This window comes from Spermophilus citellus, assembly GCF_964194105.1.
Source record: "Spermophilus citellus genome assembly, chromosome: 7".
Taxonomy (NCBI): Eukaryota; Metazoa; Chordata; class Mammalia; order Rodentia; family Sciuridae; genus Spermophilus; species Spermophilus citellus.
The window spans coordinates 16,654,326-16,798,504 of NC_138188.1; positions in this window are offsets into that span (position 1 = coordinate 16,654,326).

Genomic DNA, 144,179 nt, shown 5'->3' on the forward strand with positions numbered 1-144,179 from the left:
TGAATCTCATCACACATTTTTTCACCCAGCTTCATGACACTTTCAGGTAATGATCAGTACCGTAATCCCACTTGGCTCACCAAATTTCGTTCTTCTAGGTTAAACCGTTCGTTGGCAGTAACAGTTTTAATTTTTAGGTTTCACTCTGTTGTCTCCTATATGGATACATGTAGTTGGAACTCTAAATCAAACACGGTTTGTGCTAGCTCTTTGAAACTTGACACAATAAAGTAGTTCCAAGTTCTATCTCTATGGTTTGTTTCCTATTGATGTAGACCTAAGCAGAGACTGGCACAAATCACTTTCATGGAAGGGGTTGCCAAGCTTCCAAAAAACTACGAGTTTCCTGATATCTCAGCACACATTTTTTCACCCAATCTTGATGACACTTTCAGGTAATGATCAGTACACCAATCCCACTTTTTTCACCTAATTTTGTTCTTGTAGGTTAAACCGATTTTGGCAGTAACAGTTTTAATTTTTAGGTTTCACTCTGTTTTCTCCTATATGGATACATATTGTTGGAACTCTAAATCAAACACGGATTGTGCTAGCTCTTTGAAACTTGACACAATAAAGTAGTTCCAAGTTCTATCTCTATCGTTTGTTTCCTATTGATGTAGCCCTAAGCAGAGACTGGCGCAAATCACTTTCAGGGAAAGGGGTTGCCAACCTTCCAAAAAACTACGAGTTTCGTGAAATCTCAGCACATATTTTTTCACCCAATCTTGATGACACTTTCAGGTAATGATCAGTACCCCAATCCCACTTTGCTCACCATATTTCGTTCCTCTAGGTGAAACCGATCGTTGGTAGTAACAGTTTAAATTTTTAGGTTTCACTCTGTTTTCTCCTTTATGGATTCATGTAGTTGGAACTCTAAATCAAACACGGTTTGTGCTAGCTCTTTGAAACTTGACACAGTCAAGTTGTTCCAAGTTCCATCTCTATGGTTTGTTTCCTATTGATGTAGCCCTAAGCAGAGACGGGCGCAAATCACTTTCATGGAAAGGGGTTGCTAATCTTCCAAAAAACTATGAGTTTCGTGAAATCTGAGCACACATTTTTTCACCCAATATTGATGACACTTTCAGGTAATGATCAGTACCCCAATCCCGCTTTTCTCACCAAATTTCGTTCTTCTAGGTTAAACCGTTCGTTGGAAGTAACAGTTTAATTTTTAGGTTTCACTCTGTTTTCTCCTATATGGATACCTGTAGTTGGAACTCTAAATAAAACACGGTTTGTGCTAGCTCCTTGAAACTTGTCACAATAAAATACTTCCAAGTTCTATCTTTATGGTTTGTTTCTTATTGATGTAGTCCTAAGCAGAGACTGGCGCAAATCACTTTCATGGAAAGGGGTTGCCAAGCTTCCAAAAAACTACGAGTTTCGTGAAATCTCAGCACACATTTTGTCACCCAATCTTGATGACACTTTCAGGTAATGATCGGTACACCAATCCCACTTAGCTCACCAAATTTCGTTCTTCTAGCTTAAACCGATCGTTGGCAGTAAGAGTTTAAATTTTTAGGTTTCACTCTGTTTTCTCCTTTATGGATGCATGTATTTGGAACTCTAAATCAAACACGGTTTGTGCTAGCTCTTTGAAACTTGACACAATCAAGTAGTTCCAAGTTCTATCTCTATGGTTTGTTTCCTATTGACGTAGCCCTAAGCAGAGACTGGGGCAAATCACTTTCATGGAAAGGGGTTGCCAAGCTTCCAAAAAACTACGAGTTTCCTGAATTCTCAGTACACATTTTTTTCACCCAATCTTGATGACACTTTCAGGTAATGATCAGTACCCCAATCCCACTTGGCTCACCAAATTTTGTTCTTCTAGATTAAACCGATCGTTGGCAGTAACAGTTTTAATTTTTAGGTTTCACTCTGTTTTCTCCTATATGGATACATGTAGTTGGAACTCTAAATCAAACACGGATTGTGCTAGCACTTTGAAACTTGACACAATAATGTAGAAGCAGGTTCTATCTGTATTCTATGTTTCCTATATGTAGCCTTAAGCAGAGACTGGCGCAAATCACTTTCATGTAAAGGGGTTGCCAAGCTTCCAAAAAACTACGAGTTTCGTGAAATCTCAGCACATATTTTTTCACCCAATCTTGATGACACTTTCAGGTAATGATCAGTACCCCAATCCCACTTGGCTCACCAAATTTCGTTATTCTAGATTAAACCGATCGTTGGCAGTAGCAGTTTAAATTTTTAGGTTTCACTCTGTTTTCTCCTTTATGGATTCATGTAGTTGGAACTGTAAATCAAACACGGTTTGTGCTAGCTCTTTGAAACTTGACACAGTCAAGTAGTTCCAAGTTCTGTCTCTATGTTTTGTTTCCTATTGATGTAGCCCTAAGCAGAGACTGGCGCAAATCACTTTCATGGAAAGGGGTTTCCAAGCTTCCAAAAAACTACGAGTTTCCTGATATCTCAGCACACATTTTTTCACCCAATCTTGCTGACACTTTCAGGTAATGATCAGTACCCCAATCCCACTTGGCTCACCAAATTTCGTTCTTTAGGTTAAACCCATCGTTGGCAGTAACATTTTAAATTTTTAGGTTTCACTCTGTTTTCTCCTATATGGATACATGTAGTTGGAACTCTAAATCAAACACGGTTTGTGCTAGCTCTTTGAAACTTGACAGAACCAAGTAGTTCCAAGTTCTATCTCTATGGTTTGTTTCCTATTGATGTAGCCCTAAGCAGAGACTGGCGCAAATCACTTTCATGGAAAGGGGTTGCCAAGCTTCCAAAATATTACGAGTTTCCTGAAATCTCAGCACACATTTTTTCACCCAATCTTGATGGCACTTTCAGGTAATGATCTGTACCCCAATCCCACTTGGCTCACCAAATTTCGTTCTTCTAATTAAACCGTTCTTTGGCAGTAACAGTTTTAATTTTTAGGTTTCACTCTGTTGTCTCCTATATGGATACATGTAGTTGGAACTCTAAATCAAACACGATTTGTGCTAGCTCTTTGAAAGTTGACACAACCAAGTAGTTCCAAGATCTATCTCTATGGTTTGTTTCCTATTGATGTAGCCCTAAGCAGAGACTGGCGCAAATCACTTTCATGGAAAAGGGTTGCCAAGCTTCCAAAAAACTACGAGTTTCCTGAAATCTCAGCACACATTTTTTCACCCAATCTTGATGACACTTTCAGGTAATGATCATTACCCCAGTCCCACTTGGCTCACCAAATTTCGTTCTTCTAGTTTAAACCATTCGTTGGCAGTAACAGTTTTAATTTTTAGGTTTCACTCTGTTTTCTCATATATGGATACATGTAGTTGGAACTCTAAATCAAACACGGTTTGTGATAGCTCTTTGAAACTTGACACAATCAAGTAGTTCCAAGTTCTATCTCTATGGTTTTTTCCTATTGATGTAGCCCTAAGCAGAGAGTGGTGCAAATCACTTTCATGGAAAGGGGTTGCCAAGCTTCCAAAAAACTACGAGTTTCCTGAAATCTCAGCACACATTGTTTTACCCAATCTTGATGACACTTTCAGGTAATGATCAGTACCCCAATCCCACTTGGCTCACCAAATTTCATTCTTCTAGGTTAAACCGTTCGTTGGCAGTAACAGTTTTAATTGTTAGGTTTCACTCTGTTTTCTCCTATATGGATACATTTAGTTGGAACTCTAAATCAAACACGGTTTGTGCTAGCTCTTTGAAACTTGACAGAACCAAGTAGTTCCAAGTTCTATCTCTATGGTTTGTTTCCTATTGATGTAGCCCTAAGCAGAGACTGGCGCAAATCACTTTCATGGAAAGGGGTTGCCAAGCTTCCAAAATATTACGAGTTTCCTGAAATCTCAGCACACATTTTTTCACCCAATCTTGATGGCACTTTCAGGTAATGATCTGTACCCCAATCCCACTTGGCTCACCAAATTTCGTTCTTCTAATTAAACCGTTCTTTGGCAGTAACAGTTTTAATTTTTAGGTTTCACTCTGTTGTCTCCTATATGGATACATGTAGTTGGAACTCTAAATCAAACACGGTTTGTGCTACCTCTTTGAAACTTGACACAACCAAGTAGTTCCAAGTTCTATCTCTATGGTTTGTTTCGTATGGATGTAGCCCTAAGCAGAGATTGGCGCAAATCACTTTCATGGAAAGGGGTTGCCAAGCTTCCAAAAAACTACAAGTTTCCTGAAATCTCAGCACACATTTTTTCACCCAATCTTGATGACACTTTCAGGTAATGATCATTACCCCAATCCCACTTGGTTCACCAAATTTCATTCTTCTAGATTAAACCATTCGTTGGCAGTAACAGTTTTAATTTTTAGGTTTCACTCTGTTTTCTGCTAGATGGATACATGTAGTTGGAACTCTAAATCAAACACGGTTTATTCTAGCTCTTTGAAACTTGACACAATAAAGTAGTTCCAAGTTCTATCCCTGTGGTTTGTTTCCTATTGATGTAGCCCTAAGCAGAGACTGGCACAAATCACTTTCATAGAAAGGGGTTGCCAAGCTTCCAAAAATCTACGAGTTTCCTGAAATCTCAGCAAACATTTTTTCACCCAATTTAATGACACTTTCAGATAATGATAAGTACCCCAATCCCACTTGGCTCACCAAATTTCGTTCTTCTAGGTTAAACCGTTCGTTGGCAGTAACAGTTTTAATTGTTAGGTTTCACTCTGTTTTCTCCTATATGGATACATTTAGTTGGAACTCTAAATCAAAAACGGTTTGTGCTAGCTCTTTGAAACTTGACACAACCAAGTAGTTCCAAGTTCTATCTCTATGGTTTGTTTCCTATTGATGTAGCCCTAAGCAGAGATTGGCGCAAATCACTTTCATGGAAAGGGGTTGTCAAGCTTCCAAAAAACTACGAGTTTCCTGAAATCTCAGCACACATTTTTTCACCCAATCTTGATGACACTTTCAGGTAATGATCAGTACCCCAATCCCACTTGGCTCACCAAATTTCGTTCTTCTAGGTTAAACCGTTCATTGGCAGTAACAGTTTTAACTTTTAGGTTTCACTCTGTTTTCTCCTATATGGATACATGTAGTTGGAACTCTAAATCAAACACGGTTTGTGCTAGCTCATTGAAACTTGACACAACCAAGTAGTTCCAAGTTCTATCTCTATGGTTTGTTTCCTATTGATGTAGCCCTAAGCAGAGACTGGCGCAAATCACTTTCATGGAAAGGGGTTGCCAAGCTTCCAAAATATTACGAGTTTCCTGAAATCTCAGCACACATTTTTTCACCCAATCTTGATGGCACTTTCAGGTAATGATCTGTACCCCAATCCCACTTGGCTCACCAAATTTCGTTCTTCTAATTAAACCGTTCTTTGGCAGTAACAGTTTTAATTTTTAGGTTTCACAATGTTTTCTCCTATATGGATACATGTAGTTGGAACTGTAAATCAAACACGGTTTGTGCTACCTCTTTGAAACTTGACACAACCAAGTAGTTCCAAGTTCTATCTCTATGGTTTGTTTCGTATTGATGTAGCCCTAAGCAGAGATTGGCGCAAATCACTTTCATGGAAAGGGGTTGCCAAGCTTCCAAAAAACTACAAGTTTCCTGAAATCTCAGCACACATTTTTTCACCCAAACTTGATGACACTTTCAGGTAATGATCATTACCCCAATCCCACTTGGTTCACCAAATTTCATTCTTCTAGATTAAACCATTCGTTGGCAGTAACAGTTTTAATTTTTAGGTTTCACTCTGTTTTCTGCTATATGGATACATGTAGTTGGAACTCTAAATCAAACACGGTTTGTGCTATCTCTTTGAAACCTGACACAATCAAGTAGTTCCAAGTTCTATCTCTATGGTTTGTTTCCTATTGATGTAGCCCTAAGCAGAGATTGGCGCAAATCACTTTCATGGAAAGGTGTTGCCAAGCTTCCAAAAAACTACGAGTTTCCAAAATCTCAGCACACATTTTTTCACCCAATCTTGATGACACTTTCAGGTAATGATCATTGCCCCAATCCCACTTGGTTCACCAAATTTCATTCTTCTAGATTGAACCATTCGTTGGCAGTAACAGTTTTAATTTTTAGGTTTCACTCTGTTTTCTGCTATATGGATACATGTAGTTGGAACTCTAAATCAAACACGGTTTTTGCTAGCTCTTTGAAACTTGACACAATCAAGTAGTTCCAAGTTCTATCTCTATGGTTTGTTTCCTATTGATGTAGACCTCAGCAGAGACTGGCGCAAATCACTTTCATGGAAAGGGGTTGCCAAGCTTCCAAAAAACTACGAGTTTCCTGAAATCTCAGCACAAATTTTTTTACCCAAACTTGATGACACTTTCAGGTAATGATCAGTACCCCAATCCCACTTGGCTCACCAAATTTCGTTCTTCTAGGTTAAAACGATCGTTGGCAGTAACAGTTTTAATTTTTAGGTTTCACTCTGTTTTCTCCAATATGGATACATGTAGTTGGAACTCTAAATCAAACACGGTTTGTGCTAGCTCTTTGAAACTTTACACAGTCAAGTAGTTCCAAGTTCTATCTCTATGGTTTGTTTCTTATTGATGTAGCCCTAAGCAGAGACTGGCGAAAATCACTTTCATGGAAAGGGGTTGCCAAGCTTCCAAAAAACTACGAGTTTCCTTAAATCTCAGCACACATTTTTTCACCCAATCTTCATGACACTTTCAGGTAATGATCAGTTACCCAATCCCACTTGGCTCACCAAATTTCGTTCTTCTAGGTTAAACCGTTGGTTGGCAGTAACAGTTTTAATTTTTAGGTTTCACTCTGTATTCTTCTATATGGATACATGTTGTTGGAACTCTAAATGAAACACGGTGTGTGCTAGCTCTTTGAAACGTGACACAACCAAGTAGTTCCAAGTTCTATCTCTATGGTTTGTTTCCTATTGATGGAGCCCTAAGAAGAGACTGGCACAAATTACTTTGATGGAAAGGGGTTGCCAAGCTTCCAAAAAACTATGAGTTTCGTGAAATCTCAGCACACATTTTTTCAACCAATCTTCATGACAATTTCATGTAATGATCAGTAACCCAATCCCACTTGGCTCATCAAATTTCGTTCTTCTAGGTCAAACCGTTCGTTGGCAGTAACAGTTTTAATTTTTAGGTTTCACTCTTTGTCTCCTATATGGATACATGTAGTTGGAACTCTAAATCAAACACGGTTTGTGCTAGCTCTTTGAAACTTGGCACAACCAAGTAGTTCCAAGTTCTATCTCTATGGTTTGTTTCCTATTGATGTAGCCCTAAGCAGAGACTGGCGCAAATCACTTTCATGGAAAGGGGTTGCCAAGCTTCCAAAAAACTTCGAGTTTCGTGAAATCTCAGCACACATTTTTTCACCCAATCTTGATGACACTTTCATGTAATGATCATTACCCCAATCCCACTTGGCTCACCAAATTTCTTTCTTCTAGTTTATACCGATCGTTGGCAGTAACAGTTTAAATTTTTAGGTTTCACTCTGTTTTCTCCTTTATGGATTCATGTAGTTGGAACTCTAAATCAAGCCGGTTTGTGCTAGCTCTTTGAAACTTGACACAGTCAAGTAGTTCCAAGTTCTATCTCTATGGTTTGTTTCCTGTTGATGTAGCCCTAAGCAGAGACTGGCGCAAATCACATTCATGGAAAGGGGTTCCCAAGCTTCCAAAAAACTATGAGTTTCCTGAAATCTCAGCACACATTTTTTCACCCAATCTTGATGACACATTCAGGTAATGATCAGTACCCCAATCCCACTTGGCTAACCAAATTTCGTTCTTCTAAGTTAAACCGTTCATTGGCAGTAACAGTTTTAATTTTTAGGTTTCACTCTGTTTTCTCCTATATGGATACATGTAGTTGGAACTCTAAATGAAACACGGTTTATGCTAGCTCTTTGAAACATGACACAACCAAGTAATTCCAAGTTCTATCTCTATGGTTTGATTCCTATTGATGTAGCCCTAAGCAGAGATTGGCGCAAATCACTTTCTTGGAAAGGGGTTGCCAAGCTTCCAAAAAACTACGAGTTTCCTGAAATCTCAGCACACATTTTTTCACCCAAACTTGATGACACTTTCAGGTAATGATTAGTACCCCAATCCCACTTGGCTCACCAAATTTTGTTCTTCTAGGTTAAACCGTTCGTTGGCAGTAACAGTTTTAATTTTTAGGTTTCACTCTGTTTTCTCCTATATGGATACATTTAGTTGGAACTCTAAATCAAAAACGGTTTGTGCTAGCTCTTTGAAACTTGACACAACCAAGTAGTCCCAAGTTCTATCTCTATGGTTTTTTTCCTATTGATGTAGCCCTAAGCAGACATTGGCGCAAATCACTTTCATGGAAAGGGGTTGCCAAGCTTCCAAAAAACTACGAGTTTCCTGAAATCCCAGCACACATTTTTTCACCCAATCTTGATGACACTTTCAAGTAATGATCAGTACTCCAATCCCACTTGGCTCACCAAATTTTGTTGTTCTAGGTTAAACCGTTCATTGGCAGTAACAGTTTTAATTTTTAGGTTTCACTCTGTTTTCTCCTATATGGATACATGTAGTTGGAACTCTAAATCAAACACGGTTTGTGCTAGCTCTTTGAAACTTGACACAACCAAGTAGTTCCAAGTTCTATCTCTATGGTTTGTTTCCTATTGATGTAGCCCTAAGCAGAGACTGGCGCAAATCACTTTCTTGGAAAGGGGTTGCCAAGCTTCCAAAAAACTACGAGTTTCCTGAAATCTCAGCACACATTTTTTCACCCAAACTTGATGACACTTTCAGGTAATGATCAGTACCCCAATCGCACTTGGCTCACCAAATTTCGTTCCTATAGCTTAAACCGTTTGTTGGCAGTAACAGTTTTGATTTTTAGGTTTCACTCTGTTTTCTCCTATATGGATAAATGTACTTGGAACTCTAAATCAAACACGGTTTGTGCTAGCTCTTTGAAACTTGACACAATCAAGTAGTTCCAAGTTCTATCTCTATGGTTTGTTTCCTATTGATGTAGACCTAAGCAGAGACTGGCGCAAATCACTTTCATGGAAAGGGGTTGCCAAGCTTCCAAAAAACTACGAGTTTCCTGAAATCTCAGCACACATTTTTTCACCCAATCTTGATGACACTTTCAGGTAATGATCAGTACCCCATCCCACTTTTCTCACCAAATTTCGTTCTTCTAGGTTAAACCGTTCGTTGGCAGTAACAGTTTTAATTTTTAGGTTTCACTCTGTTTTCTCCAATATGGATACATGTAGTTGGAACTCTAAATCAAACACAGTTTGTGCTAGCTCTTTGAAACTTGACACAACCAAGTAGTTCCAAGTTCTATCTCTATGGTTTGTTTCCTATTGATGTAGCCCTAAGCAGAGACTGGCGCAAATCACATTCATGGAAAAGGGTTGCCAAGCTTCCAAAAAACTACGAGTTTCCTGAAATCTCAGCACACATTTTTTCACCCAATCTTGATGACACTTTCAGGTAATGACCATTACCCCAATCCCACTTGGCTCACCAAATTTCGTTCTTCTAGATTAAACCGTTCGTTGGCAGTAACAGTTTTAATTTTTAGGTTTCACTCTGCTTTCTGCTATATGGATACATGTAGTTGGAACTCTAAATCAAACACGGTTTGTGCTAGCTCTTTGAAACTTGACACAATTAAGTAGTTCCAAGTTCTATCTCTATGGTTTGTTTCCTATTGATGTAGCCCTAAGCAGATACTGGCGCAAATCACTTTCATGGAAAGGGGTTGCCAAGCTTCCAAAAAACTACGAGTTTCCTGAAATCCCATCACACATTTTTTCACCCAATATTGATGACACTTTCAGGTAATGATCAGTACATTAATCCCAATTGGCTCACCAAATTTCCTTCTTCTAGGTTAAACCGATCGTTGGCAGTAACAGTTTTAATTTTTAGGTTTCATTCTGTTTTCTCCAATATGGATACATGTAGTTGGAACTCTAAATCAAACACGGTTTGTGCTAGCTCTTTGAAACTTGTCACAGTCAAGTAGTTCCAAGTTCTATCTCTATGGTTTGTTTCCTATTGATGTAGCCCTAAGCAGAGACTGGCACAAATCACTTTCATGGAAAGGGGTTGCCAAGCTTCCAAAAAACTACGAGTTTCCTTAAATCTCAGCACACATTTTTTTCACCCAATCTTCATGACACTTTCAGGTAATGATCAGTTCCCCAATCCCACTTGGCTCACCAAATTTTGTTCTTCTAGGTTAAACCGTTCATTGGCAGTAACAGTTTTAATTTTTAGGTTTCACTCTGTTTTCTCCAATATGGATACATGTACTTGGAACTCTAAATCAAACACGGTTTGTGCTAGCTCTTTGAAACTTGACACAATCAAGAGTTCCAACTTCTATCTCTATGGTTTGTTTCCTATTGATGTAGCCCTAAGCAGAGACTGGCACAAATCACTTTCATGGAAAGGGGTTGCCAAGCTTCCAAAAAACTACGAGTTTCCTTAAATCTCAGCACACATTTTTCACCCAATCTTCATGACACTTTCAGGTAATGATCAGTTCCCCATTCCCACTTGGCTCACCAAATTTCGTTCTTCTAGGTTTAACCGTTCGTTGGCAGTAACAGTTTTAATTTTTAGGTTTCACTCTGTTTTCTTCTATATGGATACATGTTTTTGGAACTCTAAATCAAACACGGTTTGTGCTAGCTCTTTGAAACTTGACACAACCAAGTAGTTCCAAGTTCTATCTCTATGGTTTGTTTCCTATTGATGTAGCCCTAAGCAGAGACTGGCACAAATCACTTCCATGGAAAGGGGTTGCCAAGCTTCCAAAAAACTACGAGTTTCCTGAAATCTCAGAACACATTTTTTCACCCAATCTTGATGACACTTTCATGTAATGATCACTACCCCAATCCCACTTGGCTCACCAAATTTCGTTCTTCTAGGTTAAAACGATCGTTGGCAGTAACAGTTTTAATTTTTAGGTTTCACTCTGTTTTCTCCTATATGGATACCTGTAGTTGGAACTCTAAATCAAACACGGTTTGTGCTAGCTCTTTGAATCTTGACACAATAAAGTAGTTCCAAGTTCTATCTCTATGGTTTGTTTCCTATTGATGTAGCTCTAAGCAGAGATTGGCGTAAATCACTTTCATGGAAAGGGGTTGCCAATCTTCCAAAAAACTACGAGTTTCCTGAAATCTCAGCACACATTTTTTCACCCAATCTTGATGACACTCTCAGGTAATGATCATTACCCCAATCCCACTTGGCTCACCAAATTTCGTTCTTCTAATTAAACCGTTCGTTGGCAGTAACAGTTTTAATTTTTAGGTTTCCCTCTGTTTTCTGCTATATGGATACATGTAGTTGGAACTCTAAATCAAACATGGTTTTTGCTAGCTCTTTGAAACTTGACACAATCAAGTAGTTCCAAGTTCTATCTCTATGGTTTGTTTCCTATTGATGTAGCCCTAAGCATAGACTGGTGCAAATCACTTTCATGGAAAGGGGTTGCCAAGCTTCCAAAAAACTACGAGTTTCCTGAAATCTCAGCACACATTTTTTCACCCAATCTTGATGACACTTTCAGGTAATGATCAGTACCCCAATCCCACTTGGCTCACCAAATTTCGTTCTTCTAGGTTAAACCGTTCGTTGGCAGTAACAGTTTAAATTTTTAGGTTTCACTGTTTTCTCCTATATGGATACATGTAGTTGGAACTCTAAATCAAACACGGTTTGTGCTAGCTCTTTGTAACTTGACACAATCAAGTAGTTCCAAGTTCTATCTCTATGTTTTTTTCCTATTGATGTAGCCCTAAGCAGAGACTGGCGCAAATCACTTTCATGGAAAGGGGTTCCCAAGCTTCCAAAAAACTACGAGTTTCCTGAAATCTCAGCACACATTTTTTCACCCAATCTTAATGACACTTTCAGGTAATGATCAGTTCCCCAATCCCACTTGGCTCACCAAATTTCGTTCTTCAAAGTTAAACCGTTCATTGGCAGTAACAGTTTTAATTTTTAGGTTTCATTCTGTTTTCTCCTATATGGATACATGTAGTTGGAACTCTAAATCAAACACGATTTGTGCTAGCTCTTTGAAAGTTGACACAACCAAGTAGTTCCAAGATCTATCTCTATGGTTTGTTTCCTATTGATGTAGCCCTAAGCAGAGACTGGCGCAAATCACTTTCATGGAAAAGGGTTGCCAAGCTTCCAAAAAACTACGAGTTTCCTGAAATCTCAGCACACATTTTTTCACCCAATCTTGATGACACTTTCAGGTAATGATCATTACGCCAGTCCCACTTGGCTCACCAAATTTCGTTCTTCTAGTTTAAACCATTCGTTGGCAGTAACAGTTTTAATTTTTAGGTTTCACTCTGTTTTCTCATATATGGATACATGTAGTTGGAACTCTAAATCAAACACGGTTTGTGATAGCTCTTTGAAACTTGACACAACCAAGTAGTTCCAAGTTCTATCTCTATGTTTTTTTTCCTATTGATGTAGCCCTAAGCAGAGACTGGCGCAAATCTCTTTCATGGAAAGGGGTTTCCAAGCTTCCAAAATACTACGAGTTTCCTGAAATCTCAACACACATTTTTTCAACCAATCTTGATGACACTTTCAGGTAATGATCAGTACCCCAATCCCATTGGCTCACCAAATTTCGTTCCTCTAGCTTAAACCGTTTGTTGGCAGTAACAGTTTTAATTTTTAGGTTTCACTCTGTTTTCTCCAATATGGATACATGTACTTGGAACTCTAAATCAAACACGGTTTGTTCTAGCTCTTTGAAACTTGACACAATAAAGTAGTTCCAAGTTCTATCCCTGTGGTTTGTTTCCTATTGATATAGCCCTAAGCAGAGACTGGCACAAATCACTTTCATAGAAAGGGGTTGCCAAGCTTCCAAAAATCTACGAGTTTCCTGAAATCTCAGCAAACATTTTTTCACCCAATTTAATGACACTTTCAGATAATGATCAGTACCCCAATCCCACTTGGCTCACCAAATTTCGTTCTTCTAGGTTAAACCGTTCGTTGGCAGTAACAGTTTTAATTGTTAGGTTTCACTCTGTTTTCTCCTATATGGATACATTTAGTTGGAACTCTAAATCAAACACGGTTTGTGCTAGCTCTTTGAAACTTGACAGAACCAAGTAGTTCCAAGTTCTATCTCTATGGTTTGTTTCCTATTGATGTAGCCCTAAGCAGAGACTGGCGCAAATCACTTTCATGGAAAGGGGTTGCCAAGCTTCCAAAATATTACGAGTTTCCTGAAATCTCAGCACACATTTTTTCACCCAATCTTGATGGCACTTTCAGGTAATGATCTGTACCCCAATCCCACTTGGCTCACCAAATTTCGTTCTTCTAATTAAACCGTTCTTTGGCAGTAACAGTTTTAATTTTTAGGTTTCACTCTGTTGTCTCCTATATGGATACATGTAGTTGGAACTCTAAATCAAACACGGTTTGTGCTACCTCTTTGAAACTTGACACAACCAAGTAGTTCCAAGTTCTATCTCTATGGTTTGTTTCGTATGGATGTAGCCCTAAGCAGAGATTGGCGCAAATCACTTTCATGGAAAGGGGTTGCCAAGCTTCCAAAAAACTACAAGTTTCCTGAAATCTCAGCACACATTTTTTCACCCAATCTTGATGACACTTTCAGGTAATGATCATTACCCCAATCCCACTTGGTTCACCAAATTTCATTCTTCTAGATTAAACCATTCGTTGGCAGTAACAGTTTTAATTTTTAGGTTTCACTCTGTTTTCTGCTAGATGGATACATGTAGTTGGAACTCTAAATCAAACACGGTTTATTCTAGCTCTTTGAAACTTGACACAATAAAGTAGTTCCAAGTTCTATCCCTGTGGTTTGTTTCCTATTGATGTAGCCCTAAGCAGAGACTGGCACAAATCACTTTCATAGAAAGGGGTTGCCAAGCTTCCAAAAATCTACGAGTTTCCTGAAATCTCAGCAAACATTTTTTCACCCAATTTAATGACACTTTCAGATAATGATCAGTACCCCAATCCCACTTGGCTCACCAAATTTCGTTCTTCTAGGTTAAACCGTTCGTTGGCAGTAACAGTTTTAATTGTTAGGTTTCACTCTGTTTTCTCCTATATGGATACATTTAGTTGGAACTCTAAATCAAAAACGGTTTGTGCTAGCTCTTTGAAACTTGACACAACCAAGTAGTTCCAAGTTCTATCTCTATGGTTTGTTTCCTATTGATGTAGCCCTAAGCAGAGATTGGCGCAAATCACTTTCATGGAAAGGGGTTGTCAAGCTTCCAAAAAACTACGAGTTTCCTGAAATCTCAGCACACATTTTTTCACCCAATCTTGATGACACTTTCAGGTAATGATCAGTACCCCAATCCCACTTGGCTCACCAAATTTCGTTCTTCTAGGTTAAACCGTTCATTGGCAGTAACAGTTTTAACTTTTAGGTTTCACTCTGTTTTCTCCTATATGGATACATGTAGTTGGAACTCTAAATCAAACACGGTTTGTGCTAGCTCATTGAAACTTGACACAACCAAGTAGTTCCAAGTTCTATCTCTATGGTTTGTTTCCTATTGATGTAGCCCTAAGCAGAGACTGGCGCAAATCACTTTCATGGAAAGGGGTTGCCAAGCTTCCAAAATATTACGAGTTTCCTGAAATCTCAGCACACATTTTTTCACCCAATCTTGATGGCACTTTCAGGTAATGATCTGTACCCCAATCCCACTTGGCTCACCAAATTTCGTTCTTCTAATTAAACCGTTCTTTGGCAGTAACAGTTTTAATTTTTAGGTTTCACAATGTTTTCTCCTATATGGATACATGTAGTTGGAACTGTAAATCAAACACGGTTTGTGCTACCTCTTTGAAACTTGACACAACCAAGTAGTTCCAAGTTCTATCTCTATGGTTTGTTTCGTATTGATGTAGCCCTAAGCAGAGATTGGCGCAAATCACTTTCATGGAAAGGGGTTGCCAAGCTTCCAAAAAACTACAAGTTTCCTGAAATCTCAGCACACATTTTTTCACCCAAACTTGATGACACTTTCAGGTAATGATCATTACCCCAATCCCACTTGGTTCACCAAATTTCATTCTTCTAGATTAAACAATTCGTTGGCAGTAACAGTTTTAATTTTTAGGTTTCACTCTGTTTTCTGCTATATGGATACATGTAGTTGGAACTCTAAATCAAACACGGTTTGTGCTATCTCTTTGAAACCTGACACAATCAAGTAGTTCCAAGTTCTATCTCTATGGTTTGTTTCCTATTGATGTAGCCCTAAGCAGAGATTGGCGCAAATCACTTTCATGGAAAGGTGTTGCCAAGCTTCCAAAAAACTACGAGTTTCCAAAATCTCAGCACACATTTTTTCACCCAATCTTGATGACACTTTCAGGTAATGATCATTGCCCCAATCCCACTTGGTTCACCAAATTTCATTCTTCTAGATTGAACCATTCGTTGGCAGTAACAGTTTTAATTTTTAGGTTTCACTCTGTTTTCTGCTATATGGATACATGTAGTTGGAACTCTAAATCAAACACGGTTTTTGCTAGCTCTTTGAAACTTGACACAATCAAGTAGTTCCAAGTTCTATCTCTATGGTTTGTTTCCTATTGATGTAGACCTCAGCAGAGACTGGCGCAAATCACTTTCATGGAAAGGGGTTGCCAAGCTTCCAAAAAACTACGAGTTTCCTGAAATCTCAGCACACATTTTTTTACCCAAAATTGATGACACTTTCAGGTAATGATCAGTACCCCAATCCCACTTGGCTCACCAAATTTCGTTCTTCTAGGTTAAAACGATCGTTGGCAGTAACAGTTTTAATTTTTAGGTTTCACTCTGTTTTCTCCAATATGGATACATGTAGTTGGAACTCTAAATCAAACACGGTTTGTGCTAGCTCTTTGAAACTTTACACAGTCAAGTAGTTCCAAGTTCTATCTCTATGGTTTGTTTCTTATTGATGTAGCCCTAAGCAGAGACTGGCGAAAATCACTTTCATGGAAAGGGGTTGCCAAGCTTCCAAAAAACTTCGAGTTTCGTGAAATCTCAGCACACATTTTTTCACCCAATCTTGATGACACTTTCATGTAATGATCATTACCCCAATCCCACTTGGCTCACCAAATTTCTTTCTTCTAGTTTATACCGATCGTTGGCAGTAACAGTTTAAATTTTTAGGTTTCACTCTGTTTTCTCTTTTATGGATTCATGTAGTTGGAACTCTAAATCAAGCCGGTTTGTGCTAGCTCTTTGAAACTTGACACAGTCAAGTAGTTCCAAGTTCTATCTCTATGGTTTGTTTCCTGTTGATGTAGCCCTAAGCAGAGACTGGCGCAAATCACTTTCATGGAAAGGGGTTGCCAAGCTTCCAAAAAACAACGATTTTCCTGAAATCTCAGCACACATTATTTCACCCAATCTTGATGACACTTTCTTGTAATGATCAGTACCACAATCCAACTTGGCTCACCAAATTTCGTTCTTCTAGGTTAAAACGATCGTTGGCAGTAACAGTTTTAAATTTTAGGTTTCACTCTGTTTTCTCCTATATGGATACCTGTAGTTGGAACTCTAAATCAAACACGGTTTGTGCTAGCTCTTTGAAACTTGACACAATAAAGTAGTTCCAAGTTCTATCTCTAGGGTTTGTTTCCTATTGATGTAGCACTAAGCAGAGACTGGCACAAATCACTTTCATGGAAAGGGATTGCCAAGCTTCCAAAAGTCTACGAGTTTCCTGAAATCTCAGCAAACATTTTTTCACCCAATCTTAATGACACTTTCAGGTAATGATCAGTACACCAATCCCACTTGGCTCACCAAATTTCGTTCTGCTATGTTAAACCGTTCGTTGGCAGTAACAGTTTTAATTTTTAGGTTTCACTCTGTTTTCTCCTATATGGATACATGTAGTAGGAACTCTAAATCAAACACGGTTTGTGCTAGCTCTTTGTATCTTGACACAATCAAGTAGTTCCAAGTTCTATCTCTATGGTTTTTTTCCTATTGATGTAGCCCTAAGCAGAGACTGGCGCAAATCACATTCATGGAAAGGGGTTCCCAAGCTTCCAAAAAACTATGAGTTTCCTGAAATCTCAGCACACATTTTTTCACCCAATCTTGATGACACATTCAGGTAATGATCAGTACCCCAATCCCACTTGGCTAACCAAATTTCGTTCTTCTAAGTTAAACCGTTCATTGGCAGTAACAGTTTTAATTTTTAGGTTTCACTCTGTTTTCTCCTATATGGATACATGTAGTTGGAACTCTAAATGAAACACGGTTTATGCTAGCTCTTTGAAACATGACACAACCAAGTAATTCCAAGTTCTATCTCTATGGTTTGATTCCTATTGATGTAGCCCTAAGCAGAGATTGGCGCAAATCACTTTCTTGGAAAGGGGTTGCCAAGCTTCCAAAAAACTACGAGTTTCCTGAAATCTCAGCACACATTTTTTCACCCAAACTTGATGACACTTTCAGGTAATGATCAGTACCCCAATCCCACTTGGCTCACCAAATTTTGTTCTTCTAGGTTAAACCGTTCGTTGGCAGTAACAGTTTTAATTTTTAGGTTTCACTCTGTTTTCTCCTATATGGATACATTTAGTTGGAACTCTAAATCAAAAACGGTTTGTGCTAGCTCTTTGAAACTTGACACAACCAAGTAGTCCCAAGTTCTATCTCTATGGTTTTTTTCCTATTGATGTAGCCCTAAGCAGACATTGGCGCAAATCACTTTCATGGAAAGGGGTTGCCAAGCTTCCAAAAAACTACGAGTTTCCTGAAATCCCAGCACACATTTTTTCACCCAATCTTGATGACACTTTCAAGTAATGATCAGTACTCCAATCCCACTTGGCTCACCAAATTTTGTTGTTCTAGGTTAAACCGTTCATTGGCAGTAACAGTTTTAATTTTTAGGTTTCACTCTGTTTTCTCCTATATGGATACATGTAGTTGGAACTCTAAATCAAACACGGTTTGTGCTAGCTCTTTGAAACTTGACACAACCAAGTAGTTCCAAGTTCTATCTCTATGGTTTGTTTCCTATTGATGTAGCCCTAAGCAGAGACTGGCGCAAATCACTTTCTGGGAAAGGGGTTGCCAAGCTTCCAAAAAACTACGAGTTTCCTGAAATCTCAGCACACATTTTTTCACCCAAACTTGATGACACTTTCAGGTAATGATCAGTACCCCAATCGCACTTGGCTCACCAAATTTCGTTCCTATAGCTTAAACCGTTTGTTGGCAGTAACAGTTTTGATTTTTAGGTTTCACTCTGTTTTCTCCTATATGGATAAATGTACTTGGAACTCTAAATCAAACACGGTTTGTGCTAGCTCTTTGAAACTTGACACAATCAAGTAGTTCCAAGTTCTATCTCTATGGTTTGTTTCCTATTGATGTAGACCTAAGCAGAGACTGGCGCAAATCACTTTCATGGAAAGGGGTTGCCAAGCTTCCAAAAAACTACGAGTTTCCTGAAATCTCAGCACACATTTTTTCACCCAATCTTGATGACACTTTCAGGTAATGATCAGTACCCCATCCCACTTTTCTCACCAAATTTCGTTCTTCTAGGTTAAACCGTTCGTTGGCAGTAACAGTTTTAATTTTTAGGTTTCACTCTGTTTTCTCCAATATGGATACATGTAGTTGGAACTCTAAATCAAACACAGTTTGTGCTAGCTCTTTGAAACTTGACACAACCAAGTAGTTCCAAGTTCTATCTCTATGGTTTGTTTCCTATTGATGTAGCCCTAAGCAGAGACTGGCGCAAATCACATTCATGGAAAAGGGTTGCCAAGCTTCCAAAAAACTACGAGTTTCCTGAAATCTCAGCACACATTTTTTCACCCAATCTTGATGACACTTTCAGGTAATGACCATTACCCCAATCCCACTTGGCTCACCAAATTTCGTTCTTCTAGATTAAACCGTTCGTTGGCAGTAACAGTTTTAATTTTTAGGTTTCACTCTGCTTTCTGCTATATGGATACATGTAGTTGGAACTCTAAATCAAACACGGTTTGTGCTAGCTCTTTGAAACTTGACACAATTAAGTAGTTCCAAGTTCTATCTCTATGGTTTGTTTCCTATTGATGTAGCCCTAAGCAGATACTGGCGCAAATCACTTTCATGGAAAGGGGTTGCCAAGCTTCCAAAAAACTACGAGTTTCCTGAAATCTCATCACACATTTTTTCACCCAATATTGATGACACTTTCAGGTAATGATCAGTACATTAATCCCAATTGGCTCACCAAATTTCCTTCTTCTAGGTTAAACCGATCGTTGGCAGTAACAGTTTTAATTTTTAGGTTTCATTCTGTTTTCTCCAATATGGATACATGTAGTTGGAACTCTAAATCAAACACGGTTTGTGCTAGCTCTTTGAAACTTGTCACAGTCAAGTAGTTCCAAGTTCTATCTCTATGGTTTGTTTCCTATTGATGTAGCCCTAAGCAGAGACTGGCACAAATCACTTTCATGGAAAGGGGTTGCCAAGCTTCCAAAAAACTACGAGTTTCCTTAAATCTCAGCACACATTTTTTTCACCCAATCTTCATGACACTTTCAGGTAATGATCAGTTCCCCAATCCCACTTGGCTCACCAAATTTTGTTCTTCTAGGTTAAACCGTTCATTGGCAGTAACAGTTTTAATTTTTAGGTTTCACTCTGTTTTCTCCAATATGGATACATGTACTTGGAACTCTAAATCAAACACGGTTTGTGCTAGCTCTTTGAAACTTGACACAATCAAGAGTTCCAACTTCTATCTCTATGGTTTGTTTCCTATTGATGTAGCCCTAAGCAGAGACTGGCACAAATCACTTTCATGGAAAGGGGTTGCCAAGCTTCCAAAAAACTACGAGTTTCCTTAAATCTCAGCACACATTTTTCACCCAATCTTCATGACACTTTCAGGTAATGATCAGTTCCCCATTCCCACTTGGCTCACCAAATTTCGTTCTTCTAGGTTTAACCGTTCGTTGGCAGTAACAGTTTTAATTTTTAGGTTTCACTCTGTTTTCTTCTATATGGATACATGTTTTTGGAACTCTAAATCAAACACGGTTTGTGCTAGCTCTTTGAAACTTGACACAACCAAGTAGTTCCAAGTTCTATCTCTATGGTTTGTTTCCTATTGATGTAGCCCTAAGCAGAGACTGGCACAAATCACTTCCATGGAAAGGGGTTGCCAAGCTTCCAAAAAACTACGAGTTTCCTGAAATCTCAGAACACATTTTTTCACCCAATCTTGATGACACTTTCATGTAATGATCACTACCCCAATCCCACTTGGCTCACCAAATTTCGTTCTTCTAGGTTAAAACGATCGTTGGCAGTAACAGTTTTAATTTTTAGGTTTCACTCTGTTTTCTCCTATATGGATACCTGTAGTTGGAACTCTAAATCAAACACGGTTTGTGCTAGCTCTTTGAATCTTGACACAATAAAGTAGTTCCAAGTTCTATCTCTATGGTTTGTTTCCTATTGATGTAGCTCTAAGCAGAGATTGGCGTAAATCACTTTCATGGAAAGGGGTTGCCAATCTTCCAAAAATCTACGAGTTTCCTGAAATTTCAGCACACATTTTTTCACCCAATCTTGATGACACTTTCAGGTAATGATCAGTACCCCAATCCAACTTGGCTCACCAAATTTTGTTCTTCTAGGTTAAACCGTTCGTTGGCAGTAACAGTTTTAATTTTTAGGTTTCACTCTGTTTTCTGCTATATGGATACATGTAGTTGGAACTCTAAATCAAACACGGTTTGTGCTAGCTCTTTGGAACGTGACACAATAAATTAGTTCCAAGTTCTATCTCTATGGTTTTTTTCCTATTGATGTAGCCCTAAGCAAAGACTGGCGCAAATCCCTTTCATGGAACGGGGTTGCCAAGCTTCCAAAAAACTACGAGTTTTCTGAAATCTCAGCACAGATTTTTTCACCCAATCTTCATGACACTTTCAGGTAACGATCAGTACCCCAATCCCACTTGGCTCACCAAATTTCGTTCTTATAGATTAAACCGTTTGTTGGCAGTAACAGTTTTAATTTTTAGGTTTCACTCTGTTTTCTCCTATATGGATACATGTATTTGGAACTCTAAATCAAAGACGGTTTGTGCTAGCTCTTTGAAACTTGACACAATAAAGTAGTTCCAAGATCTATCTCTATGGTTTGTTTCCTATTGATGTAGCCCTAAGCAGACACTGGCGAAATCACTTTCATGGAAAGGGGTTGCCAAGCTTCCAAAAAAATACGAGTTTCCTGAAATGTCAGCACACATTTTTTCACCCAATCTAGACGACACTTTCAAGTAATGATCAGTACCCCAATCCCACTTGGCTCAACAAATTTCGTTCTTCTAGGTTAAAACGTTCGTTGGCAGTAACAGTTTTAATTTTTAGGTTTCACTCTGTTTTCTCCTATATGGATACATGTAGTTGGAATTCTAAATCAAACACCGTTTGTGCTAGCTCTTTGAAACGTGACACAATCAAGTAGTTCCAAGTTCTATCACTATGGTTTTTGTCCTATTGATGTAGCCCTAAGCAGAGACTGGCGCAAATCAGTTTCATGGAAAGGGGTTGCCAAGCTTCCGAAACATTACGAGTTTCCTGAAATCTCAGCACACATTTTTTCACCCAATCTTGATGACACTTTCAGATAATGATCAGTAACCCAATCCTACTCCGCTCACCAAATTTCATTCTTCTAGGTTAAACCGTTCATTGGCAGTAACAGTTTTAATTTTTAGGTTTCAATCCGTTTTCTCCTATATGGATACATGTAGTTGGAACTCTAAATCAAACACGGTTTGTGCTAGCTCTTTGAAACTTGACACAATCAAGTAGTTCCAAGTTCTATCTCTATGGTTTGTTTCCTATTGATGTAGCCCTAAGCAGAGACTGGCGCAAATCACTTTCATGGAAAGGGGTTGCCAAGCTTCCAAAAAACTATGAGTTTCCTGAAATCTCAGCACACATTTTTTTCACCCAATCTTGATGACACTTTCAGGTAATGATCAGTACCCCAATCCCACTTGACTCACCAAATTTTGTTCTTCTATGTTAAACCGTTCGTTGGCAGTAACAGTTTAAATTTTTAGGTTTCACTCTGTTTTCTCCTATATGGATAAAGGTAGTTGAATTCTAAATCAAACACGGTTTGTGCTAGCTCTTTGAAACGTGACACTATCAAGTAGTTCCAAGTTCTATCTCTATGGTTTGTTTCCTATTGACATAGTCCTAAGCAGAGACTGGCGCAAATCACTTTCATGGAAAGGGGTTGACAAGCTTCCAAAAAACTACGAGGTTCCTGAAAAATCATCTCACATTTTTTTCACCCAATCTTGATTACACTTTCAAGTAATGATCAGTACCCAAATCGCACTTGGCTCACCAAATTTCGTTCTTCTAGGTTAAACCGTTCGTTGGCAGTAACAGTTTTAATTTTTAGGTTTCACTCTGTTTTCTCCTATATGGATACATGGAGTTGGAACTCTAAATCAAACACGGTTTGTGCTAGCTCTTTGAAACTTGACACAATAAAGTACTTCCATGTTCTATCTCTTTGGTTTGTTTCCTATTGATGTAGCCCTAAGTAGAGACCAGCGCATATCACTTTCATGGAAAGGGTTTGGAAAGCTTCCAAAAAACTATGAGTTTCCTGAAATCTCAGCACACCTTTTTTCCCCCAATCTTGATGACACTTTCAGGTAATGATCAGTACCCCAATCCCACTTGGCTCAACAAATTTCGTTCTTCTAGGTTAAACCGTTCATTGGCAGTAACAGTTTTAATTGTTAGGTTTCACTCTGTTTTCTCCTAAATGGATACATTTAGTTGGAACTCTAAATCATACACGGTTTGTGCTAGGTCTTTGTAACTTGACAAATTCAAGTAGTTCCAAGTTCTACCTTTATGGTTTGTTTCCTATTGATGTAGCCCTCAGCAGAGACTGGCGCAAATCAGTTTCATGGAAAGGGGTTGCCAAGCTTCCAAAAAACTACGAGTTTCGTGAAATCTGAGCACACATTTTTTCACCCAATCTTCATGACACTTGCAGGTAATGATCAGTACGCCAATCCAACTTGGTTCACCAAATTTCGTTCTTCTGGGTTAAACCGTTCGTTGGCAGTAACAGTTTTAATTTTTAGGTTTCACTCTGTTTTCTCCTATATGGATACATGTAGTTGGAACTCTAAATCAAACAGAGTTTGTGCTAGCTCTTTGAAACTTGACACAATAAAGTAGTTCCAAGTTCTATCTCTATGGTTTGTTTCCTATTGATGTAGCCCTAAGAGGAGACTGGCGCAAATCACATTCATGGAAAGGGGTTGCCAAGCTTCCTAAAAACTACGAGTTTCCTGAAATCTCAGCACACATTTTTTCACCCAATCTTGATGACACTTCCGGTAATGATCAGTACCCCAATCCCACTTGGCTCACCAAATTTCGTTCTTCTAGGTTAAACCATTCGTTGGCAGTAACATTTGTAATATTTAGGTTTCACTCTGTTTCCTCCTATATAAATATATGGAGTTGGAACTCTAAATCAAACACGGTTTGTGCTAGCTATTTGAAAATTGGCACAATAAAGTAGTTCCTATTTCTATCTCTATGGTTTGTTTCCTATTGATGTAGCCCTCAGCAGAGACTGGCGCAAATCACTTTCATGGAAAGTGGTTGCCAAGCTTCCAAAAAACTACGAGTTTCCTGAAATCTCAGCACACATTTTTTCACCCAATCTTGATGACACTTTCAGGTACTGATCAGTACCCCAATCCCACTTGGCTCACCAAATTTCGTTCTTCTAGATTAAACCGTTCGTTGGCAGTAACAGTTGTAATTTTTAGGTTTCACTCTGTTTTCTCCAATATGGATACATGGAGTTGGAACTCTAAATCAAACACGGTTTTTGCTAGCTCTTTGAAACTTGGCACAATAAAGTAGTTCCAAGTTCTATCTCTATGGTTTGTTTCCTATTGATGTAGCCCTAAGCAGTGACTGGCGCAAATCACTTTCATGGAGAGGGGTTGCCAAGCTTCCAAAAAACTACGAGTTTCCTGAAATATCAGCACACATTTTTTCACCCAATCTTGATGACACATTCAGGTAAAGATCAGTACCCCAATGCCACTTGGCTCACCAAATTTCGTTCTTCTAGATTAAACCGTTCGTTGGCAGTAACAGTTTTAATTTTTAGGTTTCACTCTGTTTTCTCCTATATGGATACATGTAGTTGGAACTCTAAACCAAACACAGTTTGTGCTAGCTCTTTGAAAAATGGCACAATAAAGTAGTTCCAAGTTCTATCTCTATGGTTTGTTTCCTATTGATGTAGCCCTAAGCAGAGACTGGCGCAAATCACTTTCATGGAAAGGGGTTGCCACGCTTCCAAAAAACTACGAGTTTCGTGAAATCTGAGCACACATTTTTTCACCCAATCTTGATGACACTTTCACGTAATGATCAGTACCCCAATCCCACTTGTCTCACCTAATTTCGTTCTTCTAGTTTAAACGGATCCTTGGCAGTAACAGTTTTAATTTTTAGGTTTCACTCTGTTTTCTCCTATATGGATACATGTAGTTGGAACTCTAAATCAAACTCGGTTTGTGTTAGCTCTTTGTAACTTGACACAATCACGTAGTTCCAAGTTCTATCTCTATGGTTTGTTTCCTATTGATGTAGCCCTAAGCAGAGACTGGCGCAAATCACTTTCATGGAAAGGGGTTGCCAAGCTTCCAAAAAACTACGAGTTTCCTGAAAAATCATCATACATTTTTTTCACCCAATCCTGATGACAATTTCAGGTAATGATCAGTACCCCAATCCCACTTGACTCACCAAATTTCGTTCTTCTAGGTTAAACCGTTCGTTGGCAGTAACAGTTTAAATTTTTAGGTTTCACTCTGTTTTCTCCTATATGGATAAATGTAGTTGGAATTCTAAATCAAACACGGTTTGTGCTAGCTCTTTGAAACGTGACACTATCAAGTAGTTCCAAGTTCTATCTCTATGGTTTGTTTCCTATTGACGTAGCCCTAAGCAGAGACTGGCGCAAATCACTTTCATTGAAAGGGTTGCCAAGCTTCCAAAAAACTACAGGTTTCCTGAAATCTCAGCACACATTTTTTCACCCAATCTTGATGACACTTTCAGGTAATGATCAGTACCCCAATCCCACTTGGCTCACCAAATTTTGTTCTTCTAGGTTAAACCGTTCGTTGGCAGTAACAGTTTTAATTTTTAGTTTTCACTCTGTTTTCTCCTATATGGATACATTTAATTGGAACTCTAAATCAAACACGGTTTGTGGTAGCTCTTTGTAACTTGACACAATCAAGTAGTTCCAAGTTCTATCTCTATGGTTTGTTTCCTATAAATGTAGCCCTAAGAAGAGACTGGCGCAAATCACTTTCATGAAAAGGGGTTGCCAAGCTTCCAAAAAACTACGAGTTTCCTGAAATCTCAGCACACATTTTTTCACTCAATCTTGATGACACTTTCAGGTAACGATCAGTACCCCAATCCCACTTGGCTCACCAAATTTCGTTCTTATAGATTAAACCGTTTGTTGGCAGTAACAGTTTTAATTTTTAGGTTTCACTCTGTTTTCTCCTATATGGATACATGTATTTGGAACTCTAAATCAAAGACGGTTTGTGCTAGCTCTTTGAAACTTGACACAATCAAGTAGTTCCAAGTTCTATCTCTATGGTTTGTTTCCTATAAATGTAGCCCTAAGAAGAGACTGGCGCAAATCACTTTCATGGAAAGGGGTTGCCAAGCTTCCAAAAAACTACGAGTTTCCTGAAATCTCAGCACACATTTTTTCACCCAATCTAGACGACACTTTCAAGTAATGATCAGTACCCCAATCCCACTTGGCTCAACAAATTTCGTTCTTCTAGGTTAAAACGTTCGTTGGCAGTAACAGTTTTAATTTTTAGGTTTCACTCTGTTTTCTCCTATATGGATACATGTAGTTGGAATTCTAAATCAAACACCGTTTGTGGTAGCTCTTTGTAACTTGACACAATCAAGTAGTTCCAAGTTCTATCTCTATGGTTTGTTTCCTATAAATGTAGCCCTAAGAAGAGACTGGCGCAAATCACTTTCATGGAAAGGGGTTGCCAAGCTTCCAAAAAACTACGAGTTTCCTGAAATCTCAGCACACATTTTTTCACCCAATCTAGACGACACTTTCAAGTAATGATCAGTACCCCAATCCCACTTGGCTCAACAAATTTCGTTCTTCTAGGTTAAAACGTTCGTTGGCAGTAACAGTTTTAATTTTTAGGTTTCACTCTGTTTTCTCCTATATGGATACATGTAGTTGGAATTCTAAATCAAACACCGTTTGTGCTAGCTCTTTGAAACGTGACACAATCAAGTAGTTCCAAGTTCTATCACTATGGTTTTTGTCCTATTGATGTAGCCCTAAGCAGAGACTGGCGCAAATCACTTTCATGGAAAGGGGTTGCCAAGCTTCCGAAACATTACGAGTTTCCTGAAATCTCAGCACACATTTATTCACCCAATCTTGATGACACTTTCAGATAATGATCAGTAACCCAATCCTACTCCGCTCACCAAATTTCATTCTTCTAGGTTAAACCGTTCATTGGCAGTAACAGTTTTAATTTTTAGGTTTCAATCCGTTTTCTCCTATATGGATATATGTAGTTGGAACTCTAAATCAAACACGGTTTGTGCTAGCTCTTTGAAACTTGACACAATCAAGTAGTTCCAAGTTCTACCTCTATGGTTTGTTTCCTATTGATGTAGCCCTAAGCAGAGACTGGCGCAAATCACTTTCATGGAAAGGGGTTGCCAAGATTCCAAAAAACTATGAGTTTCCTGAAATCTCAGCACACATTTTTTTCACCCAATCTTGATGACACTTTCAGGTAATGATCAGTACCCCAATCCCACTTGACTCACCAAATTTTGTTCTTCTAGGTTAAACCGTTCGTTGGCAGTAACAGTTTAAATTTTTAAGTTTCACTCTGTTTTCTCCTATATGGATAAAGGTTGTTGAATTCTAAATCAAACACGGTTTGTGCTAGCTCTTTGAAACGTGACACTATCAAGTAGTTCCAAGTTCTATCTCTATGGTTTGTTTCCTATTGACATAGTCCTAAGCAGAGACTGGCGCAAATCCCTTTCATGGAAAGGGGTTGCCAAGCTTCCAAAAAACTACAGGGTTCCTGAAAAATCATCTCACATTTTTTTCACCCAATCTTGATTACAATTTCAAGTAATGATCAGTACCCAAATCGCACTTGGCTCACCAAATTTCGTTCTTCTAGGTTAAACCGTTCGTTGGCAGTAACAGTTTTAATTTTTATGTTTCACTCTGTTTTCTCCTATATGGATACATGTATTTGGAACTCTAAATCAAACACAGTTTGTGCTAGCTCCTTGAAACTTGGCACAATAAGGTAGTTCCAATTTCAATCTCTATGGTTTGTTTCCAATTGATGTAGCCCTAAGCAGAGACTGGCGCAAATCACTTTCATGGAAAGGGGTTGCCAAGCTTCCAAAAAACTACGAGTTTCCTGAAATCTCAGCACACATTTTTTCACCCAATGTTGATGACACTTTCAGGTAATGATCAGTACCCCAATCCCACTTGGCTCATCAAATTTCGTTCTTCTAGGTTAAACCGTTTGTTGGCAGTAACAGTTTGAATTTTTAGGTTTCACTCTGTTTTCTCCTATATGGATACATGAAGTAGGAACTCTAAATCAAACACGGTTTGTGCAAGCTCTTTGAAACTTGACACAATCAAGTAGATACAAGTTCTATATCTATGGTTTGTTTCCTATTGATGTAGCCCTAAGCAGAGACTGGCGCAATTCACTTTAATTGAAAGGGGTTGCCAAGCTTCCAAAAAACTACTAGTTTCCTGAAATCTCAGCACCCATTTTTTCACCCAAACTTCATGACACTTTCAGGTAATTATCAGTACCCCAATCCCACTTGGCTCACCAAATTTCGTTCTTCTAGGTTAAACCATTCGTTGGCAGTAACAGTATTAATTTTTAGGTTTCACTCTGTTTTCTCCTATATTGATACATGTATTTGGAACTCTAAATCAAACACAGTTTGTGCTAGCTCCTTGAAACTTGGCACAATAAGGTAGTTCCAATTTCAATCGCTATGGTTTGTTTCCTATTGATGTAGCCCTAAGCAGAGACTGGCACAAATCACTTTCATGGAAAGGGGTTGCCAAGTTTCCAAAAAACTACGAGTTTCCTGAAATCTCAGCACACATTTTTTCACCCAATCTTGATGACACTTTCAGGTAATGATCAGTACCCCAATCCCACTTGGCTCACCAAATTTCGTTCTTCTAGGTTAAACCGTTCATTGGCAGTAACAGTTTTAATTGTTAGGTTTCACTCTGTTTTCTCCTAAATGGATACATTTAGTTGGAACTCTAAATCATACACGGTTTGTGCTAGGTCTTTGTAACTTGACAAATTAAAGTAGTTCCAAGTTCTACCTTTATGGTTTGTTTCCTATTGATGTAGCCCTCAGCAGAGACTGGCGCAAATCACTTTCATGGAAAGGGGTTGCCAAGCTTCCAAAAAACTACGAGTTTCGTGAAATCTGAGAACACATTTTTTCACCCAATCTTCATGACACTTGCAGGTAATGATCAGTACGCCAATCCAACTTGGTTCACCAAATTTCGTTCTTCTGGGTTAAACCGTTCGTTGGCAGTAACAGTTTTAATTTTTAGGTTTCACTCTGTTTTCTACTATATGGATACATGTAGTTGGAACTCTAAATCAAACACGGTTTGTGCTAGCTCTTTGAAACTTGACACAATCAAGTAGTTCCAAGTTCTATCTCTATGGTTTGTTTCCTATTGATGTAGCACTAAGCAGAGACTGCCGCAAATCACTTTCATGGAAAGGGGTTGCCAAGCTTCCAAAAAACTATGAGTTTCCTGAAATCTCAGCACACATTTTTTTCACCCAATCTTGATGACACTTTCAGGTAATGATCAGTACCCCAATCCCACTTGACTCACCAAATTTTGTTCTTCTAGGTTAAACCGTTCGTTGGCAGTAACAGTTTAAATTTTTAGGTTTCACTCTGTTTTCTCCTATATGGATAAAGGTAGTTGAATTCTAAATCAAACACGGTTTGTGCTAGCTCTTTGAAACGTGACACTATCAAGTAGTTCCAAGTTCTATCTCTATGGTTTGTTTCCTATTGACATAGTCCTAAGCAGAGACTGGCGCAAATCACTTTCATGGAAAGGGGTTGCCAAGCTTCCAAAAAACTACGAGGTTCCTGAAAAATCATCTCACATTTTTTTCACCCAATCTTGATTACACTTTCAAGTAATGATCAGTACCCAAATCGCACTTGGCTCACCAAATTTCGTTCTTCTAGGTTAAACCGTTCGTTGGCAGTAACAGTTTTAATTTTTAGGTTTCACTCTGTTTTCTCCTATATGGATACATGGAGTTGGAACTCTAAATCAAACACGGTTTGTGCTAGCTCTTTGAAACTTGACACAATAAAGTACTTCCATGTTCTATCTCTTTGGTTTGTTTCCTATTGATGTAGCCCTAAGTAGAGACCAGCGCATATCACTTTCATGGAAAGGGTTTGGAAAGCTTCCAAAAAACTATGAGTTTCCTGAAATCTCAGCACACCTTTTTTCCCCCAATCTTGATGACACTTTCAGGTAATGATCAGTACCCCAATCCCACTTGGCTCAACAAATTTCGTTCTTCTAGGTTAAACCGTTCATTGGCAGTAACAGTTTTAATTGTTAGGTTTCACTCTGTTTCCTCCTATATAAATATATGGAGTTGGAACTCTAAATCAAACACGGTTTGTGCTAGCTATTTGAAAATGGCACAATAAAGTAGTTCCTATTTCTATCTCTATGGTTTGTTTCCTATTCATGTAGCCCTAAGCAGAGACTGGCGCAAATCACTTTCATGGAAAGGGGTTGCCAAGCTTCCAAAAAACTACGAGTTTCCTGAAATCTCAGCACACATTTTTTCACCCAATCTTGATGACACTTTCAGGTACTGATCAGTACCCCAATCCCACTTGGCTCACCAAATTTCGTTCTTCTAGATTAAACCGTTCGTTGGCAGTAACAGTTGTAATTTTTAGGTTTCACTCTGTTTTCTCCAATATGGATACATGGAGTTGGAACTCTAAATCAAACACGGTTTTTGCTAGCTCTTTGAAACTTGGCACAATAAAGTAGTTCCAAGTTCTATCTCTATGGTTTGTTGCCTATTGATGTAGCCCTAAGCAGTGACTGGTGCAAATCACTTTCATGGAGAGGGGTTGCCAAGCTTCCAAAAAACTACGAGTTTCCTGAAATCTCAGCACACATTTTTTCACCCAATGTTGATGACACTTTCAGGTAAAGATCAGTACCCCAATGCCACTTGGCTCACCAAATTTCGTTCTTCTAGATTAAACCGTTCGTTGGCAGTAACAGTTTTAATTTTTAGGTTTCACTCTGTTTTCTCCTATATGGATACATGTAGTTGGAACTCTAAACCAAACACAGTTTGTGCTAGCTCTTTGAAAATTGGCACAATAAAGTAGTTCCAAGTTCTATCTCTATGGTTTGTTTCCTATTGATGTAGCCCTAAGCAGAGACTGGGGCAAATCACTTTCATGGAAAGGGGTTGCCACGCTTCCAAAAAACTACGAGTTTCGTGAAATCTGAGCACACATTTTTTCACCCAATCTTGATGACACTTTCACGTAATGATCAGTACCCCAATCCCACTTGTCTCACCTAATTTCGTTCTTCTAGGTTAAACGGATCCTTGGCAGTAACAGTTTTAATTTTTAGGTTTCACTCTGTTTTCTCCTATATGGATACATGTAGTTGGAACTCTAAATCAAACTCGGTTTGTGTTAGCTCTTTGTAACTTGACACAATCACGTAGTTCCAAGTTCTATCTCTATGGTTTGTTTCCTATTGATGTAGCCCTAAGCAGGGACTGGCGCAAATCACTTTCATGGAAAGGGGTTGCCAAGCTTCCAAAAAACTACGAGTTTCCTGAAAAATCATCATACATTTTTTTCACCCAATCTTGATGACAATTTCAGGTAATGATCAGTACCCCAATCCCACTTGACTCACCAAATTTCGTTCTTCTAGGTTAAACCGTTCGTTGGCAGTAACAGTTTAAATTTTTAGGTTTCACTCTGTTTTCTCCTATATGGATAAATGTAGTTGGAATTCTAAATCAAACACGGTTTGTGCTAGCTCTTTGAAACGTGACACTATCAAGTAGTTCCAAGTTCTATCTCTATGGTTTGTTTCCTATTGAGGTAGCCCTAAGCAGAGACTGGCGCAAATCACTTTCATGGAAAGGGTTGCCAAGCTTCCAAAAAACTACAGGTTTCCTGAAATCTCAGCACACATTTTTTCACCCAATCTTGATGACACTTTCAGGTAATGATCAGTACCCCAATCCCACTTGGCTCACCAAATTTTGTTCTTCTAGGTTAAACCGTTCGTTGGCAGTAACAGTTTTAATTTTTAGTTATCACTCTGTTTTCTCCAATATGGATACATTTAATTGGAACTCTAAATCAAACTCGGTTTGTGGTAGCTCTTTGTAACTTGACACAATCAAGTAGTTCCAAGTTCTATCTCTATGGTTTGTTTCCTATAATTGTAGCCCTAAGAAGAGACTGGCGCAAATCACTTTCATGAAAAGGGGTTGCCAAGCTTCCAAAAAACTACGAGTTTCCTGAAATCTCAGCACACATTTTTTCACTCAATCTTGATGACACTTTCAGGTAACGATCAGTACCCCAATCCCACTTGGCTCACCAAATTTCGTTCTTATAGATTAAACCGTTTGTTGGCAGTAACAGTTTTAATTTTTAGGTTTCACTCTGTTTTCTCCTATATGGATACATGTATTTGGAACTCTAAATCAAAGACGGTTTGTGCTAGCTCTTTGAAACTTGACACAATCAAGTAGTTCCAAGTTCTATCTCTATGGTTTGTTTCCTATAAATGTAGCCCTAAGAAGAGACTGGCGCAAATCACTTTCATGGAAAGGGGTTGCCAAGCTTCCAAAAAACTACGAGTTTCCTGAAATCTCAGCACACATTTTTTCACCCAATCTAGACGACACTTTCAAGTAATGATCAGTACCCCAATCCCACTTGGCTCAACAAATTTCGTTCTTCTAGGTTAAAACGTTCGTTGGCAGTAACAGTTTTAATTTTTAGGTTTCACTCTGTTTTCTCCTATATGGATACATGTAGTTGGAATTCTAAATCAAACACCGTTTGTGGTAGCTCTTTGTAACTTGACACAATCAAGCAGTTCCAAGTTCTATCTCTATGGTTTGTTTCCTATAAATGTAGCCCTAAGAAGAGACTGGCGCAAATCACTTTCATGGAAAGGGGTTGCCAAGCTTCCAAAAAACTACGAGTTTCCTGAAATCTCAGCACACATTTTTTCACCCAATCTAGACGACACTTTCAAGTAATGATCAGTACCCCAATCCCACTTGGCTCAACAAATTTCGTTCTTCTAGGTTAAAACGTTCGTTGGCAGTAACAGTTTTAATTTTTAGGTTTCACTCTGTTTTCTCCTATATGGATACATGTAGTTGGAATTCTAAATCAAACACCGCTTGTGCTAGCTCTTTGAAACGTGACACAATCAAGTAGTTCCAAGTTCTATCACTATGGTTTTTGTCCTATTGATGTAGCCCTAAGCAGAGACTGGCGCAAATCACTTTCATGGAAAGGGGTTGCCAAGCTTCCGAAACATTACGAGTTTCCTGAAATCTCAGCACACATTTATTCACCCAATCTTGATGACACTTTCAGATAATGATCAGTAACCCAATCCTACTCCGCTCACCAAATTTCATTCTTCTAGGTTAAACCGTTCATTGGCAGTAACAGTTTTAATTTTTAGGTTTCAATCCGTTTTCTCCTATATGGATATATGTAGTTGGAACTCTAAATCAAACACGGTTTGTGCTAGCTCTTTGAAACTTGACACAATCAAGTAGTTCCAAGTTCTACCTCTATGGTTTGTTTCCTATTGATGTAGCCCTAAGCAGAGACTGGCGCAAATCACTTTCATGGAAAGGGGTTGCCAAGATTCCAAAAAACTATGAGTTTCCTGAAATCTCAGCACACATTTTTTTCACCCAATCTTGATGACACTTTAAGGTAATGATCAGTACCCCAATCCCACTTGACTCACCAAATTTTGTTCTTCTAGGTTAAACCGTTCGTTGGCAGTAACAGTTTAAATTTTTAGGTTTCACTCTGTTTTCTCCTATATGGATAAAGGTTGTTGAATTCTAAATCAAACACGGTTTGTGCTAGCTCTTTGAAACGTGACACTTTCAAGTAGTTCCAAGTTCTATCTCTATGGTTTGTTTCCTATTGACATAGTCCTAAGCAGAGACTGGCGCAAATCCCTTTCATGGAAAGGGGTTGCCAAGCTTCCAAAAAACTACGGGGTTCCTGAAAAATCATCTCACATTTTTTTCACCCAATGTTGATTACACTTTCAAGTAATGATCAGTACCCAAATCACAGTTGGCTCACCAAATTTCGTTCTTCTAGGTTAAACCGTTCGTTGGCAGTAACAGTTTTAATTTTTATGTTTCACTCTGTTTTCTCCTATATGGATACATGTATTTGGAACTCTAAATCAAACACAGTTTGTGCTAGCTCCTTGAAACTTGGCACAATAAGGTAGTTCCAATTTCAATCTCTATGGTTTGTTTCCAATTGATGTAGCCCTAAGCAGAGACTGGCGCAAATCACTTTCATGGAAAGGGGTTGCCAAGCTTCCAAAAAACTACGAGTTTCCTGAAATATCAGCACACATTTTTTCACCCAATGTTGATGACACTTTCAGGTAATGATCAGTACCCCAATCCCACTTGGCTCATCAAATTTCGTTCTTCTAGGTTAAACCGTTTGTTGGCAGTAACAGTTGAAATTTTTAGGTTTCACTCTGTTTTCTCCTATATGGATACATAGATTTGGAACTCTAAATCAAACACGGTTTGTGCTAGCTCTTTGAAACTTGACACAATAAAGTAGTTCCAAGTTCTATCTCTATGGTTTGTTTCCTATTGATGTAGCCCTAAGCAGAGACTGGCGCAAATCACTTTCATGGAAAGGGGTTGCCAAGCTTCCAAAAAACTACGAGTGTCCTGAAATCTCAGAACACATTTTTTTCACCCAATCTTGATGACACTTTCAGGTAATGATCAGTACCCAATCCCACTTGGTTCACCAAATTTCGTTCTTCTAGGTTAAACCTTTCGTTGGCAGTAACAGTTTGAATTTTTAGGTTTCACTCTGTTTTCTCCTATATGGATACATGAAGTAGGAACTCTAAATCAAACACGGTTTGTGCAAGCTCTTTGAAACTTGACACAATCAAGTAGATACAAGTTCTATATCTATGGTTTGTTTCCTATTGATGTAGCCCTAAGCAGAGACTGGCGCAATTCACTTTAATGGAAAGGGGTTGCCAAGCTTCCAAAAAACTACTAGTTTCCTGAAATCTCAGCACCCATTTTTTCACCCAAACTTCATGACACTTTCAGGTAATTATCAGTACCCCAATCCCACTTGGCTCACCAAATTTCGTTCTTCTAGGTTAAACCATTCGTTGGCAGTAACAGTTTTAATTTTTAGGTTTCACTCTGTTTTCTCCTATATTGATACATGTATTTGGAACTCTAAATCAAACACAGTTTGTGCTAGCTCCTTGAAACTTGGCACAATAAGGTAGTTCCAATTTCAATCTCTATGGTTTGTTTCCTATTGATGTAGCCCTAAGCAGAGACTGGCACAAATCACTTTCATGGAAAGGGGTTGCCAAGTTTCCAAAAAACTACGAGTTTCCTGAAATCTCAGCACACATTTTTTCACCCAATCTTGATGACACTTTCAGGTAATGATCAGTACCCCAATTCCACTTGGCTCACCAAATTTCGTTCTTCTAGGTTAAACCGTTCATTGGCAGTAACAGTTTTAATTGTTAGGTTTCACTCTGTTTTCTCCTAAATGGATACATTTAGTTGGAACTCTAAATCATACACGGTTTGTGCTAGGTCTTTGTAACTTGACAAATTCAAGTAGTTCCAAGTTCTACCTTTATGGTTTGTTTCCTATTGATGTAGCCCTCAGCAGAGACTGGCGCAAATCACTTTCATGGAAAGGGGTTGCCAAGCTTCCAAAAAACTACGAGTTTCGTGAAATCTGAGCACACATTTTTTCACCCAATCTTCATGACACTTGCAGGTAATGATCAGTACGCCAATCCAACTTGGTTCACCAAATTTCGTTCTTCTGGGTTAAACCGTTCGTTGGCAGAAACAGTTTTAATTTTTAGGTTTCACTCTGTTTTCTCCTATATGGATACATGTAGTTGGAACTCTAAATCAAACAGAGTTTGTGCTAGCTCTTTGAAACTTGACACAATGAAGTAGTTCCAAGTTCTATCTCTATGGTTTGTTTCCTATTGATGTAGCCCTAAGAGGAGACTGGCGCAAATCACATTCATGGAAAGGGGTTGCCAAGCTTCCTAAAAACTACGAGTTTCCTGAAATTTCAGCACACATTTTTTCACCCAATCTTGATGACACTTTCAGGTAATGATCAGTACCCCAATCCCACTTGGCTCACCAAATTTCGTTCTTCTAGGTTAAACCATTCGTTGGCAGTAACATTTGTAATATTTAGGTTTCACTCTGTTTCCTCCTATATGGATACATGGAGATGGAACTCTAAATCAAACACGGTTTGTGCTAGCTCTTTGAAACTTGGCACAATAAAGTAGTTCCAAGTTCTATCTCTATGGTTTGTTTCCTATTGATGTAGCCCTAAGCAGAGACTGGCTCAAATCACTTTCATGGAAAGGGGTTGCCAAGCTTCCAAAAAACGACGAGTATCCTGAAATCTCAGCACATATTTTTTCACCCAATCTTGATGAAACTTTCAGGTAATGATCAGTACACCATTCCCACTTGGCTCACCAAATTTCGTTCTTCTAGGTAAACCGTTCGTTGGCAGTAACAGTTTTAATTTTTAGGTTTCACTCTGTTTTTTCCTATATAAATATATGGAGTTGGAACTCTAAATCAAACACGGTTTGTGCTAGCTATTTGAAAATTGGCACAATAAGGTAGTTCCTATTTCTATCTCTATGGTTTGTTTCCTATTCATGTAGCCCTAAGCAGAGACTGGCACAAATCACTTTCATGGAAAGGGGTTGCCAAGCTTCCAAAAAACTACGAGTTTCCTGAAATCTCAGCACACATTTTTTCACCCAAACTTCATGACACTTTCAGGTAATTATCAGTACCCCAATCCCACTTGGCTCACCAAATTTCGTTCTTCTAGGTTAAACCGTTCGTTGGCAGTAACAGTTTTAATTTTTAGGTTTCACTCTCTTTTCTCCTATATGGATACATGTATTTGGAACTCTAAATCAAAAACAGTTTTTGCTAGCTCCTTGAAACTTGGCACAATAAAGTAGTTTCAATTTCTGTCTCTATGGTTTGTTTCCTATTGATGTAGCCCTAAGCAGAGACTGGCGCAAATCACTTTCATGGAAAGGGTTGCCAAGCTTCCAAAAATCTACGAGTTTCCTGAAATCTCAGCACACATTTTTTCACCCAAACTTCATGAAACTTTCAGGTAATGATCAGTACCCCAATCCCACTTGGCTCAACAAATTTCGTTCTTCTAGGTTAAACCGTTCCTTGGCAGTAACAAGTTTAATTTTTACGTTTCACTCTGTTTTCTCCTATATGGATACATGTATTTGGAACACTAAATCAAACACGGTTTGTGCTAGCTCTTTGAAACTTGACACAATAAAGTAGTTCCAAGTTCTACCACTATGGTTTGTTTCGTATTGATGTAGCCCTAAGCAGAGACTGGCGCAAATCACTTTCATGGAAAGGGGTTTCCAAGCTTCCTAAAATCTACCAGTTTCCTGAATCTGAGCACACATTTTTTCACCCAATCTTGATGACACTTTCAGGTAATGATCAGTACCCCAATCCCACTTGGCTCACCAAATTTCGTTCTTCTAGGTTAAACCGTTCGTTGGCAGTAACAGTTTTAATTTTTAGGTTTTACTCTGTTTTCTCCTATATGGATACATGGAGTTGGAACTCTAAATCAAACACGGTTTGTGCTAGTTCTTTGAAAATTGGCACAATAAAGTAGTTCCAAGTTCTATCTCTATGGTTTGTTTTCTATTGATGTAGCCCTAAGCAGAGACTGGCACAAATCTCTTTTATGGAAAGGGGTTGCCACGCTTCCAAAAACTACGAGTTTCGTGAAATCTGAGCACACATTTTTTCACCCAATCTTCATGACAATTTCAGGTAATGATCAGTACCCCAATCCCACTTGGCTCACCAAATTTCGTTCTTCTAGGTTAAACCGTTCGTTGGCAGTAACATTTTTAATTTTCAGGTTTCACTCTGTTTTCACCTATATGGATACATGTAGTTGGAACTCTAAATCAAACACAGTTTGTGCTAGCTCTTTGAAACTTGACACAATAAAGTAGTTCCAAGTTCTATCTCTATGGTTTGTTTCCTATTGATTTAGCCCTAAGAGGAGACTGGCGCAAATCACTTTCATGGAAAGGGGTTGCCAAGCTTCCAAAAAACTACGAATTTCCTGAATTTTCAGCACACATTTTTTCACCCAATCTTGATGACACTTTCAGGTAATGATCAGGACCGCAGTCCCACTTGGCTCACCAAATTTCGTTCTCTAGGTTAAACGGTTCGTTGGCAGTAACAGTTTTAATTTTAGGTTTCACTCTGATTTCTCCTATATGGATACATGGAGTTGGAACACTAAATCAAACACGGTTTGTGCTAGCTCTTTAAAATTTGGCACAATAAATTAGTTCCAAGTTCTATCACTATGGTTTGTTTCCTATTGACGTAGCCCTAAGCAGAGACTGGCGCAAATCACTTTCATGGAAAGGGGTTGCCAAGCTTCAAAAAATCTACGAGTTTCCTGAAATCTCAGCACACATTTTTTCACCCAAATTTCATGACACTTTCAGGTAATGATCAGTACCCCAATCCCACCTGGCTCACCAATTTCGTTCTTCTTGTTTAAACCGTTCGTTGGCAGTAACAGTTTTAATGTTTAGGTTTCACTCTGTTTTCTCCTATATGGATACATGTAGTTGGAACTCTAAATCAAACACGGTTTGTGCTAGCTCTTTGAAACTTGACACAATAAAGTAGTTCCAAGTTCTACCTCTGTGGTTTGTTTCCTATTGATGTAGCCCTAAGCAGAGACTGGCACAAACCACTTTCATGGAAAGGGGTTGCCAAGCTTACAAAAAACTACGAATTTCGTGAAATCTGAGCACACATTTTTTCACCCAATCTTGATGACACTTCCAGGTAATGATCAGTACCCCAATCCCACTTGGCACACCAAATTTCGGTTTTCTAGGTAAACCGTTTGTTGGAAGTAACAGTTTTAATTTTTAGGTTTCACTCTGTTTTCTCCTGTATGGATACATGGAGTTGGAACTCTAAATCAATCACGGTTTGTGCTAGCTCTTTGAAACTTGGCACAATAAAGTAGTTCCAAGTTCTATCTCTATAGTTTCTTTCCGATTGATGTAGCCCTAAGCAGAGACTGGCGCAAATCACTTTCATGGAAAGGGGTTGCCACGCTTCCAAAAAACTACGAGTTTCCTGAAATCTCAGCACACATTTTTTCACCCAATCTTGATGACACTTTCAGGTAATGATCAGTACCCCAATCCCACTTGGCTCATCAAATTTCGTTCTTCTAGGTTAAACCGTTCGTTGGCAGTAACAGTTGAAATTTTTAGGTTTCACTCTGTTTTCTCCTATATGGATACATGTATTTGGAACTCTAAATCAAACACGGTTTGTGCTAGCTCTTTGAAACTTGACACAATAAAGTAGTTCCAAGTTGTATCTCTATGGTTTGTTTCCTATTGATGTAGCCCTAAGAGGAGACTGGCGCCAATCACTTTCATGGAAAGGGGTTGCCAAGCTTCCAAAAAACTACGAGTTTCCTGAAATCTCAGCACACATTTTTTCACCCAATCTTGATGACACTTTCAGGTAATGATCAGTACCCCAATCCCACTTGGCTCATCAAATTTCGTTCTTCTTGGTTAAACCATTCGTTGGCAGTAACAGTTGAAATTTTTAGGTTTCACTCTGTTTTCTCCTATATGGATACATGGAGTTGGAACTCTAAATAAAACACAGTTTGTGTAGCTCTTTGAAACTTGACACAATCAAGTAGTTCCAAGTTCTATCTCTATGGTTTGTTTCCTATTGATGTAGCCCTAAGCAGAGACTGGCACAAATCACTTTCATGGAAAGGGGTTGCCAAGCTTCCATAAAACTACGAGTTTCGTGAAATCTGAGCACACATTTTTTCACCCAATATTCATGACACTTTCAGGTAATGATCATTACCCCAATCCCACTTGGCTCACCAAATTTCATTGTTCTATATTAAACCGATCGTTGGCAGTAACAGTTTTAATTTTTAGGTTTCACTCTGTTTTCTCCAATATGGATACCTGGTGTTGGAACTCTAAATCAAACACGGTTTGTGCTAGCTTTTTAAAACTTGGCACAATAAAGTAGTTCCAAGTTCTATCACTATGGTTTGTTTCCTATTGATGTAGCCCTAAGCAGAGACTGGCGCAAATCACTTTCATGGAAAGGGGTTGCCAAGCTTCCACAAAACTACGAGTTTCGTGAAATCTGAGCACATATTTTTTCACCCAAAACTTGATGACCCTTAGAGGTAATGATCAGTACCCCAATCCCACTTGGCTCACCAAATTTCGTTTTTCTAGGTTAACCGTTCGTTGGGAGTAACAGTTTTAATTTTTAGGATTCACTCTGTTTTCTCCTATATGGATACATGGAATTGGAACTCTAAATCAAACACGGTTTGTGCTAGCTCATTGAAACTTGACACAACCAAGTAGTTCCAAGTTCTATCTCTATGGTTTGTTTCCTATTGATGTAGCCCTAAGCAGAGACTGGCACAAATCACTTTCATGGAAAGGGGTTGCCAAGCTTCCAAAAAACTACGAGTTTCATGAAATCTGAGAACACATTTTTTCACCCAATCTTCATGACACTTTCAGGTAATGATCAGTACCCCAAACCCACTTGGCTAACCAAATTTCGTTCTTCTAGGTTAAACCGTTCGTTGGCAGTAACAGTTTTAACTTTTAGGTTTCACTCTTTTTTCTCCTATATGGATACATGTAGTTGGAAATCTAAATCAAACACAGTTTGTGCTAGCTCTTTGAAACTTGGCACAATAAAGTAGTTCCAAGTTCTATCTCTATGGTTTGTTTCCTATTGATGAAGCCCTAAGAGTAGACTGGCACAAATCACATTCATGGAAAGGGGTTGCCAAGCTTCCAAAAAACTACGAGGTTCCTGAAATTTCAGCACACATTTTTTCACCCAATCTTGATGACACTTTCAGGTAATGATCAGGAACCCAGTCCCACTTGGCTCACCAAATTTCGTTCTTCTAGGTTAAACCGTTCGTTGGCAGTAACAGTTTTAATTTTTAGGTTTCACTCTGATCTCCTATACGGATACATGGAGTTGGAACTCTAAATCAAACACGGTTTGTGCTAGCTCTTTAAAACTTGGCACAATAAAGTAGTTCCAAGTTCTATCACTATGGTTTGTTTCCTACTGATGTAGCCCTAAGCAGAGACTGGCGCAAATCACTTTCATGGAAAGGGGTTGCCAAGCTTCAAAAAATCTACGAGTTTCCTGAAATCTCAGCACACATTTTTTCACCCAAATTTCATGACACTTTCAGGTAATGATCAGTACCCCAATCCCACCTGGCTCACCAATTTCGTTCTTCTAAGTTAAACCGTTCATTGGCCGTAACAGTTTTAATTTTTAGGTTTCACTCTCTTTTCTCCTATATGGATACATGTATTTGGAATTCTAAATCAAAAACAGTTTTTGCTAGCTCCTTGAAACTTGGCACAATAAAGTAGTTTCAATTTCTGTCTCTATGGTTTGTTTCCTATTGATGTAGCCCTAAGAGTAGACTGGCACAAATCACTTTCATGGAAAGGGGTTGCCAAGCTTACAAAAAACTACGAATTTCGTGAAATCTGAGCACCCATTTTTTCACCCAAACTAGATGACACTTCCAGGTAATGATCAGTAACCCAATCCCACTTGGCACACCAAATTTCGTTTTTCTAGGTAAACCGTTTGTTGGAAGTAACAGTTTTAATTTTAGGTTTCACTCTGTTTTCTTCTGTATGGATACATGGAGTTGGAACTCTAAATCAAACACGGTTTGTGCTAGCTCTTTGAAACTTGGCACAATAAAGTAGTTCCAAGTTCTATCTCTATAGTTTGTTTCCAATTGATGTAGCCCTAAGCAGAGACTGGCGCAAATCACTTTCATGGAAAGGGGTTGCCAAGCTTCCAAAAAACTACGAGTGTCCTGAAATCTCAGCACAATTTTTTTCAACCAATCTTGATGACACTTTTAGGTAATGATCACTACCCCAGTCCCACTTGGCTCACCATATTTCGTTCTTCTAGGTTAAACCGTTCGTTGGCAATAACAGTTGTAATTTTTAGGTTTCACTCTGTTTTCTCCTATATGGATACATGGAGTTGGAACTCTAAATCAAACATGGTTTGTGCTAGCTCTTTGAAAATTGACACAATAAAGTAGTTCCAAGTTCTACCTCTGTGGTTTGTTTCCTATTGATGTAGCCCTAAGCAGAGACTGGCACAAACCACTTTCATGGAAAGGGGTTGCCAAGCTTACAAAAAACTACGAATTTCGTGAAATCTGAGCACACATTTTTTCACCCAATCTTGATGACACTTCCAGGTAATGATCAGTACCCCAATCCCACTTGGCACACCAAATTTCGGTTTTCTAGGTAAACCGTTTGTTGGAAGTAACAGTTTTAATTTTTAGGTTTCACTCTGTTTTCTCCTGTATGGATACATGGAGTTGGAACTCTAAATCAATCACGGTTTGTGCTAGCTCTTTGAAACTTGGCACAATAAAGTAGTTCCAAGTTCTATCTCTATAGTTTCTTTCCGATTGATGTAGCCCTAAGCAGAGACTGGCGCAAATCACTTTCATGGAAAGGGGTTGCCACGCTTCCAAAAAACTACGAGTTTCCTGAAATCTCAGCACACATTTTTTCACCCAATCTTGATGACACTTTCAGGTAATGATCAGTACCCCAATCCCACTTGGCTCATCAAATTTCGTTCTTCTAGGTTAAACCGTTCGTTGGCAGTAACAGTTGAAATTTTTAGGTTTCACTCTGTTTTCTCCTATATGGATACATGTATTTGGAACTCTAAATCAAACACGGTTTGTGCTAGCTCTTTGAAACTTGACACAATAAAGTAGTTCCAAGTTGTATCTCTATGGTTTGTTTCCTATTGATGTAGCCCTAAGAGGAGACTGGCGCCAATCACTTTCATGGAAAGGGGTTGCCAAGCTTCCAAAAAACTACGAGTTTCCTGAAATCTCATCACACATTTTTTCACCCAATCTTGATGACACTTTCAGGTAATGATCAGTACCCCAATCCCACTTGGCTCATCAAATTTCGTTCTTCTTGGTTAAACCATTCGTTGGCAGTAACAGTTGAAATTTTTAGGTTTCACTCTGTTTTCTCCTATATGGATACATGGAGTTGGAACTCTAAATAAAACACAGTTTGTGTAGCTCTTTGAAACTTGACACAATCAAGTAGTTCCAAGTTCTATCTCTATGGTTTGTTTCCTATTGATGTAGCCCTAATCAGAGACTGGCACAAATCACTTTCATGGAAAGGGGTTGCCAAGCTTCCATAAAACTACGAGTTTCGTGAAATCTGAGCACACATTTTTTCACCCAATATTCATGACACTTTCAGGTAATGATCATTACCCCAATCCCACTTGGCTCACCAAATTTCATTGTTCTATATTAAACCGATCGTTGGCAGTAACAGTTTTAATTTTTAGGTTTCACTCTGTTTTCTCCAATATGGATACCTGGTGTTGGAACTCTAAATCAAACACGGTTTGTGCTAGCTTTTTAAAACTTGGCACAATAAAGTAGTTCCAAGTTCTATCACTATGGTTTGTTTCCTATTGATGTAGCCCTAAGCAGAGACTGGCGCAAATCACTTTCATGGAAAGGGGTTGCCAAGCTTCCACAAAACTACGAGTTTCGTGAAATCTGAGCACATATTTTTTCACCCAAAACTTGATGACCCTTAGAGGTAATGATCAGTACCCCAATCCCACTTGGCTCACCAAATTTCGTTTTTCTAGGTTAACCGTTCGTTGGGAGTAACAGTTTTAATTTTTAGGATTCACTCTGTTTTCTCCTATATGGATACATGGAATTGGAACTCTAAATCAAACACGGTTTGTGCTAGCTCATTGAAACTTGACACAACCAAGTAGTTCCAAGTTCTATCTCTATGGTTTGTTTCCTATTGATGTAGCCCTAAGCAGAGACTGGCACAAATCACTTTCATGGAAAGGGGTTGCCAAGCTTCCAAAAAACTACGAGTTTCATGAAATCTGAGAACACATTTTTTCACCCAATCTTCATGACACTTTCAGGTAATGATCAGTACCCCAAACCCACTTGGCTAACCAAATTTCGTTCTTCTAGGTTAAACCGTTCGTTGGCAGTAACAGTTTTAACTTTTAGGTTTCACTCTTTTTTCTCCTATATGGATACATGTAGTTGGAAATCTAAATCAAACACAGTTTGTGCTAGCTCTTTGAAACTTGGCACAATAAAGTAGTTCCAAGTTCTATCTCTATGGTTTGTTTCCTATTGATGAAGCCCTAAGAGTAGACTGGCACAAATCACATTCATGGAAAGGGGTTGCCAAGCTTCCAAAAAACTACGAGGTTCCTGAAATTTCAGCACACATTTTTTCACCCAATCTTGATGACACTTTCAGGTAATGATCAGGAACCCAGTCCCACTTGGCTCACCAAATTTCGTTCTTCTAGGTTAAACCGTTCGTTGGCAGTAACAGTTTTAATTTTTAGGTTTCACTCTGATCTCCTATACGGATACATGGAGTTGGAACTCTAAATCAAACACGGTTTGTGCTAGCTCTTTAAAACTTGGCACAATAAAGTAGTTCCAAGTTCTATCACTATGGTTTGTTTCCTACTGATGTAGCCCTAAGCAGAGACTGGCGCAAATCACTTTCATGGAAAGGGGTTGCCAAGCTTCAAAAAATCTACGAGTTTCCTGAAATCTCAGCACACATTTTTTCACCCAAATTTCATGACACTTTCAGGTAATGATCAGTACCCCAATCCCACCTGGCTCACCAATTTCGTTCTTCTAAGTTAAACCGTTCGTTGGCCGTAACAGTTTTAATTTTTAGGTTTCACTCTCTTTTCTCCTATATGGATACATGTATTTGGAATTCTAAATCAAAAACAGTTTTTGCTAGCTCCTTGAAACTTGGCACAATAAAGTAGTTTCAATTTCTGTCTCTATGGTTTGTTTCCTATTGATGTAGCCCTAAGAGTAGACTGGCACAAATCACTTTCATGGAAAGGGGTTGCCAAGCTTACAAAAAACTACGAATTTCGTGAAATCTGAGCACCCATTTTTTCACCCAAACTAGATGACACTTCCAGGTAATGATCAGTAACCCAATCCCACTTGGCACACCAAATTTCGTTTTTCTAGGTAAACCGTTTGTTGGAAGTAACAGTTTTAATTTTAGGTTTCACTCTGTTTTCTTCTGTATGGATACATGGAGTTGGAACTCTAAATCAAACACGGTTTGTGCTAGCTCTTTGAAACTTGGCACAATAAAGTAGTTCCAAGTTCTATCTCTATAGTTTGTTTCCAATTGATGTAGCCCTAAGCAGAGACTGGCGCAAATCACTTTCATGGAAAGGGGTTGCCAAGCTTCCAAAAAACTACGAGTGTCCTGAAATCTCAGCACAATTTTTTTCAACCAATCTTGATGACACTTTTAGGTAATGATCACTACCCCAGTCCCACTTGGCTCACCATATTTCGTTCTTCTAGGTTAAACCGTTCGTTGGCAATAACAGTTGTAATTTTTAGGTTTCACTCTGTTTTCTCCTATATGGATACATGGAGTTGGAACTCTAAATCAAACATGGTTTGTGCTAGCTCTTTGAAAATTGACACAATAAAGTAGTTCCAAGTTCTACCTCTGTGGTTTGTTTCCTATTGATGTAGCCCTAAGCAGAGACTGGCACAAACCACTTTCATGGAAAGGGGTTGCCAAGCTTACAAAAAACTACGAATTTCGTGAAATCTGAGCACACATTTTTTCACCCAATCTTGATGACACTTCCAGGTAATGATCAGTACCCCAATCCCACTTGGCACACCAAATTTCGGTTTTCTAGGTAAACCGTTTGTTGGAAGTAACAGTTTTAATTTTTAGGTTTCACTCTGTTTTCTCCTGTATGGATACATGGAGTTGGAACTCTAAATCAATCACGGTTTGTGCTAGCTCTTTGAAACTTGGCACAATAAAGTAGTTCCAAGTTCTATCTCTATAGTTTCTTTCCGATTGATGTAGCCCTAAGCAGAGACTGGCGCAAATCACTTTCATGGAAAGGGGTTGCCACGCTTCCAAAAAACTACGAGTTTCCTGAAATCTCAGCACACATTTTTTCACCCAATCTTGATGACACTTTCAGGTAATGATCAGTACCCCAATCCCACTTGGCTCATCAAATTTCGTTCTTCTAGGTTAAACCGTTCGTTGGCAGTAACAGTTGAAATTTTTAGGTTTCACTCTGTTTTCTCCTATATGGATACATGTATTTGGAACTCTAAATCAAACACGGTTTGTGCTAGCTCTTTGAAACTTGACACAATAAAGTAGTTCCAAGTTGTATCTCTATGGTTTGTTTCCTATTGATGTAGCCCTAAGAGGAGACTGGCGCCAATCACTTTCATGGAAAGGGGTTGCCAAGCTTCCAAAAAACTACGAGTTTCCTGAAATCTCAGCACACATTTTTTTCACCCAATCTTGATGACACTTTCAGGTAATGATCAGTACCCCAATCCCACTTGGCTCATCAAATTTCGTTCTTCTTGGTTAAACCATTCGTTGGCAGTAACAGTTGAAATTTTTAGGTTTCACTCTGTTTTCTCCTATATGGATACATGGAGTTGGAACTCTAAATAAAACACAGTTTGTGTAGCTCTTTGAAACTTGACACAATCAAGTAGTTCCAAGTTCTATCTCTATGGTTTGTTTCCTATTGATGTAGCCCTAAGCAGAGACTGGCACAAATCACTTTCATGGAAAGGGGTTGCCAAGCTTCCATAAAACTACGAGTTTCGTGAAATCTGAGCACACATTTTTTCACCCAATATTCATGACACTTTCAGGTAATGATCATTACCCCAATCCCACTTGGCTCACCAAATTTCATTGTTCTATATTAAACCGATCGTTGGCAGTAACAGTTTTAATTTTTAGGTTTCACTCTGTTTTCTCCAATATGGATACCTGGTGTTGGAACTCTAAATCAAACACGGTTTGTGCTAGCTTTTTAAAACTTGGCACAATAAAGTAGTTCCAAGTTCTATCACTATGGTTTGTTTCCTATTGATGTAGCCCTAAGCAGAGACTGGCGCAAATCACTTTCATGGAAAGGGGTTGCCAAGCTTCCACAAAACTACGAGTTTCGTGAAATCTGAGCACATATTTTTTCACCCAAAACTTGATGACCCTTAGAGGTAATGATCAGTACCCCAATCCCACTTGGCTCACCAAATTTCGTTTTTCTAGGTTAACCGTTCGTTGGGAGTAACAGTTTTAATTTTTAGGATTCACTCTGTTTTCTCCTATATGGATACATGGAATTGGAACTCTAAATCAAACACGGTTTGTGCTAGCTCATTGAAACTTGACACAACCAAGTAGTTCCAAGTTCTATCTCTATGGTTTGTTTCCTATTGATGTAGCCCTAAGCAGAGACTGGCACAAATCACTTTCATGGAAAGGGGTTGCCAAGCTTCCAAAAAACTACGAGTTTCATGAAATCTGAGAACACATTTTTTCACCCAATCTTCATGACACTTTCAGGTAATGATCAGTACCCCAAACCCACTTGGCTAACCAAATTTCGTTCTTCTAGGTTAAACCGTTCGTTGGCAGTAACAGTTTTAACTTTTAGGTTTCACTCTTTTTTCTCCTATATGGATACATGTAGTTGGAAATCTAAATCAAACACAGTTTGTGCTAGCTCTTTGAAACTTGGCACAATAAAGTAGTTCCAAGTTCTATCTCTATGGTTTGTTTCCTATTGATGAAGCCCTAAGAGTAGACTGGCACAAATCACATTCATGGAAAGGGGTTGCCAAGCTTCCAAAAAACTACGAGGTTCCTGAAATTTCAGCACACATTTTTTCACCCAATCTTGATGACACTTTCAGGTAATGATCAGGAACCCAGTCCCACTTGGCTCACCAAATTTCGTTCTTCTAGGTTAAACCGTTCGTTGGCAGTAACAGTTTTAATTTTTAGGTTTCACTCTGATCTCCTATACGGATACATGGAGTTGGAACTCTAAATCAAACACGGTTTGTGCTAGCTCTTTAAAACTTGGCACAATAAAGTAGTTCCAAGTTCTATCACTATGGTTTGTTTCCTACTGATGTAGCCCTAAGCAGAGACTGGCGCAAATCACTTTCATGGAAAGGGGTTGCCAAGCTTCAAAAAATCTACGAGTTTCCTGAAATCTCAGCACACATTTTTTCACCCAAATTTCATGACACTTTCAGGTAATGATCAGTACCCCAATCCCACCTGGCTCACCAATTTCGTTCTTCTAAGTTAAACCGTTCGTTGGCCGTAACAGTTTTAATTTTTAGGTTTCACTCTCTTTTCTCCTATATGGATACATGTATTTGGAATTCTAAATCAAAAACAGTTTTTGCTAGCTCCTTGAAACTTGGCACAATAAAGTAGTTTCAATTTCTGTCTCTATGGTTTGTTTCCTATTGATGTAGCCCTAAGAGTAGACTGGCACAAATCACTTTCATGGAAAGGGGTTGCCAAGCTTACAAAAAACTACGAATTTCGTGAAATCTGAGCACCCATTTTTTCACCCAAACTAGATGACACTTCCAGGTAATGATCAGTAACCCAATCCCACTTGGCACACCAAATTTCGTTTTTCTAGGTAAACCGTTTGTTGGAAGTAACAGTTTTAATTTTAGGTTTCACTCTGTTTTCTTCTGTATGGATACATGGAGTTGGAACTCTAAATCAAACACGGTTTGTGCTAGCTCTTTGAAACTTGGCACAATAAAGTAGTTCCAAGTTCTATCTCTATAGTTTGTTTCCAATTGATGTAGCCCTAAGCAGAGACTGGCGCAAATCACTTTCATGGAAAGGGGTTGCCAAGCTTCCAAAAAACTACGAGTGTCCTGAAATCTCAGCACAATTTTTTTCAACCAATCTTGATGACACTTTTAGGTAATGATCACTACCCCAGTCCCACTTGGCTCACCATATTTCGTTCTTCTAGGTTAAACCGTTCGTTGGCAATAACAGTTGTAATTTTTAGGTTTCACTCTGTTTTCTCCTATATGGATACATGGAGTTGGAACTCTAAATCAAACATGGTTTGTGCTAGCTCTTTGAAAATTGACACAATAAAGTAGTTCCAAGTTCTACCTCTGTGGTTTGTTTCCTATTGATGTAGCCCTAAGCAGAGACTGGCACAAACCACTTTCATGGAAAGGGGTTGCCAAGCTTACAAAAAACTACGAATTTCGTGAAATCTGAGCACACATTTTTTCACCCAATCTTGATGACACTTCCAGGTAATGATCAGTACCCCAATCCCACTTGGCACACCAAATTTCGGTTTTCTAGGTAAACCGTTTGTTGGAAGTAACAGTTTTAATTTTTAGGTTTCACTCTGTTTTCTCCTGTATGGATACATGGAGTTGGAACTCTAAATCAATCACGGTTTGTGCTAGCTCTTTGAAACTTGGCACAATAAAGTAGTTCCAAGTTCTATCTCTATAGTTTCTTTCCGATTGATGTAGCCCTAAGCAGAGACTGGCGCAAATCACTTTCATGGAAAGGGGTTGCCACGCTTCCAAAAAACTACGAGTTTCCTGAAATCTCAGCACACATTTTTTCACCCAATCTTGATGACACTTTCAGGTAATGATCAGTACCCCAATCCCACTTGGCTCATCAAATTTCGTTCTTCTAGGTTAAACCGTTCGTTGGCAGTAACAGTTGAAATTTTTAGGTTTCACTCTGTTTTCTCCTATATGGATACATGTATTTGGAACTCTAAATCAAACACGGTTTGTGCTAGCTCTTTGAAACTTGACACAATAAAGTAGTTCCAAGTTGTATCTCTATGGTTTGTTTCCTATTGATGTAGCCCTAAGAGGAGACTGGCGCCAATCACTTTCATGGAAAGGGGTTGCCAAGCTTCCAAAAAACTACGAGTTTCCTGAAATCTCAGCACACATTTTTTCACCCAATCTTGATGACACTTTCAGGTAATGATCAGTACCCCAATCCCACTTGGCTCATCAAATTTCGTTCTTCTTGGTTAAACCATTCGTTGGCAGTAACAGTTGAAATTTTTAGGTTTCACTCTGTTTTCTCCTATATGGATACATGGAGTTGGAACTCTAAATAAAACACAGTTTGTGTAGCTCTTTGAAACTTGACACAATCAAGTAGTTCCAAGTTCTATCTCTATGGTTTGTTTCCTATTGATGTAGCCCTAAGCAGAGACTGGCACAAATCACTTTCATGGAAAGGGGTTGCCAAGCTTCCATAAAACTACGAGTTTCGTGAAATCTGAGCACACATTTTTTCACCCAATATTCATGACACTTTCAGGTAATGATCATTACCCCAATCCCACTTGGCTCACCAAATTTCATTGTTCTATATTAAACCGATCGTTGGCAGTAACAGTTTTAATTTTTAGGTTTCACTCTGTTTTCTCCAATATGGATACCTGGTGTTGGAACTCTAAATCAAACACGGTTTGTGCTAGCTTTTTAAAACTTGGCACAATAAAGTAGTTCCAAGTTCTATCACTATGGTTTGTTTCCTATTGATGTAGCCCTAAGCAGAGACTGGCGCAAATCACTTTCATGGAAAGGGGTTGCCAAGCTTCCACAAAACTACGAGTTTCGTGAAATCTGAGCACATATTTTTTCACCCAAAACTTGATGACCCTTAGAGGTAATGATCAGTACCCCAATCCCACTTGGCTCACCAAATTTCGTTTTTCTAGGTTAACCGTTCGTTGGGAGTAACAGTTTTAATTTTTAGGATTCACTCTGTTTTCTCCTATATGGATACATGGAATTGGAACTCTAAATCAAACACGGTTTGTGCTAGCTCATTGAAACTTGACACAACCAAGTAGTTCCAAGTTCTATCTCTATGGTTTGTTTCCTATTGATGTAGCCCTAAGCAGAGACTGGCACAAATCACTTTCATGGAAAGGGGTTGCCAAGCTTCCAAAAAACTACGAGTTTCATGAAATCTGAGAACACATTTTTTCACCCAATCTTCATGACACTTTCAGGTAATGATCAGTACCCCAAACCCACTTGGCTAACCAAATTTCGTTCTTCTAGGTTAAACCGTTCGTTGGCAGTAACAGTTTTAACTTTTAGGTTTCACTCTTTTTTCTCCTATATGGATACATGTAGTTGGAAATCTAAATCAAACACAGTTTGTGCTAGCTCTTTGAAACTTGGCACAATAAAGTAGTTCCAAGTTCTATCTCTATGGTTTGTTTCCTATTGATGAAGCCCTAAGAGTAGACTGGCACAAATCACATTCATGGAAAGGGGTTGCCAAGCTTCCAAAAAACTACGAGGTTCCTGAAATTTCAGCACACATTTTTTCACCCAATCTTGATGACACTTTCAGGTAATGATCAGGAACCCAGTCCCACTTGGCTCACCAAATTTCGTTCTTCTAGGTTAAACCGTTCGTTGGCAGTAACAGTTTTAATTTTTAGGTTTCACTCTGATCTCCTATACGGATACATGGAGTTGGAACTCTAAATCAAACACGGTTTGTGCTAGCTCTTTAAAACTTGGCACAATAAAGTAGTTCCAAGTTCTATCACTATGGTTTGTTTCCTACTGATGTAGCCCTAAGCAGAGACTGGCGCAAATCACTTTCATGGAAAGGGGTTGCCAAGCTTCAAAAAATCTACGAGTTTCCTGAAATCTCAGCACACATTTTTTCACCCAAATTTCATGACACTTTCAGGTAATGATCAGTACCCCAATCCCACCTGGCTCACCAATTTCGTTCTTCTAAGTTAAACCGTTCGTTGGCCGTAACAGTTTTAATTTTTAGGTTTCACTCTCTTTTCTCCTATATGGATACATGTATTTGGAATTCTAAATCAAAAACAGTTTTTGCTAGCTCCTTGAAACTTGGCACAATAAAGTAGTTTCAATTTCTGTCTCTATGGTTTGTTTCCTATTGATGTAGCCCTAAGAGTAGACTGGCACAAATCACTTTCATGGAAAGGGGTTGCCAAGCTTACAAAAAACTACGAATTTCGTGAAATCTGAGCACCCATTTTTTCACCCAAACTAGATGACACTTCCAGGTAATGATCAGTAACCCAATCCCACTTGGCACACCAAATTTCGTTTTTCTAGGTAAACCGTTTGTTGGAAGTAACAGTTTTAATTTTAGGTTTCACTCTGTTTTCTTCTGTATGGATACATGGAGTTGGAACTCTAAATCAAACACGGTTTGTGCTAGCTCTTTGAAACTTGGCACAATAAAGTAGTTCCAAGTTCTATCTCTATAGTTTGTTTCCAATTGATGTAGCCCTAAGCAGAGACTGGCGCAAATCACTTTCATGGAAAGGGGTTGCCAAGCTTCCAAAAAACTACGAGTGTCCTGAAATCTCAGCACAATTTTTTTCAACCAATCTTGATGACACTTTTAGGTAATGATCACTACCCCAGTCCCACTTGGCTCACCATATTTCGTTCTTCTAGGTTAAACCGTTCGTTGGCAATAACAGTTGTAATTTTTAGGTTTCACTCTGTTTTCTCCTATATGGATACATGGAGTTGGAACTCTAAATCAAACATGGTTTGTGCTAGCTCTTTGAAAATTGACACAATAAAGTAGTTCCAAGTTCTACCTCTGTGGTTTGTTCCTATTGATGTAGCCCTAAGCAGAGACTGGCACAAACCACTTTCATGGAAAGGGGTTGCCAAGCTTACAAAAAACTACGAATTTCGTGAAATCTGAGCACACATTTTTTCACCCAATCTTGATGACACTTCCAGGTAATGATCAGTACCCCAATCCCACTTGGCACACCAAATTTCGGTTTTCTAGGTAAACCGTTTGTTGGAAGTAACAGTTTTAATTTTTAGGTTTCACTCTGTTTTCTCCTGTATGGATACATGGAGTTGGAACTCTAAATCAATCACGGTTTGTGCTAGCTCTTTGAAACTTGGCACAATAAAGTAGTTCCAAGTTCTATCTCTATAGTTTCTTTCCGATTGATGTAGCCCTAAGCAGAGACTGGCGCAAATCACTTTCATGGAAAGGGGTTGCCACGCTTCCAAAAAACTACGAGTTTCCTGAAATCTCAGCACACATTTTTTCACCCAATCTTGATGACACTTTCAGGTAATGATCAGTACCCCAATCCCACTTGGCTCATCAAATTTCGTTCTTCTAGGTTAAACCGTTCGTTGGCAGTAACAGTTGAAATTTTTAGGTTTCACTCTGTTTTCTCCTATATGGATACATGTATTTGGAACTCTAAATCAAACACGGTTTGTGCTAGCTCTTTGAAACTTGACACAATAAAGTAGTTCCAAGTTGTATCTCTATGGTTTGTTTCCTATTGATGTAGCCCTAAGAGGAGACTGGCGCCAATCACTTTCATGGAAAGGGGTTGCCAAGCTTCCAAAAAACTACGAGTTTCCTGAAATCTCAGCACACATTTTTTCACCCAATCTTGATGACACTTTCAGGTAATGATCAGTACCCCAATCCCACTTGGCTCATCAAATTTCGTTCTTCTTGGTTAAACCATTCGTTGGCAGTAACAGTTGAAATTTTTAGGTTTCACTCTGTTTTCTCCTATATGGATACATGGAGTTGGAACTCTAAATAAAACACAGTTTGTGTAGCTCTTTGAAACTTGACACAATCAAGTAGTTCCAAGTTCTATCTCTATGGTTTGTTTCCTATTGATGTAGCCCTAAGCAGAGACTGGCACAAATCACTTTCATGGAAAGGGGTTGCCAAGCTTCCATAAAACTACGAGTTTCGTGAAATCTGAGCACACATTTTTTCACCCAATATTCATGACACTTTCAGGTAATGATCATTACCCCAATCCCACTTGGCTCACCAAATTTCATTGTTCTATATTAAACCGATCGTTGGCAGTAACAGTTTTAATTTTTAGGTTTCACTCTGTTTTCTCCAATATGGATACCTGGTGTTGGAACTCTAAATCAAACACGGTTTGTGCTAGCTTTTTAAAACTTGGCACAATAAAGTAGTTCCAAGTTCTATCACTATGGTTTGTTTCCTATTGATGTAGCCCTAAGCAGAGACTGGCGCAAATCACTTTCATGGAAAGGGGTTGCCAAGCTTCCACAAAACTACGAGTTTCGTGAAATCTGAGCACATATTTTTTCACCCAAAACTTGATGACCCTTAGAGGTAATGATCAGTACCCCAATCCCACTTGGCTCACCAAATTTCGTTTTTCTAGGTTAACCGTTCGTTGGGAGTAACAGTTTTAATTTTTAGGATTCACTCTGTTTTCTCCTATATGGATACATGGAATTGGAACTCTAAATCAAACACGGTTTGTGCTAGCTCATTGAAACTTGACACAACCAAGTAGTTCCAAGTTCTATCTCTATGGTTTGTTTCCTATTGATGTAGCCCTAAGCAGAGACTGGCACAAATCACTTTCATGGAAAGGGGTTGCCAAGCTTCCAAAAAACTACGAGTTTCATGAAATCTGAGAACACATTTTTTCACCCAATCTTCATGACACTTTCAGGTAATGATCAGTACCCCAAACCCACTTGGCTAACCAAATTTCGTTCTTCTAGGTTAAACCGTTCGTTGGCAGTAACAGTTTTAACTTTTAGGTTTCACTCTTTTTTCTCCTATATGGATACATGTAGTTGGAAATCTAAATCAAACACAGTTTGTGCTAGCTCTTTGAAACTTGGCACAATAAAGTAGTTCCAAGTTCTATCTCTATGGTTTGTTTCCTATTGATGAAGCCCTAAGAGTAGACTGGCACAAATCACATTCATGGAAAGGGGTTGCCAAGCTTCCAAAAAACTACGAGGTTCCTGAAATTTCAGCACACATTTTTTCACCCAATCTTGATGACACTTTCAGGTAATGATCAGGAACCCAGTCCCACTTGGCTCACCAAATTTCGTTCTTCTAGGTTAAACCGTTCGTTGGCAGTAACAGTTTTAATTTTTAGGTTTCACTCTGATCTCCTATACGGATACATGGAGTTGGAACTCTAAATCAAACACGGTTTGTGCTAGCTCTTTAAAACTTGGCACAATAAAGTAGTTCCAAGTTCTATCACTATGGTTTGTTTCCTACTGATGTAGCCCTAAGCAGAGACTGGCGCAAATCACTTTCATGGAAAGGGGTTGCCAAGCTTCAAAAAATCTACGAGTTTCCTGAAATCTCAGCACACATTTTTTCACCCAAATTTCATGACACTTTCAGGTAATGATCAGTACCCCAATCCCACCTGGCTCACCAATTTCGTTCTTCTAAGTTAAACCTTTCGTTGGCCGTAACAGTTTTAATTTTTAGGTTTCACTCTCTTTTCTCCTATATGGATACATGTATTTGGAATTCTAAATCAAAAACAGTTTTTGCTAGCTCCTTGAAACTTGGCACAATAAAGTAGTTTCAATTTCTGTCTCTATGGTTTGTTTCCTATTGATGTAGCCCTAAGAGTAGACTGGCACAAATCACTTTCATGGAAAGGGGTTGCCAAGCTTACAAAAAACTACGAATTTCGTGAAATCTGAGCACCCATTTTTTCACCCAAAGTAGATGACACTTCCAGGTAATGATCAGTAACCCAATCCCACTTGGCACACCAAATTTCGTTTTTCTAGGTAAACCGTTTGTTGGAAGTAACAGTTTTAATTTTAGGTTTCACTCTGTTTTCTTCTGTATGGATACATGGAGTTGGAACTCTAAATCAAACACGGTTTGTGCTAGCTCTTTGAAACTTGGCACAATAAAGTAGTTCCAAGTTCTATCTCTATAGTTTGTTTCCAATTGATGTAGCCCTAAGCAGAGACTGGCGCAAATCACTTTCATGGAAAGGGGTTGCCAAGCTTCCAAAAAACTACGAGTGTCCTGAAATCTCAGCACAATTTTTTTCAACCAATCTTGATGACACTTTTAGGTAATGATCACTACCCCAGTCCCACTTGGCTCACCATATTTCGTTCTTCTAGGTTAAACCGTTCGTTGGCAATAACAGTTGTAATTTTTAGGTTTCACTCTGTTTTCTCCTATATGGATACATGGAGTTGGAACTCTAAATCAAACATGGTTTGTGCTAGCTCTTTGAAAATTGACACAATAAAGTAGTTCCAAGTTCTATCTCTATGGTTTGTTTCCTATTGATGTAGCCCTAAGCAGAGACTGGCGCAAATCACTTTCATGGAAAGGGGTTGCCAAGCTTCCGAAAAACTACGAGTTTCCTGAAATCTCAGCACACATTTTTTCACCCAATCTTGATGACACTTTCAGGTAATGATCAGGACCCCAATCCCACTTGGCTCAACAAATTTTGTTCTTCTAGGTTAAACAGATCGTTGACAGTAACAGTTTAAATTTTTAGGTTTCACTCTGTTTTCTCCTTTATGGATTCATGTAGTTGGAACTCTAAATCAAACACGGTTTGTGCTAGCTCTTTGAAACTTGACACAGTCAAGTAGTTCCAAGTTCAATCTCTATGGTTTGTTTCCTATTGATGTAGCCCTAAGCAGAGACTGGTGCAAATCACTTTAATGGAAAGGGGTTGCCAAGCTTCCAAAAAACTACGAGTTTCCTGAAATCCCAGCACACATTTTTTCACCCAATCTTGATGACACTTTTAGGTAATGATCAGTACCCCAATCCAACTTTTCTCATCAAAATTTCGTTCTTCTAGGTTAAAGTGATCTTTGGCAGTAACAGTTTTAATTTTTAGGTTTCACTCTGTTTTCTCTTATATGGATACATGTAGTTGGAACTCTAAATCAAACACGGATTTTGCTAGCTCTTTGAAACTTGACACAATAAAGTAGTTCCAAGTTCTATCTCTATTTTTTGTTTCCTATTGATGTAGCACTAAGCAGAGACTATCGCAAAGCACTTTCATGGAAAGGGGTTGCCAAGCTTCCAAAAAACTAAGAGTTTCGTGAAATCTCAGCACACATTTTTTCACCCAATCTTGATGACACTTTCAGGTAATGATCAGTACCCCAATCCCACTTGGCTCACCAAATTTTGTTCTTCTACGTTAAACCGATCGTTGGCAGTAACAGTTTCAATTTTTAGGTTTCACTCTGTTTTCTCCTATATGGATATATGTAGTTGGAACTCTAAATCAAACACGGTTTGTGCTAGCTCTTTGAAACTTGACACAATAAAGTAGTTCCAATTTCTATCTCTATGGTTTGTTTCCTATTGATGTAGCCCTAAGCAGAGACTGGCGCAAATCACTTTCATGGAAAGGGGTTGCCAAGCTTCCAAAAAACTATGAGTTTCCTGAAATCTCAGCACACATTTTTTCACCGAATCTTGATGACACTTTCTGGTAATGATCAGTACCCCAATCCCACTTGGCTCACCAAATTTCGTTCTTCTAGGTTAAACCGATCGTTGGCAGTAACAGTTTAAATTTTTAGGTTTCACTCTGTTTTCTCCTATATGGATATATGTAGTTGGAACTCTAAATCAAACACGGTTTGTGCTAGCTCTTTGTAACTTGACACAATAAAGTAGTTCCAAGATCTATCTCTATGGTTTGTTTCCTATTGATGTAGCCCTAAGCAGAGACTGGCGCAAATCACTTTCATGGAAAGGGGTTGCCAAGCTTCCAAAAAACTATGAGTTTCCTGAAATCTCAGCACACATTTTTTCACCCAATCTTGATGACACTTTCAGGTAATGATCAGTTCCCAAATCCCACTTGGCTCACCAAATTTCGTTCTTCTAGGTTAAACCGTTCGTTGGCAGTAACAGTTTTAATTTTTAGGTTTCACTCTGTTTTCTCCTATATGGATACATGTAGTTGGAACTCTAAATCAAACACGGTTTGTGCTAGCTCTTTGAAACTTGACACAGTCAAGTTGTTCCAAGTTCCATCTCTATGGTTTGTATCCTATTGATGTAGCCCTAAGCAGAGACTGGCGCAAATCACGTTCATGGAAAGGGATTGCCAAGCTTCCAAAAAACTACGAGTTTCGTGAAATCTGAGCACACATTTTTTCACCCAATCTTGATGACACTTTCAGGTAATGATCAGTACCCCAATCCCACTTTTCTCACCAAATTTCGTTCTTCTAGGTTAAACCGTTCGTTGGAAGTAACAGTTTTAATTTTTAGGTTTCACTCTGTTTTTTCCTATATGGATACATGTATTTGGAACTCTAAATCAAACACGGTATGTGCTAGCTCTTTGAAACTTGACACAGTCATGTAGTTCTAAGTTCTATCTCTATGGTTTGTTTCCTATTGATGTAGCCCTATGCAGAGACTCACGCAAATCACTTTCAAGGAAAGGGGTTGCCAAGCTTACAAAAAACTACGAGTTTCCTAAAATCTCAGCACACATTTTTTCAACCAATCTTGATGACACTTTCAGGTAATGATCGGTAAACCAATCCCACTTGGCTCACCAAATTTCGTTCTTCTAGGTGAAACCGATCGTTGGTAGTAACAGTTTAAATTTTTAGGTTTTACTCTGTTTTCTCCTTTATGGATTCATGTAGTTGGAACTCTAAATCAAACACGGTTTGTGCTAGCTCTTTGACACTTGACACAGTCAAGTAGTTCCAAGTTCTATCTCTATGGTTTTTTTCCTATTGATGCAGCCCTAAGCAGAGACTGGCACAAATCACTCATGGAAAGGGGTTGCCAAGCTTCCAAAAAAACTACGAGTTTCCTGAAATCTCAGCACACATTTTTTTCACCCAATCTTGATGACACTTTCAGGTAATGATCAGTACCCCAATCCCACTTCTCACACCAAATTTCGTTCTTCTAGGTTAAACCGATCTTCGGCAGTAACAGTTTTAATTTTTAGGTTTCACTCTGTTTTCTTCTATATGGATACATGTAGTTGGAACTCTAAATCAAACACGGTTTGTGCTAGCTCTTTGAAACTTGACACAATAAAGTAGTTCCAAGATCTATCTCTATGGTTTGTTTCCTATTGATGTAGCCCTAAGCAGAGACTGGTGCAAATTACTTTCATGGAAAGGGGTTGCCAAGCTTCCAAAAAACTACGAGTTTCCTGATATCTCAGCACACATTTTTTCACCCAATCTTGATGACACTTTCAGGTAATGATCAGTACACCAATCCCACTTTTTTCACCTAATTTTGTTCTTCTAGGTTAAACCAATTTTTCCAGTAACAGTTTTAATTTTTAGGTTTCACTCTGTTTTCTCCTATATGGTTACATGTATTTGGAACTCAAAATCAAACACGGTTTGTGCTAGCTCTTTGAAACTTGACACAATCAAGTAGTTCCAAGTTCTATCTCTATGGTTTGTTTCCTATTGACGTAGCCCTAAGCAGAGACTGGCGCAAATCACTTTCATGGAAAGGGGTTGCCAAGCTTCCAAAAAACTACGAGTTTCCTGAAATCTCAGTACACATTTTTTTCACCCAATCTTGATGACACTTTCAGGTAATGATCAGTACCCCAATCCCACTTAGCTCACCAAATTTCGTTCTTCTAGATTAATCCGATCGTTGGCAGTAACAGTTTTAATTTTTAGGTTTCACTCTGTTTTCTCCTATATGGATACATGTAGTTGGAACTCTAAATCAAACACGGATTGTGCTAGCACTTTGAAACTTGACATAATAAAGTAGTTCCAAGTTCTATTTCTATTGTTTGTTTCCTATTGATGTAGCCCTAAGCAGAGACTGTCGCAAATCACTTTCATGGAAAGGGGTTGCCAAGCTTCCAAAAAACTACGAGTTTCGTGAAATCTCAGCACACATTTTTTCACCCAATCTTGATGACACTTTCAGGTAATGATCGGTACACCAATCCCACTTAGCTCACCAAATTTTGTTCTTCTAGCTAAACCGATCGTTGGCAGTAACAGTTTAAATTTTTAGGTTTCACTCTGTTTTCTCCTTTATGGATGCATGTATTTGGAACTCTAAATCAAACACGGTTTGTGCTAGCTCTTTGAAACTTGACACAGTCAAGTAGTTCGAAGTTCTTTCTCTATGGTTTGTTTCCTATTGATGTAGCCCTAAGCAGAGACTGGCGCACATCACTTTCATGGAAAGTGGTTGCCAAGCTTCCAAAAAACTACGAGTTTCGTGAAATCTGAGCACACATTTTTTCACCCAATCTTGATGACACTTTCAGGTAATGATCAGTACCCCAATCCCACTTGGCTCACCAAATTTCGTTCTTCTAGTTTAAACCGTTCGTTGGAAGTAACAGTTTTAATTTTTAGGTTTCACTCTGTTTTTTCCTATATGGATACATGTAGTTGGAACTCTAAATCAAACACGGTTTGTGCTAGCTCCTTGAAACCTGTCACAATAAAGTAGTTCCAAGTTCTATCTTTATGGTTTGTTTCCTATTGATGTATCCCTAAGCAGAGACTGTCGCAAATCACTTTCATGGAAAGGGGTTGCCAAGCTTCCAAAAAACTACGAGTTTCGTGAAATCTCAGCACACATTTTTTCAGCCAATCTTGATGACACTTTCAGGTAATGATCAGTATCCCAATCCCACTTGGCTCACCAAATTTCATTCTTCTATGTTAAACCGTTCATTGGCAGTAACAGTTTTAATTTTTAGGTTTCACTCTGTTTTCTCCTATATGGATACATGTAGTTGGAACTCTAAATCAAACACAGATTGTGCTAGCTCTTTGAAACTTGACACAATAATGTAGTTCGAAGTTCTATCTCTATGGTTTGTTTCCTATTGATGTAGCCCTAAGCAGAGACTGGCGCAAATCACTTTCATGGAAAGGGGTTGCCAACCTTCCAAAAAACTACGAGTTTCCTGAAATCTCAGCACACATTTTTTCACCCAATCTTGATGACACTTTCAGGTAATGATCAGTACTCCAATCCAACTTTTCTCACCAAATTTCGTTCTTCTAGGTTAAACTGATCTTTGGCAGTAACAGTTTTAGTTTTTAGGTTTCACTCTGTTTTCTCCTATATGGATACATGTAGTTGGAACTCTAAATCAAACACGGATTGTGCTAGCTATTTGAAACTTGACACAATAAAGTAGTTCCAAGTTCTATCTCTATTTTTTGTTTCCTATTGATGTAGCCTTAAGCAGAGACTGGCACAAATCACTTTCATGGAAAGGGGTTACCAAGCTTCCAAAAAACTACGAGTTTCGTGAAATCTCAGCACACATTTTTTCACCCAATCTTGATGACACTTTCAGGTAATGATCAGTACCCCAATCCCACTTGGCTCACCAAATTTCGTTCTTCTAGGTTAAACCGATGGTTGGCAGTAACAGTTTAAATTTTTAGGTTTCACTCTGTTTTCTCCTTTATGGATTCATGTAGTTGGAACTCTAAATCACACACGGTTTGTGCTAGCTCTTTGAAACTTGACACAGTCAAGTAGTTCCAAGTTCTATCTCTATGGTTTGTATCCTATTGATGTAGCCCTAAGGAGAGACTGGCGCAAATCACTTTCATGGAAAGGGGTTGCTAAGCTTCCAAAAACTACGAGTTTCCTGAAATCTCATCACATATTTTTTCACCCAGCTTCATGACACTTTCAGGTAATGATCAGTACCCCAATCCCACTTGGCTTACCAAATTTCGTTCTTCTAGGTTAAACCGATCGTTGGTAGTAACAGTTTAAATTTTTAGGTTTCACTCTGTTTTCTCCTTTATGGATTCATGTGGTTGGAACTCTAAATCAAACACGGTTTGTGCTAGCTCTTTGAAACTTGACACAGTCAAGTAGTTCGAAGTTCTTTCTCTATGGTTTGTTTCCTATTGATGTAGCCCTAAGCAGAGACTGGCGCAAATCACTTTCATGGAAAGGGTTTGCCAACCCCCCAAAATACTACGAGTTTCCTGAAATCTCAGCACACATTTTTTCACCCAATATTGATGACACTTTCAGGTAATGATCGGTACACCAATCCCACTTAGCTCACCAAATTTCGTTCTTCTAGCTAAACCGATCGTTGGCAGTAACAGTTTAAATTTTTAAGTTTCACTCTGTTTTCTCCTTTATGGATGCATGTATTTGGAACTCTAAATCAAACACGGTTTGTGCTAGCTCTTTGAAACTTGACACAGTCAAGTAGTTCGAAGTTCTTTCTCTATGGTTTGTTTCCTATTGATGTAGCCCTAAGCAGAGACTGGCGCACATCACTTTCATGGAAAGTGGTTGCCAAGCTTCCAAAAAACTACGAGTTTCGTGAAATCTGAGCACACATTTTTTCACCCAATCTTGATGACACTTTCAGGTAATGATCAGTACCCCAATCCCACTTGGCTCACCAAATTTCGTTCTTCTAGGTTAAACCGTTCGTTGGAAGTAACATTTTTAATTTTTAGGTTTCACTCTGTTTTTTCCTATATGGATACATGTAGTTGGAACTCTAAATCAAACACGGTTTGTGCTAGCTCCTTGAAACCTGTCACAATAAAGTAGTTCCAAGTTCTATCTTTATGGTTTTTTTCCTATTGATGTATCCCTAAGCAGAGACTGTCGCAAATCACTTTCATGGAAAGGGGTTGCCAAGCTTCCAAAAAACTACGAGTTTCGTGAAATCTCAGCACACATTTTTTCAGCCAATCTTGATGACACTTTCAGGTAATGATCAGTACCCCAATCCCACTTTTCTCACCAAATTTCGTTCTTCTAGGTTAAACCGTTCGTTGGAAGTAACAGTTTTAATTTTTAGGTTTCACTCTGTTTTCTCCTATATGGATACATGCAGTTGGAACTCTAAATCATACACGGTTTGTGCTAGGTCTTTGAAACTTGACACAATAAAGTAGTTCCAAGTTCTATCTCTATGGTTTGTTTCCTATTGATGTAGCCCTAAGAAGAGACTGGTGCAAATCGCTTTCATGGAAAGGGGTTGCCAAGCTTCCAAAAAACTACGAGTTTTCTGAAATCTCAGCAAACATTTTTTCACCCAATCTTGATGACACTTTCAGGTAATGATCAGTACCCCAATCCAAATTTTCTCATCAAAATTTTTTTCTTCTAGGTTAAAGTGATCTTTGGCAGTAACAGTTTTAATTTTTAGGTTTCACTCTGTTTTCTCCTATATGGATACATGTAGTTGGAACTCTAAATCAAACACGGATTTTGCTAGCTCTTTGAAACTTGACACAATAAAGTAGTTCCAAGTTCTATCTCTATTTTTTGTTTCCTATTGATGTAGCACTAAGCAGAGACTGGCGCAAAGCACTTTCATGGAAAGGGGTTGCCAAGCTTCCAAAAAACTAAGAGTTTCGTGAAATCTCAGCACACATTTTTTCACCCAAACTTGATGACACTTTCAGGTAATGATCAGTACCCCAATCCCACTTGGCTCACCAAATTTTGTTCTTCTACGTTAAACCGATCGTTGGCAGTAACAGTTTCAATTTTTAGGTTTCACTCTGTTTTCTCCTATATGGATATATGTAGTTGGAACTCTAAATCAAACACGGTTTGTGCTAGCTCTTTGAAACTTGACACAATAAAGTAGTTCCAAGTTCTATCTCTATGGTTTGTTTCCTATTGATGTAGCCCTAAGCAGAGACTGGCGCAAATCACTTTCATGGAAAGGGGTTGCCAAGCTTCCAAAAAACTATGAGTTTCCTGAAATCTCAGCACACATTTTTTCACCGAATCTTGATGACACTTTCTGGTAATGATCAGTACCCTAATCCCACTTGGCTCACCAAATTTCGTTCTTATAGATTAAACTGTTCGTTGGCAGTAACAGTTTTAATTTTTAGGTTTCACTCTGTTTTCTCCTATATGGATACATGTAGTTGGAACTCTAAATCAAACACGGTTTGTGCTAGCTCTTTGAAACTTGACACAGTCAAGTTGTTCCCAGTTCCATCTCTATGGTTTGTTTCCTATTGATGTAGCCCTAAGCAGAGACTGGCGCAAATCACGTTCATGGAAAGGGGTTGCCAAGCTTCCAAAAAACTACGAGTTTCCTGAAATCTCAGCACACATTTTTTCACCCAATCTTGATGACACTTTCAGGTAATGATCAGTACCCCAATCCCACTTTTCTCACCAAATTTCGTTCTTCTAGGTTAAACCGTTCGTTGGAAGTAACAGTTTTAATTTTTAGGTTTCACTCTGTTTTTTTCCTATATGGATACATGTAGTTGGAACTCTAAATCAAACACGGTATGTGCTAGCTCTTTGAAACCTGACACATTCATGTAGTTCTAAGTTCTATCTCTATGGTTTGTTTCCTATTGATGTAGCCCTAAGCAGAGACTCACGCAAATCACTTTCAAGGAAAGGGGTTGCCAAGCTTCCAAAAAACTACAAGTTTCCTGAAATCTCAGCACACATTTTTTCAACCAATCTTGATGACACTTTCAGGTAATGATCAGTAAACCAATCCCACTTGGCTCACCAAATTTCGTTCTTCTCGATTAAACCATTCGTTGGCAGTAACAGTTTTAATTTTTAGGTTTCACTCTGTTTTCTCCTATATGGATACATGCAGTTGGAACTCTAAATCATACACGGTTTGTGCTAGCTCTTTGAAACTTGACACAATCAAGTAGTTCCAAGTTCTATCTCTATGGTTTGTTTCCTATTGATGTAGCCCTAAGCAGAGACTGGTGCAAATCACTTTCATGGAAAGGGGTTGCCAAGCTTCCAAAAAACTACGAGTTTCCTGAAATCTCAGCAAGTATATTTTCACCCAACCTTGATGACACTTTCAGGTAATGATCAGTACCCCAATCCAAATTTTCTCATCAAAATTTTTTTCTTCTAGGTTAAAGTGATCTTTGGAAGTAACAGTTTTAATTTTTAGGTTTCACTCTGTTTTCTCCTATATGGATACATGTAGTTGGAACTCTAAATCAAACACGGATTTTGCTAGCTCTTTGAAACTTGACACAATAAAGTAGTTCCAAGTTCTATCTCTATTTTTTGTTTCCTATTGATGTAGCACTAAGCAGAGACTGGCGCAAATCACTTTCATGGAAAGGGGTTGCCAAGCTTCCAAAAAACTACGAGTTTCGTGAAATCTGAGCACACATTTTTTCACCCAATCTTGATGACACTTTCAGGTAATGATCAGTACCCCAATCCCACTTGGCTCACCAAATTTCGTTCTTCTAGGTTAAACCGATCGTTGGCAGTAACAGTTTAAATTTTTAGGTTTCACTCTGTTTTCTCCTTAATGGATTCATGTAGTTGGAACTCTAAATCAAACACGGTGTGTGCTAGCTCTTTGAAACTTGACACAGTCAAGTAGTTCCAAGTTCTATCTCTATGGTTTGTATCCTATTGATGTAGCCCTAAGGAGAGACTGGCGCAAATCACTTTCATGGAAAGGGGTTGCTAAGCTTCCAAAAACTACGAGTTTCCTGAAATCTCATCACATATTTTTTCACCCAGCTTCATGACACTTTCAGGTAATGATCAGTACCCCAATCCCACTTGGCTCACCAAATTTCGTTCTTCTAGGTTAAACCGATCGTTGGTAGTAACAGTTTACATTTTTAGATTTCACTCTGTTTTCTCCTTTATGGATTCATGTGGTTGGAACTCTAAATCAAACACGGTTTGTGCTAGCTCTTTGAAACTTGACACAGTAAAGTAGTTCCAAGTTCTATCTCTATGGTTTGTTTCCTATTGACGTAGCCCTAAGCAGAGACTGGCGCAAATCACTTTCATGGAAAGGGTTTGCCAACCTTCCAAAAAACTACGAGTTTCCTGAAATCTCAGCACACATTTTTTCACCCAATATTGATGACACTTTCAGGTAATGATCAGTACCCCAATCCAACTTTTCTCACCAAATTTCGTTCTTCTAGGTTAAACTGATCTTTGGCATTAATAGTTTTAATTTTTAGGTTTCACTCTGTTTTCTCCTATATGGATACATGTAGTTGGAACTGTAAATCAAACACGGATCGTGCTAGCTCTTTGAAACTTGACACAATAAAGTAGTTCCAAGTTCTATCTCTATTGTTTGTTTCCTATTGATGTAGCCCTAAGCAGAGACTGGCTCAAATCACTTTCATGGAAAGGGGTTGCCAAGCTTCCAAAAAACTACGAGTTTCGTGAAATCTCAGCACACATTTTTCACCCAATCTTGATGACACTTTCAGGTAATGCTCAGTACCCCAATCCCACTTGGGCACCAAATTTCGTTCTTCTAGCTTAAACCGATCATTGGCAGTAACAGTTTAAATTTTTAGGTTTCACTCTGTTTTCTCCTTTATGGATTCATGTAGTTGGAACTCTAAATCAAACACGGTTTGTGCTAGCTCTTTGAAACTTGACACAGTCAAGTAGTTCGAAGTTCTATCACTATGGTTTGTTTCCTATTGATGTAGCCCTAAGCAGAGACTGGCGCAAATCACTTTCATGGAAAGGGGTTGCCAAGCTTCCAAAAACTACGAGTTTCCTGAATCTCATCACACATTTTTTCACCCAGCTTCATGACACTTTCAGGTGATGATCAGTACCCCAATCCCACTTGGCTCACCAAATTTCGTTCTTCTAGGTTAAACCGTTCGTTGGCAGTAACAGTTTTAATTTTTAGGTTTCACTCTGTTTTCTGCTATATGGATACATGTAGTTGGAACTCTAAATCAAACACGGTTTCTGCTAGCTCTTTGAAACTTGACACAATAAAGTAGTTCCAAGTTCTATCTCTATGGTTTGTTTCCTATTGATGTAGCCCTAAGCAGAGACTGGCGCAAATCACTTTCATGGAAGGGGTTGCCAACCTTCCAAAAAACTACGAGTTTCCTGAAATCTCAGCACACATTTTTTCACCCAATCTTGATGACACTTTCAGGTAATGATCAGTACCCCAATCCATCTTTTCTCACCAAATTTCGTTCTTCTAGGTTACACTGATCTTTGGCAGTAACAGTTTAAATTTTTAGGTTTCACTCTGTTTTCTCCTATATGGATACATGTAGTTGGAACTCTAAATCAAACACGGATTGTGCTAGCTCTTTGAAACTTGACACAATAAAGTAGTTCCAAGTTCTATCTCTATCGTTTGTTTCCTATTGATGTAGCCCTTAGCAGAGACTGGCGCAAATCACTTTCATGGAAAGGGGTTGCCAAGCTTCCAAAAAACTACGAGTTTCGTGAAATCTCAGCACATATTTTTTCACCCAATCTTGATGACACTTTCAGGTAATGATCAGTACCCCAATCCCACTTGGCTCACCAAATTTCGTTCTTCTAGGTGAAACCGATCGTTGGTAGTAACAGTTTAAATTTTTAGGTTTTACTCTGTTTTCTCCTTTATGGATTCATGTAGTTGGAACTCTAAATCAAACACGGTTTGTGCTAGCTCTTTGACACTTGACACAGTCAAGTAGTTCCAAGTTCTATCTCTATGGTTTTTTTCCTATTGATGCAGCCCTAAGCAGAGACTGGCACAAATCACTCATGGAAAGGGGTTGCCAAGCTTCCAAAAAAACTACGAGTTTCCTGAAATCTCAGCACACATTTTTTTCACCCAATCTTGATGACACTTTCAGGTAATGATCAGTACCCCAATCCCACTTCTCACACCAAATTTCGTTCTTCTAGGTTAAACCGATCTTCGGCAGTAACAGTTTTAATTTTTAGGTTTCACTCTGTTTTCTCCTATATGGATACATGTAGTTGGAACTCTAAATCAAACACGGTTTGTGCTAGCTCTTTGAAACTTGACACAATAAAGTAGTTCCAAGATCTATCTCTATGGTTTGTTTCCTATTGATGTAGCCCTAAGCAGAGACTGGTGCAAATTACTTTCATGGAAAGGGGTTGCCAAGCTTCCAAAAAACTACGAGTTTCCTGATATCTCAGCACACATTTTTTCACCCAATCTTGATGACACTTTCAGGTAATGATCAGTACACCAATCCCACTTTTTTCACCTAATTTTGTTCTTCTAGGTTAAACCAATTTTTCCAGTAACAGTTTTAATTTTTAGGTTTCACTCTGTTTTCTCCTATATGGTTACATGTATTTGGAACTCAAAATCAAACACGGTTTGTGCTAGCTCTTTGAAACTTGACACAATCAAGTAGTTCCAAGTTCTATCTCTATGGTTTGTTTCCTATTGACGTAGCCCTAAGCAGAGACTGGCGCAAATCACTTTCATGGAAAGGGGTTGCCAAGCTTCCAAAAAACTACGAGTTTCCTGAAATCTCAGTACACATTTTTTTCACCCAATCTTGATGACACTTTCAGGTAATGATCAGTACCCCAATCCCACTTGGCTCACCAAATTTCGTTCTTCTAGATTAATCCGATCGTTGGCAGTAACAGTTTTAATTTTTAGGTTTCACTCTGTTTTCTCCTATATGGATACATGTAGTTGGAACTCTAAATCAAACACGGATTGTGCTAGCACTTTGAAACTTGACATAATAAAGTAGTTCCAAGTTCTATTTCTATTGTTTGTTTCCTATTGATGTAGCCCTAAGCAGAGACTGTCGCAAATCACTTTCATGGAAAGGGGTTGCCAAGCTTCCAAAAAACTACGAGTTTCGTGAAATCTCAGCACACATTTTTTCACCCAATCTTGATGACACTTTCAGGTAATGATCGGTACACCAATCCCACTTAGCTCACCAAATTTTGTTCTTCTAGCTAAACCGATCGTTGGCAGTAACAGTTTAAATTTTTAGGTTTCACTCTGTTTTCTCCTTTATGGATGCATGTATTTGGAACTCTAAATCAAACACGGTTTGTGCTAGCTCGTTGAAACTTGACACAGTCAAGTAGTTCGAAGTTCTTTCTCTATGGTTTGTTTCCTATTGATGTAGCCCTAAGCAGAGACTGGCGCACATCACTTTCATGGAAAGTGGTTGCCAAGCTTCCAAAAAACTACGAGTTTCGTGAAATCTGAGCACACATTTTTTCACCCAATCTTGATGACACTTTCAGGTAATGATCAGTACCCCAATCCCACTTGGCTCACCAAATTTCGTTCTTCTAGTTTAAACCGTTCGTTGGAAGTAACAGTTTTAATTTTTAGGTTTCACTCTGTTTTTTCCTATATGGATACATGTAGTTGGAACTCTAAATCAAACACGGTTTGTGCTAGCTCCTTGAAACCTGTCACAATAAAGTAGTTCCAAGTTCTATCTTTATGGTTTGTTTCCTATTGATGTATCCCTAAGCAGAGACTGTCGCAAATCACTTTCATGGAAAGGGGTTGCCAAGCTTCCAAAAAACTACGAGTTTCGTGAAATCTCAGCACACATTTTTTCAGCCAATCTTGATGACACTTTCAGGTAATGATCAGTATCCCAATCCCACTTGGCTCACCAAATTTCATTCTTCTATGTTAAACCGTTCATTGGCAGTAACAGTTTTAATTTTTAGGTTTCACTCTGTTTTCTCCTATATGGATACATGTAGTTGGAACTCTAAATCAAACACAGATTGTGCTAGCTCTTTGAAACTTGACACAATAATGTAGTTCGAAGTTCTATCTCTATGGTTTGTTTCCTATTGATGTAGCCCTAAGCAGAGACTGGCGCAAATCACTTTCATGGAAAGGGGTTGCCAACCTTCCAAAAAACTACGAGTTTCCTGAAATCTCAGCACACATTTTTTCACCCAATCTTGATGACACTTTCAGGTAATGATCAGTACTCCAATCCAACTTTTCTCACCAAATTTCGTTCTTCTAGGTTAAACTGATCTTTGGCAGTAACAGTTTTAGTTTTTAGGTTTCACTCTGTTTTCTCCTATATGGATACATGTAGTTGGAACTCTAAATCAAACACGGATTGTGCTAGCTATTTGAAACTTGACACAATAAAGTAGTTCCAAGTTCTATCTCTATTTTTTGTTTCCTATTGATGTAGCCTTAAGCAGAGACTGGCACAAATCACTTTCATGGAAAGGGGTTACCAAGCTTCCAAAAAACTACGAGTTTCGTGAAATCTCAGCACACATTTTTTCACCCAATCTTGATGACACTTTCAGGTAATGATCAGTACCCCAATCCCACTTGGCTCACCAAATTTCGTTCTTCTAGGTTAAACCGATGGTTGGCAGTAACAGTTTAAATTTTTAGGTTTCACTCTGTTTTCTCCTTTATGGATTCATGTAGTTGGAACTCTAAATCACACACGGTTTGTGCTAGCTCTTTGAAACTTGACACAGTCAAGTAGTTCCAAGTTCTATCTCTATGGTTTGTATCCTATTGATGTAGCCCTAAGGAGAGACTGGCGCAAATCACTTTCATGGAAAGGGGTTGCTAAGCTTCCAAAAACTACGAGTTTCCTGAAATCTCATCACATATTTTTTCACCCAGCTTCATGACACTTTCAGGTAATGATCAGTACCCCAATCCCACTTGGCTTACCAAATTTCGTTCTTCTAGGTTAAACCGATCGTTGGTAGTAACAGTTTAAATTTTTAGGTTTCACTCTGTTTTCTCCTTTATGGATTCATGTGGTTGGAACTCTAAATCAAACACGGTTTGTGCTAGCTCTTTGAAACTTGACACAGTCAAGTAGTTCGAAGTTCTTTCTCTATGGTTTGTTTCCTATTGATGTAGCCCTAAGCAGAGACTGGCGCAAATCACTTTCATGGAAAGTTGTTGCCAAGCTTCCAAAAAACTACGAGTTTCGTGAAATCTGAGCACACATTTTTTCACCCAATCTTGATGACACTTTCAGGTAATGATCAGTACCCCAATCCCACTTGGCTCACCAAATTTCGTTCTTCTAGGTTAAACCGTTCGTTGGAAGTAACAGTTTTAATTTTTAGGTTTCACTCTGTTTTCTCCTATATGGATACATGTAGTTGGAACTCTAAATCAAACACGGATTGTGCTAGCTCTTTGAAACTTGACACAATAATGTAGTTCGAAGTTCTATCTCTATGGTTTGTTTCCTATTGATGTAGCCCTAAGCAGAGACTGGCGCAAATCACTTTCATGAAAAGGGGTTGCCAACCTTCCAAAAAACTACGAGTTTCCTGAAATCTCAGCACACATTTTTTCACCCAATCTTGATGACACTTTCAGGTAATGATCAGTACCCCAATCCAACTTTTCTCACCAAATTTCGTTCTTCTAGGTTAAACTGATCTTTGGCAGTAACAGTTTTAGTTTTAGGTTTCACTCTGTTTTCTCCTATATGGATACATGTAGTTGGAACTCTAAATCAAACACGGATTGTGCTAGCTATTTGAAACTTGACACAATAAAGTAGTTCCAAGTTCTATCTCTTTTGTTTGTTTCCTATTGATGTATCCTTAAGCAGAGACTGGCACAAATCACTTTCATGGAAAGGGGTTGCCAAGCTTCCAAAAAACTACGAGTTTCGTGAAATCTCAGCACACATTTTTTCAGCCAATCTTGATGACACTTTCAGGTAATGATCAGTACCCCAATCCCACTTGGCTCACCAAATTTCGTTCTTCTAGGTTAAACGGATCGTTGGCAGTAACAGTTTAAATTTTTAGGTTTCACTCTGTTTTCTCCTTTATGGATTCATGTAGTTGGAACTCTAAATCAAACACGGTTTGTGCTAGCTCTTTGAAACTTGACACAGTCAAGTAGTTCCAAGTTCTATCTCTGTGGTTTGTATCCTATTGATGTAGCCCTAAGAGAGACTGGCGCAAATCACTTTCATGGAAAGGGGTTGCTAAGCTTCCAAAAACTACGAGTTCCCTGAAATCTCATCACATATTTTTTCACCCAGCTTCATGACACTTTCAGGTAATGATCAGTACCCCAATCCCACTTGGCTCACCAAATTTCGTTCTTCTAGGTTAAACCGATCGTTGGTAGTAACAGTTTAAATTTTTAGGTTTCACTCTGTTTTCTCCTTTATGGATTCATGTGGTTGGATCTCTAAATCAAACACGGTTTGTGCTAGCTCTTTGAAACTTGACACAGTCAAGTAGTTCCAAGTTCTATCTCTATGGTTTGTTTCCTATTGATGTAGCCCTAAGCAGAGAGTGGCGCAAATCACTTTCATGGAAAGGGTTTGCCAACCTTCCAAAAAATTACGAGTTTCTTGAAATCTCAGCACACATTTTTTCACCCAATATTGATGACACTTTCAGGTAATGATCGGTACACCAATCCCACTTAGCTCACCAAATTTCGTTCTTCTAGCTAAACCGATCATTGGCAGTAACAGTTTCAATTTTTAGGTTTCACTCTGTTTTCTCCTTTATGGATGCATGTATTTGGAACTCTAAATCAAACACGGTTTGTGCTAGCTCTTTGAAACTTGACACAATAAATTAGTTCCAAGTTCTATCTCTATGGTTTGTTTCCTATTGATGTAGACCTAAGCAGAGACTGGCGCAAATCACTTTCATGGAAGGGGTTGCCAAGCTTCCAAAAAACTACGAGTTTCCTGATATCTCAGCACACATTTTTTCACCCAATCTTGATGACACTTTCAGGTAATGATCAGTACACCAATCCAAATTTTTTCACCTAATTTAGTTCTTGTAGGTTAAACCGATTTTGGCAGTAACAGTTTTAATTTTTAGGTTTCACTCTGTTTTCTCCTATATGGATACATATAGTTGGAACTCTAAATCAAACACGGATTGTGCTAGCTCTTTGAAACTTGACACAATAAAGTAGTTCCAAGTTCTATCTCTATGGTTTGTTTCCTATTGATGTAGCCCTAAGCAGAGAGTGGTGCAAATCACTTTCATGGAAAGGGGTTGCCAAGCTTCCAAAAAACTACGAGTTTCCTGAAATCTCAGCACACATTGTTTTACCCAATCTTGATGACACTTTCAGGTAATGATCAGTACCCCAATCCCACTTGGCTCACCAAATTATGTTCTTCTAGGTTAAACCGTTCATTGGCAGTAACAGTTTTAATTTTTAGGTTTCACTCTGTTTTCTCCTATATGGATACATGTAGTTGGAACTCTAAATCAAACACGGTTTGTGCTAGCTCTTTGAAACTTGACACAACCAAGTAGTTCCAATTTCTATCTCTATGTTTTTTTTCCTATTGATGTAGCCCTAAGCAGAGACTGGCGCAAATCTCTTTCATGGAAAGGGGTTGCCAAGCTTCGAAAATACTACGAGTTTCCTGAAATCTCAACACACATATTTTCAACCAATCTTGATGACACTTTCAGGTAATGATCAGTACCCCAATCCCACTTGGCTCACCAAATTTCGTTCCTCTAGCTTAAACCGTTTGTTGGCAGTAACAGTTTTAATTTTTAGGTTTCACTCTGTTTTCTCCAATATGGATACATGTACTTGGAACTCTAAATCAAACACGGTTTGTTCTAGCTCTTTGAAACTTGACACAATAAAGTAGTTCCAAGTTCTATCCCTGTGGTTTGTTTCCTATTGATATAGCCCTAAGCAGAGACTGGCACAAATCACTTTCATAGAAAGGGGTTGCCAAGCTTCCAAAAATCTACGAGTTTCCTGAAATCTCAGCAAACATTTTTTCACCCAATTTAATGACACTTTCAGATAATGATCAGTATCCCAATCCCACTTGGCTCACCAAATTTCGTTCTTCTAGGTTAAACCGTTCGTTGGCAGTAACAGTTTTAATTGTTAGGTTTCACTCTGTTTTCTCCTATATGGATACATTTAGTTGGAACTCTAAATCAAACACGGTTTGTGCTAGCTCTTTGAAACTTGACAGAACCAAGTAGTTCCAAGTTCTATCTCTATGGTTTGTTTCCTATTGATGTAGCCCTAAGCAGAGACTGGCGCAAATCACTTTCATGGAAAGGGGTTGCCAAGCTTCCAAAATATTACGAGTTTCCTGAAATCTCAGCACACATTTTTTCACCCAATCTTGATGGCACTTTCAGGTAATGATCTGTACCCCAATCCCACTTGGCTCACCAAATTTCGTTCTTCTAATTAAACCGTTCTTTGGCAGTAACAGTTTTAATTTTTAGGTTTCACTCTGTTTTCTCCTATATGGATACATGTAGTTGGAACTCTAAATCAAACACGGTTTGTGCTACCTCTTTGAAACTTGACACAACCAAGTAGTTCCAAGTTCTATCTCTATGGTTTGTTTCGTATGGATGTAGCCCTAAGCAGAGATTGGCGCAAATCACTTTCATGGAAAGGGGTTGCCAAGCTTCCAAAAAACTACAAGTTTCCTGAAATCTCAGCACACATTTTTTCACCCAATCTTGATGACACTTTCAGGTAATGATCATTACCCCAATCCCACTTGGTTCACCAAATTTCATTCTTCTAGATTAAACCATTCGTTGGCAGTAACAGTTTTAATTTTTAGGTTTCACTCTGTTTTCTGCTATATGGATACATGTAGTTGGAACTCTAAATCAAACACGGTTTGTTCTAGCTCTTTGAAACTTGACACAATAAAGTAGTTCCAAGTTCTATCCCTGTGGTTTGTTTCCTATTGATGTAGCCCTAAGCAGAGACTGGCACAAATCACTTTCATAGAAAGGGGTTGCCAAGCTTCCAAAAATCTACGAGTTTCCTGAAATCTCAGCAAACATTTTTTCACCCAATTTAATGACACTTTCAGATAATGATCAGTACCCCAATCCCACTTGGCTCACCAAATTTCGTTCTTCTAGGTTAAACCGTTCGTTGGCAGTAACAGTTTTAATTGTTAGGTTTCACTCTGTTTTCTCCTATATGGATACATTTAGTTGGAACTCTAAATCAAAAACGGTTTGTGCTAGCTCTTTGAAACTTGACACAACCAAGTAGTTCCAAGTTCTATCTCTATGGTTTGTTTCCTATTGATGTAGCCCTAAGCAGAGATTGGCGCAAATCACTTTCATGGAAAGGGGTTGCCAAGCTTCCAAAAAACTACGAGCTTCCTGAAATCTCAGCACACATTTTTTCACCCAATCTTGATGACACTTTCAGGTAATGATCAGTACCCCAATCCCACTTGGCTCACCAAATTTCGTTCTTCTAGGTTACACTGATCTTTGGCAGTAACAGTTTAAATTTTTAGGTTTCACTCTGTTTTCTCCTATATGGATACATGTAGTTGGAACTCTAAATCAAACACGGATTGTGCTAGCTCTTTGAAACTTGACACAATAAAGTAGTTCCAAGTTCTATCTCTATCGTTTGTTTCCTATTGATGTAGCCCTTAGCAGAGACTGGCGCAAATCACTTTCATGGAAAGGGGTTGCCAAGCTTCCAAAAAACTACGAGTTTCGTGAAATCTCAGCACATATTTTTTCACCCAATCTTGATGACACTTTCAGGTAATGATCAGTACCCCAATCCCACTTGGCTCACCAAATTTCGTTCTTCTAGGTGAAACCGATCGTTGGTAGTAACAGTTTAAATTTTTAGGTTTTACTCTGTTTTCTCCTTTATGGATTCATGTAGTTGGAACTCTAAATCAAACACGGTTTGTGCTAGCTCTTTGACACTTGACACAGTCAAGTAGTTCCAAGTTCTATCTCTATGGTTTTTTTCCTATTGATGCAGCCCTAAGCAGAGACTGGCACAAATCACTCATGGAAAGGGGTTGCCAAGCTTCCAAAAAAACTACGAGTTTCCTGAAATCTCAGCACACATTTTTTTCACCCAATCTTGATGACACTTTCAGGTAATGATCAGTACCCCAATCCCACTTCTCACACCAAATTTCGTTCTTCTAGGTTAAACCGATCTTCGGCAGTAACAGTTTTAATTTTTAGGTTTCACTCTGTTTTCTCCTATATGGATACATGTAGTTGGAACTCTAAATCAAACACGGTTTGTGCTAGCTCTTTGAAACTTGACACAATAAAGTAGTTCCAAGATCTATCTCTATGGTTTGTTTCCTATTGATGTAGCCCTAAGCAGAGACTGGTGCAAATTACTTTCATGGAAAGGGGTTGCCAAGCTTCCAAAAAACTACGAGTTTCCTGATATCTCAGCACACATTTTTTCACCCAATCTTGATGACACTTTCAGGTAATGATCAGTACACCAATCCCACTTTTTTCACCTAATTTTGTTCTTCTAGGTTAAACCAATTTTTCCAGTAACAGTTTTAATTTTTAGGTTTCACTCTGTTTTCTCCTATATGGTTACATGTATTTGGAACTCAAAATCAAACACGGTTTGTGCTAGCTCTTTGAAACTTGACACAATCAAGTAGTTCCAAGTTCTATCTCTATGGTTTGTTTCCTATTGACGTAGCCCTAAGCAGAGACTGGCGCAAATCACTTTCATGGAAAGGGGTTGCCAAGCTTCCAAAAAATTACGAGTTTCCTGAAATCTCAGTACACATTTTTTTCACCCAATCTTGATGACACTTTCAGGTAATGATCAGTACCCCAATCCCACTTGGCTCACCAAATTTCGTTCTTCTAGATTAATCCGATCGTTGGCAGTAACAGTTTTAATTTTTAGGTTTCACTCTGTTTTCTCCTATATGGATACATGTAGTTGGAACTCTAAATCAAACACGGATTGTGCTAGCACTTTGAAACTTGACATAATAAAGTAGTTCCAAGTTCTATTTCTATTGTTTGTTTCCTATTGATGTAGCCCTAAGCAGAGACTGTCGCAAATCACTTTCATGGAAAGGGGTTGCCAAGCTTCCAAAAAACTACGAGTTTCGTGAAATCTCAGCACACATTTTTTCACCCAATCTTGATGACACTTTCAGGTAATGATCGGTACACCAATCCCACTTAGCTCACCAAATTTTGTTCTTCTAGCTAAACCGATCGTTGGCAGTAACAGTTTAAATTTTTAGGTTTCACTCTGTTTTCTCCTTTATGGATGCATGTATTTGGAACTCTAAATCAAACACGGTTTGTGCTAGCTCTTTGAAACTTGACACAGTCAAGTAGTTCGAAGTTCTTTCTCTATGGTTTGTTTCCTATTGATGTAGCCCTAAGCAGAGACTGGCGCACATCACTTTCATGGAAAGTGGTTGCCAAGCTTCCAAAAAACTACGAGTTTCGTGAAATCTGAGCACACATTTTTTCACCCAATCTTGATGACACTTTCAGGTAATGATCAGTACCCCAATCCCACTTGGCTCACCAAATTTCGTTCTTCTAGTTTAAACCGTTCGTTGGAAGTAACAGTTTTAATTTTTAGGTTTCACTCTGTTTTTTCCTATATGGATACATGTAGTTGGAACTCTAAATCAAACACGGTTTGTGCTAGCTCCTTGAAACCTGTCACAATAAAGTAGTTCCAAGTTCTATCTTTATGGTTTGTTTCCTATTGATGTATCCCTAAGCAGAGACTGTCGCAAATCACTTTCATGGAAAGGGGTTGCCAAGCTTCCAAAAAACTACGCGTTTCGTGAAATCTCAGCACACATTTTTTCAGCCAATCTTGATGACACTTTCAGGTAATGATCAGTATCCCAATCCCACTTGGCTCACCAAATTTCATTCTTCTATGTTAAACCGTTCATTGGCAGTAACAGTTTTAATTTTTAGGTTTCACTCTGTTTTCTCCTATATGGATACATGTAGTTGGAACTCTAAATCAAACACAGATTGTGCTAGCTCTTTGAAACTTGACACAATAATGTAGTTCGAAGTTCTATCTCTATGGTTTGTTTCCTATTGATGTAGCCCTAAGCAGAGACTGGCGCAAATCACTTTCATGGAAAGGGGTTGCCAACCTTCCAAAAAACTACGAGTTTCCTGAAATCTCAGCACACATTTTTTCACCCAATCTTGATGACACTTTCAGGTAATGATCAGTACTCCAATCCAACTTTTCTCACCAAATTTCGTTCTTCTAGGTTAAACTGATCTTTGGCAGTAACAGTTTTAGTTTTTAGGTTTCACTCTGTTTTCTCCTATATGGATACATGTAGTTGGAACTCTAAATCAAACACGGATTGTGCTAGCTATTTGAAACTTGACACAATAAAGTAGTTCCAAGTTCTATCTCTATTTTTGTTTCCTATTGATGTAGCCTTAAGCAGAGACTGGCACAAATCACTTTCATGGAAAGGGGTTACCAAGCTTCCAAAAAACTACGAGTTTCGTGAAATCTCAGCACACATTTTTTCACCCAATCTTGATGACACTTTCAGGTAATGATCAGTACCCCAATCCCACTTGGCTCACCAAATTTCGTTCTTCTAGGTTAAACCGATGGTTGGCAGTAACAGTTTAAATTTTTAGGTTTCACTCTGTTTTCTCCTTTATGGATTCATGTAGTTGGAACTCTAAATCACACACGGTTTGTGCTAGCTCTTTGAAACTTGACACAGTCAAGTAGTTCCAAGTTCTATCTCTATGGTTTGTATCCTATTGATGTAGCCCTAAGGAGAGACTGGCGCAAATCACTTTCATGGAAAGGGGTTGCTAAGCTTCCAAAAACTACGAGTTTCCTGAAATCTCATCACATATTTTTTCACCCAGCTTCATGACACTTTCAGGTAATGATCAGTACCCCAATCCCACTTGGCTTACCAAATTTCGTTCTTCTAGGTTAAACCGATCGTTGGTAGTAACAGTTTAAATTTTTAGGTTTCACTCTGTTTTCACCTTTATGGATTCATGTGGTTGGAACTCTAAATCAAACACGGTTTGTGCTAGCTCTTTGAAACTTGACACAGTCAAGTAGTTCGAAGTTCTTTCTCTATGGTTTGTTTCCTATTGATGTAGCCCTAAGCAGAGACTGGCGCAAATCACTTTCATGGAAAGGGTTTGCCAACCCCCCAAAATACTACGAGTTTCCTGAAATCTCAGCACACATTTTTTCACCCAATATTGATGACACTTTCAGGTAATGATCGGTACACCAATCCCACTTAGCTCACCAAATTTCGTTCTTCTAGCTAAACCGATCGTTGGCAGTAACAGTTTAAATTTTTAAGTTTCACTCTGTTTTCTCCTTTATGGATGCATGTATTTGGAACTCTAAATCAAACACGGTTTGTGCTAGCTCTTTGAAACTTGACACAGTCAAGTAGTTCGAAGTTCTTTCTCTATGGTTTGTTTCCTATTGATGTAGCCCTAAGCAGAGACTGGCCCAAATCACTCTCATGGAAAGTTGTTGCCAAGCTTCCAAAAAACTACGAGTTTCGTGAAATCTGAGCACACATTTTTTCACCCAATCTTGATGACACTTTCAGGTAATGATCAGTACCCCAATCCCACTTGGCTCACCAAATTTCGTTCTTCTAGGTTAAACCGTTCGTTGGAAGTAACAGTTTTAATTTTTAGGTTTCACTCTGTTTTCTCCTATATGAATACATGTAGTTGGAACTCTAAATCAAACACGGATTGTGCTAGCTCTTTGAAACTTGACACAATAATGTAGTTCGAAGTTCTATCTCTATGGTTTGTTTCCTATTGATGTAGCCCTAAGCAGAGACTGGCGCAAATCACTTTCATGAAAAGGGGTTGCCAACCTTCCAAAAAACTACGAGTTTCCTGAAATCTCAGCACACATTTTTTCACCCAATCTTGATGACACTTTCAGGTAATGATCAGTACCCCAATCCAACTTTTCTCACCAAATTTCGTTCTTCTAGGTTAAACTGATCTTTGGCAGTAACAGTTTTAGTTTTAGGTTTCACTCTGTTTTCTCCTATATGGATACATGTAGTTGGAACTCTAAATCAAACACGGATTGTGCTAGCTATTTGAAACTTGACACAATAAAGTAGTTCCAAGTTCTATCTCTTTTGTTTGTTTCCTATTGATGTATCCTTAAGCAGAGACTGGCACAAATCACTTTCATGGAAAGGGGTTGCCAAGCTTCCAAAAAACTACGAGTTTCGTAAAATCTCAGCACACATTTTTTCAGCCAATCTTGATGACACTTTCAGGTAATGATCAGTACCCCAATCCCACTTGGCTCACCAAATTTCGTTCTTCTAGGTTAAACGGATCGTTGGCAGTAACAGTTTAAATTTTTAGGTTTCACTCTGTTTTCTCCTTTATGGATTCATGTAGTTGGAACTCTAAATCAAACACGGTTTGTGCTAGCTCTTTGAAACTTGACACAGTCAAGTAGTTCCAAGTTCTATCTCTGTGGTTTGTATCCTATTGATGTAGCCCTAAGGAGAGACTGGCGCAAATCACTTTCATGGAAAGGGGTTGCTAAGCTTCCAAAAACTACGAGTTCCCTGAAATCTCATCACATATTTTTTCACCCAGCTTCATGACACTTTCAGGTAATGATCAGTACCCCAATCCCACTTGGCTCACCAAATTTCGTTCTTCTAGGTTAAACCGATCGTTGGTAGTAACAGTTTAAATTTTTAGGTTTCACTCTGTTTTCTCCTTTATGGATTCATGTGGTTGGATCTCTAAATCAAACACGGTTTGTGCTAGCTCTTTGAAACTTGACACAGTCAAGTAGTTCCAAGTTCTATCTCTATGGTTTGTTTCCTATTGATGTAGCCCTAAGCAGAGAGTGGCGCAAATCACTTTCATGGAAAGGGTTTGCCAACCTTCCAAAAAATTACGAGTTTCGTGAAATCTCAGCACACATTTTTTCACCCAATATTGATGACACTTTCAGGTAATGATCGGTACACCAATCCCACTTAGCTCACCAAATTTCGTTCTTCTAGCTAAACCGATCATTGGCAGTAACAGTTTCAATTTTTAGGTTTCACTCTGTTTTCTCCTTTATGGATGCATGTATTTGGAACTCTAAATCAAACACGGTTTGTGCTAGCTCTTTGAAACTTGACACAATAAATTAGTTCCAAGTTCTATCTCTATGGTTTGTTTCCTATTGATGTAGACCTAAGCAGAGACTGGCGCAAATCACTTTCATGGAAGGGGTTGCCAAGCTTCCAAAAAACTACGAGTTTCCTGATATCTCAGCACACATTTTTTCACCCAATCTTGATGACACTTTCAGGTAATGATCAGTACACCAATCCAAATTTTTTCACCTAATTTTGTTCTTGTAGGTTAAACCGATTTTGGCAGTAACAGTTTTAATTTTTAGGTTTCACTCTGTTTTCTCCTATATGGATACATATAGTTGGAACTCTAAATCAAACACGGATTGTGCTAGCTCTTTGAAACTTGACACAATAAAGTAGTTCCAAGTTCTATCTCTATGGTTTGTTTCCTATTGATGTAGCCCTAAGCAGAGAGTGGTGCAAATCACTTTCATGGAAAGGGGTTGCCAAGCTTCCAAAAAACTACGAGTTTCCTGAAATCTCAGCACACATTGTTTTACCCAATCTTGATGACACTTTCAGGTAATGATCAGTACCCCAATCCCACTTGGCTCACCAAATTATGTTCTTCTAGGTTAAACCGTTCATTGGCAGTAACAGTTTTAATTTTTAGGTTTCACTCTGTTTTCTCCTATATGGATACATGTAGTTGGAACTCTAAATCAAACACGGTTTGTGCTAGCTCTTTGAAACTTGACACAACCAAGTAGTTCCAATTTCTATCTCTATGTTTTTTTTCCTATTGATGTAGCCCTAAGCAGAGACTGGCGCAAATCTCTTTCATGGAAAGGGGTTGCCAAGCTTCGAAAATACTACGAGTTTCCTGAAATCTCAACACACATTTTTTCAACCAATCTTGATGACACTTTCAGGTAATGATCAGTACCCCAATCCCACTTGGCTCACCAAATTTCGTTCCTCTAGCTTAAACCGTTTGTTGGCAGTAACAGTTTTAATTTTTAGGTTTCACTCTGTTTTCTCCAATATGGATACATGTACTTGGAACTCTAAATCAAACACGGTTTGTTCTAGCTCTTTGAAACTTGACACAATAAAGTAGTTCCAAGTTCTATCCCTGTGGTTTGTTTCCTATTGATATAGCCCTAAGCAGAGACTGGCACAAATCACTTTCATAGAAAGGGGTTGCCAAGCTTCCAAAAATCTACGAGTTTCCTGAAATCTCAGCAAACATTTTTTCACCCAATTTAATGACACTTTCAGATAATGATCAGTACCCCAATCCCACTTGGCTCACCAAATTTCGTTCTTCTAGGTTAAAACGTTCGTTGGCAGTAACAGTTTTAATTGTTAGGTTTCACTCTGTTTTCTCCTATATGGATACATTTAGTTGGAACTCTAAATCAAACACGGTTTGTGCTAGCTCTTTGAAACTTGACAGAACCAAGTAGTTCCAAGTTCTATCTCTATGGTTTGTTTCCTATTGATGTAGCCCTAAGCAGAGACTGGCGCAAATCACTTTCATGGAAAGGGGTTGCCAAGCTTCCAAAATATTACGAGTTTCCTGAAATCTCAGCACACATTTTTTCACCCAATCTTGATGGCACTTTCAGGTAATGATCTGTACCCCAATCCCACTTGGCTCACCAAATTTCGTTCTTCTAATTAAACCGTTCTTTGGCAGTAACAGTTTTAATTTTTAGGTTTCACTCTGTTGTCTCCTATATGCATACATGTAGTTGGAACTCTAAATCAAACACGGTTTGTGCTACCTCTTTGAAACTTGACACAACCAAGTAGTTCCAAGTTCTATCTCTATGGTTTGTTTCGTATGGATGTAGCCCTAAGCAGAGATTGGCGCAAATCACTTTCATGGAAAGGGGTTGCCAAGCTTCCAAAAAACTACAAGTTTCCTGAAATCTCAGCACACATTTTTTCACCCAATCTTGATGACACTTTCAGGTAATGATCATTACCCCAATCCCACTTGGTTCACCAAATTTCATTCTTCTAGATTAAACCATTCGTTGGCAGTAACAGTTTTAATTTTTAGGTTTCACTCTGTTTTCTGCTATATGGATACATGTAGTTGGAACTCTAAATCAAACACGGTTTGTTCTAGCTCTTTGAAACTTGACACAATAAAGTAGTTCCAAGTTCTATCCCTGTGGTTTGTTTCCTATTGATGTAGCCCTAAGCAGAGACTGGCACAAATCACTTTCATAGAAAGGGGTTGCCAAGCTTCCAAAAATCTACGAGTTTCCTGAAATCTCAGCAAACATTTTTTCACCCAATTTAATGACACTTTCAGATAATGATCAGTACCCCAATCCCACTTGGCTCACCAAATTTCGTTCTTCTAGGTTAAACCGTTCGTTGGCAGTAACAGTTTTAATTGTTAGGTTTCACTCTGTTTTCTCCTATATGGATACATTTAGTTGGAACTCTAAATCAAAAACGGTTTGTGCTAGCTCTTTGAAACTTGACACAACCAAGTAGTTCCAAGTTCTATCTCTATGGTTTGTTTCCTATTGATGTAGCCCTAAGCAGAGATTGGCGCAAATCACTTTCATGGAAAGGGGTTGCCAAGCTTCCAAAAAACTACGAGCTTCCTGAAATCTCAGCACACATTTTTTCACCCAATCTTGATGACACTTTCAGGTAATGATCAGTACCCCAATCCCACTTGGCTCACCAAATTTCGTTCTTCTAGGTTAAACCGTTCATTGGCAGTAACAGTTTTAACTTTTAGGTTTCACTCTGTTTTCTCCTTTATGGATTCATGTAGTTGGAACTCTAAATCAAACACGGTTTGTGCTAGCTCATTGAAACTTGACACAACCAAGTAGTTCCAAGTTCTATCTCTATGGTTTGTTTCCTATTGATGTAGCCCTAAGCAGAGACTGGCGCAAATCACTTTCATGGAAATGGGTTGCCAAGCTTCCAAAATATTACGAGTTTCCTGAAATCTCAGCACACATTTTTTCACCCAATCTTGATGGCACTTTCAGGTAATGATCTGTACCCCAATCCCACTTGGCTCACCAAATTTCGTTCTTCTAATTAAACCGTTCTTTGGCAGTAACAGTTTTAATTTTTAGGTTTCACTCTGTTGTCTCCTATATGGATACATGTAGTTGGAACTCTAAATCAAACACGGTTTGTGCTACCTCTTTGAAACTTGACACAACCAAGTAGTTCCAAGTTCTATCTCTATGGTTTGTTTCGTATGGATGTAGCCCTAAGCAGAGATTGGCGCAAATCACTTTCATGGAAAGGGGTTGCCAAGCTTCCAAAAAACTACAAGTTTCCTGAAATCTCAGCACACATTTTTTCACCCAATCTTGATGACACTTTCAGGTAATGATCATTACCCCAATCCCACTTGGTTCACCAAATTTCATTCTTCTAGATTAAACCATTCGTTGGCAGTAACAGTTTTAATTTTTAGGTTTCACTCTGTTTTCTGCTATATGGATACATGTAGTTCGAACTCTAAATCAAACACGGTTTGTTCTAGCTCTTTGAAACTTGACACAATAAAGTAGTTCCAAGTTCTATCCCTGTGGTTTGTTTCCTATTGATGTAGCCCTAAGCAGAGACTGGCACAAATCACTTTCATAGAAAGGGGTTGCCAAGCTTCCAAAAATCTACGAGTTTCCTGAAATCTCAGCAAACATTTTTTCACCCAATTTAATGACACTTTCAGATAATGATCAGTACCCCAATCCCACTTGGCTCACCAAATTTCGTTCTTCTAGGTTAAACCGTTCGTTGGCAGTAACAGTTTTAATTGTTAGGTTTCACTCTGTTTTCTCCTATATGGATACATTTAGTTGGAACTCTAAATCAAAAACGGTTTGTGCTAGCTCTTTGAAACTTGACACAACCAAGTAGTTCCAAGTTCTATCTCTATGGTTTGTTTCCTATTGATGTAGCCCTAAGCAGAGATTGGCGCAAATCACTTTCATGGAAAGGGGTTGCCAAGCTTCCAAAAAACTACGAGCTTCCTGAAATCTCAGCACACATTTTTTCACCCAATCTTGATGACACTTTCAGGTAATGATCAGTACCCCAATCCCACTTGGCTCACCAAATTTCGTTCTTCTAGGTTAAACCGTTCATTGGCAGTAACAGTTTTAACTTTTAGGTTTCACTCTGTTTTCTCCTATATGGATTCATGTAGTTGGAACTCTAAATCAAACACGGTTTGTGCTAGCTCATTGAAACTTGACACAACCAAGTAGTTCCAAGTTCTATCTCTATGGTTTGTTTCCTATTGATGTAGCCCTAAGCAGAGACTGGCGCAAATCACTTTCATGGAAAGGGGTTGCCAAGCTTCCAAAATATTACGAGTTTCCTGAAATCTCAGCACACATTTTTTCACCCAATCTTGATGGCACTTTCAGGTAATGATCTGTACCCCAATCCCACTTGGCTCACCAAATTTCGTTCTTCTAATTAAACCGTTCTTTGGCAGTAACAGTTTTAATTTTTAGGTTTCACTCTGTTTTCTCCTATATGGATACATGTAGTTGGAACTGTAAATCAAACACGGTTTGTGCTACCTCTTTGAAACTTGACACAACCAAGTAGTTCCAAGTTCTATCTCTATGGTTTGTTTCTTATTGATGTAGCCCTAAGCAGAGACTGGCGAAAATCACTTTCATGGAAAGGGGTTGCCAAGCTTCCAAAAAACTACGAGTTTCCTTAAATCTCAGCACACATTTTTTCACCCAATCTTCATGACACTTTCAGGTAATGATCAGTTACCCAATCCCACTTGGCTCACCAAATTTCGTTCTTCTAGGTTAAACCGTTGGTTGGCAGTAACAGTTTTAATTTTTAGGTTTCACTCTGTATTCTTCTATATGGATACATGTTGTTGGAACTCTAAATGAAACACGGTGTGTGCTAGCTCTTTGAAACTTGACACAACCAAGTAGTTCCAAGTTCTATCTCTATGGTTTGTTTCCTATTGATGGAGCCCTAAGAAGAGACTGGCACAAATTACTTTGATGGAAAGGGGTTGCCAAGCTTCCAAAAAACTATGAGTTTCGTGAAATCTCAGCATACATTTTTTCACCCAATCTTCATGACAATTTCATGTAATGATCAGTAACCCAATCCCACTTGGCTCATCAAATTTCGTTCTTCTAGGTCAAACCGTTCGTTGGCAGTAACAGTTTTAATTTTTAGGTTTCACTCTTTGTCTCCTATATGGATACATGTAGTTGGAACTCTAAATCAAACACGGTTTGTGCTAGCTCTTTGAAACTTGGCACAACCAAGTAGTTCCAAGTTCTATCTCTATGGTTTGTTTCCTATTGATGTAGCCCTAAGCAGAGACTGGCGCAAATCACTTTCATGGAAAGGGGTTGCCAAGCTTCCAAAAAACTTCGAGTTTCGTGAAATCTCAGCACACATTTTTTCACCCAATCTTGATGACACTTTCATGTAATGATCATTACCCCAATCCCACTTGGCTCACCAAATTTCTTTCTTCTAGTTTATACCGATCGTTGGCAGTAACAGTTTAAATTTTTAGGTTTCACTCTGTTTTCTCCTTTATGGATTCATGTAGTTGGAACTCTAAATCAAACCCGGTTTGTGCTAGCTCTTTGAAACTTGACACAGTCAAGTAGTTCCAAGTTCTATCTCTATGGTTTGTTTCCTGTTGATGTAGCCCTAAGCAGAGACTGGCGCAAATCACTTTCATGGAAAGGGGTTGCCAAGCTTCCAAAAAACAACGGTTTTCCTGAAATCTCAGCACACATTATTTCACCCAATCTTGATGACACTTTCTTGTAATGATCAGTACCACAATCCAACTTGGCTCACCAAATTTCGTTCTTCTAGGTTAAAACGATCGTTGGCAGTAACAGTTTTAATTTTTAGGTTTCACTCTGTTTTCTCCTATATGGATACCTGTAGTTGGAACTCTAAATCAAACACGGTTTGTGCTAGCTCTTTGAAACTTGACACAATAAAGTAGTTCCAAGTTCTATCTCTAGGGTTTGTTTCCTATTGATGTAGCCCTAAGCAGAGACTGGCACAAATCACTTTCATGGAAAGGGATTGCCAAGCTTCCAAAAGTCTACGAGTTTCCTGAAATCTCAGCAAACATTTTTTCACCCAATCTTAATGACACTTTCAGGTAATGATCAGAACACCAATCCCACTTGGCTCACCAAATTTCGTTCTGCTATGTTAAACCGTTCGTTGGCAGTAACAGTTTTAATTTTTAGGTTTCACTCTGTTTTCTCCTATATGGATACATGTAGTAGGAACTCTAAATCAAACACGGTTTGTGCTAGCTCTTTGTATCTTGACACAATCAAGTAGTTCCAAGTTCTATCTCTATGGTTTTTTTCCTATTGATGTAGCCCTAAGCAGAGACTGGCGCAAATCACATTCATGGAAAGGGGTTCCCAAGCTTCCAAAAAACTACGAGTTTCCTGAAATCTCAGCACACATTTTTTCACCCAATCTTGATGACACATTCAGGTAATGATCAGTACCCCAATCCCACTTGGCTAACCAAATTTCGTTCTTCTAAGTTAAACCGTTCATTGGCAGTAACAGTTTTAATTTTTAGGTTTCACTCTGTTTTCTCCTATATGGATACATGTAGTTGGAACTCTAAATGAAACACGGTTTATGCTAGCTCTTTGAAACATGACACAACCAAGTAATTCCAAGTTCTATCTCTATGGTTTGATTCCTATTGATGTAGCCCTAAGCAGAGATTGGCGCAAATCACTTTCATGGAAAGGGGTTGCCAAGCTTCCAAAAAACTACGAGTTTCCTGAAATCTCAGCACACATTTTTTCACCCAAACTTGATGACACTTTCAGGTAATGATCAGTACCCCAATCGCATTTGGCTCACCAAATTTCGTTCCTATAGCTTAAACCGTTTGTTGGCAGTAACAGTTTTGATTTTTAGGTTTCACTCTGTTTTCTCCTATATGGATAAATATACTTGGAACTCTAAATCAAACACGGTTTGTGCTAGCTCTTTGAAACTTGACACAATCAAGTAGTTCCAAGTTCTATCTCTATGGTTTGTTTCCTATTGATGTAGACCTAAGCAGAGACTGGCGCAAATCACTTTCATGGAAAGGGGTTGCCAAGCTTCCAAAAAACTACGAGTTTCCTGAAATCTCAGCACACATTTTTTCACCCAATCTTGATGACACTTTCAGGTAATGATCAGTACCCCATCCCACTTTTCTCACCAAATTTCGTTCTTCTAGGTTAAACCGTTCGTTGGCAGTAACAGTTTTAATTTTTAGGTTTCACTCTGTTTTCTCCAATATGGATACATGTAGTTGGAACTCTAAATCAAACACAGTTTGTGCTAGCTCTTTGAAACTTGACACAACCAAGTAGTTCCAAGTTCTATCTCTATGGTTTGTTTCCTATTGATGTAGCACTAAGCAGAGACTGGCGCAAATCACTTTCATGGAAAGGGGTTGCCAAGCTTCCAAAATACTACGAGTTTCCTGAAATCTCAGCACACATTTTTTCACCCAATCTTGATGACACTTTCAGGTAATGATCAGTACCCCAATCCCACTTGGCTCACCAAATTTCGTTCCTCTAGCTTAAACAGTTTGTTGGCAGTAACAGTTTTAAATTTTAGGTTTCACTCTGTTTTCTCCAATATGGATACATGTACTTGGAACTCTAAATCAAACACGGTTTGTGCTAGCTCTTTGAAACTTGACACAATAAAGTAGTTCCAAGTTCTATCTCTATGGTTTGTTTCCTATTGATGTAGCCTTAAGCAGAGACTGGCACAAATCACTTTCATGGAAAGGGGTTGCCAAGCTTCAAAAAATCTACGAGTTTCCTGAAATCTCAGCAAACTTTTTTTCACCCAATCTTAATGACACTTTCAGGTAATGATCAGTACCCCAATCCCACTTGGCTCACCAAATTTTGTTCTTCTAGGTTAAACCGTTCGTTGGCAGTAACAGTTTTAATTTTTAGGTTTCACTCTGTTTTCTCCTATATGGATACATTTAGTTGGAACTCTAAATCAAAAACGGTTTGTGCTAGCTCTTTGAAACTTGACACAACCAAGTAGTCCCAAGTTCTATCTCTATGGTTTTTTTCCTATTGATGTAGCCCTAAGCAGACATTGGCGCAAATCACTTTCATGGAAAGGGGTTGCCAAGCTTCCAAAAAACTACGAGTTTCCTGAAATCCCAGCACACATTTTTTCACCCAATCTTGATGACACTTTCAAGTAATGATCAGTACTCCAATCCCACTTGGCTCACCAAATTTTGTTGTTCTAGGTTAAACCGTTCATTGGCAGTAACAGTTTTAATTTTTAGGTTTCACTCTGTTTTCTCCTATATGGATACATGCAGTTGGAACTCTAAATCAAACACGGTTTGTGCTAGCTCTTTGAAACTTGACACAACCAAGTAGTTCCAAGTTCTATCTCTATGGTTTGTTTCATATTGATGTAGCCCTAAGCAGAGACTGGCACAAATCACTTTCTTGGAAAGGGGTTGCCAAGCTTCCAAAATACTACGAGTTTCCTGAAATCTCAGCACACATTTTTTCACCCAATCTTGATGGCAGTTTCAGGTAATGATCAGTACCCCAATGCCACTTGTCTCACCAAATTTCGTTCTTCTAATTAAACCGTTCTTTGGCAGTAACAGTTTTAATTTTTAGGTTTCACTCTGTTGTCTCCTATATGGATACATGTAGTTGGAACTCTAAATCAAACACGGTTTGTGCTAGCTCTTTGCAACTTGACACATTAAAGTAGTTCCAAGTTCTATCTCTATGGTTTGTTTCCTATTGATGTAGCCCTATGCAGAGACTGGCGCAAATCACTTTCATGGAAAGGGGTTCCCAAGCTTCCAAAACAACTACGAGTTTCCTGAAATCTCAGCACACATTTTTTCACCCAATCTTGATGACACATTCAGGTAATGATCAGTACCCCAATCCCACTTGGCTCACCAAATTTCGTTCTTCTAAGTTAAACCTTTCATTGGCAGTAAGAGTTTTAATTTTTAGGTTTCACTCTGTTTTCTCCTATATGGATACATGTAGTTGGAACTCTAAATCAAACACGGTTTGTGCTAGCTCTTTGAAACTTGGCACAATAAAGAAGTTCCAAGTTCTCTCTCTATGGTTTGTTTCCTATTGATGTAGCCCTAAGCAGAGATTGGCGCAAATCACTTTCATGGAAAGGTGTTGCCAAGCTTCCAAAAAACTACGAGTTTCCTGAAATCTCAGCCCACATTTTTTCACCCAATCTTGATGACACTTTCAGGTAATGACCATTACCCCAATCCCACTTGGCTCAGCAAATTTCGTTCTTCTAGATTAAACCGTTCGTTGGCAGTAACAGTTTTAATTTTTAGGTTTCACTCTGTTTTGTGCTATACGGATACATGTAGTTGGAACTCTAAATCAAACACGGTTTGTGCTAGCTCTTTGAAACTTGACACAATAAAGTAGTTCCATGTTCTATCTCTATGGTTTGTTTCCTATTGATGTAGCCCTAAGCAGAGACTGGCGCAAATCACATTCATTGAAAAGGGTTGCCAAGCTTCCAAAAAACTACGAGTTTCCTGAAATCTCAGCACACATTTTTTCACCCAATCTTGATGACACTTTCAGGTAATGACCATTACCCCAATCCCACTTGGCTCACCAAATTTCGTTCTTCTAGATTAAACCGTTCGTTGGCAGTAACAGTTTTAATTTTTAGGTTTCACTCTGTTTTCTGCTATATGGATACATGTAGTTGGAACTCTAAATCAAACACGGTTTGTGCTAGCTCTTTGAAACTTGACACAATTAAGTAGTTCCAAGTTCTATCTCTATTGTTTGTTTCCTATTGATGTAGCCCTAAGCAGATACTGGCACAAATCACTTTCATGGAAAGGGGTTGCCAAGCTTCCAAAAAACTACGAGTTTCCTGAAATCTCATCACACATTTTTTCACCCAATATTGATGACACTTTCAGGTAATGATCAGTACATTAATCCCAATTGGCTCACCAAATTTCCTTCTTCTAGGTTAAACCGATCGTTGGCAGTAACAGTTTTAATTTTTAGGTTTCATTCTGTTTTCTCCAATATGGATACATGTAGTTGAAACTCTAAATCAAACACGGTTTGTGCTAGCTCTTTGAAACTTGTCACAGTCAAGTAGTTCCAAGTTCTATCTCTATGGTTTGTTTCCTATTGATGTAGCCCTAAGCAGAGACTGGCACAAATCACTTTCATGGAAAGGGGTTGCCAAGCTTCCAAAAAACTACGAGTTTCCTTAAATCTCAGCACACATTTTTTTCACCCAATCTTCATGACACTTTCAGGTAATGATCAGTTCCCCAATCCCACTTGGCTCACCAAATTTTGTTCTTCTAGGTTAAACCGTTGGTTGGCAGTAACAGTTTTAATTTTTAGGTTTCACTCTGTTTTCTCCAATATGGATACATGTACTTGGAACTCTAAATCAAACACGGTTTGTGCTAGCTCTTTGAAACTTGACACAATCAAGAGTTCCAACTTCTATCTCTAAGGTTTGTTTCCTATTGATGTAGCCCTAAGCAGAGACTGGCACAAATCACTTTCATGGAAAGGGGTTGCCAAGCTTCCAAAAAACTACGAGTTTCCTTAAATCTCAGCACACATTTTTCACCCAATCTTCATGACACTTTCAGGTAATGATCAGTTCCCCATTCCCACTTGGCTCACCAAATTTCGTTCTTCTAGGTTAAACCGTTCGTTGGCAGTAACAGTTTTAATTTTTAGGTTTCACTCTGTTTTCTTCTATATGGATACATGTTTTTGGAACTCTAAATCAAACACGGTTTGTGCTAGCTCTTTGAAACTTGACACAACCAAGTAGTTCCAAGTTCTATCTCTATGGTTTGTTTCCTATTGATGTAGCCCTAAGCAGAGACTGGCACAAATCACTTTCATGGAAAGGGGTTGCCAAGCTTCCAAAAAACTACGAGTTTCCTGAAATCTCAGAACACATTTTTTCACCCAATCTTGATGACACTTTCATGTAATGATCACTACCCCAATCCCACTTGGCTCACCAAATTTCGTTCTTCTAGGTTAAAACGATCGTTGGCAGTAACAGTTTTAATTTTTAGGTTTCACTCTGTTTTCTCCTATATGGATACCTGTAGTTGGAACTCTAAATCAAACACGGTTTGTGCTAGCTCTTTGAATCTTGACACAATAAAGTAGTTCCAAGTTCTATCTCTATGGTTTTTTTCCTATTGATGTAGCTCTAAGCAGAGATTGGCGTAAATCACTTTCATGGAAAGGGGTTGCCAATCTTCCAAAAATCTACGAGTTTCCTGAAATTTCAGCACACATTTTTTCACCCAATCTTGATGACACTTTCAGGTAATGATCAGTACCCCAATCCAACTTGGCTCACCAAATTTTGTTCTTCTAGGTTAAACCGTTCGTTGGCAGTAACAGTTTTAATTTTTAGGTTTCACTCTGTTTTCTGCTATATGGATACATGTAGTTGGAACTCTAAATCAAACACGGTTTGTGCTAGCTCTTTGGAACGTGACACAATAAATTAGTTCCAAGTTCTATCTCTATGGTTTTTTTCCTATTGATGTAGCCCTAAGCAGAGACTGGCGCAAATCCCTTACATGGAACGGGGTTGCCAAGCTTCCAAAAAACTACGAGTTTTCTGAAATCTCAGCACAGATTTTTTCACCCAATCTTCATGACACTTTCAGGTAATGATCAATACCCCAATCCCACTTGGCTCTCCAAATTTCGTTCTTCTAGGTTGAACCGTTCGTTGGCAGTAACAGTTTTAATTTTTAGGTTTCACTCTGTTTTCTCCTATATGGATACATGTAGTTGGAACTCTAAATCAAACACGGTTTGTGCTAGCTCTTTGAAACTTGACACAATCAAGTAGTTCCAAGTTCTATCTCTATGGTTTGTTTCCTATTGATGTAGCCCTAAGCAGAGACTCGCGCAAATCACTTTTATGGAAAGGGGTTGCCACGCTTCCAAAAAACTACGATTTCCTGAAATCTCAGCACACATTTTTTCACCCAATCTTGATGACACTTTCAGGTAATGATCAGTGCCCCAATCCAATTTTTCACTCCAAATTTTGTTCTCCTAGGTTAAACTGATCTTTGGCAGTAACAGTTTTAATTTTTAGGTTTCACTCTGTTTTCTCCTATATGGATACATGTAGTTGGAACTCTAAATCAAACACGGATTGTGCTAGCTCTTTGAAACTTGACACAAAAGTAGTTCCAAGTTCTATCTCTATTGTTTGTTTCTTATTGATGTAGCCCTAAGCAGAGACTGGCACAAATCACTTTCTTGGAAAGGGGTTGCCAAACTTCCAAAAAACTACGAGTTTCGTGAAATCTCAGCACACATTTTTTCACCCAATCTTGATGACACTTTCAGGTAATGATCAGTACCCCAATCCCACTTTGCTCACCAAATTTTGTTCTTCCAGGTTAAACCGATCGTTGGCAGTAACAGTTTAAATTTTTATGTTTCACTGTGTTTTCTCCTTTATGGATTCATGTAGTTGGAACTCTAAATCAAACACGGTTTGTGCTAGCTCTTTGAAACTTGACACAATAAAGTAGTTCCAAGTTCTATCTCTATGTTTGTTTCCTATTGATGTAGCCCTAAGCAGAGACTTGGGCAAACCACTTTCATGGAAAGGGGTTGCCAAGCTTCCAAAAAACTACGAGTTTCGTGAAATCTCAGCACACATTTTTTTTACCCCATCTTGATGACACTTTCAGGTAATGATCAGTACCCCAATCCAACTTTTCTCACCAAATTTCGTTCTTCTAAGTTAAACTGATCGTTGGCAGTAACAGTTTTAATTTTTAGGTTTCACTCTTTTTTCTCCTATATGGATACATGTAGTTGAAACTCTAAATCAAACACGGATTGTGCTAGCTCTTTGAAACTTGACACAATAAAGTAGTTCCAAGTTCTATCTCTATTGTTTGTTTCCTCTTGATGTAGCACTAAGCAGAGACTGGCGCAAATCACTTTCATGGAAAGGGGTTGCCAAGCTTCCAAAAAAATACGAGTTTCCTGAAATGTCAGCACACTTTTTTTCACCCAATCTAGATGACACTTTCAGGTAATGATTAGTACCCCAATCCCACTTGGCTCACCAAATTTTGTTCTTCTAGGTTAAACCTTTCGTTGGCAGTAACAGATTAAATTTTTAGGTTTCACTCTGTTTTCTCCTATATGGATAAATGTAGTTGGAATTCTAAATAAAACACGGTTTGTGCTAGCTCTTTGAAACGTGACACTATCAAGTAGTTCCAAGTTGTATCTCTATGGTTTGTTTCCTATTGACGTAGCCCTAAGCAGAGACTGGCGCAAATCACTTTCATGGAAAGGGTTGCCAAGCTTCCAAAAAACTACAGGTTTCCTGAAATCTCAGCACACATTTTTTCACCCAATCTTGATGACACTTTCAGGTAATGATCAGTACCCCAATCTCACTTGGCTCACCAAATTTTGTTCTTCTAGGTTAAACCGTTTGTTGGCAGTAACAGTTTTAATTTTTAGTTTTCACTCTGTTTTCTCCTATATGGATACATGTAATTGGAACTCTAAATCAAACACGGTTTGTGGTAGCTCTTTGTAACTTGACACAATCAAGTAGTTCCAAGTTCTATCTCTATGGTTTGTTTCCTATAAATGTAGCCCTAAGAAGAGAATGGCGCAAATCACTTTCATGGAAAGGGGTTGCCAAGCTTCCAAAAAACTACGAGTTTCCTGAAATCTCAGCACACATTTTTTCACTCAATCTTGATGACACTTTCAGGTAATGACCATTACCACAATCCCACTTGGCTCAGCAAATTTCGTTCTTCTAGATTAAACCGTTCGTTGGCAGTAACAGTTTTAATTTTTAGGTTTCACTCTGTTTTGTGCTATACGGATACATGTAGTTGGAACTCTAAATCAAACACGGTTTGTGCTAGCTCTTTGAAACTTGACACAATAAAGTAGTTCCATGTTCTATCTCTATGGTTTGTTTCCTATTGATGTAGCCCTAAGCAGAGACTGGCGCAAATCACATTCATGGAAAAGGGTTGCCAAGCTTCCAAAAAACTACGAGTTTCCTGAAATCTCAGCACACATTTTTTCACCCAATCTTGATGACACTTTCAGGTAATGACCATTACCCCAATCCCACTTGGCTCACCAAATTTCGTTCTTCTAGATTAAACCGTTCGTTGGCAGTAACAGTTTTAATTTTTAGGTTTCACTCTGTTTTCTGCTATATGGATACATGTAGTTGGAACTCTAAATCAAACACGGTTTGTGCTAGCTCTTTGAAACTTGACACAATTAAGTAGTTCCAAGTTCTATCTCTATTGTTTGTTTCCTATTGATGTAGCCCTAAGCAGATACTGGCGCAAATCACTTTCATGGAAAGGGGTTGCCAAGCTTCCAAAAAACTACGAGTTTCCTGAAATCTCATCACACATTTTTTCACCCAATATTGATGACACTTTCAGGTAATGATCAGTACATTAATCCCAATTGGCTCACCAAATTTCCTTCTTCTAGGTTAAACCGATCGTTGGCAGTAACAGTTTTAATTTTTAGGTTTCATTCTGTTTTCTCCAATATGGATACATGTAGTTGAAACTCTAAATCAAACACGGTTTGTGCTAGCTCTTTGAAACTTGTCACAGTCAAGTAGTTCCAAGTTCTATCTCTATGGTTTGTTTCCTATTGATGTAGCCCTAAGCAGAGACTGGCACAAATCACTTTCATGGAAAGGGGTTGCCAAGCTTCCAAAAAACTACGAGTTTCCTTAAATCTCAGCACACATTTTTTTCACCCAATCTTCATGACACTTTCAGGTAATGATCAGTTCCCCAATCCCACTTGGCTCACCAAATTTTGTTCTTCTAGGTTAAACCGTTGGTTGGCAGTAACAGTTTTAATTTTTAGGTTTCACTCTGTTTTCTCCAATATGGATACATGTACTTGGAACTCTAAATCAAACACGGTTTGTGCTAGCTCTTTGAAACTTGACACAATCAAGAGTTCCAACTTCTATCTCTAAGGTTTGTTTCCTATTGATGTAGCCCTAAGCAGAGACTGGCACAAATCACTTTCATGGAAAGGGGTTGCCAAGCTTCCAAAAAACTACGAGTTTCCTTAAATCTCAGCACACATTTTTCACCCAATCTTCATGACACTTTCAGGTAATGATCAGTTCCCCATTCCCACTTGGCTCACCAAATTTCGTTCTTCTAGCTTAAACCGTTCGTTGGCAGTAACAGTTTTAATTTTTAGGTTTCACTCTGTTTTCTTCTATATGGATACATGTTTTTGGAACTCTAAATCAAACACGGTTTGTGCTAGCTCTTTGAAACTTGACACAACCAAGTAGTTCCAAGTTCTATCTCTATGGTTTGTTTCCTATTGATGTAGCCCTAAGCAGAGACTGGCACAAATCACTTTCATGGAAAGGGGTTGCCAAGCTTCCAAAAAACTACGAGTTTCCTGAAATCTCAGAACACATTTTTTCACCCAATCTTGATGACACTTTCATGTAATGATCACTACCCCAATCCCACTTGGCTCACCAAATTTCGTTCTTCTAGGTTAAAACGATCGTTGGCAGTAACAGTTTTAATTTTTAGGTTTCACTCTGTTTTCTCCTATATGGATACCTGTAGTTGGAACTCTAAATCAAACACGGTTTGTGCTAGCTCTTTGAATCTTGACACAATAAAGTAGTTCCAAGTTCTATCTCTATGGTTTTTTTCCTATTGATGTAGCTCTAAGCAGAGATTGGCGTAAATCACTTTCATGGAAAGGGGTTGCCAATCTTCCAAAAATCTACGAGTTTCCTGAAATTTCAGCACACATTTTTTCACCCAATCTTGATGACACTTTCAGGTAATGATCAGTACCCCAATCCAACTTGGCTCACCAAATTTTGTTCTTCTAGGTTAAACCGTTTGTTGGCAGTAACAGTTTTAATTTTTAGGTTTCACTCTGTTTTCTGCTATATGGATACATGTAGTTGGAACTCTAAATCAAACACGGTTTGTGCTAGCTCTTTGGAACGTGACACAATAAATTAGTTCCAAGTTCTATCTCTATGGTTTTTTTCCTATTGATGTAGCCCTAAGCAGAGACTGGCGCAAATCCCTTACATGGAACGGGGTTGCCAAGCTTCCAAAAAACTACGAGTTTTCTGAAATCTCAGCACAGATTTTTTCACCCAATCTTCATGACACTTTCAGGTAATGATCAATACCCCAATCCCACTTGGCTCTCCAAATTTCGTTCTTCTAGGTTGAACCGTTCGTTGGCAGTAACAGTTTTAATTTTTAGGTTTCACTCTGTTTTCTCCTATATGGATACATGTAGTTGGAACTCTAAATCAAACACGGTTTGTGCTAGCTCTTTGAAACTTGACACAATCAAGTAGTTCCAAGTTCTATCTCTATGGTTTGTTTCCTATTGATGTAGCCCTAAGCAGAGACTGGCGCAAATCACTTTTATGGAAAGGGGTTGCCACGCTTCCAAAAAACTACGATTTCCTGAAATCTCAGCACACATTTTTTCACCCAATCTTGATGACACTTTCAGGTAATGATCAGTGCCCCAATCCAATTTTTCACTCCAAATTTTGTTCTCCTAGGTTAAACTGATCTTTGGCAGTAACAGTTTTAATTTTTAGGTTTCACTCTGTTTTCTCCTATATGGATACATGTAGTTGGAACTCTAAATCAAACACGGATTGTGCTAGCTCTTTGAAACTTGACACAAAAGTAGTTCCAAGTTCTATCTCTATTGTTTGTTTCTTATTGATGTAGCCCTAAGCAGAGACTGGCACAAATCACTTTCTTGGAAAGGGGTTGCCAAACTTCCAAAAAACTACGAGTTTCGTGAAATCTCAGCACACATTTTTTCACCCAATCTTGATGACACTTTCAGGTAATGATCAGTACCCCAATCCCACTTTGCTCACCAAATTTCGTTCTTCCAGGTTAAACCGATCGTTGGCAGTAACAGTTTAAATTTTTATGTTTCACTCTGTTTTCTCCTTTATGGATTCATGTAGTTGGAACTCTAAATCAAACACGGTTTGTGCTAGCTCTTTGAAACTTGACACAATAAAGTAGTTCCAAGTTCTATCTCTATGTTTGTTTCCTATTGATGTAGCCCTAAGCAGAGACTTGGGCAAACCACTTTCATGGAAAGGGGTTGCCAAGCTTCCAAAAAACTACGAGTTTCGTGAAATCTCAGCACACATTTTTTTTACCCAATCTTGATGACACTTTCAGGTAATGATCAGTACCCCAATCCAACTTTTCTCACCAAATTTCGTTCTTCTAAGTTAAACTGATCTTTGGCAGTAACAGTTTTAATTTTTAGGTTTCACTCTGTTTTCTCCTATATGGATACATGTAGTTGAAACTCTAAATCAAACACGGATTGTGCTAGCTCTTTGAAACTTGACACAATAAAGTAGTTCCAAGTTCTATCTCTATTGTTTGTTTCCTCTTGATGTAGCACTAAGCAGAGACTGGCGCAAATCACTTTCATGGAAAGGGGTTGCCAAGCTTCCAAAAAAATACGAGTTTCCTGAAATGTCAGCACACTTTTTTTCACCCAATCTAGATGACACTTTCAGGTAATGATTAGTACCCCAATCCCACTTGGCTCACCAAATTTTGTTCTTCTAGGTTAAACCTTTCGTTGGCAGTAACAGATTAAATTTTTAGGTTTCACTCTGTTTTCTCCTATATGGATAAATGTAGTTGGAATTCTAAATAAAACACGGTTTGTGCTAGCTCTTTGAAACGTGACACTATCAAGTAGTTCCAAGTTGTATCTCTATGGTTTGTTTCCTATTGACGTAGCCCTAAGCAGAGACTGGCGCAAATCACTTTCATGGAAAGGGTTGCCAAGCTTCCAAAAAACTACAGGTTTCCTGAAATCTCAGCACACATTTTTTCACCCAATCTTGATGACACTTTCAGGTAATGATCAGTACCCCAATCTCACTTGGCTCACCAAATTTTGTTCTTCTAGGTTAAACCGTTTGTTGGCAGTAACAGTTTTAATTTTTAGTTTTCACTCTGTTTTCTCCTATATGGATACATGTAATTGGAACTCTAAATCAAACACGGTTTGTGGTAGCTCTTTGTAACTTGACACAATCAAGTAGTTCCAAGTTCTATCTCTATGGTTTGTTTCCTATAAATGTAGCCCTAAGAAGAGAATGGCGCAAATCACTTTCATGGAAAGGGGTTGCCAAGCTTCCAAAAAACTACGAGTTTCCTGAAATCTCAGCACACATTTTTTCACTCAATCTTGATGACACTTTCAGGTAATGACCATTACCACAATCCCACTTGGCTCAGCAAATTTCGTTCTTCTAGATTAAACCGTTCGTTGGCAGTAACAGTTTTAATTTTTAGGTTTCACTCTGTTTTGTGCTATACGGATACATGTAGTTGGAACTCTAAATCAAACACGGTTTGTGCTAGCTCTTTGAAACTTGACACAATAAAGTAGTTCCATGTTCTATCTCTATGGTTTGTTTCCTATTGATGTAGCCCTAAGCAGAGACTGGCGCAAATCACATTCATGGAAAAGGGTTGCCAAGCTTCCAAAAAACTACGAGTTTCCTGAAATCTCAGCACACATTTTTTCACCCAATCTTGATGACACTTTCAGGTAATGACCATTACCCCAATCCCACTTGGCTCACCAAATTTCGTTCTTCTAGATTAAACCGTTCGTTGGCAGTAACAGTTTTAATTTTTAGGTTTCACTCTGTTTTCTGCTATATGGATACATGTAGTTGGAACTCTAAATCAAACACGGTTTGTGCTAGCTCTTTGAAACTTGACACAATTAAGTAGTTCCAAGTTCTATCTCTATTGTTTGTTTCCTATTGATGTAGCCCTAAGCAGATACTGGCGCAAATCACTTTCATGGAAAGGGGTTGCCAAGCTTCCAAAAAACTACGAGTTTCCTGAAATCTCATCACACATTTTTTCACCCAATATTGATGACACTTTCAGGTAATGATCAGTACATTAATCCCAATTGGCTCACCAAATTTCCTTCTTCTAGGTTAAACCGATCGTTGGCAGTAACAGTTTTAATTTTTAGGTTTCATTCTGTTTTCTCCAATATGGATACATGTAGTTGAAACTCTAAATCAAACACGGTTTGTGCTAGCTCTTTGAAACTTGTCACAGTCAAGTAGTTCCAAGTTCTATCTCTATGGTTTGTTTCCTATTGATGTAGCCCTAAGCAGAGACTGGCACAAATCACTTTCATGGAAAGGGGTTGCCAAGCTTCCAAAAAACTACGAGTTTCCTTAAATCTCAGCACACATTTTTTTCACCCAATCTTCATGACACTTTCAGGTAATGATCAGTTCCCCAATCCCACTTGGCTCACCAAATTTTGTTCTTCTAGGTTAAACCGTTGGTTGGCAGTAACAGTTTTAATTTTTAGGTTTCACTCTGTTTTCTCCAATATGGATACATGTACTTGGAACTCTAAATCAAACACGGTTTGTGCTAGCTCTTTGAAACTTGACACAATCAAGAGTTCCAACTTCTATCTCTATGGTTTGTTTCCTATTGATGTAGCCCTAAGCAGAGACTGGCACAAATCACTTTCATGGAAAGGGGTTGCCAAGCTTCCAAAAAACTACGAGTTTCCTTAAATCTCAGCACACATTTTTCACCCAATCTTCATGACACTTTCAGGTAATGATCAGTTCCCCATTCCCACTTGGCTCACCAAATTTCGTTCTTCTAGGTTAAACCGTTCGTTGGCAGTAACAGTTTTAATTTTTAGGTTTCACTCTGTTTTCTTCTATATGGATACATGTTTTTGGAACTCTAAATCAAACACGGTTTGTGCTAGCTCTTTGAAACTTGACACAACCAAGTAGTTCCAAGTTCTATCTCTATGGTTTGTTTCCTATTGATGTAGCCCTAAGCAGAGACTGGCACAAATCACTTTCATGGAAAGGGGTTGCCAAGCTTCCAAAAAACTACGAGTTTCCTGAAATCTCAGAACACATTTTTTCACCCAATCTTGATGACACTTTCATGTAATGATCACTACCCCAATCCCACTTGGCTCACCAAATTTCGTTCTTCTAGGTTAAAACGATCGTTGGCAGTAACAGTTTTAATTTTTAGGTTTCACTCTGTTTTCTCCTATATGGATACCTGTAGTTGGAACTCTAAATCAAACACGGTTTGTGCTAGCTCTTTGAATCTTGACACAATAAAGTAGTTCCAAGTTCTATCTCTATGGTTTTTTTCCTATTGATGTAGCTCTAAGCAGAGATTGGCGTAAATCACTTTCATGGAAAGGGGTTGCCAATCTTCCAAAAATCTACGAGTTTCCTGAAATTTCAGCACACATTTTTTCACCCAATCTTGATGACACTTTCAGGTAATGATCAGTACCCCAATCCAACTTGGCTCACCAAATTTTGTTCTTCTAGGTTAAACCGTTCGTTGGCAGTAACAGTTTTAATTTTTAGGTTTCACTCTGTTTTCTGCTATATGGATACATGTAGTTGGAACTCTAAATCAAACACGGTTTGTGCTAGCTCTTTGGAACGTGACACAATAAATTAGTTCCAAGTTCTATCTCTATGGTTTTTTTCCTATTGATGTAGCCCTAAGCAGAGACTGGCGCAAATCCCTTACATGGAACGGGGTTGCCAAGCTTCCAAAAAACTACGAGTTTTCTGAAATCTCAGCACAGATTTTTTCACCCAATCTTCATGACACTTTCAGGTAATGATCAATACCCCAATCCCACTTGGCTCTCCAAATTTCGTTCTTCTAGGTTGAACCGTTCGTTGGCAGTAACAGTTTTAATTTTTAGGTTTCACTCTGTTTTCTCCTATATGGATACATGTAGTTGGAACTCTAAATCAAACACGGTTTGTGCTAGCTCTTTGAAACTTGACACAATCAAGTAGTTCCAAGTTCTATCTCTATGGTTTGTTTCCTATTGATGTAGCCCTAAGCAGAGACTGGCGCAAATCACTTTTATGGAAAGGGGTTGCCACGCTTCCAAAAAACTACGATTTCCTGAAATCTCAGCACACATTTTTTCACCCAATCTTGATGACACTTTCAGGTAATGATCAGTGCCCCAATCCAATTTTTCACTCCAAATTTTGTTCTCCTAGGTTAAACTGATCTTTGGCAGTAACAGTTTTAATTTTTAGGTTTCACTCTGTTTTCTCCTTTATGGATTCATGTGGTTGGATCTCTAAATCAAACACGGATTGTGCTAGCTCTTTGAAACTTGACACAAAAGTAGTTCCAAGTTCTATCTCTATTGTTTGTTTCTTATTGATGTAGCCCTAAGCAGAGACTGGCACAAATCACTTTCTTGGAAAGGGGTTGCCAAACTTCCAAAAAACTACGAGTTTCGTGAAATCTCAGCACACATTTTTTCACCCAATCTTGATGACACTTTCAGGTAATGATCAGTACCCCAATCCCACTTTGCTCACCAAATTTCGTTCTTCCAGGTTAAACCGATCGTTGGCAGTAACAGTTTAAATTTTTATGTTTCACTCTGTTTTCTCCTTTATGGATTCATGTAGTTGGAACTCTAAATCAAACACGGTTTGTGCTAGCTCTTTGAAACTTGACACAATAAAGTAGTTCCAAGTTCTATCTCTATGTTTGTTTCCTATTGATGTAGCCCTAAGCAGAGACTTGGGCAAACCACTTTCATGGAAAGGGGTTGCCAAGCTTCCAAAAAACTACGAGTTTCGTGAAATCTCAGCACACATTTTTTTTACCCAATCTTGATGACACTTTCAGGTAATGATCAGTACCGCAATCCAACTTTTCTCACCAAATTTCGTTCTTCTAAGTTAAACTGATCTTTGGCAGTAACAGTTTTAATTTTTAGGTTTCACTCTGTTTTCTCCTATATGGATACATGTAGTTGAAACTCTAAATCAAACACGGATTGTGCTAGCTCTTTGAAACTTGACACAATAAAGTAGTTCCAAGTTCTATCTCTATTGTTTGTTTCCTCTTGATGTAGCACTAAGCAGAGACTGGCGCAAATCACTTTCATGGAAAGGGGTTGCCAAGCTTCCAAAAAAATACGAGTTTCCTGAAATGTCAGCACACTTTTTTTCACCCAATCTAGATGACACTTTCAGGTAATGATTAGTACCCCAATCCCACTTGGCTCACCAAATTTTGTTCTTCTAGGTTAAACCTTTCGTTGGCAGTAACAGATTAAATTTTTAGGTTTCACTCTGTTTTCTCCTATATGGATAAATGTAGTTGGAATTCTAAATAAAACACGGTTTGTGCTAGCTCTTTGAAACGTGACACTATCAAGTAGTTCCAAGTTGTATCTCTATGGTTTGTTTCCTATTGACGTAGCCCTAAGCAGAGACTGGCGCAAATCACTTTCATGGAAAGGGTTGCCAAGCTTCAAAAAAACTACAGGTTTCCTGAAATCTCAGCACACATTTTTTCACCCAATCTTGATGACACTTTCAGGTAATGATCAGTACCCCAATCCCACTTGGCTCACCAAATTTTGTTCTTCTAGGTTAAACCGTTTGTTGGCAGTAACAGTTTTAATTTTTAGTTTTCACTCTGTTTTCTCCTATATGGATACATGTAATTGGAACTCTAAATCAAACACGGTTTGTGGTAGCTCTTTGTAACTTGACACAATCAAGTAGTTCCAAGTTCTATCTCTATGGTTTGTTTCCTATAAATGTAGCCCTAAGAAGAGAATGGCGCAAATCACTTTCATGGAAAGGGGTTGCCAAGCTTCCAAAAAACTACGAGTTTCCTGAAATCTCAGCACACATTTTTTCACTCAATCTTGATGACACTTTCAGGTAACGATCAGTACCCCAATCCCACTTGGCTCACCAAATTTCGTTCTTATAGATTAAACCGTTTGTTGGCAGTAACAGTTTTAATTTTTAGGTTTCACTCTGTTTTCTCCTATATGGATACATGTATTTGGAACTCTAAATCAAAGACGGTTTGTGCTAGCTCTTTGAAACATGACACAATAAAGTAGTTCCAAGATCTATCTCTATGGTTTGTTTCCTATTGATGTAGCCCTAAGCAGACACTGGCGAAATCACTTTCATGGAAAGGGGTTGCCAAGTTTCCAAAAAAATACGAGTTTCCTGAAATGTCAGCACACATTTTTTCACCCAATCTAGACGACACTTTCAAGTAATGATCAGTACCCCAATCCCACTTGGCTCAACAAATTTCGTTCTTCTAGGTTAAAACGTTCGTTGGCAGTAACAGTTTTAATTTTTAGGTTTCACTCTGTTTTCTCCTATATGGATACATGTAGTTGGAATTCTAAATCAAACACCGTTTGTGCTAGCTCTTTGAAACGTGACACAATCAAGTAGTTCCAAGTTCTATCACTATGGTTTTTGTCCTATTGATGTAGCCCTAAGCAGAGACTATCGCAAATCACTTTCATGGAAAGGGGTTGCCAAGCTTCCGAAACATTACGAGTTTCCTGAAATCTCAGCACACATTTTTTCACCCAATCTTGATGACACTTTCAGATAATGATCAGTAACCCAATCCTACTCTGCTCACCAAATTTCATTCTTCTAGGTTAAACCGTTCATTGGCAGTAACAGTTTTAATTTTTAGGTTTCAATCCGTTTTCTTCTATATGGATACATGTAGTTGGAACTCTAAATCAAACACGGTTTGTGCTAGCTCTTTGAAACTTGACACAATCAAGTAGTTCCAAGTTCTATCTCTATGGTTTGTTTCCTATTGATGTAGCCCTAAGCAGAGACTGGCGCAAATCACTTTCATGGAAAGGGGTTGCCAAGCTTCCAAAAAACTATGAGTTTCCTGAAATCTCAGCACACATTTTTTTCACCCAATCTTGATGACACTTTCAGGTAATGATCAGTACCCCAATCCCACTTGACTCACCAAATTTTGTTCTTCTAGGTTAAACCGTTCGTTGGCAGTAACAGTTTAAATTTTTAGGTTTCACTCTGTTTTCTCCTATATGGATAAAGGTAGTTGAATTCTAAATCAAACACGGTTTGTGCTAGCTCTTTGAAACGTGACACTATCAAGTAGTTCCAAGTTCTATCTCTATGGTTTGTTTCCTATTGACATAGTCCTAAGCAGAGACTGGCGCAAATCACTTTCATGGAAAGGGGTTGCCAAGCTTCCAAAAAACTACGAGGTTCCTGAAAAATCATCTCACATTTTTTTCACCCAATCTTGATTACACTTTCAAGTAATGATCAGTACCCAAATCGCACTTGGCTCACCAAATTTCGTTCTTCTAGGTTAAACCGTTCGTTGGCAGTAACAGTTTTAATTTTTAGGTTTCACTCTGTTTTCTCCTATATGGATACATGGAGTTGGAACTCTAAATCAAACACGGTTTGTGCTAGCTCTTTGAAACTTGACACAATAAAGTACTTCCATGTTCTATCTCTTTGGTTTGTTTCCTATTGATGTAGCCCTAAGTAGAGACCAGCGCATATCACTTTCATGGAAAGGGTTTGGAAAGCTTCCAAAAAACTATGAGTTTCCTGAAATCTCAGCACACCTTTTTTCCCCCAATCTTGATGACACTTTCAGGTAATGATCAGTACCCCAATCCCACTTGGCTCAACAAATTTCGTTCTTCTAGGTTAAACCGTTCATTGGCAGTAACAGTTTTAATTGTTAGGTTTCACTCTGTTTCCTCTTATATAAATATATGGAGTTGGAACTCTAAATCAAACACGGTTTGTGCTAGCTATTTGAAAATTGGCACAATAAAGTAGTTCCTATTTCTATCTCTATGGTTTGTTTCCTATTCATGTAGCCCTAAGCAGAGACTGGCGCAAATCACTTTCATGGAAAAAGGTTGCCAAGCTTCCAAAAAACTACGAGTTTCCTGAAATCTCAGCACACATTTTTTCACCCAATCTTGATGACACTTTCAGGTACTGATCAGTACCCCAATCCCACTTGGCTCACCAAATTTCGTTCTTCTAGATTAAACCGTTCGTTGGCAGTAACAGTTGTAATTTTTAGGTTTCACTCTGTTTTCTCCAATATGGATACATGGAGTTGGAACTCTAAATCAAACACGGTTTTTGCTAGCTCTTTGAAACTTGGCACAATAAAGTAGTTCCAAGTTCTATCTCTATGGTTTGTTGCCTATTGATGTAGCCCTAAGCAGTGACTGGTGCAAATCACTTTCATGGAGAGGGGTTGCCAAGCTTCCAAAAAACTACGAGTTTCCTGAAATATCAGCACACATTTTTTCACCCAATCTTGATGACACATTCAGGTAAAGATCAGTACCCCAATGCCACTTGGCTCACCAAATTTCGTTCTTCTAGATTAAACCGTTCGTTGGCAGTAACAGTTTTAATTTTTAGGTTTCACTCTGTTTTCTCCTATATGGATACATGTAGTTGGAACTCTAAACCAAACACAGTTTGTGCTAGCTCTTTGAAAATTGGCACAATAAAGTAGTTCCAAGTTCTATCTCTATGGTTTGTTTCCTATTGATGAAGCCCTAAGCAGAGACTGGCGCAAATCACTTTCATGGAAAGGGGTTGCCACGCTTCCAAAAAACTACGAGTTTCGTGAAATCTGAGCACACATTTTTTCACCCAATCTTGATGACACTTTCACGTAATGATCAGTACCCCAATCCCACTTGTCTCACCTAATTTCGTTCTTCTAGTTTAAACGGATCCTTGGCAGTAACAGTTTTAATTTTTAGGTTTCACTCTGTTTTCTCCTATATGGATACATGTAGTTGGAACTCTAAATCAAACTCGGTTTGTGTTAGCTCTTTGTAACTTGACACAATCACGTAGTTCCAAGTTCTATCTCTATGGTTTGTTTCCTATTGATGTAGCCCTAAGCAGAGACTGGCGCAAATCACTTTCATGGAAAGGGGTTGCCAAGCTTCCAAAAAACTACGAGTTTCCTAAAAAATCATCATACATTTTTTTCACCCAATCTTGATGACAATTTCAGGTAATGATCAGTACCCCAATCCCACTTGACTCACCAAATTTCGTTCTTCTAGGTTAAACCGTTCGTTGGCAGTAACAGTTTAAATTTTTAGGTTTCACTCTGTTTTCTCCTATATGGATAAATGTAGTTGGAATTTTAAATCAAACACGGTTTGTGCTAGCTCTTTGAAACGTGACACTATCAAGTAGTTCCAAGTTCTATCTCTATGGTTTGTTTCCTATTGACGTAGCCCTAAGCAGAGACTGGCGCAAATCACTTTCATGGAAAGGGTTGCCAAGCTTCCAAAAAACTACAGGTTTCCTGAAATCTCAGCACACATTTTTTCACCCAATCTTGATGACACTTTCAGGTAATGATCAGTACCCCAATCCCACTTGGCTCACCAAATTTTGTTCTTCTAGGTTAAACCGTTCGTTGGCAGTAACAGTTTTAATTTTTAGTTTTCACTCTGTTTTCTCCTATATGGATACATTTAATTGGAACTCTAAATCAAACACGGTTTGTGGTAGCTCTTTGTAACTTGACACAATCAAGTAGTTCCAAGTTCTATCTCTATGGTTTGTTTCCTATAAATGTAGCCCTAAGAAGAGACTGGCGCAAATCACTTTCATGAAAAGGGGTTGCCAAGCTTCCAAAAAACTATGAGTTTCCTGAAATCTCAGCACACATTTTTTCACTCAATCTTGATGACACTTTCAGGTAACGATCAGTACCCCAATCCCACTTGGCTCACCAAATTTCGTTTTATAGATTAAACCGTTTGTTGGCAGTAACAGTTTTAATTTTTAGGTTTCACTCTGTTTTCTCCTATATGGATACATGTATTTGGAACTCTAAATCAAAGACGGTTTGTGCTAGCTCTTTGAAACTTGACACAATCAAGTAGTTCCAAGTTCTATCTCTATGGTTTGTTTCCTATAAATGTAGCCCTAAGAAGAGACTGGCGCAAATCACTTTCATGGAAAGGGGTTGCCAAGCTTCCAAAAAACTACGAGTTTCCTGAAATCTCAGCACACATTTTTTCACCCAATCTAGACGACACTTTCAAGTAATGATCAGTACCCCAATCCCACTTGGCTCAACAAATTTCGTTCTTCTAGGTTAAAACGTTCGTTGGCAGTAACAGTTTTAATTTTTAGGTTTCACTCTGTTTTCTCCTATATGGATACATGTAGTTGGAATTCTAAATCAAACACCGTTTGTGGTAGCTCTTTGTAACTTGACACAATCAAGTAGTTCCAAGTTCTATCTCTATGGTTTGTTTCCTATAAATGTAGCCCTAAGAAGAGACTGGCGCAAATCACTTTCATGGAAAGGGGTTGCCAAGCTTCCAAAAAACTACGAGTTTCCTGAAATCTCAGCACACATTTTTTCACCCAATCTAGACGACACTTTCAAGTAATGATCAGTACCCCAATCCCACTTGGCTCAACAAATTTCGTTCTTCTAGGTTAAAACGTTCGTTGGCAGTAACAGTTTTAATTTTTAGGTTTCACTCTGTTTTCTCCTATATGGATACATGTAGTTGGAATTCTAAATCAAACACCGTTTGTGCTAGCTCTTTGAAACGTGACACAATCAAGTAGTTCCAAGTTCTTTCACTATGGTTTTTGTCCTATTGATGTAGCCCTAAGCAGAGACTGGCGCAAATCACTTTCATGGAAAGGGGTTGCCAAGCTTCCGAAACATTACGAGTTTCCTGAAATCTCAGCACACATTTATTCACCCAATCTTGATGACACTTTCAGATAATGATCAGTAACCCAATCCTACTCCGCTCACCAAATTTCATTCTTCTAGGTTAAACCGTTCATTGGCAGTAACAGTTTTAATTTTTAGGTTTCAATCCGTTTTCTCCCATATGGATATATGTAGTTGGAACTCTAAATCAAACACGGTTTGTGCTAGCTCTTTGAAACTTGACACAATCAAGTAGTTCCAAGTTCTACCTCTATGGTTTGTTTCCTATTGATGTAGCCCTAAGCAGAGACTGGCGCAAATCACTTTCATGGAAAGGGGTTGCCAAGATTCCAAAAAACTATGAGTTTCCTGAAATCTCAGCACACATTTTTTTCACCCAATCTTGATGACACTTTCAGGTAATGATCAGTACCCCAATCCCACTTGACTCACCAAATTTTGTTCTTCTAGGTTAAACCGTTCGTTGGCAGTAACAGTTTAAATTTTTAGGTTTCACTCTGTTTTCTCCTATATGGATAAAGGTTGTTGAATTCTAAATCAAACACGGTTTGTGCTAGCTCTTTGAAACGTGACACTATCAAGTAGTTCCAAGTTCTATCTCTATGGTTTGTTTCCTATTGCCATAGTCCTAAGCAGAGACTGGCGCAAATCCCTTTCATGGAAAGGGGTTGCCAAGCTTCCAAAAAACTACGAGGTTCCTGAAAAATCATCTCACATTTTTTTCACCCAATCTTGATTACACTTTCAAGTAATGATCAGTACCCAAATCGCAGTTGGCTCACCAAATTTCGTTCTTCTAGGTTAAACCGTTCGTTGGCAGTAACAGTTTTAATTTTTATGTTTCACTCTGTTTTCTCCTATATGGATACATGTATTTGGAACTCTAAATCAAACACAGTTTGTGCTAGCTCCTTGAAACTTGGCACAATAAGGTAGTTCCAATTTCAATCTCTATGGTTTGTTTCCAATTGATGTAGCCCTAAGCAGAGACTGGCGCAAATCACTTTCATGGAAAGGGGTTGCCAAGCTTCCAAAAAACTACGAGTTTCCTGAAATCTCAGCACACATTTTTTCACCCAATGTTGATGACACTTTCAGGTAATGATCAGTACCCCAATCCCACTTGGCTCATCAAATTTCGTTCTTCTAGGTTAAACCGTTTGTTGGCAGTAACAGTTGAAATTTTTAGGTTTCACTCTGTTTTCTCCTATATGGATACATAGATTTGGAACTCTAAATCAAACACGGTTTGTGCTAGCTCTTTGAAACTTGACACAATAAAGTAGTTCCAAGTTCTATCTCTATGGTTTGTTTCCTATTGATGTAGCCCTAAGCAGAGACTGGCGCAAATCACTTTCATGGAAAGGGGTTGCCAAGCTTCCAAAAAACTACGAGTGTCCTGAAATCTCAGAACACATTTTTTTCACCCAATCTTGATGACACTTTCAGGTAATGATCAGTACCCCAATCCCAATTAGTTCACCAAATTTCGTTCTTCTAAGTTAAACCTTTCGTTGGCAGTAACAGTTTTAATTTTTAGGTTTCACTCTGTTTTTTCCTATATAAATATATGGAGTTGGAACTCTAAATCAAACACGGTTTGTGCTAGCTATTTGAAAATTGGCACAATAAGGTAGTTCCTATTTCTATCTCTATGGTTTGTTTCCTATTCATGTAGCCCTAAGCAGAGACTGGCGCAAATCACTTTCATGGAAAGGGGTTGCCAAGCTTCCAAAAAACTACGAGTTTCCTGAAATCTCAGCACACATTTTTTCACCCAATCTTGATGACACTTTCAGGTACTGATCAGTACCCCAATCCCACTTGGATCACCAAATTTCATTGTTCTATATTAAACCGATCGTTGGCAGTAACAGTTTTAATTTTTAGGTTTCACTCTGTTTTCTCCAATATGGATACCTGGTGTTGGAACTCTAAATCAAACACGGTTTGTGCTAGCTTTTTAAAACTTGGCACAATAAAGTAGTTCCAAGTTCTATCACTATGGTTTGTTTCCTATTGATGTAGCCCTAAGCAGAGACTGGCGCAAATCACTTTCATGGAAAGGGGTTGCCAAGCTTCCACAAAACTACGAGTTTCGTGAAATCTGAGCACATATTTTTTCACCCAAAACTTGATGACCCTTAGAGGTAATGATCAGTACCCCAATCCCACTTGCCTCACCAAATTTCGTTTTTCTAGGTTAACCGTTCGTTGGAAGTAACAGTTTTAAGTTTTAGGTTTCACTCTGTTTTCTCCTATATGGATACATGGAATTGGAACTCTAAATCAAACACGGTTTGTGCTAGCTCTTTGAAACATGGCACAATAAAGTAGTTCCAAGTTCTATCTCTATAATTTGTTTCCTATTGATGTAGCCCTAAGCAGAGACTGGCACAAATCACGTTCATGGAAAGGGGTTGCCAAGCTTCCAAAAAACTACGAGTTTCATGAAATCTGAGAACACATTTTTTCACCCAATCTTCATGACACATTCAGGTAATGATCAGTACCCCAAACCCACTTGGCTAACCAAATTTCGTTCTTCTAGGTTAAACCGTTCGTTGGCAGTAACAGTTTTAACTTTTAGGTTTCACTCTTTTTTCTCCTATATGGATACATGTAGTTGGAAATCTAAATCAAACACAGTTTGTGCTAGCTCTTTGAAACTTGGCACAATAAAGTAGTTCCAAGTTCTATCTCTATGGTTTGTTTCCTATTGATGTAGCACTAAGAGTAGACTGGCGCAAATCACATTCATGGAAAGGGGTTGTCAAGCTTCCAAAAAACTACGAGGTTCCTGAAATTTCAGCACACATTTTTTCACCCAATCTTGATGACACTTTCAGGTAATGATCAGGAACCCAGTCCCACTTGGCTCACCAAATTTCGTTCTTCTAGGTTAAACCGTTCGTTGGCAGTAACAGTTTTAATTTTTAGGTTTCACTCTGATTTCCTATATGGATACATGGAGTTGGAACTCTAAATCAAACACGGTTTGTGCTAGCTCTTTAAAACTTGGCACAATAAAGTAGTTCCAAGTTCTATCACTATGGTTTGTTTCCTATTGATGTAGCCCTAAGCAGAGACTGGCGCAAATAACTTTCATGGAAAGGGGTTGCCAAGCTTCCAAAAAACTACGAGTTTCCTTAAATCTCAGCACACATTTTTTCACCCAAACTTCATGACACTTTCAGGTAATTATCAGTACCCCAATCCCACTTGGCTCACCAAATTTCGTTCTTCTAGGTTAAACCGTTCGTTGGCAGTAACAGTTTTAATTTTTAGGTTTCACTCTCTTTTCTCCTATATGGATACATGTATTTGGAACTCTAAATCAAAAACAGTTTTTGCTAGCTCCTTGAAACTTGGCACAATAAAGTAGTTTCAATTTCTGTCTCTATGGTTTGTTTCCTATTGATGTAGCCCTAAGCAGAGACTGGCGCAAATCACTTTCATGGAAAGGGTTGCCAAGCTTCCAAAAATCTACGAGTTTCCTGAAATCTCAGCACACATTTTTTCACCCAAACTTCATGAAACTTTCAGGTAATGATCAGTATCCCAATCCCACTTGGCTCACCAAATTTCGTTCTTCTAGGTTAAACCGTTCCTTGGCAGTAACAAGTTTAATTTTTAGGTTTCACTCTGTTTTCTCCTATATGGATACATGTAGTTGGAACACTAAATCAAACACGGTTTGTGCTAGCTCTTTGAAACTTGACACAATAAAGTAGTTCCAAGTTCTACCACTATGGTTTGTTTCGTATTGATGTAGCCCTAAGCAGAGACTGGCGCAAATCACTTTCATGGAAAGGGGTTTCCAAGCTTCCTAAAATCTACCAGTTTCCTGAAATCTGAGCACACATTTTTTCACCCAATCTTGATGACACTTTCAGGTAATGATCAGTACCCCAATCCCACTTGGCTCACCAAATTTCGTTCTTCTAGGTTAAACCGTTCGTTGGCAGTAACAGTTTTAATTTTTAGGTTTTACTCTGTTTTCTCCTATATGGATACATGGAGTTGGAACTCTAAATCAAACACGGTTTGTGCTAGTTCTTTGAAAATTGGCACAATAAAGTAGTTCCAAGTTCTATCTCTATGGTTTGTTTTCTATTGATGTAGCCCTAAGCAGAGACTGGCACAAATCTCTTTTATGGAAAGGGGTTGCCACGCTTCCAAAAACTACGAGTTTCGTGAAATCTGAGCACACATTTTTTCACCCAATCTTCATGACAATTTCAGGTAATGATCAGTACCCCAATCCCACTTGGCTCACCAAATTTCGTTCTTCTAGGTTAAACCGTTCGTTGGCAGTAACATTTTTAATTTTCACGTTTCACTCTGTTTTCTCCTATATGGATACATGTAGTTGGAACTCTAAATCAAACACAGTTTGTGCTAGCTCTTTGAAACTTGACACAATAAAGTAGTTCCAAGTTCTATCTCTATGGTTTGTTTCCTATTGATTTAGCCCTAAGAGGAGACTGGCGCAAATCACTTTCATGGAAAGGGGTTGCCAAGCTTCCAAAAAACTACGAATTTCCTGAAATTTCAGCACACATTTTTTCACCCAATCTTGATGACACTTTCAGGTAATGATCAGGACCGCAGTCCCACTTGGCTCACCAAATTTCGTTCTCTAGGTTAAACGGTTCGTTGGCAGTAACAGTTTTAATTTTAGGTTTCACTCTGATTTCTCCTATATGGATACATGGAGTTGGAACTCTAAATCAAACACGGTTTGTGCTAGCTCTTTAAAACTTGGCACAATAAATTAGTTCCAAGTTCTATCTCTATGGTTTGTTTCCTATTGACGTAGCCCTAAGCAGAGACTGGCGCAAATCACTTTCATGGAAAGGGGTTGCCAAGCTTCAAAAAATCTACGAGTTTCCTGAAATCTCAGCACACATTTTTTCACCCAAATTTCATGACACTTTCAGGTAATGATCAGTACCCCAATCCCACCTGGCTCACCAATTTCGTTCTTCTTGTTTAAACCGTTCGTTGGCAGTAACAGTTTTAATGTTTAGGTTTCACTCTGTTTTCTCCTATATGGATACATGTAGTTGGAACTCTAAATCAAACACGGTTTGTGCTAGCTCTTTGAAACTTGACACAATAAAGTAGTTCCAAGTTCTACCTCTGTGGTTTGTTTCCTATTGATGTAGCCCTAAGCAGAGACTGGCACAAACCACTTTCATGGAAAGGGGTTGCCAAGCTTACAAAAAACTACGAATTTCGTGAAATCTGAGCACACATTTTTTCACCCAATCTTGATGACACTTCCAGGTAATGATCAGTACCCCAATCCCACTTGGCTCACCAAATTTCGTTCTTCTAGGTTAAACCGTTCGTTGGCAGTAACAGTTTTAATTTTAGGTTTCACTCTGTTTTCTCCTATATGGATACATGTATTTGGAACTCTAAATCAAACACGGTTTGTGCTAGCTCTTTGAAACTTGACACAATAAAGTAGTTCCAAGTTGTATCTCTATGGTTTGTTTCCTATTGATGTAGCCCTAAGAGGAGACTGGCGCCAATCACTTTCATGGAAAGGGGTTGCCAAGCTTCCAAAAAACTACGAGTTTCCTGAAATCTCAGCACACATTTTTTCACCCAATCTTGATGACACTTTCAGGTAATGATCAGTACCCCAATCCCACTTGGCTCATCAAATTTCGTTCTTCTTGGTTAAACCATTCGTTGGCAGTAACAGTTGAAATTTTTAGGTTTCACTCTGTTTTCTCCTATATGGATACATGGAGTTGGAACTCTAAATAAAACACAGTTTGTGCTAGCTCTTTGAAACTTGACACAATCAAGTAGTTCCAAGTTCTATCTCTATGGTTTGTTTCCTATTGATGTAGCCCTAAGCAGAGACTGGCACAAATCACTTTCATGGAAAGGGGTTGCCAAGCTTCCATAAAACTACGAGTTTCGTGAAATCTGAGCACACATTTTTTCACCCAATATTCATGACACTTTCAGGTAATGATCATTACCCCAATCCCACTTGGCTCACCAAATTTCATTGTTCTATATTAAACCGATCGTTGGCAGTAACAGTTTTAATTTTTAGGTTTCACTCTGTTTTCTCCAATATGGATACCTGGTGTTGGAACTCTAAATCAAACACGGTTTGTGCTAGCTTTTTAAAACTTGGCACAATAAAGTAGTTCCAAGTTCTATCACTATGGTTTGTTTCCTATTGATGTAGCCCTAAGCAGAGACTGGCGCAAATCACTTTCATGGAAAGGGGTTGCCAAGCTTCCACAAAACTACGAGTTTCGTGAAATCTGAGCACATATTTTTTCACCCAAAACTTGATGACCCTTAGAGGTAATGATCAGTACCCCAATCCCACTTGGCTCACCAAATTTCGTTTTTCTAGGTTAACCGTTCATTGGGAGTAACAGTTTTAATTTTTAGGATTCACTCTGTTTTCTCCTATATGGATACATGGAATTGGAACTCTAAATCAAACACGGTTTGTGCTAGCTCATTGAAACTTGACACAACCAAGTAGTTCCAAGTTCTATCTCTATGGTTTGTTTCCTATTGATGTAGCCCTAAGCAGAGACTGGCACAAATCACTTTCATGGAAAGGGGTTGCCAAGCTTCCAAAAAACTACGAGTTTCATGAAATCTGAGAACACATTTTTTCACCCAATCTTCATGACACTTTCAGGTAATGATCAGTACCCCAAACCCACTTGGCTAACCAAATTTCGTTCTTCTAGGTTAAACCGTTCGTTGGCAGTAACAGTTTTAACTTTTAGGTTTCACTCTTTTTTCTCCTATATGGATACATGTAGTTGGAAATCTAAATCAAACACAGTTTGTGCTAGCTCTTTGAAACTTGGCACAATAAAGTAGTTCCAAGTTCTATCTCTATGGTTTGTTTCCTATTGATGTAGCCCTAAGAGTAGACTGGCACAAATCACATTCATTGAAAGGGGTTGCCAAGCTTCCAAAAAACTACGAGGTTCCTGAAATTTCAGCACACATTTTTTCACCCAATCTTGATGACACTTTCAGGTAATGATCAGGAACCCAGTCCCACTTGGCTCACCAAATTTCGTTCTTCTAGGTTAAACCGTTCGTTGGCAGTAACAGTTTTAATTTTTAGGTTTCACTTTGTTTTCTCCTATATGGATACATGTATTTGGAACTCTAAATCAAACACGGTTTGTGCTAGCTCTTTGAAACTTGACACAATAAAGTAGTTCCAAGTTGTATCTCTATGGTTTGTTTCCTATTGATGTAGCCCTAAGAGGAGACTGGCGCCAATCACTTTCATGGAAAGGGGTTGCCAAGCTTCCAAAAAACTACGAGTTTCCTGAAATCTCAGCACACATTTTTTCACCCAATCTTGATGACACTTTCAGGTAATGATCAGTACCCCAATCCCACTTGGCTCATCAAATTTCGTTCTTCTTGGTTAAACCATTCGTTGGCAGTAACAGTTGAAATTTTTAGGTTTCACTCTGTTTTCTCCTATATGGATACATGGAGTTGGAACTCTAAATAAAACACAGTTTGTGCTAGCTCTTTGAAACTTGACACAATCAAGTAGTTCCAAGTTCTGTCTCTATGGTTTGTTTCCTATTGATGTAGCCCTAAGCAGAGACTGGCACAAATCACTTTCATGGAAAGGGGTTGCCAAGCTTCCATAAAACTACGAGTTTCGTGAAATCTGAGCACACATTTTTTCACCCAATATTCATGACACTTTCAGGTAATGATCATTACCCCAATCCCACTTGGCTCACCAAATTTCATTGTTCTATATTAAACCGATCGTTTGCAGTAACAGTTTTAATTTTTAGGTTTCACTCTGTTTTCTCCAATATGGATACCTGGTGTTGGAACTCTAAATCAAACACGGTTTGTGCTAGCTTTTTAAAACTTGGCACAATAAAGTAGTTCCAAGTTCTATCACTATGGTTTGTTTCCTATTGATGTAGCCCTAAGCAGAGACTGGCGCAAATCACTTTCATGGAAAGGGGTTGCCAAGCTTCCACAAAACTACGAGTTTCGTGAAATCTGAGCACATATTTTTTCACCCAAAACTTGATGACCCTTAGAGGTAATGATCAGTACCCCAATCCCACTTGGCTCACCAAATTTCGTTTTTCTAGGTTAACCGTTCATTGGGAGTAACAGTTTTAATTTTTAGGATTCACTCTGTTTTCTCCTATATGGATACATGGAATTGGAACTCTAAATCAAACACGGTTTGTGCTAGCTCATTGAAACTTGACACAACCAAGTAGTTCCAAGTTCTATCTCTATGGTTTGTTTCCTATTGATGTAGCCCTAAGCAGAGACTGGCACAAATCACTTTCATGGAAAGGGGTTGCCAAGCTTCCAAAAAACTACGAGTTTCATGAAATCTGAGAACACATTTTTTCACCCAATCTTCATGACACTTTCAGGTAATGATCAGTACCCCAAACCCACTTGGCTAACCAAATTTCGTTCTTCTAGGTTAAACCGTTCGTTGGCAGTAACAGTTTTAACTTTTAGGTTTCACTCTTTTTTCTCCTATATGGATACATGTAGTTGGAAATCTAAATCAAACACAGTTTGTGCTAGCTCTTTGAAACTTGGCACAATAAAGTAGTTCCAAGTTCTATCTCTATGGTTTGTTTCCTATTGATGTAGCCCTAAGAGTAGACTGGCACAAATCACATTCATTGAAAGGGGTTGCCAAGCTTCCAAAAAACTACGAGGTTCCTGAAATTTCAGCACACATTTTTTCACCCAATCTTGATGACACTTTCAGGTAATGATCAGGAACCCAGTCCCACTTGGCTCACCAAATTTCGTTCTTCTAGGTTAAACCGTTCGTTGGCAGTAACAGTTTTAATTTTTAGGTTTCACTCTGATCTCCTATATGGATACATGGAGTTGGAACTCTAAATCAAACACGGTTTGTGCTAGCTCTTTAAAACTTGGCACAATAAAGTAGTTCCAAGTTCTATCACTATGGTTTGTTTCCTACTGATGTAGCCCTAAGCAGAGACTGGCGCAAATCACTTTCATGGAAAGGGGTTGCCAAGCAGAGACTGGCGCAAATCACTTTCCAATCTGAGCACACATTTTTTCACCCAATATTCATGACACTTTCAGGTAATGATCATTACCCCAATCCCACTTGGCTCACCAAATTTCATTGTTCTATATTAAACCGATCGTTTGCAGTAACAGTTTTAATTTTTAGGTTTCACTCTGTTTTCTCCAATATGGATACCTGGTGTTGGAACTCTAAATCAAACACGGTTTGTGCTAGCTTTTTAAAACTTGGCACAATAAAGTAGTTCCAAGTTCTATCACTATGGTTTGTTTCCTATTGATGTAGCCCTAAGCAGAGACTGGCGCAAATCACTTTCATGGAAAGGGGTTGCCAAGCTTCCACAAAACTACGAGTTTCGTGAAATCTGAGCACATATTTTTTCACCCAAAACTTGATGACCCTTAGAGGTAATGATCAGTACCCCAATCCCACTTGGCTCACCAAATTTCGTTTTTCTAGGTTAACCGTTCATTGGGAGTAACAGTTTTAATTTTTAGGATTCACTCTGTTTTCTCCTATATGGATACATGGAATTGGAACTCTAAATCAAACACGGTTTGTGCTAGCTCATTGAAACTTGACACAACCAAGTAGTTCCAAGTTCTATCTCTATGGTTTGTTTCCTATTGATGTAGCCCTAAGCAGAGACTGGCACAAATCACTTTCATGGAAAGGGGTTGCCAAGCTTCCAATAAACTACGAGTTTCATGAAATCTGAGAACACATTTTTTCACCCAATTTTCATGACACTTTCAGGTAATGATCAGTACCCCAAACCCACTTGGCTAACCAAATTTCGTTCTTCTAGGTTAAACCGTTCGTTGGCAGTAACAGTTTTAACTTTTAGGTTTCACTCTTTTTTCTCCTATATGGATACATGTAGTTGGAAATCTAAATCAAACACAGTTTGTGCTAGCTCTTTGAAACTTGGCACAATAAAGTAGTTCCAAGTTCTATCTCTATGGTTTGTTTCCTATTGATGTAGCCCTAAGAGTAGACTGGCACAAATCACATTCATTGAAAGGGGTTGCCAAGCTTCCAAAAAACTACGAGGTTCCTGAAATTTCAGCACACATTTTTTCACCCAATCTTGATGACACTTTCAGGTAATGATCAGGAACCCAGTCCCACTTGGCTCACCAAATTTCGTTCTTCTAGGTTAAACCGTTCGTTGGCAGTAACATTTTTAATTTTCACGTTTCACTCTGTTTTCTCCTATATGGATACATGTAGTTGGAACTCTAAATCAAACACAGTTTGTGCTAGCTCTTTGAAACTTGACACAATAAAGTAGTTCCAAGTTCTATCTCTATGGTTTGTTTCCTATTGATGTAGCCCTAAGAGGAGACTGGCGCAAATCACTTTCATGGAAAGGGGTTGCCAAGCTTCCAAAAAACTACGAGTTTCCTGAAATCTCAGCACACATTTTTTTACCCAATCTTGATGACACTTTCAGGTAATGATCAGGACCGCAGTCCCACTTGGCTCACCAAATTTCGTTCTCTAGGTTAAACCGTTCGTTGGCAGTAACAGTTTTAATTTTAGGTTTCACTCTGATTTCTCCTATATGGATACATGGAGTTGGAACTCTAAATCAAACACGGTTTGTGCTAGCTCTTTAAAACTTGGCACAATAAATTAGTTCCAAGTTCTATCTCTATGGTTTGTTTCCTATTGACGTAGCCCTAAGCAGGGACTGGCGCAAATCACTTTCATGGAAAGGGGTTGCCAAGCTTCCAAAAAACTACGAGTTTCCTGAAATCTCAGCACACATTTTTTCACCCAAACTTCATGAAACTTTCAGGTAATGATCAGTATCCCAATCCCACTTGGCTCACCAAATTTCGTTCTTCTAGGTTAAACCGTTCCTTGGCAGTAACAAGTTTAATTTTTAGGTTTCACTCTGTTTTCTCCTATATGGATACATGGAGTTGGAACTCTAAATCAAACACGGTTTGTGCTAGCTCTTTGAAAATTGGCACAATAAAGTAGTACCAAGTTCTATCTCTATGGTTTGTTTTCTATTGATGTAGCCCTAAGCAGAGACTGGCACAAATCTCTTTTATGGAAAGGGGTTGCCACGCTTCCAAAAACTACGAGTTTCGTGAAATCTGAGCACACATTTTTTCACCCAATCTTCATGACAATTTCAGGTAATGATCAGTACCCCAATCCCACTTGGCTCACCAAATTTCGTTCTTCTAGGTTAAACCGTTCGTTGGCAGTAACATTTTTAATTTTCACGTTTCACTCTGTTTTCTCCTATATGGATACATGTAGTTGGAACTCTAAATCAAACACAGTTTGTGCTAGCTCTTTGAAACTTGACACAATAAAGTAGTTCCAAGTTCTATCTCTATGGTTTGTTTCCTATTGATGTAGCCCTAAGAGGAGACTGGCGCAAATCACTTTCATGGAAAGGGGTTGCCAAGCTTCCAAAAAACTACGAGTTTCCTGAAATCTCAGCACACATTTTTTTACCCAATCTTGATGACACTTTCAGGTAATGATCAGGACCGCAGTCCCACTTGGCTCACCAAATTTCGTTCTCTAGGTTAAACCGTTCGTTGGCAGTAACAGTTTTAATTTTAGGTTTCACTCTGATTTCTCCTATATGGATACATGGAGTTGGAACTCTAAATCAAACACGGTTTGTGCTAGCTCTTTAAAACTTGGCACAATAAATTAGTTCCAAGTTCTATCTCTATGGTTTGTTTCCTATTGACGTAGCCCTAAGCAGGGACTGGCGCAAATCACTTTCATGGAAAGGGGTTGCCAAGCTTCCAAAAAACTACGAGTTTCGTGAAATCAGAGCACGTATTTTTTCACCCAATCTTCATGACCCTTTCTGGTAATGATCATTACCCCAATCCCACTTGGCTCACCAAATTTCATTGTTCTAGGTTAAACCGTTCATTGGCAGTAACAGTTGTAATTTTTAGGTTTCACTCTGTTTTCTCCTATATGGATACATGTATTTGGAACTCTAAATCAAACAGAGTTTGTGCTAGCTCTTTGAATCTTGACACAATAAAGTAGTTCCAAGTTCTATCTCTGTGGTTTGTTTCCTATTGATGTAGCCCTATGCTGAGACTGGCGCAAATCACTTTAATGGAAAGGGGTTGCCAAGCTTCCAAAAAACTACGAGTTTCGAGAAATCTGAGAACACATTATATCACCCAATCTTCATGACACTTTCAGGTAATGATCAGTACCCCAATCCCACTTTGCTAACCAAATTTTGATCTTCTAGGTTAAACAGTTCGTTGGCAGTAACAGTTTTAACTTTTAGGTTTCACTCTTTTTTCTCGTATATGGATACATGTAGTTGGAACTCTAAATCAAACACAGTTTGTGCTAGCTCTTTGAAACTTGGCACAATAAAGTAGTTCCAAGTTCAATCTCTATGGTTTGTTTCCTATTGATGTAGCCCTAAGCAGAGACTGGCGCAAATCACTTTCATGGAAAGGGGTTGCCAATCTTCCAAAAAAATACGAGTTTCCTGAAATTTTAGCACACATTTTTTCACCCAATCTTGATGACACTTTCAGGTAATGATCAGTACCCCAATCCCACTTGGCTCACCAAATTTCGTTCTTCTAGGTTAAACCGTTCATTGGCAGTAACAGTTTTAATTTTTAGGTTTCACTCTTTTTCTCCTATATGGATACATGTAGTTGGAACTCTAAATCAAACACGGTTTGTGCTAGCTCTTTGAAACTTGGCACAATAAAGTACTTCCTAGTTCTATCTCTATGCTTTGTTTCCTATTGATGTAGCCCTAAGCAGAGACTGGCGCAAATCACTTTAATGGAAAGGGGTTGCCAAGCTTCAAAAAAACTACAAGTTTCGTGAAATCTGAGCACACATTTTTTCACCGAATCTTCATGACACTTTCAGGTAATGATCAGTACCCCAATCCCACTTGGCTAACGATTTTTCGTTCTTCCACGTTAAACCGTTCGTTGGCAGTAACAGTTTTAATTTTTAGGTTTCACTCTGTTTTCTCCTATATGGATACATGCAGTTGGAACTCTAAATCAAACACAGTTTGTGCTAGCTCTTTGAAACGTGACACAATACATTAGTTCCAAGTTCTATCTCTATGGTTTGTTTCCTATTGATGTAGCCCTAAGCAGAGGCTGGCGCAAATCACTTACATGGAAAGGGGTTGCCAAGCATCCAAGAAACTACGAGTTTCCTGAAATCTCAGCACACATTTTTTCACCCAATCTTGATGACACTTTCAGGTAATGATCAGTACCCCAATCCCACTTGGCTCACCAAATTTCGTTCTTCTAGGTTAATCCGTTCGTTGGCAATAACAGTTGTAATTTTTAGGTTTCACTCTGTTTTCTCCTATATGGATGCATGTAGTTGGAACTCTAAATCAAACCCGGTTTGTGCTAGCTCTTTGAAACTCGACACAATAAAGTTGTTCCAAGTTCTATCTCTATGGTATGTTTCCTATTGATGTAGCCCTAAGAAGAGACAGGCGCAAATCACTTTCATGGAAAGGGGTTGCCAAGCTTCCAAAAAACTACGAGTTTCCTGAAATCTCAGCACACATTTTTTCACCCAATCTTCATGAAACTTTCAGGTAATGATCAGTACCCCAATCCCACTTGGCTCACCAAATTTCTTTCTTCTATGTTAAACCGTTCGTTGGCAGTAACAGTTTTAAATTTTAGGTTTCACTCTGTTTTCTCCTATATGGATACATGGTTTTGGAACTCTAAATCGAACACGGTTTGTGCTAGCTCTTTGAAACTTGGCACAATAAAGTAGTTCCAAGTTCTATCTCTATGGTTTTTTTTCCTATTGATATAGCCCTAAGCAGAGACTGGCGCAAATCAGTTTCATGGAAAGGGGTTGCCAAGCTTCCAAAAAACTACAAGTTTCCTGAAATCTCAGCACACATTTTTTCATCCAATCTTCGTGACTATTTCAGGTAATGATCAGTACCCCAATTCCACTTGACTCACCATATTTCGTTCTTCTAGGTTATACCGTTTGTTGGCAGTAACAGTTTTAAATTTTAGGTTTCACTCTGTTTTCTCCTATATGGATACATGGAGTTGGAACTCTAAATCAAACACGGTTTGTGCTAGCTCTTTGAAACTTGGCACAATCAAGTAGTTCCAAGTTCTATCTCTATGGTTTGTTTCCTATTGATGTAGCCCTAAGCAGAGACTGGCGCAAATCACTTTCATGGAAAGGGGTTGCCAAGCTTACAAAAAACTACGCATGTCCTGAAATCTCAGCACAATTTTTTTCAACCAATCTTGATGACACTTTCAGGTAATGATCACTACCCCAGTCCCACTTGGCTCACCATATTTCGTTCTTCTAGGTTAAACCGTTCGTTGGCAATATCAGTTGTAATTTTTAGGTTTCACTCTGTTTTCTCCTATATGGATGCATGTAGTTGGAACTCTAAATCAAACACGGTTTGTGGTAGCTCTTTGTAACTTGACACAATCAAGTAGTTCCAAGTTCTATCTCTATGGTTTGTTTCCTATTGATGTAGCCCTAAGCAGAGACTGGCGCAAATCACTTTTATGGAAAGGGGTTGCCAAGCTTCCAAAAAACTACAAGTTTCCTGAAATCTCAGCACACATTTTTTCATCCAAACTTCGTGACTATTTCAGGTAATGATCAGTACCCCAATCCCACTTGACTCACCATATTTCGTTCTTCTAGGTTATACCGTTTGTTGGCAGTAACAGTTTTAATTTTTAGGTTTCACTCTGTTTTCTCCTATATGGATACATGGAGTTGGAACTCTAAATCAAACACGGTTTGTGCTAGCTCTTTGAAACTTGGCACAATAAAGTAGTTCCAAGTTCTATCTCTATGGTTTGTTTCCTATTGATGTAGCCCTAAGCAGAGACTGGCGCAAATCACTTTCATGGAAAGGGGTTGCCAAGCTTCCAAAAAACTACGCGTGTCCTGAAATCTCAGCACAATTTTTTTCAGCCAATCTTGATGACACTTTCAGGTAATGATCACTACCCCAGTCCCACTTGGCTCACCATATTTCGTTCTTCTAGGTTAAACCGTTCGTTGGCAATAACAGTTGTAATTTTTAGGTTTCATTCTGTTTTCTCCTATATGGATGCATGTAGTTGGAACTCTAAATCAAACACGGTTTGTGGTAGCTCTTTGTAACTTGACACAATCAAGTAGTTCCTAGTTCTATCTCTATGCTTTGTTTCCCATTGATGTAGCCCTAAGCTGAGACTGGCGCAAATCACTTCAATGGAAAGGGGTTGCCAAGCTTCCAAAAAACTACGAGTTTCGTGAAATCTGAGCACACATTTTTTCACCCAATCTTCATGACACTTTCAGATAATGATCAGTACCCCAAACCCACTTGGCTAACGATATTTCGTTCTTCTACGTTAAACCGTTCGTTGGCAGTAACAGTTGTAATTTTTAGGTTTCACTCTGTTTTCTCCTATATGGATACATGTAGTTGGAACTCTAAATCAAACACAGTTTGTGCTAGCTCTTTGAAACGTGACACAATACATTAGTTCCAAGTTCTATCTCTATGGTTTGTTTCCTATTGATGTAGCCCTAAGCAGAGACTGGCACAATTCACTTACATGGAAAGGGGTTGCCAAGCTTCCAAAAAACTACGAATTTCCTGAAATTTCAGCACACGTTTTTTCACCCAATCTTGATGACACTTTCAGGTAATGATCAGGACCGCAGTCCCACTTGGCTCACCAAATTTCGTTCTTCTAGGTTAAACCGTTCGTTGGCAGTAACAGTTTTAATTTTTAGGTTTCACTCTGATTTCTCCTATATGGATACATGGAGTTGGAACTCTAAATTAAACACGGTTTGTGCTAGCTCTTTAAAACTTGGCACAATAAAGTAGTTCCAAGTTCTGTCTCTATGGTTTGTTTCCTATTGATGTAGCCCTAAGCTGAGACTGGCGCAAATCACTTTAATGGAAAGGGGTTGCCAAGATTCCACAAAACTACGTGTTTCGAGAAATATGAGCACACATTTTTTCCCCCAATCTTGATGACACTTCCAGGTAATGATCAGTACCCCAATCCCACTTGGCTCACCAAATTTCGTTTTTCTAGGTAAACCGTTCGTTGGAAGTAACAGTTTTAATTTTTAGGTTTCACTCTGTTTTCTCCTATATGGATACATGGAGTTGGAACTCTAAATCAAACATGGTTTGTGCTAGCTCTTTAAAACTTGGCACAATAAAGTAGTTCCAAGTTCTATCTCTATGGTTTGTTTCCGATTGATGTAGCCCTAAGCAGAGACTGGCGCAAATCACTTTCATGGAAAGGGGTTGCCAAGCTTCCAAAAAACTACGAGTGTCCTGAAATCTCAGCACACTTTTTTTCAACCAATCTTGATGACACTTTCAGGTAATGATCACTACCCCAGTCCCACTTGGCTCACCATATTTCGTTCTTCTAGGTTAAACCGTTCGTTGGCAATAACAGTTGTAATTTTTAGGTTTCACTCTGTTTTCTCCTATATGGATGCATGTAGTTGGAACTCTAAATCAAACACGGTTTGTGGTAGCTCTTCGTAACTTGACACAATCAAGTAGTTCCAAGTTCTATCTCTATGGTTTGTTTCCTATACATGTAGCCCTAAGCAGAGACTGGCACAAATCACTTTCATGGAAAGGGGTTGCCAAGCTTCCAAAAAACTACGCGTTTCCTGCAATCTCAGCACACATTTTTTAGCCAATTTTCATGACACTTTCAAGTAATGATCAGTACCCCAATCCCACTTGGCTCAACAAATTTCGTTCTTCTAGGTTAAACCGTTCGTTGGCAGTAACAGTTTTAAATTTTAGGTTTCACTCTGTTTTCTCCTATATGGATAAATGTATTTGGAACTCTAAATCAAACCCGGTTTGTGCTAGCTCTTTGAAACTCGACACAATAAAGTTGTTCCAAGTTCTATCTCTATGGTTTGTTTCCTATTGATGTAGCCCTAAGAAGAGACAGGCGCAAATCACTTTCATGGAAAGGGGTTGCCAAGCTTCCAAAAAACTACGAGTTTCCTGAAATCTCAGCACACATTTTTTCACCCAATCTTCATGAAACTTTCAGGTAATGATCAGTACTCCAATCCCACTTGGCTCACCAAATTTCTTTCTTCTAGGTTAAACCGTTTGTTGGCAGTAACAGTTTTAAATTTTAGGTTTCACTCTGTTTTCTCCTCTATGGATACATGGTGTTGGAACTCTAAATCGAACACGGTTTGTGCTAGCTCTTTGAAACTTGGCACAATAAAGTAGTTCCAAGGTCTATCTCTATGGTTTTTTTTCCTATTGATATAGCCCTAAGCAGAGACTGGCACAAATCACTTTCATGGAAAGGGGTTGCCAAGCTTCCAAAAAACTACAAGTTTCCTGAAATCTCAGCACACATTTTTTCATCCAAACTTCGTGACTATTTCAGGTAATGATCAGTACCCCAATCCCACTTGACTCACCATATTTCGTTCTTCTAGGTTATACCGTTTGTTGGCAGTAACAGTTTTAATTTTTAGGTTTCACTCTGTTTTCTCCTATATGGATACATGGAGTTGGAACTCTAAATCAAACACGGTTTGCGCTAGCTCTTTGAAACTTGGCACAATAAAGTAGTTCCAAGTTCTATCTCTATGGTTTGATTCCTATTGATGTAGCCCTAAGCAGAGACTGGCGCAAATCACTTTCATGGAAAGGGGTTGCCAAGCTTCCAAAAAACTACGCGTGTCCTGAAATCTCAGCACAATTTTTTTCAGCCAATCTTGATGACACTTTCAGTTAATGATCACTACCCCAGTCCCACTTGGCTCACCATATTTCGTTCTTCTAGGTTAAACCGTTCGTTGGCAATAACAGTTGTAATTTTTAGGTTTCATTCTGTTTTCTCCTATATGGATGCATGTAGTTGGAACTCTAAATCAAACACGGTTTGTGGTAGCTCTTTGTAACTTGACACAATCAAGTAGTTCCAAGTTCTATCTCTATGGTTTGTTTCCGATTGATGTAGCCCTAAGCAGAGACTGGCGCAAATCACTTTCATGGAAAGGGGTTGCCAAACTTCCTAAAAACTACCAGTTTCCAGAAATCTGAGCACACATTTTTTCTCCAAATCTTGATGACACTTTCAGGTAATGATCAGTACACCAATCACACTTGGCTCACCAAATTTCGTTCTTCTAGGTTAAACCGTTCGTTGGCAGTAACAGTTGTAATTTTTAGGTTTCACTCTGTTTTCTCCTATATGGATACATGGAGTTGGACCTCTAAATGAAACACGGTTTGTGCTAGCTCTTTGAAACTTGGCACAATAAAGTAGATCCTAGTTCTATCTCTATGCTTTGTTTCCTATTGATGTAGCCCTAAGCCGAGACTGGCGCAAATCACTTCAATGGAAAGGGGTAGCCAAGCTTCCAAAAAACTACGAGTTTCGTGAAATCTGAGCACACATTTTTTCAACCAATCTTCATGACACTTTCAGATAATGATCAGTACCCCAAACCCACTTGGCTAACGATATTTCGTTCTTCTACGTTAAACCGTTCGTTGGCAGTAACAGTTGTAATTTTTAGGTTTCACTCTGTTTTCTCCTATATGGATACATGTAGTTGGAACTCTAAATCAAACACAGTTTGTGCTAGCTCTTTGAAATGTGACACAATACATTAGTTCCAAGTTCTATCTCTATGGTTTGTTTCCTATTGATGTAGCCCTAAGCAGAGACTGGCGCAAATCACTTACATGGAAAGGGGTTGCCAAGCTTCCAAAAAACTACGAATTTCCTGAAATTTCAGCACACGATTTTTCACCCAATCTTGATGACACTTTCAGGTAATGATCAGGACCGCAGTCCCACTTGGCTCACCAAATTACGTTCTTCTAGGTTAAACCGTTCGATGGCAGTAACAGTTTTAATTTTTAGGTTTCACTCTGATTTCTCCTATATGGAAACATGGAGTTGGAACTCTAAATCAAACACGGTTAGTGCTAGCTCTTTAAAACTTGGCACAATAAAGTAGTTCCAAGTTCTGTCTCTATGGTTTGTTTCCTATTGATGTAGCCCTAAGCTGAGACTGGCGCAAATCACTTTCATGGAAAGGGGTTGCCAAGATTCCACAAAACTACGTGTTTCGTGAAATATGAGCACACATTTTTTCACCCAATCTTGATGACACTTCCAGGTAATGATCAGTACCCCAATCCCACTTGGCTCACCAAATTTCATTTTTCTAGGTAAACCGTTCGTTGGAAGTAACAGTTTTAATTTTTAGGTTTCACTCTGTTTTCTCCTATATGGATACATGGAGTTGGAACTCTAAATCAAACATGGTTTGTGCTAGCTCTTTGAAACTTGGCACAATAAAGTAGTTCCAAGTTCTATCTCTATGGTTTGTTTCCGATTGATGTAGCCCTAAGCAGAGACTGGCGCAAATCACTTTCATGGAAAGGGGTTGCCAAGCTTCCAAAAAACTACGAGTGTCCTGAAATCTCAGCACACTTTTTTTCAACCAATCTTGATGACACTTTCAGGTAATGATCACTACCCCAGTCCCACTTGGCTCACCATATTTCGTTCTTCTAGGTTAAACCGTTCGTTGGCAATAACAGTTGTAATTTTTAGGTTTCACTCTGTTTTCTCCTATATGGATGCATGTAGTTGGAACTCTAAATCAAACACGGTTTGTGGTAGCTCTTCGTAACTTGACACAATCAAGTAGTTCCAAGTTCTATCTCTATGGTTTGTTTCCTATACATGTAGCCCTAAGCAGAGACTGGCACAAATCACTTTCATGGAAAGGGGTTGCCAAGCTTCCAAAAAACTACGCGTTTCCTGAAATCTCAGCACACATTTTTTAGCCAATTTTCATGACACTTTCAAGTAATGATCAGTACCCCAATCCCACTTGGCTCAACAAATTTCGTTCTTCTAGGTTAAACCGTTCGTTGGCAGTAACAGTTTTAAATTTTAGGTTTCACTCTGTTTTCTCCTATATGGATAAATGTATTTGGAACTCTAAATCAAACCCGGTTTGTGCTAGCTCTTTGAAACTCGACACAATAAAGTTGTTCCAAGTTCTATCTCTATGGTTTGTTTCCTATTGATGTAGCCCTAAGAAGAGAAAGGCGCAAATCACTTTGATGGAAAGGGGTTGCCAAGCTTCCAAAAAACTACGAGTTTCCTGAAATCTCAGCACACATTTTTTCACCCAATCTTCATGAAACTTTCAGGTAATGATCAGTACTCCAATCCCACTTGGCTCACCAAATTTCTTTCTTCTAGGTTAAACCGTTTGTTGGCAGTAACAGTTTTAAATTTTAGGTTTCACTCTGTTTTCTCCTATATGGATACATGGTGTTGGAACTCTAAATCGAACACGGTTTGTGCTAGCTCTTTGAAACTTGGCACAATAAAGTAGTTCCAAGTTCTATCTCTATGGTTATTTTTCCTATTGATATAGCCCTAAGCAGAAACTGGCACAAATCACTTTCATGGAAAGGGGTTGCCAAGCTTCCAAAAAACTACAAGTTTCCTGAAATCTCAGCACACATTTTTTCATCCAAACTTCGTGACTATTTCAGGTAATGATCAGTACCCCAATCCCACTTGACTCACCATATTTCGTTCTTCTAGGTTATACCGTTTGTTGGCAGTAACAGTTTTAATTTTTAGGTTTCACTCTGTTTTCTCCTATATGGATACATGGAGTTGGAACTCTAAATCAAACACGGTTTGTGCTAGCTCTTTGAAACTTGGCACAATAAAGTAGTTCCAAGTTCTATCTCTATAGTTTCTTTCCGATTGATGTAGCCCTAAGCAGAGACTGGCGCAAATCACTTTCATGGAAAGGGGTTGCCAAGCTTCCAAAAAACTACGCGTGTCCTGAAATCTCAGCACAATTTTTTTCAGCCAATCTTGATGACACTTTCAGGTAATGATCACTACCCCAGTCCCACTTGGCTCACCATATTTCGTTCTTCTAGGTTAAACCGTTCGTTGGCAGTAACAGTTGTAATTTTTAGGTTTCATTCTGTTTTCTCCTATATGGATGCATGTAGTTGGAACTCTAAATCAAACACGGTTTGTGGTAGCTCTTTGTAACTTGACACAATCAAGTAGTTCCAAGTTCTATCTCTATGGTTTGTTTCCGATTGATGTAGCCCTAAGCAGAGACTGGCGCAAATCACTTTCATGGAAAGGGGTTGCCAAGCTTCCTAAAAACTACCAGTTTCCAGAAATCTGAGTACACTTTTTTTCTCCCAATCTTGATGACACTTTCAGGTAATGATCAGTACACCAATCCCACTTGGCTCACCAAATTTCGTTCTTCTAGGTTAAACTGTTCGTTGGCAGTAACAGTTGTAATTTTTAGGCTTCACTCTGTTTTCTCCTATATGGATACATGTAGTTGGAACTCTAAATCAAACACAGTTTGTGCTAGCTCTTTGAAACCTGACACAATACATTAGTTCCATGTTCTATCTCTATGGTTTGTTTCCTATTGATGTAGCCCTAAGCAGAGACTGGCGCAAATCACTTACATGGAAAGGGGTTGCCAAGCTTCCAAAAAACTACGAATTTCCTGAAATTTCAGCACACGTTTTTTCACCCAATCTTGATGACACTTTCAGGTAATGATCCGGACCGCAGTCCCACTTGGCTCACCAAATTCCGTTCTTCTAGGTTAAACCGTTCGTTGGCAGTAACAGTTTTAATTTTTAGGTTTCACTCTGATTTCTCCTATATGGATACATGGAGTTGGAACTCTAAATCAAACACGGTTTGTGCTAGCTCTTTAAAACTTGTCACAATAAAGTAGTTCCAAGTTCTGTCTCTATTGTTTGTTTCCTATTGATGTAGCCCTAAGCAGAGACTGGCGCAAATCACTTTCATGGAAAGGGGTTGCCAAGATTCCACAAAACTACGAGTTTCGTGAAATATGAGCACACATTTTTTCACCCAATCTTGATGACACTTCCAGGAAATGATCAGTACCCCAATCCCACTTGGCTCACCAAATTTCGTTTTTCTAGGTAAACCGTTCGTTGGAAGTAACAGTTTTAATTTTTAGGTTTCACTCTGTTTTCTCCTATATGGATACATGGAGTTGGAACTCTAAATCAAACACGGTTTGTGCTAGCTCTTTGAAACTTGGCACAATAAAGTAGTTCCAAGTTCTATCTCTATGGTTTGTTTCCGATTGATGTAGCCCTAAGCAGAGACTGGCGCAAATCACTTTCATGGAAAGGGGTTGCCAAGCTTCCAAAAAAGTATGAGTGTCCTGAAATCTCAGCACAATTTTTTTCAACCGATGTTGATGACACTTTCAGGTAATGATCACTACCCCAGTCCCACTTGGCTCACCATATTTCGTTCTTCTAGGTTAAACCGTTCGTTGGCAATAACAGTTGTAATTTTTAGGTTTCACTCTGTTTTCTCCTATATGGATACATGGAGTTGGAACTCTAAATCAAACATGGTTTGTGCTAGCTCTTTAAAACTTGGCACAATAAAGTAGTTCCAAGTTCTATCTCTATGGTTTGTTTCCAATTGATGTAGCCCTAAGCAGAGACTGGGGCAAATCACTTTCATGGAAAGGGGTTGCCAAGCTTCCTAAAAACTACCAGTTTCCAGAAATCTGAGCACACATTTTTTCTCCCAATCTTGATGACACTTTCAGGTAATGATCAGTACACCAATCCCACTTGGCTCACCAAATTTCGTTCTTCTAGGTTAAACCGTTCGTTGGCAGTAACAGTTTTAATTTTTAGGTTTCACTCTGATTTCTCCTATATGGATACATGGATTTGGAACTCTAATACAAACACGGTTTGTGCTAGCTCTTTGAAACTTGGCACAATAAAGTAGTTCCAAGTTCTATCTCTATGGTTTGTTTCCTATTGATGTAGCCCTAAGCAGAGACTGGCGCAAATCACTTTCATGGAAAGGGGTTGCCAAGCTTCCAAAAAACTACGAGTTTCGTGAAATCTGAGCACACATTTTTTCACCCAATCTTCATGACCCTTTCAGGTAATGATCAGTACCCCAATCCCACTTGGCTCACCAAATTTCGTTGTTCTAGGTTAAACCGTTCCTTTGCAGTAACAGTTGTAATTTTTAGGTTTTTCTCTGTTTTCTCCTATATGGATACATGTAGTTGGAACTCTAAATCAAACACAGTTTGTGCTAGCTCTTTGAAACTTGACACAATAAAGTAGTTCCAAGTTCTATCTCTATGGTTTGTTTCCTATTGATGTAGCCCTAAGCAGAGACTGGCGCAAATCACTTTCATGGAAAGGGGTTGCCAAGCTTCCAAAAAACTACGAGTTTCCTGAAATCTCAGCACACATTTTTTCACCCAATCTTGATGACACTTTCAGGTAATGATCAGTACCCCAATCCCACTTGGCTCACCAAATTTCGTTCTTCTAGGTTAAACCGTTCATTGGCAGTAACAGTTTTAATTTTTAGGTTTCACTCTGTTTTCTCCTATATGGATACATGTAGTTGGAACTCTAAATCAAACACGGTTTGTGCTAGCTCTTTGAAACTGACACAATCAAGTAGTTCCAAGTTCTATCTCTATGGTTTGTTTCCTATTGATGTAGCCCTAAGCAGAGAGTGGCGCAAATCACTTTCATGGAAAGGGGTTGCCATGCTTCCAAAAAACTACGAGTTTCGTCAAATCTGAACACACATTTTTTCACCCAATCTTAATGACACTTTCAGGTAAGGATCAGTACACCAGTCCCACTTGGCTCACCAAATTTCCTTCTTCTTGGTTAAACCGTTCTTTGGCAGTAACAGTTTTAATTTTTAGGTTTCACTCTGTTTTCTCCTCTATGGATACATGGATTTGGAACTCTAAATCAAACACGGTTTGTGCTAGCTCTTTAAAACTTGGCACAATAAAGTAGTTCCATGTTCTATCTATATGGTTTGTTTCCTATTGATGTAGCCCTAAGCAGAGACTGGCGCAAATCACTTTCATGGAAAGGGGTTGCCAAGCTTCCAAAAAACTACGAGTTTCCTGAAATTTCAGCACACATTTTTTTCACCCAATCTTGATGACACATTCAGGTAATGATCAGTACCCCAATCCCACTTGGCTCACCAAATTTCGTTCTTCTAGGTTAAACCGTTCGTTGGCAGTAACAGTTGTAATTTTTAGGTTTCACTCTGTTTTCACATATATGGATACATGGAGTTGGAACTCTAAATCAAACACGGTTTGTGCTAGCTCTTTAAAACTTGGCACAATAAAGTAGTTCCAAGTTCTATCTCTATGGTTTGTTTCCTATTGATGTAGCCCTAATCAGAGACTGGCGCAAATCACTTTCATGGAAAGGGGTTGCCAAGATTCCACAAAACTATGAGTTTCGTGAAATCACAGCACACATTTTTTCACCCAATCTTGATGACACTTCCAGGTAATGATCAGTACCCCAATCCCACTTGGCTCACCAAATTTCGTTTTTCTAGGTAAACCGTTCGTTGGAATTAACAGTTTTAATTTTTAGGTTTCACTCTGTTTTCTCCTATATGGATACATGGAGTTGGAACTCTAAATCAAACACGGTTTGTGCTAGCTCTTTGAAACTTGGCACAATAAAGTAGTTCCAAGTTCTATCTTTATGGTTTGTTTCCTATTGATGTAGCCCTAAGCAGAGACTGGCACAAATCACTTTCATGGAAAGGGGTTGCCAAGCTTCAAAAAACTACGAGTTTCGTGAAATCTGAGAACACATTATTTCACACAATCTTCATGACAATTTCAGGTAATGATCAGTACCCAAAACCCACTTGGCTAACCAAATTTCGTTCTTCTAGGTTAAACCGTTCGTTGGCAGTAACAGTTTTAACTTTCAGGTTTCACTCTGTTTTCTCCTATATGGATACATGTATTTGGAACTGTAAATCAAACACTGTTTGTGCTAGCTCTTTGAAACTTGGCACAATAAAGTAGTTCCAAGTTCTATCTCTATGGTTTGTTTCCTATTGATGTAGCCCTAAGCAGAGACTGGCACAAATCACTTTCATGGAAAGGGGTTGCCAAACTTCCAAAAAACTACGAGTTTCCTGAAATTTCAGCACACATTTTTTCACCCAAACTTGATGACACTTTCAGGGAAGGATCAGTACCCCAATCCCACTTGGCTCACCAAATTTCGTTCTTCTAGGTTAAACCGTTCGTTGGCAGTAACAGTTTTAATTTTTAGGTTTCACTCTGTTTTCTCCTATATGGATACATATAGTTGGAACTCTACATCAAACAAGGTTTGTGCTAGCTCTTTGAAACTTGATACAATAAAGTAGTTCCAAGTTCTACCTCTGTGGTTTGTTTCCTATTGATGTAGCCCTAAGGAGAGACTGGCACAAATCACTTTCATGGAAAGGGGTTGCCAAGATTCCAAAAAACTACGAGTTTCGTGAAATCTGAGCACACATTTTTTCACCGAAACTTGATGACAATTTCAAGTAATGATCAGTACCCCAATCCTTCTTGTCTCACCAAATTTCCTTCTTCTGGGTTAAACCGTTCGTTGGCAGTATCAGTTGTAATTTTTAGGTTTCACTCTGTTTTCATATATATGGATACATGGAGTTGGTACTCTAAATTAAACACGGTTTGTGCTAGCTCTTTAAAACTTGGCACAATAAAGTAGTTCCAAGTTCTATCTATACGGTTTGTTTCCTATTGATGTAGCCCTAAGCAAAGACTGGTGCAAATCACTTTCATGGAAAGGGGTTGCCAAGCTTCCAAAAAACTACGAGTTTCCTGAAATTTCAGCACAAATTTTTTCACCCAATCTTGATGACACTTTCAGGTAATGATCAGTACCCCAATCCCACTTGGCTCACCAATTTCGTTCTTCTAGTTTAAACCGTTCATTGGCAGTAACAGTTTTAATTTTCAGGTTTCACTCTGTTTTCTCCTATATGGATACATGTAGTTGGAACTCTAAATCAATCACGGTTTTTGCTAGCTCATTGAAACTTGACACAATAAAGTAGTTCCTAGTTATATCTCTATGGTTTGTTTCCTATTGATGTAGCCCTAAGCAAAGACTGGCGCAAATCACTTAAATGGAAAGGGGTTGCCAAGCTTCCTAAAACTACTAGTTTCCTGAAATCTCAGCACACATTTTTTCACCCAATCTTGATGACACTTTCAGGTAATGATCAGTACCCCAATCCCACTTGGCTCACCAAATTTCGTTCTTCTAGGTTAAACCGTTCGTTGGCAGTAACAGTTGTAATTTTTAGGTTTCACTCTGTTTTCTCCTATATGGATACATGTAGTTGGAACTCTAAATCAAACACGGTTTGTGCTAGCTCTTTGAAACTGACACAATCAAGTAGTTCCAAGTTGTATCTCTATTGTTTGTTTCCTATTGATGTAGCCCTAAGCAGAGAGTGGCGCAAATCACTTTCATGGAAAGGGGTTGCCATGCTTCCAAAAAACTACGAGTTTCGTCAAATCTGAACACACATTTTTTCACCCAATCTTAATGACACTTTCAGGTAAGGATCAGTACACCAGTCCCACTTGGCTCACCAAATTTCGTTCTTCTTGGTTAAACCGTTCTTTGGCAGTAACAGTTTTAATTTTTAGGTTTCACTCTGTTTTCTCCTATATGAATACATGGAGTTGGAACTCTAAATCAAACACGGTTTGTGCTAGCTCTTTAAAACTTGGCACAATGAAGTAGTTCCATGTTCTATCTATATGGTTTGTTTCCTATTGATGTAGCCCTAAGCAGAGACTGGCGCAAATCACTTTCATGGAAAGGGGTTGCCAAGCTTCCAAAAAACTACGAGTTTCCTGAAATTGCAGCACACATTTTTTTCACCCAATCTTGATGACACATTCAGGTAATGATCAGTACCCCAATCCCACTTGGCTCACCAAATTTCGTTTTTCTAGTTAAACCGTTCGTTGGAATTAACAGTTTTAATTTTTAGGTTTCACTCTGTTTTCTCCTATATGGATACATGGAGTTGGAACTCTAAATCAAACACTGTTTGTGCTAGCTCTTTGAAACTTGGCACAATAAAGTAGTTCCAAGTTCTATCTTTATGGTTTGTTTCCTATTGATGTAGCCCTAAGCAGAGACTGGCACAAATCACTTTCATGGAAAGGGGTTGCCAAGTTTCAAAAAACTACGAGTTTCTTGAAATCTGAGAACACATTATTTCACACAATCTTCATGACAATTTCAGGTAATGATCAGTACCCAAAACCCACTTGGCTAACCAAATTTCGTTCTTCTAGGTTAAACCGTTCGTTGGCAGTAACAGTTTTAACTTTTAGGTTTCACTCTGTTTTCTCCTATATGGATACATGTATTTGGAACTCTAAATCAAACACTGTTTGTGCTAGCTCTTTGAAACTTGGCACAATAAAGTAGTTCCAAGTTCTATCTCTATGGTTTGTTTCCTATTGATGTAGCCCTAAGCAGAGACTGGCGCAAATCACTTTCATGGAAAGGGGTTGCCAAACTTCCAAAAAACTACGAGTTTCGTGAAATCTGAGCACACATTTTTTCACCGAAACTTGATGACACTTTCAGGTAATGATCAGTACCCCAATCCTTCTTGGCTCACCAAATTTCGTTCTTCTGGGTTAAACCGTTCGTTGGCAGTATCAGTTGTAATTTTTAGGTTTCACTCTGTTTTCATATATATGGATACATGGAGTTGGTACTCTAAATTAAACACGGTTTGTGCTAGGTCTTTAAAACTTGGCACAATAAAGTAGTTCCAAGTTCTATCTATACGGTTTGTTTCCTATTGATGTAGCCCTAAGCAGAGACTGGTGCAAATCACTTTCATGGAAAGGGGTTGCCAAGCTTCCAAAAAACTACGAGTTTCCTGAAATTTCAGCACACATTTTTTCACCCAATCTTGATGACACTTTCAGGTAATGATCAGTACCCCAATCCCACTTGGCTCACCAATTTCGTTCTTCTAGGTTAAACCGTTCGTTGGCAGTAACAATTGTAATTTTTAGGTTTCACTGTGTTTTCTCCTATATGGATACATGGATTTGGAACTCTAAATCAAAAACGGTTTGTGCTAGCTCTTTAAAACTTGGCACAATAAAGCAGTTCCAAGTTCTATCTCTATGGTTTGTTTCCTATTGATGTAGCTCTAAGCAGAGACTGGCGCAAATCACTTTCATGGAAAAAGGTTGCCAAGCCTCCAAAAAACTACGAGTTTCCTGAAATTTTAGCACACATTTTTTCACCCAATCTTGATGACACTTTCAGGTAACAATCAGTACCCCAATCCCACTTGGCTCACCAAATTTCGTTCTTCTAGGTTAAACCGTTCGTTGGCAGTAACAGTTTTAATTTTTATGTTTCACTCTGTTTTCTCCTATAAGGATACATGGAGTTGGAACTCTAAATCAAACACGGTTTGTGCTAGCTCTTTGAAACATGGCACAATAAAGTAGTTCCTAGTTATATCTCTATGGTTTGTTTCCTATTGATGTAGCCCTAAGCAAAGACTGGCGCAAATCACTTCAATGGAAAGGGGTTGCCAAGCTTCCAAAAAACTACGAGTTTCGTGAAATCTGAGAACACATTATTTCACCCAAACTTCATGACACTTTCAGGTAATGATCAGTACCCCAAACCAACTTGGCTAACCAAATTTTCTTCTTCTAGGTTAAACCGTTCGTTGGCAGTAACAGTTTTAACTTTTAGGTTTCACTCTTTTTTCTCCTATATGGATACATGTAGTAGGAACTCTAAATCAAACACAGTTTGTGCTAGCTCTTTGAAACTTGGCACAATAAAGTAGTTCCAAGTTCTATCTCTATGGTTTGTTTCTTATTGATGTAGCCCTAAGGAGAGACTGGCGCAAATCACTTTCATGGAAAGGGGTTGCCAATCTTCCAAAAAACTACGAGTTTCCTGAAATCTGAGCACACATTTTTTCACCCAATCTTCATGACACTTTCAGGTAATGATCAGTACCCCAATCCCACTTGGCTCACCAAATTTCGTTCTTCTAGGTTAAACATTCGTTGGCAGTAACAGTTTTAATTTTTAGGTTTCACTCTGTTTTCTCCTATATGGATACATGTAGTTGGAACTCTAAATCAAACACAGTTTGTGCTAGCTCTTTGAAACTTGACACAATAAAGTAGTTCCAAGTTCTATCTCTATGGTTTGTTTCCTATTGATGTAGCACTAAGAGGAGACTGGCGCAAATCACTTTCATGGAAAGGGGTTGCCAAGCTTCCAAAAAACTACGAATTTCCTGAAATTTCAGCACACGTTTTTTCACCCAATCTTGATGACACTTTCAGGTAATGATCAGGACCGCAGTCACACGTGGCTCACCAAATTTCGTTCTTCTAGGTTAAACCCATCCTTGGCAGGAACAGTTTTAAATTTTAGGTTTCACTCTGTTTTCTCCTATATGGATACATGTATTAGGAACTCTAAATCAAACACAGTTTGTGCTAGCTCTTTGAAACTTGAGACAATAAAGTAGATCCATGTTCTATCTCTATGGTTTGTTTCCTATTGATGTAGCCCTAAGCAGAGACTTGGGCAAATCACTTTCATGGAAAGGGTTTGCCAAGCTTCCAAAAACCTACGAGTTTCCTGACATCTCAGCCCACTTTTTTTCACCCAATCTTGATGACATTTTCAGGTAATGATCAGTACTCCAATCCCACTTGGCTCACAAAATTTCGTTCTTCTAGGTTAAACCGTTCGTTGGCAGTAACAGTTTTAATTTTTAGGTTTCACTCTGTTTTCTCCTATATGGATACATGTAGTTGGAACTCTAAATCAAACACGGTTTGTGCTAGCTCTTTGAAACTTGACACAATCAAGTAGTTCCAAGTTCTATCTCTATGGTTTGTTTCATAATAATGTAGCCCTAAGCAGAGACTGGCGCAAATCACTTTCATCGAAAGGGGTTGCCAAGCTTCCAAAAAACTACGAGTTTCCTGAAATCTCAGCACACATTTTTTCACCCAATCTTGATGACACTTTTAGGTAATGATCAGTTCCCCAATCCCAATTGGCTCACCGATTTTCGTTCTTCTAGGTTAAACCGTTCGTTGGCAGTAACAGATTTAATTTTTAGTTTTCACTCTTGTCTCCTATATGGATAGATGTAGTTGGAACTCTAAGTCAAACACGGTTTGTGCTAGCTCTTTGAAACTTGACACAATCTAGTAGTTCCAAGTTCTATCTCTATGGTGTGTTTCCTATTGATGTAGCCCTAAGCAGAGACTGGCGCAAATCACTTTCATGGAAAGGGGTTGCCAAGCTTCCAAAAAACTACGAGTTTCCTGAAATCTCAGCACACATTTTTTCACCCAATATTGATGACACTTTCAGGTAATGATCAGTACACCAATCCCACTTGGCTCACCAAATTTCGTTCTTCTAGGTTAAACCGTTCGTTGGCAGTAACAGTTTTAATTTTTAGGTTTCACTCTGTTTTCTCCTATATGGATACATGTATTTGGAACTCTAAATCAAACACGGTTTGAGCTAGCTCTTTGAAACTTGACACAATAAAGTAGTTCCAAGTTCTATCTCTATGGTTTGTTTCCTATTGATGTAGCCCTAAGCAGAGACTGGCGCCAATCCCTTTCATGGAAAGGGGTTGCCAAGCTTCCAAAAAACTACGAGTTTATGAAATCTCAGTACACATTTTTTCACCCAATCTTGATGACACTTTCAGGTAATGATGAGTAAGCCAATCCCACTTGGCTCACCAAATTTCATTGTTCTTGGTTAAACCGTAGGTTGGCAGTAACAGTTTTAATTTTTAGGATTCACTGTTTCTCCTATATGGATACATGTAGTTGGAACTCTAAATCATACACGGTTTGTGCTAGCTCTTTGAAACTTGACACAATCAAGTAGTTCCACGTTCTATCTCTATGGTTTGTTTCCTATTTTTGTAGCCCTAAGCAGAGACTGGCGCAAATCACTTTCATGGAAAGCGGTTGCCAAGCTTCCAAAAAACTACGAGTTTCCTGAAATCTCAGCACACATTTTTTCACCCAATCTTGATGACTCTTTCAGGTAATGATCAGTACCCCAATCCCACTTGGCTCACCAAATTTCGTTCTTCTAGGTTAAACCGTTCGTTGGCAGTAACAGTTTTAATTTTTAGGTTTCAATCTGATTTCTCCTATATGGATACATGTATTTGGAACTCTAAATCAAACACGGTTTGAGCTAGCTCTTTGAAACTTGACACAATAATGTAGTTCCAAATTCTATATCTATGGTTTGTTTCCTATTGATGTAGCCCTAAGCAGAGACTGGAACAAATCACTTTCATGGAAAGGGTTTGCCAAGCTTCCAAAAATCTACGAGTTTCCTGAAATCTCAGTACACATTTTTTCACCCAATCTTGATGACACTTTCAGGTAATGATCAGTAAGCCAATCCCACTTGGCTCACCAAATTTCGTTGTTCTAGGTTAAACCATAGGTTGGCAGTAACAGTTTTAATTTTTAGGTTTCACTCTGTTTCTCCTATATGGATACATGTATTTGCAACTCTAAATCAAACACTGTTTGTGTTAGCTCTTTGAAACTTGACACAATCAAGTAGTTCCAAGTTCTGTCTTTATGGTTTGTTTCCTATTGATGTAGCCCTAAGCCGAGACTGGTGCAAATCTCTTTCATGGAAAGGGGTTGACAAGCTTCCAAAAAACTACGAGTTTCCTGAAATCTCAGCACACATTTTTTCACCCAATCTTGATGACACTTTCAGGTAATGATCAGTACCCCAATCCCTTTGGATCACCAAATTATTTCTTCTAGGTTAAACCGTTCATTGGCAGTAACAGTTTTAATTTTTAAGTTTCACTCTGTTTTCTCCTATATGGATACATGACGTTGGAACTCTAAATCAAACACGGTTTGTGCTAGCTCTATGAAACTTGACACAATAAATTAGATCCAAGTACTATCTCGATGGTTTGTTTCCTATTGATGTAGCCCTAAGCAGAGACTGGCGCAAATCACTTTCATGGAAAGCGGTTGCCAAGCTTCCAAAAAACTACGAGTTTCCTGAAATCTCAGCACACATTTTTTCACCCAATCTTGATGACACTTTCAGGTAATGATCGGTACACCAATCCCACTTGGCTCACCAAATTTCGTTCTTCTAGGTTAAACCGTTCGTTGGCAGTAACACTTTTAATTTTTAGGTTTCACTCTGTTTTCTCCTATATGGATGCCTGTAGTTGGAACTCTAAATCAAACACGGTTTGTGCTAGCTCATTGAAACTTGACACAATCAAGTAGTTCCAAGTTCTATCTCTATGGTTTGTTTCCTATTGATGTAGCCCTAAGCAGAGACTGGCGCAAATCACTTTCATGGAAAGAGGTTGCCAAGCTTCCAAAATCTACGAGTTTCCTGAAATCTCAGCACACATTTTTTCACCCAATCTTGATGACATTTTCAGGTAATGATCAGTACCCCAATCCCACTTGGCTCACCAAATTTCGTTCTTCTAGGTTAAACCGTTCGTTGGCAGTAACAGTTTAATTTTTAGGTTTCACTCTGTTTTCTCCTATATGGATACATGGAGTTGGAACTCTAAATCAAACACGGTTTGTGCTAGCTCTTTGAAACTTGACACAATCAAGTAGTTCCAAGTTCTATCTCTATGGTTTGTTTCCTATTGATGTAGCCCTAAGCAGAGACTGGCGCAAATCACTTTCATCGAAAGGGGTTGCAAAGCTTCCAAAAAACTACGAGTTTCCTGAAATCTCAGCACACATTTTTTCACCCAATCTTGATGACTCTTTCAGGTAATGATCAGTTCCCCAATCCCACTTGGCTCACCAAATTTCGTTCTTCTACATTCAAACGATCGTTGGCAGTAATAGTTTAAATTTTTAGGTATCACTCTGTTTTCTCCTATATGAATAACTGTAGTTGGAATTCTAAATCAAATATGGTTTGTGGTAGCTCTTTGAAACTTGAGACAATCAAGTGGTTCCAAGTTCTATCTCTATGGTTTGTTTTCTATTGATGTAGCCCTAAGCAGAGACTGGCGCAAATCACTTTCATGGAAAGGGGTTGCCAAGCTTCGAAAAAACAACGAGTTTCTTGAAATCTCAGCACACATTTTTTCACCCAATCTTGATGAACATTCAGGTAATGATCAGTAAGCCAATCCAACTTTGCTCACCAAATTTCGTTGTTCTATGTTAAACCGTTCGTTGGCAGGAACAGTTTTAAATTTTAGGTTTCACTCTGTTTTCTCCTATATGGATACAAGTATTAGGAACTCTAAATCAAACACAGTTTGTGCTAGCTCTTTGAAACTTGAGACAATAAAGTAGTTCCAAGTTCTATCTCTATGGTTTGTTTCCTATTGATGTAGCCCTAAGCAGAGACTTGCGGAAATCACTTTCATGGAAAGGGTTTGCCAAGCTTCCAAAAACCTACGAGTTTCCTGACATCTCAGCACACATTTTTTCACCCAATCTTGATGACATTTTCAGGTAATGATCAGTACCCCAATCCCACTTGGCTCACCAAATTTCGTTCTTCTAGGTTAAACCGTTCGTTGGCAGTAACAGTTTAATTTTTAGGTTTCACTCTGTTTTCTCCTATATGGATACATGGAGTTGGAACTCTAAATCAAACACGGTTTGTGCTACTTCTTTGAAACTTGACACAATCAAGTAGTTCCAAGTTCTATCTCTATGGTTTGTTTCCTATATGTAGCCCTAAGCAGAGACTGGCGCAAATCACTTTCATGGAAAGGGTTTGCCAAGCTTCCAAAAAACTACGAGTTTCCTGAAATCTCAGCACACATTTTTTCACCCAATCTTGATGACACTTTCAGGTAATGATCAGAAAGCCAATCCCACTTTGCTCACCAAATTTCGATGTTGTACGTTAAACCGTTCGTTGGCAGGAACAGTTTTAAATTTTAGGTTTCACTCTGTTTTCTCCTATATGGATACATGTATTAAGAACTCTAAATCAAACACAGTTTGTGCTAGCTCTTTGAAACTTGACACAATCAAGTAGTTCCAAGTTCTATCTCTATGGTTTGTTTCCTATTGATGTAGCCCTAAGCAGAGACTGGCGCAAATCACTTTCATCGAAAGGGGTTGCAAAGCTTCCAAAAAACTACGAGTTTCCTGAAATCTCAGCACACATTTATTCACCCAATCTTGATGACACTTCCAGGTAATGATCAGTTCCCCAATCCCACTTGGCTCACCAAATTTCGTTCTTCTAGGTTAAACCATTCGTTGGCAGTAACAGTTTTAATTTTTAGTTTTCACTCTGTTGTCTCCTATATGGATAGATGTAGTTGGAACTCTAAGTCAAACACGGTTTGTGCTAGCTCTTTTAAACTTGACACAATCTAGTAGTTCCAAGTTCTATCCCTATGGTTTGTTTCCTATTGATGTAGCCCTAAGCAGAGACTGGCGCAAATCACTTTCATGGAAAGGGGTTGCCAAGCTTCCAAAAAACTACGAGTTTCGTGAAATCTCAGCACACATTTTTTCACCCAATCTTGATGACACTTTCAGGTAATGATCAGTACCCCAATCTCACTTGGCACACCAAATTTTGTTCTTCTAGGTTAAACCGTTCTTTGGCAGTAACAGTTTTAATTTTTAGGTTTCACTCTGTTTTCTCCTATATGGATACATGGAGTTGGAACTCTAAATCAAACACGGTTTGTGCTAGCCCTTTGAAACTTGACACAATCAAGTAGTTCCAAGTTCTATCTCTATGGTTTGTTTCCTATTGATGTAGCCCTTAGGAGAGACTGACGCAAATCACTTTTATCGAAAGGGGTAGCCAAGCTTCCAAAAAACTACGAGTTTCGTGAAATCTCAGCACACATTTTTTCACCCAATCTTGATGACACTTTCAGGTAATGATCAGTACCCCAATCCGTTTGTATCACCAAATTATTTCTTCTAGGTTAAACCGTTCGTTGGCAGTAACAGTTTTAATTTTTAGGTTTCACTCTGTTTTCTCCTATATGGATACATGATTTTGGAACTCTAAATCAAACACGGTTTGTGCTAGCTCTATGAAAGTTGACACAATAAAGTAGATCCAAGTACAATCTCTATGGTTTGTTTCCTATTGATGAAGCCCTAAGCAGAGACTGGCGCAAATCACTTTCATGGAAAGCCGTTGCCAAGCTTCTAAAAAACTACGAGTTTTCTGAAATCTCAGCACACATTTTTTTACCCAATCTTGATGACACTTTCAGGTAATGATCAGTACACCAATCCCACTTGGCTCATCAAATTTCGTTCTTCTAGGTTAAACCGTTCGTTGGCAGTAACAGTTTTAATTTTTAGGTTTCACTCTTTTTTCTCCTATAGGAATACATGTAGTTGGAAATCTAAAAAAAGACGGTTTGTGCTAGCTCTTTGAAACTTGACACAATCAAGTAGTTCTAAGTTCTATCTCTATGGTTTGTTTCCTATTGATGTAGCCCTAAGCAGAGACTGGCGCAAATCACTTTCATGGAAAGGGGTTGCCAAGCTTCCAAAAAACTACGAGTTTCCTGAAATCTCAGCACACATTTTTTCTCCCAATTTGATGACACTTTCAGGTAATGATCAGTACCCCAATACAACTTGGCTCACCAAATTTCGTTCTTCTAGGTTAAACCGTTCGTTGGCAGTAACAGTTTTAATTTTTAGGTTTCACTCTGTTTTCTCCTATATGGATACATGTAGTTGGAACTGTAAGTCAAACACGGTTTGTGCTAGCTCTTTGAAGCTTGACACAATCAAGTAGTTCCAAGTTCTATCTCTATGGTTTGTTTCCTATTGATGTAGCTCTAAGCAGAGACTGGCACAAATCACTATCATGGAAAGGGTTTGCCAAGCTTCCAAAAAACTACGAGTTTCCTGAAATCTCAGCACACATTTTTTCACCCAATCTTGATGAGACTTTCAGGTTGAACAGTACCCCAATCCCACGTGGCTCACCAAATTTCGTTCTTCTAGGTTAAAACTTTCGTTGGAAGTAACAGTTTAAATTTTTAGGTTTCACTCTGTT